Genomic DNA, 137,930 nt, shown 5'->3' with positions numbered 1-137,930 from the left:
TGGGTGTGCCGATGCCTCTCAAGAGAGCCACAGAGGAGGTCTGTATATGCCTCCTGTCACCGTGGTTTGTGAGTCACCGTGTGGCTTAACAGGTAGGTGCAATGTATGGCGTGTGGCATTGGTGTTTGTGGTGCACAAACACACCTTCTGGATTACTTTTTGGCATCAAAACCAGGTCCTGGGCTAAGTGAGCCCTGTCTGCACCACTCTTGTCTTTAAAAGGCATCAATCAGGGCGTGTATCCATTTTTAGATGCAAAAGTCATTATGTACGAGGTAGGTTGAATTTGTGCTTGTGTCTCAAGGAGAGCTACCGCCTTTTTTTTAAAAAAAAGAAAAGCAGTTCTAAGAAAAGGGCCACGAGACATATCTATAAAAAAATGAGGATCAAAAACCCTTGTCTTGTTCTCCTGCCTGATGCAGGCTGGGCGCAGAGGGAAAGGGGAAAATATATGAGCAGTGGGAACAATGCAAAGAAGGACCAGCTCAGGGAGAAAGCACTAAGGACATTTGGCCCAAGTGCCCCACACCCCAAAATTCTTTGGCTGCATACACACTGTACATTTAAACCACATGACACATGCACACAAAGAAAATCAGGAACTGTTGTTTCCTAAGGGTGTTGGGAATTGTAGCTCTGGGAACTACAGTTCCCAGTATTCTTTGGGAGAAGTAATGCACTTTAATGTATACATTTAAATGTGTGGTGTGCACGCAGCCTGAAACTATATTCCACTCCTCAATTTCATTCTCTTGTGCTGCATACGCACTATGCATTTAAAGCATATTTAAAGCGCACTACATCCTCTCCCAAAGAATACTGGAAACTGTAGTTTAAGGATGCTGGGAATAGTAGCTCTGTGAACATGGGCTTCTTGCAGAGTGCATCCATCTGTCCTGCAGAAGGTGACCACTGACAGGGACCCTGTGAAGAGATGAAGGCTGCGAACATACCACAGTATACTTTTAAAGGGCATTCAAAGCACAATTCCTCCCTCAGAGAATTCTGGGTTCTGTTGTTTGTAAAGCGTTGCTGAGAATTGTAACTCTGTGAACTACAGCGCCCAGAATTCTTTGAGGGAAAGAATGTGCCACAGATCTGCTTTAACATATCTCAATGTTCCTCCCAGGAAGGCCAGTGAGAGAGGGGGAAGGCCCTTGGTGCCACAGCAGCTATCTCTGCCCCTGCAGGCCTCTCCCTCAGCACAGCCAGCCCTATCATTAGGCAGAGGGAGGCGACTGCCTCAGGCACCAGATGTGTGTAGGGTTGCCATATTTCAAAAGATAAAACCAGGACCCCCCAAAAGTTGTTGATATTCTTTAGAAAGCCCCCCAAATTGTTAAGCTGATTTAGACAACCCCTAAGGTGTGTTTGTTTGTTTGTTTGTTTTACAAAAACATGATTTATTTATTTATTTATTTATTTATTTATTTATTTATTTGTTTGTTTGTTTGTTTATTGACTGGTCTAAGATCCAGGACAACGTGCCACCGCCTTTCAGAAATTCTTCCCCTGTAATGTCTGGGGAAATCCAGTCGTATGGCAACCCTATGTGTGAGACGCAGGAGCAGCCTGTCTCTCCTGAGCTCCCTGCCTGTGCTCTTGGAGGACAAAGCTGAGTGTATTACGTGGCCCATTCTGCAGCCCCATAACCAGTCTGCTGCCTTGTGGGGCTGCAAAAGACATTACCCCTCTGACGGTATTGAAATGCCAATCCAGTCAGCTATCGCACAGGGAGCAGTGGGGGCCCCATTCTGTCTTTCACCTCAGGCTGCAGGATATTGTGGGCCCAGCCCTGCCTGCATCAAATGGGGTACTGGACCGCTTTGGACAAAGAAGATGGTGTCAGGTCCTATGGGGAGGCTTGTAAATCTTGCGAGAGACTTGCAGAGGCGGAAAAGCACTCTCAGTAGCCTCCTGATAAACAGAAGCTTGTCGCATCCACAACCTGTTTGCTAGTTAAAAATAGGCAGGGCTTGGGCAAGTTATTGTTAACCGTGTGGCGATGTCCAGCAGTGGGTGATATATTTTTGTGCTGGTGTGTGTGTGCGAGGGGATAATAGTGACAAATGTGTTCTCTGTGTGTGTATGAGAGAGAGCCACTTCCACATCCCATAACCTTCCCAGCTGCTCCCTCCGCTCCATCACACTCCTTGAACACGCTCACGAGTTTTCCAAATTGTTGGTTAAAAACAGCCTTTTCCGACCACAGACAACTGTTTGACATTACTGGGGAGTGAGGGGATGAAATCCAGGGGCTGGGCCGCAGGGGTGGGAACGCAGCCACATGGGCGAGGCAGGAGAAGCAGGCGGCCATGGGCCCTCCGGCTCCACCTCAGCCTGCTCCAGGCAGGCCCAGATGCCCCTGGCTGGCTCTGCTACCACAGCCAGGGAGGGAGGCAAGGAGGAGGCCTTGATGAGGGAGTTCGCTTTGGCACTGGCAGCCGGCTGCGCTGCGGTGTGCTCCTCCCTGCACGCGGCGGATGTCCCTGATTTCCGACAGCATTACTCCCACGCCACATAGACAAGATCGTCCTCCCCTCCTGCTGCTGCTACTCCAGATTGACTGCCGTCGCTCACAGGCCCCTCGACTGCCGGTTAAAGATAACCTAAGCGCAGAAAGCGTTTAGGAACTGTGAATGCAGAAGCAGTCAAGAGGACAAGAAGGAGGGCAATTCGTTGCAAAAAAAATAATGGCTGAAATGAGCGAATGGGAAGAGACACCACTTCTTATATAAAACAACAACAACCCCAAAGAACTTTCCAGGCTTTGAGCATGACAGTGTGCTCAAAAGTGTTATGGTGTTAATCTGCATTAAGTTATTCGGAGTCTCTCTCTCTGGCACAAACACACACATAAACAAACACAAATCCTGGAGTGCTGTTTAGGTGCTGTTATAGCAACAAGCCTGAGTCACATTCCTCAAATGAATTGTATTTTAATTTAATCATTACCCTTGTTTACCAGTCTGACATTCGCACAAACAAGGCTTGCTATGGAGTTGTAAAAAGGGTACGGTTACCCCGATCCTTTCTTATGGGTGAAAAAGCAGAGATTCTAATACTTGTTAAGGGGATTCGCACATGTGCATATAGATGGATACTTGTGTGAAGAAAGCAGAAAAACCCCCAGAAAGATAGATGATAGATAGATAGATAGATAGATGATGATAGATAGATAGATAGATAGATAGATAGATAGATGATATAGATATTTGTTTCCACATGGTGAGTGGCAGAGTGTGTGAATAGACCTGTTGGAAATCATTGTGGCTGAGGTGATCCAGAAGCATTAAACCCATAGAGGTCCTTTTCACACAAGTGGAGTGCTCTCACCACTGGCTCTCACAGTCATCAAGCAATGAAGATGCTTATTTTAACCAGACCTTAATGTGTGAATGGAATGGTGATCTGGGGAATGTGGATCAATGTCTGAAGGCAGCCCTGTATAAGGAACTTTTTATGTTTGAATGTATCACTGTGTTTTTACGGTATATTATTTTAAATGTTTTGTTGGAAGCCACCTAGAGTGGCTAGTGCAGCCCAGTCAGATGGGGGGGGGGGGGAGAAGAAGAAGAAGAAGAAGAAGAAGAAGAAGAAGAAGAAGAAGAAGAAGAAGAAGAAGACAGAAGATTAGAGATGGGCTGCCACACTTATCTTTCATTATGGCTCTCTTTGCTGCTGTTTTAGGGATCTGCTGTTCATTTCAGACTTACATGTTTTAGGGCCCAAGTTATTTCATACACCCTTATGGACATGCCCAGGCTTTGAGACAGGCCTTACATGACCACCAGCAAGATCAATTAGGTGGCTGGGCATTAGAGAGAGGACCTTTTTGGTGGTGTCCACATATCCTAAGAACTCCCAAGGAACATATCCTAGGCCCTTCCAGTGCTGGCTTTTTAAACAGGCCATGAAAAACCATTCATTCCAAACTGCTTTTAATTAACTTGCTGAACTTTGCAAATGTGTTATATCGCTGTTGGTTTAAAACTGCTGGTATTAAATGGCTCTTGCCTGCTGTTTAAATTAATATGAATGGGGTGCTGGCTTTTGAAATGCTGTAACTGCTGCCGTTGTTGTTTTCCATAACTCTGATTGTATTTTATTGGAATCATGTTTCAACTCTTTTTATGTAAGCCCTAAAATGGGGTCCAGAAATCTTTGCAATAAAATAAAAATTAGAAGACTACAGGGCCCATTATTTACTTAAAAATTGAGGGGAGGGAGACAGGAGATGGGGCATATGGGGCTACCTTCACTCTATGATCATTTAAGCACAAGTACATAACATTCCAGATTTAATTTAAAAAACAAACAAACTTGTGAATGCTGTGCAAGTGTGTGTTGGAGAGTGGCAAGTAGGTGGGCTATGTAAGGAAGTATAAAAATAATCCTTGGCTATCATTTGTCCTCCCCCAGCTTGCCTGAAGAGCTTCCATGTACAACCATCAAGCACCAAACCATTCCAATAGCGTGTGGGTAAAAAAATAATACAGAAAAGTATAGGATTGTAGGCTCAGAAATATACAGCGTCCTTACTGGAATGGGGAGAAGATCTAAATTGGATGTAGAATTAATCCCAATATATCCTAAGGTGATCTCTTCCCAGTTTCCAGCCATGTGGGGGCCTGTGGCAGGTGGTTGAGATTTCATACGTGTAAAGGCTTAATCGTGCAGGAATTCTCAAAGAATAGAGATGTCTTTTAAAAATAAGGGGGGGTGGCTGCCAATCCGTCTCAATTTCTCTCCCCCCCCCTCCTTTTTACACAGCTGCTTGGGAGAAGGCAAGCTCCTCTCGTCTCCTTCCTTCCCCCCATAAATCAGTCATCGTTACCTCCCCGCTACCAGATGCAAGCGTGTCTATCTCCCGAGGTCAAGTTGCAAACTTTTCGGGGTGCAAAGCAGGTTTGGATCGCAAGGCGGGGCCCGTAGAGGCCGGTGCAATTTGTCCCGGGGGGCCGCGCGCATCGTGGGTGGGTGAACAATGCCGGGACGAAGCCCCTGCCCCGCTTCCCCCCCCCCCCCCCGCTGCCGCCGCCCCACACCTTCCCTACTTCTGGCAAGCGAACCGGTCGGTCTGCCCCAACCTGCTGAAATTGGCAACGCGGGAAAGACAGCAGCTTAATGAGAAAGTGTGAAAGACGACGAGGGCCTGGGGGGAAAAGGGAGAGAGGCCCGGGCTCGGTGGGGTGGGAGCGAGGGCAGGGGGGCTACAGCGAGAGAGCTGGGGACCAGGTGCTGGGCCTGGAAGGGGTTTAAGGGGCAGGAAACCCACCATCGTCACTAGGGGTGGGGGGCACCGTTGGGAGCCCCACGTGGTATTTCCTTCTGCATTCCAACTCTGGAAAAGTGTAGCAGAATGGATTTTTTCTTTTTAAAATGTTTTTATTAAATATTTTCTCGAGTTACAAAAGTACATACATCGTTTCTAGTTTCAGATCATAAAGTCCTTGCAGAATGGTATAAGGGTACACTGGGGCAGAAATGTGCAAGCTTTTGGGTTTCACAGACACCTTCACCAGGAGAGAAGTAAGTGGAACAAATGTCTAGACAGAGGAGACGGCCTATAAAGGCAGCACCCTTCAAGATGTATCAGCTCATCTTGGGTTGCAATTCTCGACCTGTTTTCCTTGGAGTAAACTCCCTTGACCTTGATGCGATTTAACTTCTGACTTGATTAAGATTGCACTGTTGGTCGATCAGTTGCATGACTTTTAATCACTCGCTCCACCAACAGTATGATCTCATGAGCACTTTTACTTGGGAGCAAGCCAGAGTGCACTTAGCAGGAGACTCGAAATATGCACAGGACTAGATTCAGGTAGGTAGCCGCGCTGGTCTGGCGCAGTCAAAATAAATAAATAAATTGTCCAGTAGCACCTTAGAGACCAACTAAGTTTCGTTCTGGGTTTAAGCATTCGTGAAGCTGAATCTGAAGAAATGTGCATGCACACAAAAGCTTATACCCAGAACAAACTTAGTTGGACTCTAAGGTGCTACTGGACAATATGTATAGGACTGTGATGAAAAACTGGATAACCTTGTGTTGGAATAAAGCTGGAAGGTGGGGGGGGGGGGGAACTTTGTTTTTTGTTTGATGATGCTCCCACAATTCAACAGGCAACAACATCTCAGGAGAGGCGCCCCCTTCCCTGTATAAGCCAGGGATGGGGAACCTTTGGCCCTCCAGTTTCCATCATCCCTGACCATTGGAACTGCTGACTGCGGCTGATGGGAATTGGAGTCCAACAGCATCTAGAATCACAGGTTCCTCATTCCTGCTGTAAGAGAAGAAGCAGAATGCCTGGGACCCATGACAGACTTTTGAAGAAATTTTAATATAAGAACATAAGAAGAGCCACCTAGTCCAGCGTCCTATTCTTACAGTGACCAACCAGATGCCTATAGGGAGCCCACAAGCAGGAACAGAAAGCAACAGCCATTCTCCTCACTTGTGGATGTGGAACACAGCCGTGACTAGTAGCCATTGATAGCGTTACTTACCCACCACAAATTCGTCTAAATCAGGGGTCAGCAACTTAAGGCCCATGGGCCAGAAGTGGCCCGTGGAGGTCATTTGACCGGCCCACGAGCCGCCCCCAAACTGAGCTGCCCGCTCATGTGCTGCGCTAAACTGGCACAGCGCGGCACGGGAACTCACTTTCACGGTGCCGAAAATTGCATCTGCACAGACGCAGTTGCCAAAAATCAGGTCTACGCAGACGCCAAAAATTACAGGCGGGCGGGCACGCTCATCTGCACTCCGGCCCACGGAGGGATCTCTGCAGGTCCGATCCAGCCCAGGCAAGATAAACCTTGCTGACCCCTGGTCTAAATCCTCTTTTAAAGCCGCCCAGGTCTCCTGCTCTACCAACTCAGCTGTCTCTCAGGACCTGGATTGGAGGTGCTCCCAAATGCACCAGGGCTGTTGTACCACGTTTTGAAGGATGCGAAGTAGCACACCATGCCATTTAAAAATGGGGTGGGAGAAGAAGTGGAAAGGGAACGGAGTGGCAGGGAGGAGACCACGACTGGCTGAAAGACAGAAAAGGAGGAATCCGCACAGCAACGTTTGGTTTCAGTCAGATCTCACTTCTTCAACCATATTTCTCCATTTAATTTCGATTTATGTAATCCCAGTTTCGGGTCAAAGTTTGAACTTAAGAAAAATTACACATTTCAGAAGGTGAAATGTTGCATTTCAACATTTGGCAGCATTTTATTTCTGTCAGCCTCAAGCTTGCACACATCTTTTCCTCTGGGAGGGACGACTTAAAAGGTTCCTACTATACTTGACTGATGCAGCTGTTCCGTAATATCTGACGTAAGGCGTTTTGAGCCCAGGGGGCAAATGCAGTCCTTCAGGCTTCTCTGTCTGACCACATGCCTTCCTCAACCATACCCACTCTCCCCAGCCCTACTTCATACCCTATTTGAATACTTTTACCTAGCTGAATGTGTCCTTCACCTCCATTAATGCCTTAATTGCTCGGCTGGATTAGGTTTGTGAGTGTAGAAACAAGCGTACTGTGCAAAAGTGAAATTTGCATTCATCACTCCACCCATTTTTGCCTCTGGCCCTGCCCACTTCTGGCATGCGGCCCCTGAAAGGTTTCCCATAGCAGAATATGGCCCTCAGTCTGAAAAACGTTCCTCACACTTGCTTAAGAGTTACCCTATGTCTGTTCAACTGCACTTCATTCCGGTTGAATCTGGTGGCATTTGCTCCTCAGGCAAGACTTTACCACTTTGGGTTCTGCATTTGAGACCAGCCACCGGCCTGCGGCTAAACAGGGAAAGGACTCTGCCGGCATTTAGGAAGACTGCGGCCCACTCCCAGCCACTCAGCGTCTATTTCTCCAGTTACTTTTACAGACACGCCAGTGGCGCTTTGAGAACGCGCGCAGCAGTATGCCAAAAGCCGCACCGGATTAATTCTTGCATATGCCGTCAGGATGCACACAACTGCTGCGCCATGTGACAACATGGCTGGAAGGCAGCCTAGGCCCTTCACAGGCCCTCATGCCCTTCAAACGAACAATCGGTTTTGAGTTATGCGAAGGTGGGGGGAAATATTTGTTGTCTTTGGCGGGGACAGGATGCCCTCCGCTGCCCGGGCTCAGTGTGCCATCTAATGGCGGGTTTATGTAACTGCGCCCACAGTAGATTCCCTTTTATTTATTTCTTTTAAAACCCAGCTCAGTATGACTGCAGAACTAACACCATCATGGCTCCCCCCCCTTATGGAATACTAGTAGATTTCTGGAAAAGGCCAGAGATCTCTAACCCAGAAGTCTCTTAACACCCCCACAAATCTGCAGCGATTCTTGGAGGAAGCTCGGAGAGTGAATCCAATTTAAAACTGGATTGCTTTTGTAGCATAATTGCTCAGTGACGGCGCAAACAACGACGGATGTTTTGAATCTGAAATGACAGTAAGTGAGAATCAGCATAAGCACTGCAGAGTTCACCAGGTTTGATTGTTTCCCAGGCTCATCTTGCTGGCTTGCGCTGCAAAAAGGTGTGTGAGCAGAAAATGCCGCAGACGTGACCTCATGTCTGTAAAAGATTATGATTTCTGCAGAGCAATAAAAGGGATGATTTCCCCCTTGCTACTACTTCCATGGCACTCGTCCTAAAATTGTACAAATGTGACGGAGGAAGGAACGGAGAAGAGACCTCCCGCTATTAAGAGATGAAAACGTTGGTTCCCTTTTCTTTGTTTCCAATTCTGAGCGCTTCCTTGCTCCCCCAAAATTCAGAGGAGAATTCAAAGGGGAAAGGGGGCTTTCTGCCCCACCCGAGAGCCTGTGGAAAGCTCCTTCCAAGGAGATAAAACTCCCCCAAAATAAAATAATTAATGTTTATTTTTAATTATTTTATTTATTTATTAAATTTGTATACCACCCATAGATCTCAGGGCGGTTCACAACCTTCAGCTATCTCCCTGTGGCATCAGGGGTAGTATTGAGCTATGTTTCACTCACAGCAGCCCCACTGAAATGAATGAGCATGACTAAGTTAGGTCCCTTAATTTCAACGGTTCTGCGCTAGAGATAGAGGAGAAATTCGGTTTAGTTCACGTTTAAAGCTGAGTCTATCAAATCTGTGCTTTTTAACATGAGAACCAAAAACACAGCCATCTTTCCCAATTTCCACTTCAAATTTTGAGATACAGTCCCCCAATCTGCCAATGTTTACAAAAAGGCCTATATAGGTGGATAAAAATGCATATATTAGTGAAAGTAACATACAAGAATGCATTGCATTTAAGGGAGATTTCTTGCAAAAATGTGTAGTCAAAACCGCTTATGTGTTAGAAGAAATTCACACTATAATCCTAGCACTTTTAAAAGTTATGGCTTTCCCCCAAAGAAACCTGAGAAGTCTACACTGAGTTGTTAGGAGACCCCTTTGCCCTCACAGACCTAGAGTGCCCTGGGAAGGAGGACTGATTCTTAAACCACTTTGGAAATGGGCTTTAAATGTATAGTGCAGATGTAGCCTTAGCTGAATACTGCTCTAGGTTAGTAACACAAGTTGATATACAAAGGCCTTTGATGAATGGTTATTATGCATAGTCTTTTGACTACATTGCCTGCAAAATGTTGCCTTTTCAGTCTGTTGGTTGGGATTGGCATGCAGGTAACTTGCAACTTTCACACATTTAACTTGAGCGCAATCTGCTTTATGGGCTGGACAGTGGAATTAAAAAGGGGGTGTGGGCATCCGGGGTAGGGAAACTTTGGCAATCCCACCCACCATTGCACCCAATGGGTTTTGACTGCTGTGTACTGCAGTGGCGTAGCGTGGGTTGTCAGCACCCGGGGCAAGGCAAGTAATTTGCACCCCCAACCCGTGGATTTGCGCCCCCTAAACCGTGGATTTGCGCACCCTAACCCTAACCCCCAGATGTTGCGCCCGGTGCGGCCGGCCCCCCTGCACCCCCCACGCTACGCCACTGGTGTACTGTAGTCACTAGACACAATTTTGGCTTTATGTACTATCCCCAGAACGTAACCTCTGCTTAAATTGAGAGTTGCCTCTACTTGACTTATGCATGGATTTTGGAGTGGGTTGTGTGCTTGTTTCATTTTACATGAGCCACCGTGAACGTTTATGTAAATTGAAAGCCATTCTCGGAATAAATCAAGATGAGGCAGTTTTTGAAACCATATTCCACCACGTAACTTGGTGCATACGTTTGCAAGCCAACTGGTCTCCCCAGGTTGCTCCACACATGCTCAGGGACACTGCGGTTTCTTAAAAACCATATGCTGCCTTTGTAAAAGTATGGAGATTAAGCATTGATCTGACTGGCCTAGTTCTGCCTCTCCTGACACCAGACCATCCCTTGGGGGGGGGGGTCCTCTTCTTAGGGAAGAAACCTCTGCCTCCTCTTCTCCCTGGCTGAAGCAACACTATTCGCTATAAAGCGACCCTACTCGCCAGCTTCCTTTTTGAATCAGTTTCGCACGACAGACGCTCGTTCCCTTCCTCAAAGGAAAGGCGCTCTGCACATGCCTAGAAGCAATGCAGCGCAAGATGCAGCAACAGCAGCAAAAAGTCAGCGACCCCTATTTCGGTACTCTGCATTATTATTATTATTATTATTATTATTATTATTATTATTATTATTATTATTATTATTATTATTATTAAAGTCAAGAAATCGAACGGGAAGAAAGGCGCGCCTGCTGCGCCCTCCTCGACCCGGCTGCGCGCAATCCCGGCCGCGGCGCCTGCAGCGCGGAGCAATCGTGGCAAAGGCGGCCCTGCCCGGCCTGCCTCCTTCCCTCCCTCGCCGGCCCGCCCTCCCTGCCGCTTTGGGCGAGGGGCTGTCCCAAGCCGGCTTCCCCTTCCTTTCGGCGGTGACTGACAGAGATCGCAGCCAGTGCCCGCCCTGCGGAGGGGGGACTAACCCCAGCCTCTCCGGCGCAGCCCGGGAACCAACCTGGCGGCCACCTCCAGGGCAGGGCGAAGCGAGGCGAGCGGGGCTGGCGCGGCGCGCGGGCAGGGCAAGGCTGGGCCGGGCAGCGCGCGATGGGCGCCGCGGGACTCGAGGCGGAGACGCCGCCGACGCCGCCTCCGGAGCCCTGAGAGAGCGAGCGCCGCGCGGGAGGCGCCCCGGCCCAGGTAGCGGAGCCGGGCCCGGGGCGCGCCAAGACGCGCACAGCCGGCGAGCGGGGCGAGGGCGGGGGACGGAACAAAGGGCGGAGCTGGAGCCGGGACTCCAGGGTCCCTGCGGGGAGGAGGGGGTCTTGCAGGAAGAGGGAGCCGGGATTCCCTTTCGCAGGTCCCGGGGCTTTAGCGGCACCAGGACGCCTGGGTCCTCCCGAGGGAAGGAGGTCGGAGGAGGAGGAGGCTCCGGTACTCGCCCGGGTCCCGTTAGTTTTCGCATTTGGGGTTGGGCTCCACCAGGCTTCCTAAGATCAGGGTGTTGTGGGGGGCGGCCGGGCGGGAAGGTGGAGGTAGGACTCCTGGGTTCTTTTCAGAGGCCGGAGCCAGGACTTCTGGGAGCGGGACCGGCTATAGTTCTCGCAGATTAGGAGCAGGACTGCTGGGTTTCCTTAGGAAGGGAGGTGCGAGGCTGGGCTCCTCGGTGCTCTTAGAGGGCAAGGGAAAGAACCTGCGCCCTCCGCCCAAGATGTTGTGGGGCTCCAGCTCCCATCAGCCCCAGCCAAAATGGCCTGTGGTCAAGGGGGATGGGCGTCCCGGTCCCCGCAACCTCTGGAGGCCCTGCCGATTCTCCATCCCTGCCTTAGGGAGACAGAGCGTGGAAGATTAGAAGCAGCACTCTTCTAGAAAGGAAGAGATAAAACTTCTTAGAATTAGGGCTGGGAGCCAGGACTCTTGGATTTATTTGCAGGGAAATGTAAGTGGGAATCTGATGTGCCAGGGCCAGGACTTCTTGGTCCTCAGGAGACCTTTTCCTGGAAGAGCCACGGGAGAATCCTGAGAGTCAGAATTCCTTGGGATCTCAGGGAGAGTGAGTTTTATAGGCTCAGGCTAGCCTCCTAAGCGGGTCTCCCACATGCTTGGCGAAACGGGATGGCAACAAAGAAAGGCGAGGGGATGCGAGTCAAGGAGCCCAGCTCCATTGTGACATTTTAGGAGGGGTATTATTGGGAGGGGGGTAGAATTTGCTCCATCATCCCATCCAGTGATAGGATTATGTGTGGGTGGCAGGGAATGTTGGAGTGGGTGCTTAGTCCAAAAGACTGCCCTATATGTTAGCAGTATGGCATATGTTGTGTGTGACATACAGATATGCATTGGTCCATACGCACTTGTGAACTCTTAGAAGGGACTTTTGTGGTGTGTCCATTGGGGGGTGGGTGGATCTCCCTGACACACCCTGGCTGTGTGTTTAAGCATGACCAGAATTGCTTCTTGCCTGTGGATTGAATCAGTTCATTCTTGGTGCATGGTGAGAAGTCCGTTCTCCCACATCCCCTCCCATAGCACTATAGCTCAAGGTTCATCTGATGAAATAGATTGGCAGGAGATTCCAGACAGACCCGCCACAAAAAAGTACTTTATTTGAGGCACACACTTAGCATATGTATTTTGCTGCTTCTTGCTTAGATGTCTTTAAAAAGAGATTAGGAAAAGAAAAAATGAATGGAGCATAGGACCAGTTCATTGTAAGCTAAATGAAAGCACTGTGTTCAGATTCTGCTTGTGGGCTTCCCAAAGGCATCTGTCAGGCCAGTGTGAAAGCAGGAGGCTGGACTAGATGGGACATCAACCTGATCCAACAGGGCTTTTCTTCCATTCTTACGACACAATAGGAAGCAAGATGGGCCTTTGGTCTTATGCAGCAGGGCCTTTTCTATGTTCTGCAAACATCCCAAGTGGTTTCTTGGAGCAGCTGGGAAGCAGTGCATTACTCGGGAGGTGTGGCCCAGATGTGTGCATAACCCAAGTGCTTCACATGCACCGCAGCATCCTCTGAAACCTTGCAAGGGACTCTGGTGCATAATTCCCAGACTTCCCATGGTCTTAGTGGACGAACCTTGTCAAAGAATCCCTAAGAATTGGTATCAGGCAGCTCACAGGGGTTTGGTGCTCTGAATGGGCACATTTGAGTTGTGCCACATGGAGTTATCCAATGGAAGTGATTGGAATTAGATGCAGGAACCACAGAATTATGGAGTTGGAGGGTCCCTGAGAGGCCAGCTAGTCCAAACCCCCTGCTTAGTGCAGAATCCGCAGTGAAGGAGAGCCCACTTTCTCCCTAGGGACCTCTTCCCAGAACCAAGCATCTCTCGCTGTTAGGATATGTCTCTCCTCCTGTTTAGCTGCTTCTTTGCAATTTCCACCTATTGGTTCTAGTCCTGCCCCCTGGGGTGACAGGACTGGCAAAAGGATGCCTGATGAGCTTCTGTCATTCATCTTCATGGGATGCTGTGACGACTGCTGGCTTTCCATTGGCTTGTAGACCCTTAAAAATCCTAGGAGGCTGCCTTAGACCAGGTCAGACTAGTTGCTAATCTAACGCAGGACTGGCTACTCCAACTGGCAGCAGCTCTCCAGGGCAGAAAGAAGGATTGCCTCCCCCCGCCCCCCACCCATCACCTACTCAATGACCATTATCCTTAAAATAACAAGAAACCCACTATGCTAGGAATTGAACTTGGGACCTTTGTACTCTGAGCTACCATGCCACCCTTAGGTCAGGCAAGGTCTGCCTAGCCCAGTACTCTTACTCCCAAGTAGCAGTGGTCTTGGGCAGAGATCATTAGCATATCCTACTTCACTGGAGATCCTGAGGATTGAACCTGGGACATTCTGCAGACAAAGCACATGAGCTGAGGCTCCTCCCACCTGGCCAGACACTTTCAGAATGCTGAACTAAAGGGACCTTTGGTCTGGCCCAGGAAGGCAATTCACGTGCTCTTTATCTTTTTAAATAAAGTGTCAGTATATTATTCTCTTTGGCTCAGAGGCTCTGTAGATGACCTGTCGGCCGCCAGAGAGCAAGTAATTGGGCAGAAATGTGCATTCCAGGGCACGGTTACGCCTGGAACATTTTAAAACAGTAGTGCTTTGATCCTCAGAGGCAAAGTACTGCATTATCCTGCCCTATCACTAGTTTTTGCTGTGCCCTAGCTTTGAGGAGAGAACTACCACTTGCCCCGTGCTCCTAAGAAGGGTGCTCTCGTTCAGTGTGGAAAAAAATGATAGCAAGAAATTCCTTCCGCTCCCCACGTGAAGATAAAACTCAGATTTTCTCAAAAGAAATCGATTGGCAGCAGACACTGGAAGGATAAAAGGAAGCACTTTTTTGTGCAATGGGTGCTTCATCTACAGAAGGGGTTCCCAACTTCTGGTCTGTGGCGTGGCTGTGGATTTGTGGCCAGAAATGGGAGGCAGTGCAGTCAGTCATTGCCTTAAATATTTTCAAACTGTATTTTTATTGCTTCTTGCGTTTCTTACATTGTATTACAAGTTGAGTTCTGTGGAATTTGGGTTGCATTGCAATAAAATAGGTTTGAAATAAAAGAAGCAATAGAAACACAGTTTTTAAGAATCGTACAGCGTCTAGCACAGTGCATTACAGTTGCTACAGCCAGCAGAAAAATCATTGAATGATCTGCCATCTGAGACTCTTGGCAATTTGCAAGTGGTCCAGGGCTGGGGGGTGAGTTTGGGAATTGATGGCGTATGGTCTTCCCTGCCACAAGATGGAGTGATGGCCACCAACCAGGGTGGCTTTAAAAGAGGATTAGATACATTTCTGGAGGAAGGGAGGGTCTATCAATGCCTGGTGTTCTGTCTACGTTTTATCTCCAGGCTGTGAGTGCTGACGTTTATGTGACCAAAATGCACAAGAAGAAGAGGTCACCAGGCTCGGGCGTGGGGGAGACCCCAAAGTTTGTAGAAGTACCAAAAAAACAACAACCATTTAGGGGGAAAGGGGGCTTTAGGATCCTGACTGACTTGGGGTAGGTTTGGGGGCAGAAAGAATGGCACAGAGTGTCTAGAATCCTGAAAAGCAGCACTCAGCACTGCAGCATTTTGCTGCAGGCCCAATTTTCTTTATTATTATTTATTATTTATTAAATTTATTTATTATTTATTAAATTTATTAAATTTATCCGAAGATCTCAGGTTGGTTTGCAAGATAAAAATACAGGATAGAAGCACAAAATAAATAGGTAAAACAAAACTATAACGCCCTCTCCCACAAACACATGTGAAAGGTCATAGAAACATTTAAAAGGACATAGGCACTAATTGAATTCCAAACTCCTACTGACCCAACACAATGGGCGCAGACAGTTCTCGGCCGCTTTGGGGTCGATCCCGTTCCTTATGAGCCTAATTCTCAGTAGTGTTTTGGCTTTATGTTTCAGGGAGGAGTCCTTTTGCTGCCGCATCATCACTTTGCCGGCGTTAAGGTAACATTTGCTGGCTGCCAGCCCTTATCTTCCTTGTCCGGCTCCCAGAGACGTGTGGATTGTCTGAACAGCCTCTTTTGACTGGCCCCAGTCAGCACCGGCCAGGGGATTCCTCCTTTTTGCTGAGGGGAAGATTGGAGGGAAAATGGCCGCCACACAGGAAGTGCCTCCTCCAGCGCTGGGCCTCCATTTTTTGTACCCGTTAGAAGACACGCTGCCGCCGCGGGTGAAGATGGAGGAGCCTGGTCCGCCGTGCCCCGAAGCAGGGTGGGAATGGGATGCCGCAGGGAAGCCTCCCCTCGTCGTCCAGGCCGGCACCATTAGCGATTTACTGAGGTGGGCGACCCCTCCTCAGGTGAGAAGCGACCCCATCCCGCAGCTGTGGGAGGTTCAGTGCCAGGAGATGGTGCAGACCCCCGTGGCAGTGCCACCCCCACCGCCTGCCTGGGGGAACCTCCAGCTCCCTGAGCTGGCGCCCGTGGACGACATCGAGGCCTACCTGTCGTCTTTCGAGAGGGCGGCCGAAACCTGCCAGTGGCCAAGGGGTGAGTGGGTGACCCGCCTCATGCCGGCCCTCAGCGGGAAAGGCCAGCCGCCCCACAATGGCCTGGACACCAGGAACAGCCGGGGCGACCACAGGAAGTCGAAGTCTTCCAGCCTGCGAGGGGAGGCCGGGCCCAGCGTGGAGATGCAGCGCCAGCGCTTCCGGCAGTTCCGCTACCAGGACTCGGAAGGCCCTCGGGAGGCTTGCCGGAGGCTGAGGGAGCTCTGTCGCCGCTGGCTGAAGCCCGAGAGCCGCACTAAGGAGCAGATCCTGGAGCTGCTGATCCTGGAGCAGTTCCTGACCATCTTGCCCCAGGAGATCCAAAACTGGGTGTGGGAGCGAGGCCCAGAGACCTGTGCCCAGGCGGTGGCACTAGTGGAAGGCTACCAGATGGGACGGCGAGAGGCAGGCATGTGGGAGCAACAGGTGAGGACGCTTTACGTCATGGTGACAGAGAGGTTTTATTTTGTGGACCACCCTGAGATCCTTCAATGAAGGGTGGTATAATAATAATAATAATTAATAATAAGGGAGCCTCCAGCCACAGTCCCTATAGCATCCTAGTTCCCCCAACAACACCTCCAGAAGTTTTCTCAAGAATCCAGCAAGACGTTTCTGTATAAAACCCTTAACCAAGTGTTCAGTAAAAAAGGTAAAGGGACCCCTGACCATTAGGTCCAGTCGTGACCGATTCTGGGGTTGCGGCGCTCATCTCGCTTTATTAGCCAAGGGAGCCGGCGTACAGCTTCCGGGTCATTAACAGTGGCCAGGAATTGTGGGAGATGGGCAACATCTGGAGGGCAGGAGGTGATGCACACCTGGTCTAAAATATTTGAAGGATAACAAGGGAAGACAATTGAGAAGGGGAATGTGCAGGCTGGTGTTCACTTGCTCTCAGAAGGGTATTGTAGAGCTGGAAAGGTACAGAAAAGGCCAACCTAAATGAGCAGAGGATTGAAGCATTTTCCTTGCAAGAAAAAGCTAAATAAAGCAAAAGGAGAGAAAGCTGTGCCCCTACGACAACTCCCATCAGTGTCCAAGAGTCAGGAGTGATGGGAGCTGGTCTAGCGATAGCTGGAGGGTCACGGTTTCTTCCTTCCTGTACTTTAAAGGTGATTGGGGGCGGGCCTTGAAGGAGGCTATTTCCTTCCTAATGGCATGTTGTTGTCTCTCGTTGCCAGGTTACAGTACGGGTGAAAGTTGAGCAGGTAAGCCCGCAAGAAATGATTCTCCCTGGAGCGCCATGGGAACCTCCTGCCCCACTGCTGCCCCATCTCGACTGCTTATCCTCGACAGACGTAACACTAAACCAGCCTCCCCTCATCCCTGCTCTCAAGATGCCCTGCATCCCCAAACAGGAGCCCCGAGGACTTCAGGAAACAGGTAAGAAATACAAGAGGAGCCCCTGGTTTTAATGAAGGAGGCTTTGGGTCCAATGGGAGGTTCTGGGGATGTTTTCCTATGCCTAGAGACTGAAGGTTGCTGGACCCAGTTCTGTTGGCTTGTTTCAGTTTTTACTTGCCTTTCTCATAAAACACAGGCCAACCTGGTGCTCTCCAAATGTTTTGGACTGTGGCTCTCATCAGCACCAGAAAGCAACTGGCCTATAGTCTGGCTCATACACATGCAGAGTCTGCATTAGTGATGGGGAAACTTTTTTTAGCCTGAGTGCCACCTTACCTTCTGGACAACCTGTTGAGGGCTGCATGCCAGTGATGGTTGAAGCCAGTGGCCAAATTGGGCAGAGCAATAATCAGGGGGAAATGGGTATAAATAAACTAATAATATTAATAATTCCCCCCCCCCTTTGTGCAGTAACCTGGTTTGTGTACACACGCACCTCACACCATCCTCCCATCTAGCCTAGGAAGAGGCCTTAGCAGAGGTCAAGGACACACGCTAGCCAGCCCAAAATCACTCAGGGAAGGGTGCAGAGCAGGACCAGAAGAGGGTGTGACTAGGGAGAGTGATCTGCAGTACAGGGTGGGGAAAACCTGTGGCCCTGTGGGTGTTGCTGGACTCCCAGTTCCCCTCATCCCTCAGCACCATTGGCCATGCTGCCTGAGGCTCATGGGAGTTTGAGTCCAAGGAAGTCAGGGGGGTGGGGCCCACAGGTTCTCCATCCCTGCCCAAGAGCACCCCAGAAACGAAGGCGGCTTTGCTGTTTGAATAGCTTTTACGTTCCTCCGAAGGTTAAGCCTGCTTCCCTGCGGTTTCCACTCATTTGGCACTGCAGACAAGATGCACCCATTTCTTCGCACAGTGATTTAATTTCCAGAGCCCAGATGAGGGAGGGTGAATCCTGAAGAACAGCCATGCTAGTAACTCTGCACAAAGAGCATTTCAGCTTGACGTCCCTGAAATGCGAAAAGTGAGAGGCGAAGCAGGGGCAGCGATTTATTTGTGTCTCAAGACAGATGCCAACGATAACAGCGACATTTATGGGGACCAGGAAATAGGAACAGTCCCTGGTAAAGAGGGACAGTAAGAGTGCTTGCATTTTGCTTTCACAATGCCAGAGACAGGTTGCCAGCCTGGCTCTGTAGGCGGCAGACAGCGTGCTGGCAAAGTGTGGCAATGCCCTTCTCTTTTTCTTATCCCAGCAGGTGCCCTGATGGTAAACGGGAGCCGAGAGGAGAACCCTCTGCAAGGAGGTGCCATGGAAGTGGAGCCTCCCAGGGCGTTTCCGTCCGGGAATTCCCAGGAGAATGTTGCGGCTGAAAACCGTGGTGGCGAGAGAGCCAGCCAGCCTCGCGAAGAGAGGTGCGGTGAAACGGGAGAGAATCCGGCTGCACGCCCCGTCCCCAGCGGAGCCTCCCACCCGGCAGGAAAGCCCCTCCACCGGTGCTCAGAATGTGGGAAAACGTTCAGCCGCAACTCGCACCTGCTCACCCACCAGAGGATCCACACGGGGGAAAAGCCCCACCAGTGTCCCCAGTGCGGCAAGTGCTTCGGCCACACCTCCCAGCTGACCCGGCACCAGAGGACCCACGCCTCGGAAAGACCCTTCCGCTGCGCCCAGTGCAGCCGGAGCTTTTACCAGAGCTCGGAGCTGACCAGGCACCGAGCGTCCCACGCCAGGGAACGCCCTTACGGGTGCAGCCAGTGCGGCAAGAAGTTCCGCTGGAGCTCCGACCTCATCCGCCACCAGATCACCCACACGGGAGAGAGACCGTACAAATGCCCCGAGTGCGGGAAGAAGTTCGGGCAGAACTCGCACCTTGTTCGGCATCGGAGAACCCACACGACTTAGCGGAAGATCTTCCCCCGACGGAAGGAAACCCGAATTGCCCTGCGCCGAGAGTTCGCCGGGGGCCAAAGCGTGGACCGTGCTCACCGCCAAGTTTGGTGCTGTTGTGGGCCAGATGACTGGTGTCCCTTCAGCTTGACGTCTGCAGATCATTATCTGTCAGGGATGGCTTAGTTAGAATGAATTCTATTTACGTGCAAAGCGGGAGGGACGGTGTGGCTGGTTTCCGGTTCCCATTTTGTGTCTCGCCAGAAGCTCCACAGCACAACCAGACTGAGCGGTCCAAGAAGATGCCCAGTCTTGCTTGGCTTGGCTTCTTGAACCGATAACATTGTGGTGGCACCAGCTGAATGTCTCTCTCTCTCTCTCTCTCTCTCTCTCTCTCTCTCTCTCTCTCTCTCTCAATTTTTCTCTTTTTTATAGGAAAGGCAATAGATCTTCTAGTCCTCTAGACAGGTTTATTGTTACATAACACAGCCTGTATTTCCGTATGCCAAGATCATACCTTTGTAGCAAAACAAAAGCAATGTATTTTTTAGAGAAGACGGTCCATTCTGTATTTGGGGAAGCGGGGAATCTTCAGAACAGTGGAGATCCCTCTTGGGGAAGCTGCTCTGGTACTTTGTTTTTTTCTGGGTGGTGGTGGAAATTACAGCTTTGATAAACAGGAGAGTTGTCAACACAGGGTTTCACTGGTATGGGAGTACACAAAGAGGAGGTGACAGTGACGGCACTGAGAATCTGGGTGTCTGGACGTTCTGGTAACAGGAGCTCTCCCCTGCCTCAAATGCTTGGGATTGGCAGCTGGCATTCAAAGGGCCCCACAGGCATTCCATCTGGCCCTCAGCGTTGCCCCCCTGTCCCAGAGAAACGCCATCCCTTGCTACTTGCACACCTTGGCCTTTCCCTCCGATGTAGCAAAGGGCTCTTCATGTTCTGTGCAACAGAGGATTTTCCAAAGCTATTAACTTGCTTGACTCGTCTGTGAGCTCCCTGGTGTGAGTCGAAACACATGCAAAATTGGAGTCTGAGCAGGTGATGTACGTAAGGAAAGCATCCCTGCCAAGGCCTCTGCTTGCTGTTCACACTCTGGGGTTGCAGAAAGGGTTAAAGAGCCCTTTGCTGCTGAGGATGAGCCAGTGGGATGAGGCCAATGCTACCAGCCCTTCAGTCCTTTCTTAGCATCGCCCTGTGGAAAATGAGGGACTGTGAGTAGGAAGGGCCACAAGAGGGAGAAAAGGGGAAACTCCAAAAATCTCTTCCCGAAACCTCTTGAGTTCCTGCCATCTTCAGAGTGCTGCAAAGCCCACTCAGAAAGCCCACAATTCCCATTCATGATTCTAGTATAGTGTCTTCCAAACGTGGGTCTCCAGCTGTTTTTGGACTACAGTTCCCATAACCCCTGACTATTGGTCCTGCTTGCTAGGGATGATGGGAGTTGTGGTTCATCCACAGAAGGAGACCCAAGTTTGGGAAACACTGTTCTAGTCCACCTGCTGTCCACTCTACATGATAGGCAAGGCTTCGGACAATATGATACTTTTTAAAATTCTCGTATGGCCCCCTCGCTTCTCTCCTCTTCCAGCCAACTTCCAGCTAGTCAGTGATTACTCCGCTCTTCCCTCATTTATGCAATTTATGCAAACCCCTCCACACCCAAATATATGCAAATATGTTTTGATTTGCACAAACCATACTGGGCCAATGCTTCATTTTCTCTTCATGCAGAATTTTTGAGTCCTCCTCTTTAAAAAAAAACAAAATATATGTGTCTTAAGGAGACTCGGAGAGAGCAGTGAGAAATAAAAGCAGGTTTATTGGGGGGGGAGGGACATGGTCGAGACTGCCACGTCCAGGCGGCACTTCTGCGGAGGGCGCCGGCTGCTTCTTTGGCCTAGCGGTACTTGGAGGTCAGCATGACGGGGCGGCTGTCGATGGAGACCCTGCCACTGTTATCTAGGATCCCGGAGGTTGACGTCCTTTACCACCTGGATGTCTGGGCTCGGCAGCTGCGGGAGGGGCGAAGGCGGGGAGCGTTAGACGGAGAGGATGGAGCGGCGCGAAGGAGGGACCCACATCCGGAGCCCCCGCCCGACGGGAAGGGAGAGAGACTCACCATGGAGTTGACGGGCTCCCTGAGCAGGTTCTGGACGATCATCATGGTCAGGTGGCTGAGGGTGCGGGTGATGATCTCCACGTTGAGGCGGCAGAATCCCCCGGAGATGTGCTCCCTGAAGGGGCAAGTGCCATGGGAGGAGGGGGAGAAGAAGCTCAGCTTGCGGGAAACGAGAGTAAAGAGGAGAAGGGCCGGGCCATGGCCTCGCCACCGGGAGAGGGTCTCTGCCCGACGGGGCGGGCTTACCTGGGCACAGCCCGGGCGCCGATGTCTGCGAAACGGGACAGGATCTCGGCCCAAACGGGCTGCACGTGGCTCTGGTTGACTCCGCTCAGCGCCATCCTTGCACTTCAACCTCTTTGTTGCCGTCGGAGACCGAGGAGCCCTTTTTATGCCGTGCATCGCTGCATTCATGCAACACTTTCCCATAAATAGGTTTATGGGAATAAGCAGAGGAGAAGGAGACTCCAAACAATAACTTGGAACATCAAAAGAAAGAATAACACTTGCCCAATCTATAGCCTAGTGTAATTGGTAAGGTTAAATATGTGGGAGACCCAGACAGGATTAATAGGAATATATAGGGTACTGAACCTGGGAGCCAGTTCCAAACTGGACCATTTCCCCTGGAATCCTAATTGAATCACTCACACATAAGCATATCAACAACATAAATATTCTTCCTTATTTCAGGATTGGTGGGAAATGGTCCAGTTTGGAACTGGGCCCCAGTTCAGGAGCCTTGAAATGTATTTCTAAACATCCAGCTTGGTTCTCCCATATATTTAACTTCACCAATTAGGCTGGGCTGAACTACAGATTGGGTAAGTGTTTGGTTCTTTCTTTGGACCTTGCAAGTTGTTTTGAGTCTGTTCCTATGTTTATTCCCATAAACTTACTATGTCTTGCATGAACACTTCAGTCGTGCATATTTTTCAGTAGGCTGAACTAGATTCTCAGCCCCACCCGCAATATGTTACATTTGGGGAGTTTGGCAATGTGGGAATGAATCAGACGCTCTTCCTTGTTCAATATTTGGTGCTGGGTCCAGCAAGCGGTGGAACAAGATTCTTTGGGTGGATCTCTAGGAAAAGAAACAGCAGCCCAGCACCAAGAGGAAGCTTCTAAAGAGAAATTGCTTAGTTTCCCATGGGACAGCTCTTAGGATATTTGAAGATGCCTATAATTTATGGGACGCGGGTGGCGCTGTGGGTTAAACCATAGAGCCTAGGATGTGCCTATCAGAAGGTCGGCGGTTTGAATACCCGTGATGGGGTAAGCTCCCGTTGCTCGGTCCCTGCTCCTGCCAACCTAGCAGTTCAAAAGCATGTCAAAGTGCAAGTAGATAAATAGGTATCGCTCTGGCGGGAAGGTACAGCCGGAAGCTGTACTCCGCTCCCTCAGCCAATAAAGCAAGATGAGCGCCGCAACCCCAGAGTCAGTCATGACTGGACCTAATGGTCAGGGGTCCCTTTAGCTTTACCTTTATAATTTATAAGCTAAACTTCCCCAAATCCCTCAACCGTTCCTCATCAGGGACACTTGTTCCATTGAATTGCACTTGCCATGTTACTGCCCATTCACTCATTTCAGAGGGTCCTTTTGGAGACCCCTTCTTCTTTTCACCCCCCCAACAATGTATTATCACACTCAACTTTGGCCACCTCACTGCTTTTCCCTGAGGCTGGACTGTTGATGAACTAGTTAAAAATAAAGAAACCTCCTCTTTTCCCTCCCCAATCCTTGTGCCTCCCAGTTCCCCTCACCCATCACTATTGGCCATCCTGCCTGAGGCTCATGGGAGTTGGAGTCCAAGGAAGTCAGGGGGGTGGGGCCCACAGGTTCTCCATCCCTGCGCTACAGCACCCCAGACACGCAGGCCGCTTCACTGTTTGAATAGCTTTTACGTTCCTCTGAAGGCTTAGCCCGCTTCCTTGCGGTTTCCATTCATTTGGCACTGCAGACAAGATGCACCCATTTCTCCGTGTGGTGATTTAATTTCTAGAGCCCAGATGAGGGTGGGTGAATCCTGAAGAACAGCCATGCTAGTAACTCTGCACAAAGAGAATTTCAGTTTGACTTCCATGAAATGCGAAAAGCAAGAGGTAAAGTGGAGGCAGTGATTAATAATAATAATAATAATAATAATAATAATAATAATAATAATTTATTTGGACCCCGCCCATCTGGCTGGTTTTCCCCAGCCACTCTGGGCAGCTTCCACAGAGACCAAAGATACACTATAATGTCACACATTAAACACTTCCCTGAACAGGGCTGCCTTAAGATGTCTTCTGAATGTCAGGTAGTTGTCTATTGCTTTGACATCTGATGGGAGGGTGTTCCACAGGGCCGGCGCCACTACCGAGAAGGCCCTCTGCCTGGTTCCCTGTAGCTTTGCTTCTCGCAATGAGGGAACTGCCAGAAGGCCCTCACCGCTGGACCTCAGTGTCCGGGCAGAACGATGGAGGTGGAGACGCTCCTTCAGGTATACTGGGCCGAGGCCGTTTATTTGTGTCTCGAGACGAACAGATGCCAACAATAACAGCGACATTTATGGGGACCAGGAAATAGGAACAGTCCCTAATAAAGAGGGACATTAAGAGTGCTTGCATTTTGCTTTCATGATACCAGAGGCAGGTTGCCAGCCTAGCTCTGTAGGCAGCAGACAGCGTTCTGGCAAAGCGCTGCAATGCCCTTCTCTTTTTCTTCTCCCAGCAGGTGCCCTGATAGTAAACGGGAGCCGAGAGGCCTCTGCTTGCTGTTCGCACTCTGGGGTACAGAAGGGGTTAAAGAGCCCTTTGCTGGTGAGGATGAGCCAGTGGGAAGAGGCTAATTCTGCCAGCCTTTCAATTCTTTCTTAGCATCGCCCTGTTGAAAATGAGGGACTGTGAGTAGGAAGGGCCACAAGAGGGGAGAAAGGGGAAACTCCCAAAACCTCTTAAGTTACTGCCATCTTCAGGGTGCTGCAAAGCCCACTCAGAAAGCCCACAATTCCCATTCATGATTCTAGTATAGTGTCTTCCAAACGTGGGTCTCCAGCTGTTTTTGGACTACAGTTTCCATCACTCCTGACCTCTGGTCCTGCTTGCTAGGGATGATGGGAGTTGTGGTACATCTGCAGGAGCAGACGCAAATTTGGTAAACACTGTTCTAGTCCACCTGCTCTACATGATAGGCAAGGCTTGGAACAGTATCATACTTTTTTTTTATTCTTGTGTGCCCTCCTTGCTTCTCTCTTCTTCCAGCCAACATCCAGCTAGTCAGTGATTGCTCCGCTCTTCCCTCATTTACGCAATTTATGCAAACCCCTCCTCATCCAAATACTGTACTTGGATCTCCAAACACCTCATTTATCGTTCTAATTTTATACCTGTAGAGGTTGGGCAAGTATCCTCGAGGAATAATTTAGGGGTTACTGCAGTGTCTGCCAATTTGTTACCTAGATGAAGTGGGGTGGAGGTTGATATCTGGAAAGGGGACAGTGCCAAGCAGCCTGGTTTCCTCCTACAGTTTGGGTGCCAACCAGCCATGGGAAAACAGTAGACAGGCACTCTTGACTTCCAGGAGGGTGGTTTTGTTGGGGGGTGTGTGTGCACGTGCACAAAAGCCACAATTTTGGAGCTGATTTCAGAACTTTTGGAGTAAAACTAGAACGCCTGGAGTCAAAGCGTGATTTCCCACTTCATGAACACACTTGAACTTGTATCACACACACACACACACACACACACACTAAGCCAGACTGCTAAGCTCACCATTTCATACTTGGCTGCAAGAGAGACTGCAAGATGTGTGTTGTTGGTGGTTGCAGTTCTGGGCCTCCTCATAGGTAAGCAGAGATCCGCAAATTTGAGCCAGCCTTGGTAGCCAGCCAGAATTTGCACTTGCCACTCGCTTTACTTCTTATAAAGGGATAGAAATGTCACACTGAGCTCTGGAGGCTTTTTCAGACCTAATAAATACCAAAGGGACAAGCCTTCTCTCAAACTCCAAATCCATGTGAGTGTTGAGGGAACTTCCTCAATGCTCTTCCAAGAGGCTCCACATGAGAGCCAGGAAGACCCCCTGCCCTTCTCTGAGCTAAGGAGAAGGCAGAATAATCTCCCAGGTTTAGGGCTGAGTTTTGGGCCTACGATGAGATCTGTCACTGTTACCCACGTAATTCCAAGGCGCTGAGTGCAGGAAAGTCTGAAGTGCAAGACGGTCTGAGGACTCTGTCCTGTACCTGAGTGGGGATTTCACCAGATTACAAAAAATGGTGTCACCTGTGGAGGTTGTATACTTCTTTTTACAAGTTTCATGACACGCTCCCTTAAAGACATGCCTTTTAAAAACTCAGCAGCGAGGATAGATGGGTGAATATTTTATTGGAAGAATGCCTTTAAAAAGGAATGTCGTTCCTATTTTTATAGTGCTTTTTTGTTACTGGATGAGAGGCTATTCCTTGGTGAGAGTTACCACTCTCACTCACTCTTGTTAGCCGGGTTGTGCAAATTTAAATTCAGCAATAACTGAACAAAACATGAAAGCTTTGCTGGTCAAGGAGCTGGAGAGAAGGTCATGCTCAAGATTTGAAATATCTTCTAAAGAAGCCCTGGGCACTGAGGCCACTCTACAGTTATATCGGGGTTTACATTCAACTAGTATAAAATTTGTACAGCAGTGTACACAAATACCGTAGCTGAGCTGTACACTGGTAGTTATTCACATGTAACCATCAACAAGCGTACCGTTTGTGTACCCACGTATACAACAGTTGAGCTTTACAAAGTGAGGTGTTGAAAATGGGGTTTGCCTATGAGCCCACCCACATTTACCCCAAAATATCTGACTATGACTTGATTTGAAAAGGAGGTGATTCTTCAGTGGGGTACTTGGCAGCTCATGGTCTGGAAATTTCTGTAGCCTGTCCCAAACCCTCACTACCTTTTTGCAGCCTCGGGGCATCAACAGCCTTGAAAGAGGGCTAGAAATGCCGAGCCAACTAGTATTATTTATCCAATTTTTATGCTACCCTTCATCTGAAGGCCACAGCACAGTTTGCAACAGCAGCCTGTCTTACGAAGAATGGCATTGTGGAGGGCTTTTCACAAGATAACTCCCCTTCATCACCATCAGGTATGATGGGGTGGGGGAACGAGACACTTTGGATAGTCGGGGGGCATGGTGTTAGGACACCTGGATCACTGACAGCAGCAGCTGCCAGACCCTCCAATTGTCTTTTTTTATAATACTTTTTATTAATTTTAACTTATAAATTATAAAATGTACCACAAAGCTTATCACTTATACAATATTTTTGGACTTCCCAATACCTCTGATGATCCACCGTTTTAACCACTTCTTATGCATTTCTTAACTTTATATTGCCTTTACATCTCTTAAGCAATCATCCTCCCCCTTATCCATTTTTACAATACTTCTAATAATACTCCTCACAAAACTTCTTGCAACCCTACAAACACCGTCTGTTCTTCACAATTACTTTTCAAATAGTCCATAAATTTACTCCAGTCTTCCATGAATTTCTGGTCTCGCCAGTTTCAAATCCTTCCTGTTAGTTTATCTAATTCTGCATAGTCCATTAACTTCATCCTCCATTCTTCAATCGACAGTAACTCTTCTTGCTTCCATTTTTGGGCCAATAATATTCTTGCTGATGTTATTGCATATAAAAAGAGCTTACATTCCTTTCTATTTATATCACTCCCCACAGTGCACAATAGGAATGCTTCTGGTTTCTTTATAAATGTATATTTCAACATTTCCCCCAGCTCATTATATATCATCTCCCAGAAGCATTTCACCTTGTTACATTCCCACCACATGTGATAAAATGTTCCTTCTTTTCCTTTACATTTCCAACATTTATTACTAACTTTATACATTTTTGCTAACTTGACAGGTGTAATATACCATCTATACATCATTTTCATCACATTTTCTTTTAGGGCATTGCATGCAGTAAATTTTAAACCTTCCTTCCATAATTTCACCCAATCACTCAGCTGTATATTATACCCAAAATCTTTGGCCCAGTGAATCATAACCAACTTAACCTCTTCGTCCTTCAAATGCCATTCAAGCAGCAATTTATACATTTTAGACAGAATTTTTACATCATTACTTAATATCTCTAATTCATACTTTGATCCACTTTCATCAAATCCTTTTTCTTTAGAGTCTTGTTTAAACATTTTGTTGACCTGGCGATAATGTAACCAATCATTAACATATTCTTTAATTTCTTCATATGGTTTCAGTTTCCATTTACTTCCTTCCATATATATTACTTTCCCATATGTTATCCATTTCCCACTCATATTGACCTTTTTTATACTCATCACTTCTAATGGAGATAACCAATGTGGTGTTTTTTGTTCCAATAGGTTTTTATACCTATCCCAGATTTCTATTAGAGATCTTCGAAATATATGGCTTCCAAATCCTTTATGGACTTTTGTCTTATTATACCATAAATATGCGTGCCACCCAAATCTATTGTCATAACCTTCTAAACCCAGCAATTCAGCCTTTTCTAATTTCATCCATTCCTTCAACCAACAGAGGCAAGATGCTTCATAATATAATTTCAAATCTGGCAGGGCGAAGCCTCCTCTTTCCTTAATATCTGTTAGTAACTTAAACTGAATTCTCGGCTTCTTTCCCTGCCAGATATACCTTGAAATTGTTTTTTGCCAATCTTTAAAAATTGCTGCCCCTTTGATTATTGGAATTGTCTGAAACAAGAATAACATCTTAGGTAGCACATTCATCTTAATAACTGAAATCCTTCCCCAAAATGATAACTTCATCCTTCCCCATATTTCTAAGTCTCTTTTAACAGTATTCCACACTGGTGTATAATTATTTTGAAAAAGATCAATATTTTTAGAAGTTAACCAAATTCCCAAATACTTAACTATTTTGACAACTTCAATACCTATTTGTTGTTGCAATGTTTCTACCAGTTCCTGTTTCATATTTTTAACTAATATCTTAGTTTTCTTTTTGTTCATTTTAAAACCTGCCACCTGTCCAAATTGTTCTATCTCCTCTAATATTTCTTTAACACTTGTAATTGGCTCTTCAATTGTTAATACCAAGTCATCGGCAAAGGCTTTCACTTTATATTCATTTCGACCGACTGAAATTCCCTTTATTAATTTATTCTTCCTTATTGATCTTAAGAAGACTTCCAGTACCGATATGAAAAATAATGGTGATAAAGGACACCCTTGTCTTGTGCCTTTGGTAATTTCAATGTTTTCTGTTACTATATTATTCACAATCAATTTTGCTCTCTGTTATGAATATATTGCTTTTATTCCATTTAGGAAGAATTGCCCCGTATCCATTAATTCCAAATTTTTAAGCATAAATTCCCAGGATATGTTATCAAAAGCTTTTTCCGCATCCACAAAAATTAACATTACTTGCTTTTCATTCCTGGCAGTCAGATATTCAATTATGTTAATTATGTTTCTTATATTATCCTTCATCTGTCTGCCAGGTAAAAAGCCTGCTTGATCCCTGTGAATAATTTCATTTAATATTTTTTTCATTCTATTTGCCAATATGCTTGCAAATAATTTATAGTCATTATTTAACAATGAGATTGGTCTATAATTCTTTACTTGTGTTAAATCCGAATCTTGCTTTGGAATAAATGTAATATATGCTTCCTTCCATGTTTCAGGCAATTCCTCCTTCTTTAAAATATTATTCATAACTTCTTTCAATGGCACAAGTAGGGTGTATTTCATTTCTTTATAGTATCTTGCTGTAAATCCATCCGATCCCGGTGTCTTTCCACTTTTCAATTCTTTTATAGCGTCTTTAATTTCCTCTATTTCAATTGGGACCAGACCCTCTAATTGTCTAGGGACAACCCCAGATCAGGACACCTGGATCACTGACAGCAGCAGCTGCCAGACCCTCCAATTGTCTAGGGCAGGGGTCTGCAACCTGCGGCTCCGGAGCCGCATGTGGCTCTTTTACACCTTTGCCGCGGCTCTGGGACAGATACTAGCGAGGGGAGGAGGCGCATTGTGCGCCCCGACACTCCCCACTGTGGCGGGCGCTGTACTGGATGTGACGTCACATGGGGGTGGTGCATGCGTTAGTCACGCACCGTCCCGACGTCACCTTCCCGCCCACCCGCCCGCTACATTGTAAGGGGCATGTACGCTGGTCACTGCATTGAAAGGGGGCATGTACGCTGGTCACTGTTTTGAAGGGGAGTGAAGAACACACACACACACAAAAAGGTAACTTGTTAATTTAACGTTTATTTCTATGAGGAGGACTAATTCTGAGGGGTCAAACAAAGAAATAATAAAAAAGTGACAAAAAAGTTATTTTTATAATGACGAGTTTTGCAGCTCCCAGTTTTTTTTCCTTCGGAAACGGGTCCAAGTGGCTCTTTTTGTCTTAAAGGTTGCAGACCCCTGGTCTAGGGACAACCCCAGATTTACAGAAGCCATCCTGGTTTTCGATTTGATTCTGGAATGTCCCTTTTTTCTTGGGACTTTCGGGCCCCATCCCTGTTCTGAAACTTCTGTCCGTCCACTTCATTCATAGGCCCTCAGTTCCAGTACAGACGCTTCAGGTTACATACGCTTCAGGTTACAGACTCCGCTAACCCAGAAATATTACCTCGGGTTAAGAACTTTGCTTCAGGATGAGAACACAAATCGTGTGGCGGCAGCGGGAGGCCCCATTAATTAAAGTGGTGCTTCAGGTTAAGAACAATTTCAGTTTAAGAACAGACCTCCAGAACAAATTAAGTTCTTAACCCGAGGTACTACTGTAATACAACCTGTCATTTATAGCACAATCTTCTTATTGCCTCCGTCCCAAGATGCTTGTTCTTCAGGCAGGAACTCTCAGAGTAGCAGCAGACATAAATGCTGTGAGGAGACCCCTCACAGAGCTACAATTCCCACAGTTCCTTGGGAAGTGGGATTGCTTGTTAGCGCTCTTGGTATTGTAGCTCTGGGAGGGGGGGAGGGGTGTCCCAACAACTCTCAAGGCCCAAGTGGTATAATAGTGTTTCAAATGTCTGGAGCCAGACTGACGAAGTTGGTGGTGCGTGGTTTTAATGCTGAGCCTCTGAGTCTGAGGGGCAAGTCTACCGAGCATTGAAGCCAAGGAGAGTCCTTCTCTCCTCTCCTGAAGGGACTCCGGCCTGTGCCTGGGGATTGCAAGCTCAAAGGAAGCCCTTCTTGAAAGGCAAAATGGTGTTTCCTGCCATCTTGGGCCCCTCCGGGCCTGCAAGCTCCCCTGCTGTAGAGATATTCTCCCGTGGAAGGGACACTCCCAGGAGGTGGTGGAATCTCCTTCCTTGGAAGGTTTTAAGCAGAGGTTGGATGGCCACCTGTCAGGGACGAGTTGGTTCAGATTCCTGCATTGCAGCGGGTTGGACTAGATGACTCAGAGTTTCCCTCCCAACTCTACAATTCTGTGATTTGCCCGTGTAAGGAGACTCCGGGAGAGCAGTGAGACCTAAAAGCAGGTTGGGGGTGTGTGAAATGTTTAATAGGATTGTTTTTATTTTTTTTATTTTGGATATGACATGGCAAGATTTGATATGTTATTAATTGAGATGTTATTAATGAAAAATTAATTTAAAATATGATTATTTTTAAAAAAGAAGCCAATGAGAATCCTTCTCTCCTCTCCTGATGAGCCTCCAGGCTGGGTCCTGGGCATTGCCGGCTCAAAGGAAGCCCTTCTCAAGAAGCAAAATGGTGTTTCCTGCCATCTTGGGCCCCTCCAGGCCTGCAAGCTCCCCTGCTATAGAGAGATTCCCCCGTGGAAGGGGCATTCCCTGGAGGTGGTGGAATCTCCTTCCTTGGAAGGATTTAAGCAGAGGATGGATGGCCGTCTGCCAGGGACGATTTGATTCCGGCGATTGGACTAGATGACTCTGAGTGTCCCTCCCAACTCCATTATATCCCGCACCCCCCACCCACCCCGTTCAGCCTAAATAGACTCCGGGAGAGCAGTGAAAGCTAAAAGCAGGTTTATTGGGGGTCGGGGGAGGGACGTGGTCGAGGCTGCCACGTCCAGGCGGCACTTCTGCGGAGGGCGCCGGCTGCTTCGCTGGCCTAGCGGTACTTGGAGGTCAGCATGACGGGGCGGCTGAAGATGGAGACGCTGGCGCTGTTATCTAGGAGCCCGGACGTTGACGTCCATTACCACCTGGATGTCTGGGCTCGGCAGCTGTGGGAGAAGCGAAGGCGGGGAGCGTTAGATGGAGAGGACGGAGCGGCGTGAAGGGGGGAAGGAGGGACCCACGTCCGGAACCCCCGCCCGACGGGGAGGGAGACAGACTCACCCTGGAGTTGACGAGCGGGTTCCAATTCTTGATAATGGCGGCGAAGCTGAAGGCGAGGGTCGCCGCGAACAGCCTGCAGGAGACGAGAGTAAATAGGGGAAGGGTCGGGCCATGGCCTCGCCACCGGGAGAGGGTCCCTGGCCGACGGGGCGGGCTTACCTTTGCCCCGCGCTGATGTTCTCCGAAAGGGACGGGATCTCGGCCCAAACGGGCTGCACGTGGCTCTGGCTAACTCCGCTCGGCACCATCCTTGCACTTCAACCTCTTCGGTGCCGTCGGAGACCGAGGAGCCCTTTTTATGCCGTGCATCGCTGCATTTATGCAACACTTTCACATAAATAGGTTTATGGGAATAAACAGAGGAGAAGAAGACTCCAAACAATAACTTGGAGCATCAAAAGAAAGAATAACACTTGCCCAATCTATAGCCCAGTGTAACTGGTAAGGTTAAATATATGGGAGACCCAGACAGGATTATTAGCAATATATTTATAGGGTACTGAACTGGGAGCCAGTTCCAAACTGGACCATTTCCCCTGGAATCCTAATTGAATCACTCACACATAAGCATATCAACAACATAAATATTCTTCCTTATTTCAGGATTGGTGGGAAATGGTCCAGTTTGGAACTGGGCCCCAGTTCAGGATCCTTCAAATGTATTTCTAAACATCCAGCTTGGTTCTCCCATATATTTAACTTCACCAATTAGACTGGGCTGAACTACAGATTGGGTAAGTGTTCGGTTCTTTCTTTTGACCTTGCAAGTTGTTTTGAGTTTGTTCCTTTGTTTATTCCCATAAACTTATTATGTCTTGCACGAACACTTCAGTTGTTCATATTTTTCAGTAGGCTGAACTAGATTCTCAGCCCCACCCGCAATATGTTACATTTGGGGAATTTGGCAATGTGGGAATGAATCGGATGCTCTTCCTTGTTCAACATTAGGTGCTGGGTCCAGCAAGCGGTGGGACAAGATTCTTTGGGTGGATCTCTAGAAAAAGAAACAGCAGCCCAGCACCAAGAGGAAGCTTCTAAAGATAAATTGCACATTTTTCAATGGGGCAGCTCTTAGGATATTTGAAGATGCCTATAATTTATAAGCTTTTGTTGTGGTGGTTTAGTCGTTTAATCGTGTCTGACTCTTCATGACCCCAAGGACCAGAGCATGCCAGGCACTCCTGTCTTCCACTGCCTCCTGCAGTTTGGTGAAACTCATACTGGTAGCTTCTAGAACACTATCCAACCATCTCTTCCGCTGTTGTCCCCTTCTCCTTGTGCCCTCAATCTTTCCCAAGTTAAACTTCCCCAAATCCTTCAACCGTTCCCCATCAGGCTTGGTTTACACAGGACACTTGTTACATTGAATTGCACTTGCCATGTTACTGCCCATTCACTCATTTCGGAGGGGTCCTTTTGGAGACCCCTTTTTCCTTTCACCCCCCCAACAGTGTACTAACATGCTCAGCTTTGGCCACCTCACTGCTCTTCCCTGACGCTGGACTGTTGAGTAACAAGTTAAAAAGGAAGAAACCTCCTCTTTTCCCTCCCCGATCCTTGTGCCTCCCAGTTCCCCTCACCCCTCAACATTGGCCATGCTGCCTGAGGCTGATAGGAGTTGGAGTCCAAGGAAGTCAGGGGGGTGGGGCCCACAGGTTCTCCATCCCTGCCCTTCAGCACCCCAGACACACAGGCCGCTTCGCTGTTTGAATAGCTTTGAAAAGCGAGAGGCAAAGTGGAGGCAGTGATTTATTTGTGTCTTGAGACAAACAGATGCCAACGATAACAGCGACATTTATGGGGACCAGGAAATAGGAACAGTCCCTAATAAAGAGGGACAGTAAGAGTGCTTGCATTTTGCTTTCATGATACCAGAGGCAGGTTGGAAGCATGGCTCTTAGGCGGCAGACAGCATGCTGGCAAAGTGTGGCAATGCCCTTCTCTTTTTCTTGTCCCAGCCGGTGCCCTGATAGTAAACGGGAGCTGAGAGGCCTCTGCTTGCTGTTCGCACTCTGGGGTTACAGAAGGGGTTAAAGAGCCCTTTGCTGGTGAGGATGAGCTGGTGGGATGAGGCTAATTCTGCGAGCCTTTCAATTCTTTCTTAGCATCGCCCTGTTGAAAATGAGGGACTGTGAGTAGGAAGGGCCACAAGAGGGGAGAAAGGGGAAACTCCCCAAACCTCTTGAGTTCCTGCCATCCTCAGAGTGCTGCAAAGCCCACAATTCCCATTCATGTTTCTAGTATAGTGTCTTCCAAACGTGGGTCTCCAGCTGTTTTTGGACTACAGTTCCCATCACTCCTGACCACTGGTCCTCCTTGCTAAGGATGATGGGAGTTGTGGTTCATCCGCAGGAGCAGACGCAAATTTGGTAAACACTGTTCTAGTCCACCTGTTGTCCACTCTACATGATAGGCAAGGCTTGGAACAGTAAAATACTTTTTATTTACTCTTGTGTGCCCTCCTTGCTTCTCTCTTCTTCCAGCCAACATCCAGCTAGTCAGTGAGTGCTCCGCTCTTCCCTCATTTATGCAAACCCCTCCACACCCAAATATATGCAAATATGTTTGGATTTGAACAAACCATACTGGGCCCAGGCTTCATTTTCTCTTCATGCAGAATTTTTGAATCCTCCCCCTTTTAAAAAACAAAATATATGCAGCTCACAGCAAACTGCTGTTATCTCAGAAGCCAGCTTTTACCAGAGAGTGGCTGCCTCGTGGACCTGCTAGACTGTGCAGTCTCTCAGGGCAGCTGTGCAGCAGAGAGGTCTTATTTGAAGATTTTAACAGTGGGTAGCAGGCTCACCAAGTCCTAGACTAGTCGGGTAGTGAAGAGGGGAGTGTTCTGCTGGTATAAACATCATCAGAGTTGTACCGATGGCTCAGAAGGGAGGAATCTAGAACAACTAACTCCTTCTTGAAGGAGACCCATTGAAGTTAAGGAACCCAAGTTAACCATGTCCATTAGCGTAAATGGGTCTGCTTGGAGTAGGACTTGTGTTGAATCCCATCCCTAGTATCAGCCATGTAGGACCTTATTAGGTTTTTCTGACAGTCATCATAAGCACCAAAGCGAAGTCCAGAAATTGTAAGTAACTCTGCTTGGAAACTTCTCATAGTACTTGGATCTCCAAACACTTTACATATACTCCTAATTTTATACCAGCAGAGTTTGGGCAAGTATTGACGAGAAATAATTTGGGGGTTACTGCAGTGTCTGACAGTTTCTTAGCCCAGATGAAGTTGGTTGGAGGTTGATATCTGGAAAGGGGGCCAGTGCCAAGCAGCCAGGGGAAAACAGTAGACAGGCACTCTTGACTTCCAGCAGGGTGGTTGTGTGTGTGTGTGCAAAAGCCACAATTTTTGAGCTGGTTTTCAGAATTTTTGGAGTAAAACTAGAACGCCTGGAGTCAAAGCTTGATTTCCCACTTCATGAACACACTTGAACTTGTAACACACACACACACACACACACACACACACACACACACACACACACCAAGCCAGACTGTTAAGCTCACCATTTCATACTTGGCTGCAAGAGACTGCAAGATGGGTGTGGCTGGTGGGTGCAGGTCTGTTCCTCCTCATAGGCAAGCAGAGACCCACAAATTTGAGCCAGCCTTGGTAGCCAGCCAGAATTTGCACTTGCCACTCACTTTAGTTCTCCTCGTAATGGGGGAGAAATGTCACGCTGAGCTCTGGAGGCTTTTTCAGACCTAATAAATACCAAAGGGACAAGCCTTCTCTCAAGCTCCAAATCCAAGTGTGTGTTGAGGGAACTTCCTCAATGCTCTTCCAAGAGGCTACACATGAGGGCCAGGAAGATCTCCTGCTCTTCTCTGAGCTAAGGAGAAGGCAGAATAATCTCCTGGGTTTCGGGTTGGGTTTCGGGGATGAGATCTGTCACTGTTACCCACGTAATTCCAAGGCGCTGAGTGCAAGAAAGTCTGAAGTGCAAGACGGTCTGAGGACTCTGCCCTGTATCTGAGTGGGGATTTCACCAGATTACAAAAAATGGTGTCACCTGTGGAGGTTGTATACTCATAAAAACCGTCTAAAATTCCTTCACTCCTTGGCTAAGGTGTAAACCAGCATATCAGCAAGTACTAACCACGGGAGTGAAAATCAGGCTCCACTCAAATTATGAGGGAAAAGATACAGGCTTAGTGAAATCCACAAGTCCTACCCATTGACTGTCCCAAACTTAAGTCAAATCATGCCCCCATGCTCCCCATAGCCGTTTAAGAACAGTAGCTAAGGGAGTGTTCACAAAAAGGAAGGGCAACTGGCCCACTCTGCCTCCAGTTTAATATAAGCACTGGGTCTGCTCCTACCAACATCTGCCAGGCCTTTAACAAGGCCTAAGTTCCACCTCTTGGTCATTGTGTGTTGACAACCCAGTTACGTAGTAATTCTTTGTAGCTTTGTTTTATTTCAACATTTCTTCAGTCCTGGCTACTTGGAGGTTGACAGCCACCAGCAAAGTCTCTGCCATGGTAGAAGGGAGATTTCCTCCTACAAAGTCCTAACACCAAAGAGCAGAAAAGCAGTATCATCCACTACCATGTTTGTTCCTTGGGATAAGGTTGCCCTTGTTCTTCGTCTAGCTATTTGATTATGATTCTGTTATTCTATGATCTGAGCAGGAGTGAGAAGCTAGCAGCCTGCAGGCCAGATCTGTCCCACCCCCATAAGCCTTTCCTACTAGAAACTGAATATTGGGGCTGGCCCAGTTGGACAGTTTCCTTTTTTTAAAAAGAAGTTGGATTTTATTTTCATTTGTATGGATTAATTTGAAGAAATTAAACACCTCACATTTTTGTTTCTCTCACTGGTCCCCCCTCCCCTTTTTTTACAAGTTTCATAACGTGCTCCCTTAACTGCATGCCTTTTAAAAACTCAGCAGCGAGGATAGATGGGTGAATATTTTATTGGAAGGATGCCTTTAAAACGAAATGTCGTTCCTCTTTTAACAGTGCTTTTTTGTTACTGGATGGGAGGCTGTTCCTTGGTGAGAGTCGGGGGGCATGGCGTTAGGACACCTGGATCACTGACAGCAGCAGCTACCAGACCCTCCAATTGTCTAGGGACAACCCCAGATTTACAAAAGCCATCACAATTTCCGATTTGATTCTGGAATGTCCCATTTTTTCCCTAGGACTTTCGGGCCCCATCCCTGTTCTGAAAATTCTGTTCATCCACTTCATTCTTAGGCCCTCAGTTCCAGTACAGTGGTACCTCGGGTTACAGACGCTTCAGGTTACATACGCTTCAGGTTACAAGCTCCGCTAACCCAGAAATAGTACTTTGGGTTAAGAACTTTGCTTCAGGATGAGAACACAAATCATGCGGCGGCAGCGGGAGGCCCCTTAGTTAAAGTGGTGCTTCAGGTTAAGAACAATTTCAGTTTAAGAACAGACCTCCAGAACAAATTAAGTTCTTAACCCGTGGTACCACTGTAATACAACCTGTCGTTTATAGCACAATCTGCTTATTGCCTCAGTCCCAAGATGCTTGTTCTTCAGGCAGGAACTCTCAAAGTAGCAGCAGACAAATGCTGTGATGAGACCCCTCACAGAGCTACAATTCCCACAGTTCCTTGGGAAGTGGGATTGATTGTTAGCGCTCTTGGTATTGTAGCTCTGGGAGGGGGATAGGGGGGTCCCAACAACTCTCAAGGCCCAACTGCCGTTCCCAGGATTACTTGGGGGAAGCCATGGCTGTTCCAAGTGGTATAATAGTGTTTCAAACGTCAGGAGCCAGACTGACGAAGTTGGTGGTGCGTGGTTTTAATGCTGAGCCTCTGAGTCTGAGGGGCAAGTCTACCGAGCATTGAAGCCGAGGAGAATCCTTCTCTCCTCTCCTGAAGGGCCTCCAGCCTGTGCCTGGGCATTGCCAGCTCAAAGGAAGCCCTTCTTCAGAGGCAAAATGGTGTTTCCTGCCATCTTGGGCCCCTCCAGGCTTGCAAGCTCCCCTGCTATAGAGAGATTCTACCTTGGAAGGGACATTCCCGGGAGGTGGTGGAATCTCCATCCTTGGAAGGTTTTAAGCAGAAGATGGATGGCCGCCTGCCAGGGACGAGTTGGTTCAGATTCCTGCATTGCAGGGGGTGGACTAGATGACTCAGAGTGTCCCTCCCAAATCTACAATTATGTGATTTTCCTGCACCCCAGTTCAGCCTAAGGAGACTCAGCGAAAGCAGTCAAAGCTAAAAGCAGGTTTATTGTGGGGGGGGGAGGGGACGTGGTCGAGGCTCCACATCCTTGGAGGTCAGCATGACGGGGCGGCTGTCGATGGAGACGCTGGCGCTCTTATCTAGGAGCCCGGACGTTGACCGCCATTACCACCTGGATGTCTGGGCTCAGCAGCTGCGGGAGGGGCGAAAGCGGGGAGCATTAGACGGAGAGGACGGAGTGGCGCAAAGGGGCGAAGGAGGGACCCATGTCCGGAGCCCCCGCCCGATGGGGAGGGAGAGAGACTCACCCTGGAGTTGACGGGGTCCGCGAGCAGGTTCTGGGTGGGCAGGGGGCTATGGTTGTCCTGGGCGCTGCCGATTAAGCGCAGGCTGAGGCTAAAGAGTAACCTGTCGTACACGTCGATCAAGGAGGGAGCTCTACGGGAGGAGGGGGACAAGAAGGTCAGCTTGCGGGAAACGAGAGAAAAGAGAAGGGCCGGGCCATGGCCTCGCCATCGGGAGAGGGTTCCTGCCCAACAGGGCGGGCTTACCTGGGCATAGCCTGGGCACCGATGTCTGCGGAACGGGACGGGATCTCGGCCCAAACGGGCTGCACGTGGCTCTGGTTGACTCCGCTCATCGCCATCCTTGCACTTCAACCTCTTCGGTGCCGTCGGAGACCGAGGAGCCCTTTTTATGCCGTGCATCGCTGCATTCATGCAACACTTTCACATAAATAGGTTTATGGGAATAAACAGAGAAGACTCTAAACAATAAGTTGGAACATAAAAGGAAAGAATAACACTTGCCCAATCTATAGCCTAGTGTAATTGGTAAGGTTAAATATGTGGGAGACCCAGACAGAATTATTAGGAATATATTTATAGGGTACTGAACTGGGAGCCAGTTCCAAACTGGACCATTTCCCCTGGAATCCTAATTGAATCACACATAAGCATATCAACAACATAAATATTCTTCCTTATTTCAGGATTGGTGGGAAATGGTCCAGTTTGGAACTGGGCCCCAGTTCAGGAGCCTAGAAATGTATTTCTAAACATCCAGCTTGGTTTTCCTATATATTTAACTTCACCAATTAGCCTGAGCTGAACTACAGATTGGGTAAGTGTTACGTTCTTTCTTTTGACCTTGCAAGCTGTTCTGAGTCTGTTCCTATGTTTATTCCCATAAACTTATTATGTCTTGCATGAACACTTCAGTAGTGCATACTTTTCAGTAGGCTGAACCAGATTCTCAGCCCCACCTGCAATATATTACATTTGGGAAGTTGGCCAATGTGGGTATGAATCAGATGCTCTTCCTGGGGGCCAATAGGGGCACATTGGAAGATGGCCGACAATAACATCTCTCCGACCCACACGAGGTAATTAAGAGGCTGTGATGGGAGTATGCAGCCTCTCTGCCCCCCCAAGGAGATGGGGGGGGACTGCCCTAGCCTGCTGTGCCCACATATATCACCCCCGAACTTGAGGGGGTGGGGGCACTAGGCAGAAAGCCCTTGTGTGGACTTCGGCTCTCCTGGATGCTGTCTCTGATTCGCGCCTCTAGCTGCAGCAACTTCAAAAGAAACAGTTAGAAAGAAGCAAATGCACATATTTCAAGGAAGAATGGGGAGTAAAGACTGCTAATTGAAGAGATCTCTGATAAAGAAGACGGGTCGGAGAAACAAGAATATATCATGAGAAGACACTCCAAGGCTCGGTATGTCGGCAACGGGACTGGATGGGGGGCGGAAACTTTCCTTTCTTTCTTTATGTGATTTACCAATAATCCCCCCCACACAAGTCAGAAATGCCGTTTAAATGACCTAAGCTGGATGATTTAAGACTGTGTGGAGATAATTTTTAACCAAAAACATGTTTTAAGGAGACTGTGGAAAGTACAAGAGCTTTGGGATGACACAGTAAAAAACAGCGTCGCCATTTTGGCAAGTTCTGTCGAAAGACTTATGTCTGGGGGAGGAATGCATTTGTTTTCATACAGCGGGTGAACCTCCTCAGAGGACAGAAAGAAGGCGACAGCTTTACGAAGATTAATGATGGAAAGAGAGCTTTTATTTATGGAAGTGATGATACATGGAAACCATCTTGATAAGGTTATTGGACTGAACGGAAAAATTCACACAGGATTACAATTTGTGTTTACCTGCTTAAGGAGATTATCAGTAGAGATCATTAAGAAAAAAGAAAAATTTAAAAGAATAAGAGGCGATGTGGAAACAGCAAGATAGGACTGAATAGTATTGTGAACACTATTTGGACAGATCTGTGGACATTAATGCAGCAGCAAGAAGATGATTGGAATCCCCTTCGGAACTTGAAATATGGGTACCTCCAACAAAAAATTAAAATTCGGCTTTGTAATTCAGAATTTATGTGATTTGGTTTGATTTGATTGGTCGGTTAATAATTTTTTTTTTTTAAAAAGAATCAGATGCTCTTCCTTGTTCAATATTGCTCAGTTTTCCATGTGACAACTCTTAGGATATTTGAAGATGCCTACAATTTATAAGAGGGACGTGGGTGGCGCTGTGTGTTATCAGAAGGTTGGCGGTTCGAATCCCCGTGACGGGGTGAGCTCCCGTTGCTCGGTCCCTGTTCCTGCCCACCTAGCAGTTCAAAAGCATGTCAAAGTGCAAGTAGATAAATAGGTACCGCTCTGGCAGGAAGGTACAGCCGGAAGCTGTACTCCAGCTCCCTCGGCCAATAAAGCGAAATGAGCACCGCAACCCCAGAGTCGGTCATGACTGGACCTAATGGTCAGGGGTCCCTTTAGCTTTACCTTTATAATTTATAAGTTAACTTCCCCAAATCCCTCAACCGTTCCTCATCAGGCTTGGTTTACACGGGACACTTGTTCCATTGAATTGCACTTGCCATGTTACTGCCCATTCAGTCATTTCAGTTTTTTAAAAAAATAATATTTATTTTCTTTTTCAGCAATTTAAACACTACAAAAAAGAAAAACCATACAATACAATACAAAAAACCCACATACATTACACTAACAAAACACTAACATTAAACTAACAAAACAAAACAAACACAATTTAAAACACATCAAACAATTTCCATATCTTATCTTTCATTCACTTGTTTCAACGACCTACTCACACCTCCCTTTTCGTATTCCACTTCAGTTAATTGTTTCAGCAATTCCTTTCCATCTTCCTCTGTTTTCTGTCCTATAATTATCTTAACATATTCTAACCTTATTTTTCCCCTTAATACACTAATAATTTATTTGTACTTAGTTCCTTATAACATTTCTACTAAAGCCATATAACTTCATTCCAACATTTTTCTAACATTCATTAATTTTACAGTATTTCTGTAAATAGTCTTTAAACTTTTTCCAATCTTCTTCCACCGACTCTTCTCCCTGGTCTCGGATTCTGCCAGTCATTTCCGCCAGTTCCATATAGTCCATCAACTTCTTTTGCCATTCTTCCCGGGTGGGTAAATCTTTTGTCTTCCAATACTTCGCGATGAGTATTCTTGCTGCTGTTGTTGCATACATAAAAAAATTCTGTCCTTCTTTGGCACCAATTGGCCGACCACGCCCAGGAGAAAGGCCTCTGGTTTCTTCAGAAAGGTATATTTAAATACCTTTTTCATTTCATTATAAATCATCTCCCAGAATGTCTTAATCCTTGGGCATGTCCACCAAAGGTGAAAGAATGTACCTTCAGTCTCATTACATTTCCAACATTTATTGTCGGGTAAATTATAAATTTTTGCAAGCTTGACTGGTGTCATGTACCACCTGTAAATCATTTTCATTAAATTCTCTCTTAGGGCATTACATGCCGTGAATTTCATACCTGTGGTCCATAACTGTTCCCAGTCAGCCATCATTATGTTATGTCCAACGTCTTGTGCCCATTTTATCATAGCTGATTTCACCATTTCATCCGGGGTGTTCCATTTCAACAGCAAGTTATACATTCTTGACAAGTTTTTAATTTTTGAATCTAACAATTCTGTTTCCAATTTTGATTTTTCCACCTGGAAACCAACTTTTTTGTCCAAATTGTATGCCTCCATTATTTGGTAATAATGGAGCCAATCTCGCACTTTGTTTTTCAATTTTTCGAAGCTCTGCAATTTTATTCTTTCTCCTTCTTGTTCCAGAATTTCCCAATATTTCGGCCATTTGGCCTCCATATTGAGCTTTTTCTGTGCATTCGCTTCCATTGGTGACAACCATCTTGGGGTTTTTTTTCTAACAAATCCTTATATCTTATCCAAACATTAAACAGTGCTTTTCTAACAATATGGTTTTTAAACGCTTTATGTGCTTTTACCTTATCATACCACAAATATGCATGCCAACCAAATGCATTATTGAAACCTTCTAAATCCAGCACGTCAGTGTTTTCAAGAATCCCCATGACGGGGTGAGCTCCCGTTGTTCGGTCCCTGTTCCTGCCAACCTAGCAGTTCAAAAGTATGTCAAAGTGCAAGTAGATAAATTGGTACCACTCCAACGGGAAGGTACAGCCAGAAGCTGTACGTTGGCTCCCTTGGCCAATAAAGCAAGATGAACGCTGCAACCCCAGAGTCGGTCATGGGTCAGGGGTCCCTTTACCTTTATAATTTATAAGCTAAACTTCCCCAATCCCTCAACCGTTCCTTATTAGGCTTGGTTTAAACAGGACACTTGTTACATTGAATTGCACTTGCCATGTTACTGCCCATTCACTCATTTCAGAGGGTCCTTTTGGAGACCCCTTTTTCCTTTCATAACCCCCCCAACAATGTACTATCATACTCAACTTTGGCCACCTCACTGCTCTTCCCTGATGCTGGATTGTTGAGGAACAAGTTAAAAAGGAAGAAACCTCCTCTTTTCCCTTCCCGGTCCTTGTGCCTCCCAGTTCCCCTCACCCCTCACCACTGGCCATGCTGCCTGAGGCTGATGGGAGTTTGAGTCCAAGGAAGTCTGGGGGGTTCCACAGGTTCTCCATCCCTGCCCTTCAGCACCCCAGACACGCAGGCCGCTTCGCTGTTTGAATAGCTTTTACGTTCCTCCGAAGGCTTAGCCCGCTGCGGGTTCCACTCATTTGGCACTGCCGACAAGATGCACTCATTTCTTTGTGTGGTAGTTTAATTTCTAGAGCCCAGATGAGGGAGGGTGAATTCTGAAGAACAGCCATGCTAGTAACTCTGCACAAAGAGAATTTCAGTTTGACTTCCATGAAATGCAAAAAGCGAGAGGTAAAGTGGAGGCAGTGATTAATAATAATAATAATAATAATAATAATAATAATAATAATAATAATAATAATAATTTATTTGTACCCTGCCCATCTGGCTGGTTTTCCCCAGCCACTCTGGTCAGCTTCCACAGAGACCAAAGATACACTAAAATGTCACACATTAAACACTTCCCTGAACAGGGCTGCCTTAAGATGTCTTCTGAATGTCAGGTAGTTGTTTATCGCTTTGACATCTGATGGGAGGACGTTCCACAGGGCGGGCGCCGCTACCAAGAAGGCCCTCTGCCTGGTTCCCTGTAGCTTTGCTTCTCGCAATGAGGGAACCGCCAGAAGGCCCTCAGCGCTGGACCTCAGCGCCCGGGCAAAACGATGGGGGTGGAGACGCTCCTTCAGGTATACTGGGCCGAGGCCGTTTATTTGTGTCTCAAGACGAACAGATGCCAGCAATAACAGCGACATTTATGGGGACCAGGAAATAGGAACAGTCCCTAATAAAAAGGGACATTAAGAGTGCTTGCATTTTGCTTTCACGATGCCAGAGGCAGGTTGCCAGCATGGCTGTTAGGCGGCAGACAGCATGCTGGCAAAGCGTGGCAATGCCCTTCTCTTTTTCTTATCCCAGCAGGTGCCCTGATAGTAAACGGGAGCCGGGAGGCCTCTGCTTGCTGTTCACACTTTGGGGTTACAGAAAGAGTTAAAGAGCCCTTTGCTGGTGAGGATGAGCCGGTGGGATGAGGCTAATTCTGCTAGCCTTTCAATTCTTTCTTAGCATCGCCCTGTTGAAAATGAGGGACTGTGAGTAGGAAGGGCCACAAGAGGGGAGAAAGGGGAAACTCCCCAAACCTCTTAAGTTACTGCCATCTTCAGAGTGCTGCAAAGCCCACTCAGAAAGCCCACAATTCCCATTTATGATTCTAGTATAGTGTCTTCCAAACTTGGGTCTCCAGCTGTTTTTGGACTATAGTTCCCATCACTCCTGACCTCTGGTCCTGCTTGCTGGGGATGATGGGAGTTGTGGTTCATCCGCAGAAGGAGACGCAAATTTGGTAAACACTGTTCTAGTCCACCTGCTGTCCTCTGTACATGATAGGCAAGGCTTGGAACAGTATCATACTTTTTATTTACTCTTGTGTGCCCTCCTTGCTTCTCTTTTTTTCCAGCCAACATCCAGCTAGTTAGTGAGTGCTCCGCTCTTCCCTCATTTATGCAATTTATGCAAACCCCTCCACACCCAAATTTATGCAAATATGTTTGGATTTGCACCAACCATACTCGGCCCAGGCTTCATTGTCTCTTCATGCCGAATTTTTGAGTCCTCCCCTTTTAAAAAACAAATATATGCAGCTCACAGCAAGCTGCTGTTATCTCAGAAGCCAGTTTTTACCAGAGAGTGGCTGCCTCGTGGACCTGCTAGACTGTCCAGTTTCTCAGGGCGGCTGTGAAGCCGAGAGATCTTATTTGAAGATTTTAACAGTGGGTAGCAGGCTCACCAAGTCCTAGACTAGTCGGGTAGTGAAGAGGGGAGTATTCTGCTGGTATAAACATCATCAGAGTTGTACTGATGGCTCAGAAGGGAGGACACGAGAACACATAGGGCGGTGGTCAACTAACTCCTTCTTGAAGGAGACCCATTGAAGTTAACGAACCCAAGTTAACCATGTCCATTAGCTTAAATGGGTCTGCTTAGAGTAGGACTTGTGTTGAATTCCACCCCTAGGATCAGCCATGTAGGACCTTATTAGGTCGTTTTCACAGTCATCATAATTACCGAAGCAAAGTCCAGGAATCATAAGTAACTCTTTTGGGAACGTTCTTATAATACTTGGATCTCCAAACATCTCACATATACTCCTAATTTTATACCAGCAGAGGTTGGGCAAGTATCCTCGAGGAATAATTTGGGGGTTACTGCAGTGTCTGCCAATTTGTTACCTAGATGAAGTGGGGTGAGGGTGATGTCTGGAAAGGGGCCAGTGCCAAGCAGCCTGGTTTCCTCCTGTGCTTTGGGTGCCAAGCAGCCAGGGGAAAGCAGTAGTCAGGCACTATTGACTTCCAGGAGGGTGTGTGTGTGTGTGTGTGTGTGTGTGTGTGTGCAAAAGCCACATTTTTGGAGCTGATTTTCAGAATTTTTGGAGTAAAATTAGAACGCCTGGAGTCAAAGCGTGATTTCCCACTTTATGAACACACTTGAACTTGTATCACACACATACACACCCATCCACTAAGCCAGACTCTTAAGCTCACCATTTCATACTTGGCTGCAAGAGACTGCAAAGTGGGTGTGGCTGGTGGGTGCAGGTCTGGGCCTCCTCAGAGGCGAGCAGAGACCCACAAATTTGAGCCGGCCTTGGTAGCCAGCCAGAATTTGCACTTGCCACTCGCTTTACTTCTCCATGTAATGGGGGAGAAATGTCACACTGAGCTCTGGAGGCTTTTTCAGAAGTAGTAAATGCCAAAGGGACAAGCCTTCTCTCAAACTCCAAATCCATGTGAGTGTTGAGGGAACTTCCTCAATGCTCTTCCAAAAGGCTCCACATGAGGGCCAGGAAGATCCCCTGCCCTTCTCTGAGCTAAGGAGAAGGCAGAATAATCTCCCAGGTTTCGGGCTGAGTTTTGGGCCTATGATGAGATCCGTCACTGTTACCCACATAATTCCAAGGTGCTGAGTGCAAGAAAGTCATAAGTGCAAGACGGTCTGAGGACTCTGTCCTGTATCTGAGTGGGGATTTCACCAAATTACAAAAAATGGTGTCACCTGTGGAGGTTGTATACTCATAAAAACCCTCTACAATTCCTTCACTCCTTAGCTCAGGTGTAAACCAGCATCTCAGCAAGTACTAACCATGGGAGTGAAAATGAGGCTCCACTCAAATTATGAGGGAAAAGATACAGGCTTAGTGAAATCCACAAGTCCTACCCATTGACTGTCCCAAATTTAAGTCAAATCATGCCCCCATGCTCCCCATAGCCGTTTAAGAACAGTAGCTAAGGGAGTGTTCACAAAAAGGAAGGGCCACTGGCCCACTCTGCCTCCAGTTTAATACAAGCACTGGCTCTGCTCCTACCACCATCTGCCAGGCCTTTAACAAGACCTAAGTTTCACCTCTTTGTCATTGTTGACAACCCAGTTATGTAGTAATTCTTTGTAGCTTTGTTTTATTTCAACATTTCTTCAGTCCTGGCTACTTGGAGGTTGACAGCCACTAGCAAAGTCTCTGCCATGGTAGAAGGGAGATTTCCTCCTACAAAGTCCTAACACCAAAGAGCAGAAAAGCAGTATCATCCACTACCATGTTTGTTCCTTGGGATAAGGTTGCCCTTGTTCTTCGTCTAGCTATTTGATTATGATTCTGTTATTCTATGATCTGAGCAGGAGTGAGGAGCTAGCAGCCTGCAGGCCAGATCTGTCCCACCCCCACAAGCCTTTCCTACTAGAAACTGAATATTGGGGCTGGCACAGTTGGACAGTTTCCTTTTTTTAAAAGAAGTTGGATTTAATTTTCATTTGTATGGATTAATTTGAAGAAATTAAACACCTCACATTTTTGTTTCTCTCACTGGTTCCCCCTCCCCCCTTTTCACAAGTTTCATAACGCGCTCCCTTAGCTGCATGCCTTTTAAAAACTCAGCAGCGAGGATAGATGGGTTAATATTTTATCGGAAGGATGCCTTTAAAAAGAAATGTCGTTCCTCTTTTAACAGTCCTTTTTTGATACTGGATGGGAGGCTGTTCCTTGGTGAGAGTCGGGGGGCATGGCGTTAGGACACCTGGATCACTGATGGCAGCAGCTACCAGACCCTCCAATTGTCTAGGGACAACCCCAGATTTACAGAAGCCATCCCGGTTTTTGATTTGATTCTGGAATGTCCCATTTTTTCCCTAGGACTTTCGGGCCCCATCCCTGTTCTGAAACTTCTGTCCGTCCACTTCACGGTTTATGTGCTTTACGTGGGACACTTGTTACATTGAATTGCACTTGCTATTTTACTGCCCATTCACTCATTTCGGAGGGGTCCTTTTGGAGATCCCTTTTTCCTTTCACACACCCCACCCAACAATGTACTAACATACTCAATTTTGGCCACCTCACTGCTCTTCCCTGACGCTGGACTGTTGATGAACAAGTTAAAAAGAAAGAAACCTCATATTTTCCCTCCCCAATCCTTGCGACTCATCACAGTTTCCGATTTGATTCTGGAATGTCCCATTTTTCTTAGGACTTTCGGGCCCCATCCCTGTTCTGAAACTTCAGGTTACACACGCTTCAGGTTACAGACTCCGCTATCCCTGAAATATTAACTCGGGTTAAGAACTTTGCTTTAGGATGAGAACACAAATTGTTCGGCGGCAGCGGGAGGCCCCATTAGCTAAAGTAGTGCTTCAGGTTAAGAACAGTTTCAGGTTAAGAACAGACCTCCAGATCGAATTAAGTTCTTAACCCGAGGTACCCCTGTAATACAACCTGTCATTTATAGCACAATCTGCTTATTGCCTCAGTCCCAAGATGCTTGTTCTTCAGGCAGGAACTGTAAAAGCAGCAGCAGACATAAATGCTGTGAGGAGCAAAAGAGACTGGACAGTCTAGCATGTCCATGAGGCAGCTGCTCTCTGGTAAAAGCTGGCTTCTGAAATAACCGCAGCTTGCTATGAGCTGCATATATTTTGTTTTTTAAAAGGGGGGGAGGGGAGGACTCAAAAATTCTGCACGAAGAGAAAATAAAGCCTGGGTCCAGTATGGTTTGTGCAAATCCAAACATATTTGCATATATTTGGGTGTGGAGGGGTTTGCATAAATTGCATAAATGAGGGAAGAGTGGAGTAATCACTGACTAGCTGGATGTTTGGCTGGAAGAAGAGAAAAGCAAGGAGGGCACACAAGAATTTTAAAAAGTATTATACTGTTCCAAGCCTTGCCTATCATGTAGAGTGGACAGCAGGTGGACTAGAACAGTGTTTACCAAATTTGCATCTCCTGCTGCGGATGAACCACAACTCCCATCATCCCTAGCAAGCAGGACCTGAGGTCAGGAGTGATGGGAACTGTAGTCTAAAAACAGCTGGAGACCCACGTTTGGAAGACACTATACTAGAATCATGAATGGGAATTGTGGGCTTTCTGAGTGGGCTTTGCAGCACTCTGAGGATGGCAGTAACTTATCTACTTGCACTTTGACATGCTTTTGAACTGCTAGGTTGCCAGGAGCAGGGACCAAGCAACGGGAGCTCACCCCATCACGGGTATTCAAACCGCCGACCTTCTGATAGGCACGTCCTAGGCTCTATGGTTTAACCCACAGCGCCACCCACTTCCCATAAATTATAGGCATCTTCAAATATCCTAAGAGCTGTCCCATGGAAAACTGAGCAATTTCTCTTTAGAAGCTTCCTCTTGGTGCTGGGCTGCTGTTTCTTTTCCTAGAGATCCACCCAAAGAATCTTGTCCCACCGCTTGCTGGACTCAGCACCAAATATTGAACAAGGAAGAGCATCTGATTCATACCCAGATTGCCAAACTCCCCAAAATGTAACATATTGCAGGTGGGGCTGAGAATCTAGTTCAGCCTACTGAAAAATATGCACGACTCAAGTGTTCATGCAAGACATAGTAAGTTTATGGGAATAAACATAGGAACAGACTCAAAACAACTTGCAAGGTCAAAAGAAAGAACCTTACAGTTACCCAATCTGTAGTTCAGCCCAGTCTAATTGGTGAAGTTAAATATATGGGAGAACCAAGCTGGATGTTTAGAAATACATTTCAAGGCTCCTGAACTGGGGCCCAGTTCCAAACATTTCCCACCAATCCTGAAATAAGGAAGAATATTTATGTTGTTGATATGCTTATGTGTGCGTGATTCAATTAGGATTCCAGGGGAAATGGCCCAGTTTGGAACTGGCTCCCAGTTCAGTACCCTATAAATATATTGCTAATAATCCTGTCTGGGTCTCCCACATATTTAACCTTACCAGTTACACTGGGCTATAGATTGGGCAAGTGTTATTTTTTCTTTTGATGTTCCAAGTTATTGTTTGGAGTCTTCTTCTCCTCTGTTTATTCCCATAAACCTATTTATGGGAAAGTGTTGCATGAATGCAGCGATGCACGGCATAAAAAGGGCTGCCCCTGCTCCGACGGCACCAAGAGGTTGAGCTGGCAGGATGGCGCTGAGCGGAGTCAGCCAGAGCCACGTGCAGCCCGTTTGGGCCGAGATCCCGTCCGGTTCCGCAGACATCAGCGCCCGGGCTGTGCCCAGGTAAGCCCGCCCCGTCGGGCAGGGACCCTCTCCCGATGGCGAGGCCATGGCCCGGCCCTTCTCCTCTTTACTCTCGTTTCCCGCAAGCTGACCTTCTTCTCCCCCTCCTCCCGTAGCCGCCTCCCCATTAGGAGGCAGCTGATAACGATAATCTACAAGTCCGTCTTCCGCCGCATCCTGGAGGAAGGCGAGGGCGACCCCAGCAACCTGAGCGCCCTGCCTGCCCTGAACCTGCTCGCGGACCCCTTCAACTCCAGAGTGAGTCTCTCTCCCTCCACGTCGGGCGGGGGCTCCAGACGTGGGTCCCTCCTTCGCCCCTTCGCGCCGCTCCGTCCTCTTTAACGCTCCCCGCCTTCGCCCCTCTAGCAGCTGCCGAACCAAGACACCGAGGAGGAAATGGACGTCTTCAGCGAGGCTGTGCTCATCATCAACGCGCTGCTCTAATACCGCTAGGCCAGAGACGCAGCCGGTGCCCTCCGCAGAAGTGCCGCCTGGACGTGGCAGCCTCGACCACGTCCCTCCCCCCTCCCCTGCCCTCAATAAACCTGCTTTTAGCTCTCACTGCTCTCGCCGACTCTCCTTAGGCTGAAAAGGGGTGCGGGGAAATCACAGAATTGTAGAGTTGGGAGGGACACTCAGAGTCATCTAGTCCAAGCCCCTGCAATGCAGGAATCTGAACCAACTCCAACTTCGTCAGTCTGGCTCCAGACATTTGAAACACTATTATACCACTTGGAACAGCCATGGCTTCCCCCAAGTAATCCTGGGAACGGCAGTTGGGCCTTGAGAGTTGTTGGGACCCCCCTATCCCCCTCCCAGAGCTACAATACCAAGAGCGCTAACAAGCAATCCCACTTCCCAAGGAACTGTGGGAATTGTAGCTCTGTGAGGGGTCTCCTCACAGCATTTATGTCTGCTGCTGCTTCTACAGTTCCTGCCTGAAGAACAAGCATCTTGGGACGGAGGTAATAAGGAGATTGTGCTATAAATGACAGGTTGTATTACAGTGGTACCTCGGGTTAAGAACTTAATTCGTTCTGGAGGTCTGATCTTAACCTGAAACACCACTTTAGCTAATGGGGCCTCCTGCTGCCACCACCGCACAATTTGTGTTCTCATCCTGAAGCAAAGTTCTTAACCCGAGGTACTATTTCTGGGTTAGTGGAGTCTGTAACCTGAAGCATATGCTACCTGAAGCGTCTGTAACCCGAGGTACCACTGTACTGGAACTGAGGGCCTATGAATGAAGTGGACGGACAGAAGTTTCAGAACAGGGATGGGGGCCGAAAGTCCCAAGAAAAAAGGGACATTCCAGAATCAAATCGGAAATTGTGATGGCTTCTGTAAATCTGGGGTTGTCCCTAGACAATTGGAGGGTCTGGTAGCTGCTGCCATCAGTGATCCAGGTGTCCTAACGCCATGCCCCCCGACTATCCAAAGTGTCTCGTACCCCCACCCCATCACACCTGATGGTGATGAAGGGGAGTTATCTTGTGAAAAGCCCTCCACAATGCCATTCTTCGTAAGACAGGCGGCTGTTGCAAACTGTGCTCTGGCCTTCAGATGAAGGGTAGCATAAAAAAATGATAAATAATACTAGTTGGCTGGGCCTTTCCAGCCCTCCCTCAGAGCTGTTGATGCCCCGGGGCTGCAGAAAGGTGGTGAGGGTTTGGGACAGGCTACCGAAATTTCCTTTTTTTTATATAAGATATTTATTAAAGTTTTTAAGGTATAAGAAAAAAGATAAAAAATAAAAAAGAACATACAAAATAAAAACAGTTGAAAACACATTAATTTTCATAACATATCTTCCTTACGCTTATTTCCCCAGACCTCCTCGTACCTCCCTTTTTTGTATTCCCGTTTAGTTTGTTAGTTCAGCAAATCCTTACCATTAAACTTTTACAGGCTACAGAAATTTCCAAACAATGAGATGGTGGCCGTGGCTGCCTAGCACCCCGCTGAAGAATCACCTCCTTCTCAAATCAAGTCATAGTCAGATATTTTGGGGTGAATGTGGGTGGGCTCATAGGCAAACCCCATTGTCAACACCCCACTTTGTAAAGCTCAACTGTTGCATACGTGGGTACACAAACTGTACACTTGTTGACTGTTACAACTATCTGTGTACACTGGTATACAAATTTTATACTAGTTGAATGTAAACCCCAATATAACTGTAGAGTGGCCTCAATGCCCAGGGTTTCTTTAGAACAAGGGTCTGCAACCAGTGGCTCCGGAGCCGCATGTGGCTCTTTTACACCTTTGCCGCGGCTCCGGGGCGGATACTAGCGAGGGGAGGAGGCGCATTGTGCGCCCCGACACTCCCCACTGTGGCGGGCGTTGTACTGGCTGTGACGTCGCATGGGGGCGGTGCGTGCATTAGTCACGCACCGTCACAACATCACCTTCCCGCCCGCCCGCTACATTGTAGGGGGCATGTACGCTGGTCACTGCATTGAAAGGGGGCATGTACGCTGGTCACTGTTTTGAAGGGGAGTGAAGAACACACACACACAAAAAGATAACTTGTTAATTTAACATTTATTTCTATGAGGAGGAGTAATTCTGAGGGGTCAAACAAAGAAATAATAAAAAAGTGACAAAAAAGTTATTTTTATAATGACGAGTTTTGCAGCTCCTTGTTTTTTTCCCTTCGGAAACGGGTCCAAGTGGCTCTTTTTGTCTTAAAGGTTGCAGACCCCTGCTTTAGAAGATATTTCAAATCTTGAAGATGGCCTTCTTTCCAGCTCCTTGACCAGCAAAGCTTTCAGGTTTTGTTCAGTTATTGCTGAATCTTAATTTGCACAACCCAGCTAACAAGAGTGAGTGAGAGGGGTAACTTTCACCAAGGAATAGTCTCTCATCCAGTAACAAAAAAGCACTATTAAAATAGGAATGACATTTCTTTTTAAAGAATCATAATCAAATAGCTAGAAGAGGAACAAGGGCAACCTTATTCCTAAGGAACAAACATGGTAGTGGATGATACTGCTTTTCTGCTCTTTGGTGTTAGGACTTTGTGGGAGGAAATCTCCCTTCTACCATGGCAGAGACTTTGCTAGTGGCTGTCAACCTCCAAGTAGCCAGGACTGAAGAAATGTTGAAATAAAACAAAGCTACAAAGAATTACTACATAACTGGGTTGTCAACAAACAGTGACTAAGTAGGCCTTGTTAAAGGCCTGGCAAATGTTGGTAGGAGCAGAGCCTGTGCTTGTATTAAACTGGAGGCAGAGTGGGCCAGTGGCCCTTCCTTTTTGTGAAAACTCCCTTAGCTACTGTTCTTAAACGGCTATGGAGAGCGTAGGGGCATGATTTGACTTAAGTTTGGGACAGTCAATGGGTAGGGCTTGTGGATTTCACTAAACCGGCACCTTTTCCCTCATAATTTGAGTGGAGCCTCATTTTCACTCCCATGGTTAGTACTTGCTGATATGCTGGTTTACACCTGTGCTAAGGAGTGAAGGAATTGTAGAGGGTTTTTATGTGTATGAGTATACAACCTCCACAGGTGACACCATTTTTTGTAATCTGGTGAAATCCCCACTCAGGTACAGGGCAGAGTCCTCAGACCGTCTTGCACTTCAGACTTTCCTGCACTCAGCGCCTTGGAATTACGTGGGTAACAGTGACAGATCTCATCCTAGGCCCAAAACTCAGCCCTAAACCTGGGAGATTATTCTGCCTTCTCCTTAGCTCAGAGAAGGGCAGGGGATTTTCCTGGCCCTCATGTGGAGCCTCTTGGAAGAGCATTGAGGAAGTTCCCTCAACACACACATGGATTTGGAGCTTGAGAGAAGGCTTGTCCCTCTAGTATTTATTAGGTCTGAAAAAACCTCCAGAGCTCAGCGTGACATTTCTCCCCCATTATGAGGAGAAGTAAAGCGAGTGGCAAGTGCAAATTCTGGCTGGCTACCAAGGCTGGCTCAGATCTGTGGGTCTCTGCTTGCCTATGAGGAGGCACAAACCTGCAACCACCAACAACACGCATCTTGCAGTCTCTTGCAGCCAAGTATGAAATGGTGAGCTTAACAGTCTGGCTTGTTGCGGTGTATGTGTGTGTGTGGAGGTGTGTGTGTGTGTGTGTGTGTGTGTGTGTGTGTGTGTAATACAAGTTCAAGTGTGTTCATAAGATGGAAAATAACGCTTTGCATTCTAGTTTTACTCCAAAAATTCTGAAAACCAGCTCCAAAATTGTGGCTTTTGCACACACACACAAACAAAACCACTCTCCTGGAAGTCAAGAGTGCTTGACTATTGTTTTCCCCTGGCTGGTTGGCACCCAAATTGCAGGAGGAAACCAGGCTGCTTGGCACTGCCCCCTTTCTAGATATCAACCCTCACCCCACTTCATCTAAGTAACAAATTGTGAGACACTGCAGTAACTCCTAAATTATTCCTTGTCAAAACTTGCCCAACCTCTGCTGGTATAAAATTAGGAGCATACATGAAGTGTTTGGAGATCGAAGTACTATAAGAACTTTCCAAGCAAAGTTACTAACAATTCGTGGCCTTTGCTTTGGTGCTTATGATGACTGTCAAAACGACCTGATCATAGCTGTCACGTGTCCCTTATTTGAAGGGACAGTCCCTTATTCCAGTGCCATGTCCCGCTGCTGTCCCTTATTGATAAATGTCCCTTAAATGTTGTCCCTTAAATTTCAAAGGAAGCAGCTCCTCTCCCTCCCTCCCTGCCGGCCAGGGAGGAGGGAGGCTCCAACTGTGTTGCTTGGCTGTGCTGCTCACCCAATAAGAAGTCTAAGAACGACGGGGGTGGAGCTTGCATGCCTTGTGTGTGGCTAGTTAATGCAAGCCGAGGGGGTTTTTGAATGCTGGGCGCCATTTTGTTGCACGTGCTACTGCAAACTTAGCAGTGCAAAGCCAGACCGGGGAGCCATCTTAAGTTGAGGCTGCATAGGCCTTGTGGTGCATGTGATTCAAATTCTATTCAGTTGAACCTCTGGTTACAAAGTTGGTTGCACAGTGTTCTTGAAGCTACCAGCATGAGTTTGACCAGACTGCAGGAGGACAGGAAGACTGGAGTGCCTGGAACAGGTGAGGCTGCATGTCCCTTATATTGGCTGCTGGTCCCTTACTTTCAAATCTGTTGGTTGACAGCTATGGACCTAATAAGGTCCTACATGGCTGATACTAGGGGTGGGATTCAACACAAGTCCTACTCCAAGCAGACCCATTTATGCTAATGGACATGGTTAACTTGGGTTCGTTAACTTCAATGGGTCTCCTACAAGAAGGAGTTAGTTGACCACCACCCTATGTGTTCTAGAGTCCTCCCTTCTGACCCATCGGTACAACTCTGATGAGGTTTATACCAGCAGAATACTCCCCTCTTCACTACCTAACTAGTCTAGGACTTGGTGAGCCTGCTACCCACTGTTAAAATCTTCAAATAAGATCTCTCAGCTTCACAGCCGCCCTGAGGTACTGGAGAGTCTAGCATGTCCATGAGGCAGCCACTCTCTGGTAAAAGCTGGCTTCTGAGATAACAGCAGCTTGCTGTGAGCTCCATATATTTTGTTTTTTAAAAACTGTTACCCATGTAATTCCAAGGCGCTGAGTGCAAGAAAGTCTTAAGTGCAAGACAGTCTGAGGACTCTGTCCTGTACCTGAGTGGGGATTTCACCAGATTATAAAAAATGGTGTCACCTTTGGAGGTTGTATAAAAGGTAAAGGGAACCCTGACCGTTAGGTCCAGTAATGACCAACTCTGGAGTTGCGGCGCTCATCTCGCTTTACTGGCCAAGGGAGCCAACGTTTGTCCGATTCTGAAGACAGCTTTTCTGGGTCATGTGGCCAGCGTGACTAAGCCGCTTCTGGCGAACCAGAGCAGCGCACGGAAACGCCGTTTTCCTTCCCGCCGGAGTGGTACCTATTTATCTACTTGCACTCTGACAAGTTTTAGAACTGCTAGGTTGGCAGGAGCAGGGACCGAGCAATGGGAGCTCACCCTGTCGCGGGGATTCGAATCGCCGACCTTCCGATCGGCAAGTCCTAGGCACTGTGGTTTAACCCACAGCGCCACCCACGTCCCAGGAGGTTGTATACTCATACACATAAAAACCCTCTACAATTCCTTCACTCCTTAGCAAGTACTAACCGCAGGAGTTAAAACGAGTCTCCACTCAAATTATGAGGGAAAAGATACAGGCTTAGTGAAATCCACAAGCCCTACCCACTGACTGTCCCAAATTTTAGTCAAATCATGCCCCTACGCTCCCCATAGCCGTTTAAGAACAGTAGCTAAGGGAGTGCTCACAAAAAGGAAGGGCCACTGGCCCACTCTGCCTCCAGTTTAATACAAGCACAGGCTCTGCTCCTACCAACATCTGCCAGGCCTTTAACAAGACCTAAGTTCCACCTCTTGGTCATTGTTTCTTGACAACCCACTTATGTAGTAATTCTTTGTAGCTTTGTTTTATTTCAACATTTCTTCATTCCTGGCAACTTCTGTCCGTCCACTTCATTCTTAGGCCCTCAGTTCCAGTACAGTGGTACCTTGGGTTACATACGCTTGAGGTTACATACCCTTCCAGTTACAGACTCCGCTAACCCAGAAATATTACCTCCAGAACGAATTAAGTTCTTAACCCGAGGTACCACTGTATTACAACCAGGCATTTATAGCACAATCTGCTTATTGCCTCAGTCTCAAGATGCTTGTTCTTCAGGCAGGAACTGTAAAAGTAGCAACAGACATAAATGCTGTGAGGAGACCTCTGATAGTAAACGGGAGCCGAGAGGCCTCTGCTTGTTGTTCACATTCAGGGGTTGCAGAAGGGGTTAATGAGCCCTTTGCTAGTGAGGATGAGTCAGTGGGATGAGGCTAATTTTGCTAGCCTTTCAATTCTCTTTTAGCATCACCCTGTTGAAAATGAGGGACTGTGAGAATCAAGGGCCACAAGAGGGGAGAAGGGAAACTCCCAAAACCTCTTCAGTTATTGCCATCTTCAGAGTGCTGCAAAGCCCACTCAGGAAGCCCACAATTCATGATTCTAGTATAGTGTCTTCCAAACGTGGGTCTCCAGCTGTTTTTGGACTACCGTTCCCATCATCCCTGACCACTGGTCCTGCTTGCTAGGGATGATGGGAGTTGTGGTTCATCCACAGCAGGAGACGCAAATTTGGTAAACACTGTTCTACTCCACCTGCTGTCCACTCTACATGATAGGCAAGGCTTGGAACAGCATAATACTTTTTTTTCTCTTGCTTGCTTCTCTCCTCTTCCAGCCAACATCCAGCTAATCAGTGATTGCTCCGCTCTTCCCTCATTTATGCAATTTATGCAAACCCCTCCACACCCAAATATATGCAAATATGTTTTGATTCCCACAAACCATACTCGGCCCAGGCTTCATTTTCTCTTCATGCAGAAATTATAGGCACCTTCAGATACCCTAAGAGCTGTGCCATGGAAAACTGAGCAATTTCTCTTTAGAAGCTTCCTCTTGGTGCTGGGCTGCTGTTTCTTTTCCTAGAGATCCACGCAAAGAATCTTGTCCCACCGCTTGCTGGACCCAGCACCAAATATTGAACAATGAAGAGCATCCGATTCATTCCCACATTGCCAAACTCCCCAAATGTAACATATTGCGGGTGGGGCTGAGAATCTAGTTCAGCCTACTGAAAAATATGCACGACTGAAGTGTTCATGCAAGACATAGTAAGTTTATGGGAATAAACATAGGAACAGACTCAAAACAACTTGCAATGTCAAAAGAAAGAACGTAACACTTACCCAATCTGTAGTTCAGCCCAGTCTAATTAGTGAAGTTAAATATATGGGAGAACCAAGCTGGATGTTCAGAAATACATTTCAAGGCTCCTAAACTGGGGCCCAGTTCCAAACTGGACCATTTCCCACCAATCCTGAAATAAGGAAGAATATTTATGATTTGCTTATGTGTGCGTGATTCAATTAAGATTCCAGGGGAAATGGTCCAGTTTGGAACTGGCTCCCAGTTCAGTACCCTATAAATATATTGCTAATAATCCTGTCTCGGTCTCCCACATATTTAACCTTACCAGTTACTAGGCTATAGATTGGGCAAGTGTTATTCTTTCTTTTGATGTTCCAAGTTATTGTTTGGAGTCTCCTTCTCTGTTAATTCCCATAAACCTATTTATGGGAAAGTCGTGCATGAACGCAGCGCCGACGGCAGGAGCAAGCCGAGGGGGACACGCCCCCCGGGCATAGGCGCCGACTCCATGGGGCTTGAGGGGGCCCGAGCCCCCTCAAAAATTCGTTTGGGGGGGCTCCGCCCCCCCAATAATCTCCGGCGCCCCTCCAGCAGAGCGCCATCGCCGCCCCTCCCCCAGCCCAAAATGCACAGGGAGGGGCGGGCTGCATGCCTCCTGCCCTCCCTCCCGAGCAAAAGCTCCACCCAATTTCCTTTGGAGCTGATTAATAGGCGCAGCACGCTCTCCCCTATTCGCTCACGAGGAGGCGGCGCCACTTTATTTGCATATTCATGAGCTTATTTATTATTCATGAGCTTTCCCGGGCCCCCCCAATATTTTTTATAAGTCCGCGTCCCTGCCCCCGGGGGTGGGATGGACGGCATAAAAAGGGCTCCTCGGTCTCCGACGGCACCGAAGAGGTTGAAGTGCAAGGATGGCGCTGAGCGGAGCCAGCCAGAGCCACGTGCAGCCCGTTTGGGCCGAGATCCCGTCCCTTTCTGAAAACATCAGAACAGGGGTCAGGTAAGCCCGCCCCGTCCGGCAGAGACCCTTTCCCGATGGCGAGGCCATAGCCCGACCCTTCTCCTCTTTACTCTCGTCTCCTGCAGGCTGTACGCAGCGGCCATCGCCTCCAGCGTCGTCCGCGCCATCGACAGCGGGAACCCGCTTGCGGACCCCTTCTACTCCAGGGTGAGTCTCTCTCCCTCCCCGTCGGGCGGGGGCTCCGGACATGGGTCCCTCCTTCACCCCTTCGCGCCGCTCCGTCCTCTCCGTCTAACGCTCCCCGCCTTCGCCCCTCCCGCAGCTGCCGAGGCCAGACATCCAGGTGATAATGGACGTCAACGTCCGGGCTCCTAGATAACAGCGCCAGCGTCTCCATCGACAGCCGCCGCAGCCCCGTCATGCTGACCTTAGGCCAGAGAAGCAGCCGCACCCTCCGCAGAAGTGCCGCCTGGACGTGGCAGACTCGACCTCCCCCCCCCCGCCCCCAATAAACCTGCTTTTAGCTCTCACTGCTCTCCCCGAATCTCCTTAGGCTGGACTGGGGTGCGGAGAAATCACAGAATTGTATTTTTTTTTTAATATCATATTTATTAAAAATTTTCAGAAAATCCAAAAAAAAGAAAAAAGAAAAAAAGAAAACATTTACATTTGAACCTTACTTTCAATAACATCTTTCCAAGACTTCCCCACACCTCCCCTTCTTGTATTCCATTTCCATTTATTTAATTCAACAAGTTCTTGTCCCCAGTTTTTAATCTTATTATATTTAGCCCATTATTCAATTTAATTCTTTTTATGTAACCACTTTCCCTTTATAGTCCACAGTCTTTAAACATTTAAAATCTTTTTCTAAGGTTGACCCCATTTCCCTTCCACGAATTCCCCTTTTTCATACTCATAACAAAACAAAATAAAAAAGAAGAAAAGTTCAAAATATAATTGTACGCCCTTTGGATTCCCAAACTCCAGCCCCCCTTTCCCGGTTTCGATCCCCAATATCCATCAGTCTATCTACTATCAGCCTGGAGCCCTCACATCCGAGGCCCTTAATTCTCTCTCAGTTCCTTTTTGCCGGGTTTTTTGGTAGTCCTTTATAACCAACACCAAATCTCGGAGAAGCTCTTTCTTGAAAATATTCATTTTTCTTCCATCCAGACCTCTATATTTAAAAGTGGAACTCAAATCACAGAATTGTAGAGTTGGGAGGGACACTCAGAGTCATCTAGTCCAACCCCCTGCAATGCAGGAATCTGAACCAAGTCGTCCCTGGCAGGTGGCCATCCATCCTCGGCTTAAAACCTTCCAAGGCTGCCAAGCACTGACAGCAGCAGCCACTGTAGGCAAGAACTCTGAAACTATGACCCCAAGAGCTGATGGTCACAAGAGAGGATGGAGTTTGTTCCGGAAGGTAAAGAATGGCTGTATGTGGAAAGATGGGACAATTCCGATATTTCTCAGTTTCCCCTTTTTACAATCCTGAGTTCAGTTCGCCACACTCGTACATCAGCTGGTGATTTTGTTTTAAAGCCCTCACAAAATATGCCAGCTTTTCCAATGTGCATTTCTCCTTAGATGTGTGTTTTTGTTCAACTGTTTGCTTAAGGTGCACATTTCTGCAAGCAATTCCACCTACTAGAATTACACAAGTAATAGTGTGACGAGAGAGGGAGAAAAACTTGTCCCACACCTGGCATCATGTTATAGATTCCAATCATGGCATCCTTTCCTTGCCTTTTCTCTAAACCAGTGGTTCCCAGTCAGTGGTCCGTGGACCTCAGGGGTTCTGTGTGACCCACCCAGGGCGTCCGTGGAACCTACCCATCAGCTGCCTGGGACATCCTGTTTTGGAGAGCTGTGATCATGTGCCAGATCATGGCACCCAAGCAGAAGTAGCAAGTCAGGGTAAGCATCATCTCAGAGTCTTTACCACTCCCAATCCTCATGCCTTTCTTTCCACTGCTTGGTGTAGCAGATAAAGAAGAGATAACTATCCTGAGTTCTGTGCATAGCTAAACAAAGGCCACATCCTGGCTATATATCTAGAGCACTCATACCACTTGAACAGTCATGGCTTTCCCCCAAATAATCCTGTAGTTTGATAAGGGTGTGAGAGGTGCTAGGGGACCCTTCACTAGGCTACAATTTCCACAGAATTGGGAATTATTACAGAGGTGCCTTGGGTTACAGACGCTTCAGGTTACAGACTCCACTAACCCAGAAATAGTACATCGGGTTAAGAACTTTACCTCAGGAGGACTTCCGGGTTAGCGCCTCCGGCAATGGCAGATTTCCTCTGATCGGGAGGAATCTGCTTCGTGGAAATTAGGGTCTGGACCGCCACGGCGAGGCGGAGACCCACTAAAAACCACAGGCGGGAGAAGCCTGTGGACATGGGATTCGGCTGGCACCCTACTCGCGGGGAAACCCGGTTTTGGGGATCCGGAGCGACGTGGGGTGAGCGGCGCGGTGCTTCGAATCGACTGCTCTTTTCACGGAGTGAAGCCGCATTGCTGTTGCCGGAGAGCACTGACTTTTTCCTGCGGACAATTAGACTTTAAACAACTACCTGTGAGTAGAACGGAAAATTGGAATACTAAACACCGTAATTTGGCACCGAAGCGGGAAGGTTCTAAACAGGAAGTCCGCCTTCCGCTTTTGTAAATAGATTGAAGCAAAGACATTGCGAGCTAAAGTCTGCAAAGTTTTTCATAAAGGATTAAATTTCCATTGGTTTAAACTACTAAACCCCCCTTGGAAGCAGGAGAAGAGGGGGGAAATCTTAGACTGTTCAAGCCTGCAGGAGAGAGAGTAAAGAAAGATAAATTTCTACCGTCTTGAACCTGGGAACGGGCTGTCAAGAAGACAGACGTTTTGGGAAAGTTCATTGACTGTGAATAAAACGTACGTTGACAGATAGTTAAATAACAGAAACATATTGATTCCAATGTTTCTTTTTGCACTAAAGAGGGAAAAAATATTTGAAAAACGAAAGTAATTTTGTTGCTGGATCTGCTTTTAAAAGGATGGATACAAATAGAAATTGTTTCCTCTAGAGGGAGCTTTTGAAACTGTTGTTGGAGTGGACCTGGGGAACTCTACAGCTGTAGAGATTAAAGATCGTTAGAACTAGACATGACCTTGAACAAGAATGTGGGCAGAAGAAGCCTTAGTGATTGCTTTTTGCAAAACAAGTGCCTTATTGAAACAGCTTCATGAGAAGATGGATTTGATGACTACTGCAATTGATAATTTTGGACAAACAGTGAACACCTATATAGAACCTGCTCAGGAACTGACTCAGGAATCTGCTTTGACAGGGCAAGCTGTGGTGAAGACAAAGGAGGTGGTTGTTGTTGAACCTCAAGTAATACAAGTGGAGAGAGCTGCGGCCCTGCAGGAACATAAGCTGTTGTCTCTGATGACCGAATCTGGAGTGAGTCAGATTTGGAGAGATGGAGTCCCGTCTGGATTGGAGATGGGAAGTTGGACAGATCCCCCTATGCAGGGATGTTTTGGCTTTTGAGATCTGGTTTTGGACCAGGGGGAGACTGGAGTTGTGGGGGCCTTTAACTTTGGAGGGACATTGAAGTATGCTTTGGAATATCTTTTGGATTTCAGTGCTGACCATGGAGAATGGGCTGACCTGTCGAGAAGGGATAAAGACATTGTTAGGTTGGAGTTTCCCCGAGATCTACTCCTCAGTGACAAAGGAAGGAAATTAAGAACAAGATCAGCAGAAGACAAAGTAAAGTGCAGGTACAAATATGAAGAAGATCTGCAGAAGGGACATGGAAAAGAGTTAAGAGCCTCGGACAGAAGATCACCAGGTTGATGGACTAGATGGAATAGATAGAAAGGACTGACAGAACCCGAGACCAGGAAGAAGAGACGGTGGATGAAAATTGGAAGATAGTTTAAAAATTCATTTAGAGAAATATTGTAAAATTAATGAGTGTTAGAAAAATGTTGGAATGAAACTATTTGGCTTTAGTAGAAATGTTATAAGGAGTTGTGTACAAATAAGTTTTTAAGTTTTAGGGTTTTTTATGGTAAGATAAGGTTAAAATAAATTAAGACAACCAAAGGACAGAATATAGTGAAAGATGGAAAGGATATGCTGAGATAATTAATAATTAGAATACAAAAAAGGGAGGTGTGAGGAGGTCGATGAAACAAGTTTATGAAGATAAGGATATGGGAATATTGGATTTGTTTTTAATTGTTTTTGATTTTGATGCATTGTGTGTTTTGTACTCTTTTTTCTTTTTCTTTTTTTGACTTGTACTGTTTAATCTATTTTCTCTATTTTCTCTTTTTTTCTTTTTCCTTTTTTTCTGTAATTTTAAATTCTTAATAAATATCATTTAAAAAAAAAAAAAGAACTTTACCTCAGGATGAGAACAGAAATTGTGCGGCAGCAGCAGGAGGCCCCATTAGCTAAAGTGGTGCTTCAGGTTAAGAACAGTTTCAGGTTAAGAATGGACCTCCAGAACGAATTACGTTCTTAACCCGAGGTACCACTGTATTGGGAAGAAGGATTGGTTGTTAAACCACTCTTAGTATGGTAGCTCTGGGAGGGAAATAGGGGTCTCCTAACAACTCTCAACGCCCAACTACAGTTCCCAGGATTATTTTGGGGAAGTCATGGCTGCCCATAGTGTTTTAAATGCATAGAGCGGGTGTGGCCAAGTTGGTGCTGTGTGCTTTCAATGCTGAACAGCTTGGTCTTGGGAGCAAATCCACTGAGCATTGAAACCAGTGGGAATTCTTGTCTCCTCTCCTGAAGAACCTCCAGCCTGGGGTGTTGGTATTGCCAGCAAACACGGAGCCCTTCTCCAAGGGCAAAACGGTGCTCTCCTAATAATTGGCTCCCTCCAGGCCCTGCTATACATCTGTTCTGAAACAGACTTTCTCGGGAGGTGGTGGACTCTCCTCTCTGGGAGGGTTTTAAGCAAAGGTTGACTGGCCACTTGTCAGGGATGCTTTAGCTGAGATTCCTGCATTGCAGAGGCCTGGACTAGATGACTGTGGGGTTTCTTCTTAATGTGCCTTCCTGCCTGCAAGGCCACACTCGCCCCTCTTCTCCTTAACTTCTGGTTTAGTTAACCCAGGGATTCTGATGCCACTCACGTTTCTGCCTTCTAGCGGTGTGCACCCACTGTGCCACACCTATAATACCCACCTGCTTTGGTGAACACAGGAAAGAAAACATTGGTTGAAGTCCACAGCCAAGGCCCTGGTAAAGCCCCTGGAGTTCTTCACAGGAATGTCTGGAGGGCTTCCTCCTGCCTCCAAGTTAGCGCCCTCAACACACAGTGACTCTTCGTTTTCACCCATTCCCTCCACTTGCTCAAAGTCATCCGATTAATACCCATCTTGCCAAACACCCCAAAGGTAACATATTGAGCCTGAGGCTGGACATTTAGTTCAGCCTACATAAAAATACACACAACATAATAGGTTTGTCGAAATAAACAGAGGAACAGACTTTGAACAACAACTTGGAACATGAAAAGAAAAAGGAACCCTTAGCCAATCTGTAATTCAGACCAGTCTAATAGGTGAGATTAAATAATGGGAGAACCAGGCTGGATTATCATAAATATGTTTCTAAGACACCAGATCCTCCAATTCTCTAGGGACAACCCCAGATTTACAGAAGCCATCCTGGTTTCCTATTTGATTCTGGAATGTCCCTTTTAGGACATTCAGGCCCCATCCCTGTTCTGAAACTTCTGTCCATCCACTTCATTCGTAGGCCCTCAGTTCCAGTATTACAACCTGTCATTTATAGCACAATCTGCTTATTGCCTCCGTCCCAAGATGCTTGTTGGTCAGACAGGAGTCGTAAAAGTAGCAGCAGCCATGAATACTGGAGTAGCTCTGGCAATTTGCAGCAAATTAACTAACAGCAAGGTTAACTAACAGCAGGATTGTTAACAGAAGTTTCCAGAACTGAGGAAACAACAAACTAAACCTATAATCATGTTGAAAAAAGGGACACAAGAGGAGGTGGAGGGATAGTTGCATAAGAAAAAATATGTAATTTGTCCATGCAAAACTCTGGAGGCATGAGGCAAACATTGCATGCCAGCCTGATGGTTAATTTATTCAACAGCAGATATTGGAGCTTAAGGCTACCTGGAGCTTAAGGCTAACCCTGTGATGTGGACTCTTTTATCCTGATCCAGGACGGAGGTCCACTGGAATTCCTCAAAAGTGTCAATAATGTACTCTGGACATAGTCAGAGAATGCTACTCCAAACTGCAGGTCCCCTGCTATAGAGCTATTCTGCCTTGGAAGGGACACTCCCGGAAGGTTTTAAGCAGAGGTTGGATGGCCACCTGTCAGCGACGATTTGGTTCAGATTCCTGCATTGCAGGGGGTTGGACTAGATGACTCTGAGTTTCCCTCCCAACTCTACAGTTCTGTGATTTGCCCGTGTAAGGAGACTCCGGGAGATCAGTGAGACCTAAAAGCAGGTTGGGGGGGGGGTGTTCAGATGTTTAATTGGATTGTTTTTATTATTTTGGATATGACATAGCAAGATTTGATATGTTATTAATTGAGATGTTATTAATGAAAGGAAGCCCTTCTCGAGAGGCAAAATGGTGTTCCCTGTCATCTTGGGCCCCTCCAGGCCTGCAAGCTCCCCTGCTATAGCTGCCTACCTTGGAAGGGACACTCCCGGGAGGTGGTGGACTCTCCTTCCTTGGAAGGTTTTAAGCAGAGGATGGATGGCCGTCTGCCAGGGACGATTTGATTCCGGGGATTGGACTAGATGACTCTGAGTGTCCTTCCCAACTCCATTATCCCCCCCCCCCCGTTCAGCCTAAATAGACTCCGGGAGAGCAGTGAAAGCTAAAAGCAGGTTTATTGGGGGTCGGGGGTGGGACATGGTCGAGGCTGCCACGTCCAGGCGGCACTTCTGCGGAGGGCGCCGGCTGCTTCTTTGTCCTAGAGGTATATGGAGAGCAGCACGTTGACGAGGAGCGCAGCCTTGGTGAAGATGTCCATTTCCTCCTGGGTGTCTTGGTTCGGCAGCTGCTAGAGGGGCGAAGGCGGGGAGCGTTAAAGAGCACGGAGCTGCGCGAAGGAGGGAACCACGTGACGGGGAGGGAGAGAGACTCACCCTGGAGTTGACGGGGTCCGCGAGCAGGTTCTGGGCGGGCAGGGCGCTCAGGTTGCTGGGGAGGCTCTGGGCGCGGATGAATGTGTTCAGGTCGATGTTGCAGATTAACCTGGAGATAGTCTCGCTCAAGAGGTGACCTCTACGGGAGGAGGGGGAAAAGAAGGTCAGCTTGCGGGAAACGAGAGTAAAGAGGAGAAGGGCCGGGCCATGGCCTCGCCACCGGGAGAGGGTCCCTGCCCGACGGGGCGGGCTTACATGGGCATAACCTGGGCGCCGATGTCTGCGGAACGGGACGGGATCTCGACCCAAACGGGCTGCACGTGGCTCTGGTTGACTCCGCTCAGCGCCATCCTGCCAGCTCAACCTCTTCGGTGCCGTCGGAGCGAGGGCAGACCTTTTATCGCCGTCCACCCCAGCCTCCCCGCCCCCGCGAGTGGCGTCTCTCTCGGGCTCTTCCTTCCGTCGGCACTGCTGCCTCTCCCGCGTCCCAGCCTCCCACGGCCTTGGCTGGGATTCCGGACGGGGCGTACGAGCCCTGGCAAGGGAGTAGCTTCCCTGCCATTCCTGATGCCTCCCGCCATTCAGAAGAGGAGTGTTCCACGAGGGCATCAGGAGCTGGTGAAGCAGCAGGAAGCAGGAAGTTCTCCCCATGGACAGAAGGGGAAAGCGGAGTTCTCCAAGGATCGGGAAGGGAAAAGAGCAGGTTTCTTTCTTTTTAATTTGTTCCTCAACAGTCCAGCGCTAGAAAAGACCAGTGAAGTGGCCAAAGTTGAGGATGATAGTACATTGGGGGGGGGGTGAAAGGAAGAAAGGGTCTCCAAAAGGACCCCTCCGAAATGAGTGAATGGGCAGTAACATGGCAAGTGCAATTCAACGGAACAAGTGTCCCGTGCAAACCAAGCCTGATGAGGAACGGTTGAGGGATTTGGGGAAGTTTAGCTTATAAATTAAAGGGACCGGGTGGTGCTGTGGGTTAAACCACAGAGCCTAGGACTTGCCAATCAGAAGGTCGGCGGTTCGAATCCCTGCGACGGGGTGAGCTCCTGTTGTTCAGTCCCTGCTCCTGCCAACCTAGCAGTTCGAAAGCACGTCAAAGTGCAAGTAGATAAATAGGTACCACTCTGGTGGGAAGGTAAACGGCGTTTCTGTGTGCTGCTCTGGTTCACCAGAAGCGGCTTAGTCATGCTGGCCACATGACCCGGAAGCTGTATGCCGGCTCCCTCGGCCAGTAAAGCAAGATGAGCGCCGCAACGCCAGAGTTGGTCACAACTGGACCTAATGGTCAGGGGTCCCTTTACCTTTACCTAGCTTATAAATTATAGGCATCTTCAAATATCCTAAGAGCTGTCACATGGAAAACTGAGCAATTTCTCTTTAGAAGCTTCCTGTTGGTGCTGGGCTACTGTTTCTTTTCCTAGAGATCCACCCAAAGAATCTGGTCCCACCGCTTGCTGGACCCAGCACCAAATATTGAACAATGAAGGGCATCCAATTCATACCCAGATTGCCAAACTCCCCAAATGTAACATATTGCGGGTGGGGCTGAGAATCTAGTTTAGCCTACTGAAAAATATGCACGACTGAAGTGCTCATGCAAGACATAATAAGTTTATGGGAATAAACATTGGAACAGACTCAAAACAACTTGCAATGTCAAAAGAAAGAACGTAACACTTACCCAATCTGTAGTTCAGCCCAGGCTAATTGGTGAAGTTAAATATATGGGCTCCTGTTAAAGTCAAGGCCCCTGAACTGGGGCCCAGTTCCAAACTGGACCATTTCCTACCAATCCTGAAATAAGGAAGAATATTTATGTTGTTGATATGCTTATGTGTGAGTGATTCAATTAGGATTCCAGGGGAAATGGTCCAGTTTGGAACTGGCTCCCGTTCAGTACCCTATAAATATATTCCTAATAATCCTGTCTGGGTCTCCCACATATTTAACCTTACCAGTTACACTAGGCTATAGATTGGGCAAGTGTTATTCTTTCCTTTGATGTTGCAAGTTATTGCTTGGATTAAGATGAATGTGCTGCCAGAGACACTTTTTTTGTTTCAAGCCCTCCCAAGTATAGATAATGTGAAATGTTTTAAAGAATGGCAAAAAGCATTATCTAGATTTATCTGGCAGGGGAAGAAACCCAGAATTAAATATAAACTACTTACAGATTCTAAAGAAAGAGGGGGATTCTCCCTGCCAGACTTAAAAATTTATTTTGAAGCTGCTGCACTTTGTTGGATTAAAGAATGGATGCAATTAGAAGATACAGACCTGTTAGATTTGGAGGGATTTGACCATGTGTTCTGTTGGCATGCATATTTATGGTATGATAAGGTAAAGGCCCATAAAGCATTTAAAAACCATGTAGTTAGGAAATCGTTGTATAGTGTTTGGATAAAATAGAAAGATCTTTTAGAAAGAAAGACGCCCAGATGGCTTTCACCAATGGAAGCAAAGGCCCAGAAAAAACTAAATATGGATACCAAATGGTTGAGATACTCTGATTTATTATTGGAAGATGAAGAAGGTTACAAATTAAAACCATTTGATCAAGTTAAAAATAAGTTAAACCGGTTACATTATCACCAGATTAATGAATCGTACAAATTGGATAAAAAAAACGGTTTTGCTTCTGAAAAATCTAAGTTCGAGACGGAGGTGTTGGATACTAAAGGTAAAAATTTATCTAAAATGTATAAGTTATTTTTGGAGTGGCATACAAAAGATGAACAAGTTAAATCTGTGATGATAGATTGGGCAAGATATGTAGAACATAATATAATGTTTGAGGATTGGGAAAGATTGTGGAAGAAAGGGGTCAAGTTCACTGCATGTACCGTATTAAAGGAAAATCTAATGAAAATGATGTACAGATGGTATTTGACTCCTGTAAAATTAGCAAAGATATATCATAACTGTGACAATCTATGTTGGAAATGTAAAGAAAAGGAAGGAACCTTTTATCATATGTGGTGGACCTGCCCCAAGGTGAAAGACTTCTGGGGAAAGATTTCTAATGAATTGGGGGGGGGGGATGTTGAAATATACATTTATAAAGAAACCAGAGGCCTTTCTTCTGGGAAGAACAGGTTTGGAATTTCCCAAGAAAGATGTTAAATTATTTTTGTATGCACAACTGTTTCTCGAATTTTACTAGCTAAAAAGTGGAAAACGCAAGAATTAGCAACGGTGGAAGAATGGCAGATGAAGAAGATGGATTTTTCTGAGCTAGCCGACCTAACCGGAAGAGTCCACGACCAGAAGGAGGAGGAGTATCAGGAAGAATGGACTAAATTTAATGATTATTTAGTTAAATATGTTAAGTTAAATTAATTGGAAACAGCTTCCAGATAGTTAATTGGCTTAAGATTTTATATAAGTTAAGTGATGAATTAATATGTTTAATTTCAAAATGAAAAGATCTAAGGATGTTAATGTTCAAGTTAAATTTTATAACAAAAAAAATTCCTTCCAGTAGCACCTTAAAGACCAACTAAGTTAGTTCTTGGTATGAGCTTTTGTGTGCATGCACACTTCTTCAGATACACTGAAACAGAAGTTGCCAGATCCTTCTATATAGTGAGAAGGTGGGGAGGGGTATTACTCAGAAGGGTGGTGGGAATGGGTGATTGGCAGATAGCTGTGATGAGCCTGTTGACGACTCTTAACGACTGCAATAGGTCTTACAGGAAAAAGCAAGGGGTGAGAAGGTGAAAAATGGCTTTGTCGTGTATAATGGGATAAGAATCCAATGTCTTTGTTCAGACCAGGTCTCTCCATGGTTTTAAGTTTGGTCTGAACAAAGACATTGGATGGCGCTGAGCTGAGCGAACCAGAGCCGTGTGCAGCCCGTTTGGGCCGAGATCCCGTCCCGTTCCACAGACATCGGCACCCGGCCTCCGCCCAGTAATTCTTTAGTAAGTCACCCAGAGTAGCTGGAACAACCTAGTCAGTTGGAAGAGGTACAAAAATTAATTATTATGGAAATAGGAGGTGGCAATGGCAGCCATCTTGCTACCTCATAGAACCACTGCAATGGAGACAAAATGGTGGACAAAAGAGGCTAATTAACTGAATAAGAGCATCCAGTCCAACCCCCACAATGCAGGAATGCGAACATTATTTTGCTCATGTTGAACATGGGGGAAAGGAGCTGAAATGGAGAGTGGCTTGCCTGAGACTGCCTAGCAAGTTCATGACAAAAGTAAAACCTTTGTGCTGCATAATTCTAAAGGTGTCAGCTTCCCCTGTAAGGATTTGGATGTCTCTGGTAGATCAGAGCAGTCTAGTACCCTGCCCACCTGCCCCTGCAGAAGGGTCTCGCTTCCCACGTCTGCCAGGGAGTCCCATGTCCCCTCTGTGTCAGAAGAACCTGCATCAGAAAAGAAACACACTGTGGTTTGGCCAAAACTGGCTGAAGAGAAGAAGGAATGATATCAGAGGTTGCTCAGTCGCCAGAGGTGAAGTGCTGCTACTCTCATTTGGTCCTTAGAATATCAGTCAGTTAGGAGGAGCTGCAGATTTCCTTGCAATGATGGGCCCTTCCAAGCAGCGGGCTCATGGCCTGAGGGAAGGGGCCTTGAACCAAGAGCCTCCTGGTCTGGGCTTGGGACCTGCCAAGCTGCCCAGGTTGTTTTTTCTACCTCTTCAGCCAAGAGGGAGGTTGCTTACTGAGCTCAACTAGCGCTGCCTACACAGAAGTGGGAGGGGCCACAAGGCTTGGGGGGAGGCCCCACACCCCTGTGGTTTGCACAACAACAGGGAAATTAAGAAGAATCCCAAAGGGGAAGAACTCTCCCAATTGCCCAAGAACTGAGAACCCTCAATGGACACAGAGTGCAGACAGATTGTCATTGCTGGGTATGTTTTGGGGGGCGAGGTCTCTGATGCTGGTCTCGTGGAGGCCCAGCCTCCTCAAAAACTTTATTGGGGACCCCAAATGGACCTTGGTCCCTAGGAATTGGGTTCTGAGGTGGCCATCACCATGATGATATTACCCAGCAGCTGCAGGAGAAGCAGAGGTGGGGAGCATTAGGCTGGGAGGATTGAGCGGGTGCAAAAGAGGAAAGGAGGAGCCCCCCTACGGGGAGGAAGAGAGACTCCCTCAGAAGGTTATCTCCTCCTCCAGCAGGGCGCTTAGGTTGCTGAGGCCGTCCGCAATGCTGTCTTGGGGGGGGGGGGCGCTGTGGACACTTGGAATAACTTTCTGAAAGCAAGAGCTGTTTAAGGGTGGAACAGACTCCCTTTGAAGGTGGTGGACTCGCCTTCCTTGGAGATTTTAAAGCAGAGGTTGGATGTCCATCTGTCTGGGATACTTCAGCTGAGATTCCTTCATTGCTGGGGGTTGGGCTCGATGAGCCTCGGGATCCCTTCCAACTCTATGATTCTGTGATGCAAAAAAAGACATATCTTAACTCCAGACATATATATTCCTGGGTCTGAACTGGCAGTGGCCAACTTGGACCGAGACCTTAAGATGGTAGTGGAGAGCTGGATGAAAAGGCCACGCCTGTGTTCTGCAAATGTGAAAAAGGCCCATTCCATGCTGGGTGGGGGTCACTTGAAAATGCATTTAAAAACAAGACTGTGGCTCCCAGAATGCCATTCTACAAATCTGTGGTGCAAAAACACTTGGAATACTGTGGATCAGCGGTTCCCAATTGGTAGTCTGCGAAACTCACCTAGAGGGTCTGTGGCTGGCACATGCCCGTCAACAGTCTGGGACATCCTGTTTTCTTGGGGGGGGGGGGTTCATGCAAAATTGTGATGCCCCAAAGTGCTCACGCCTTCTCCTCCTCCTTCCCTCCCCCAGTATGGCAAGCCTGCATAGAGCACCAGCCCCACATTACCCCCACAGCTGCCCTCCCAAGAGACTCTTCTGCAGGTGCCTTCTTGCCTGGCTTCCATGCTCAGCCTTTCGTGGACAAGGGGAGAAATGGCCTGCAAGGTCACACACGCTCCTCTTCTTTAAGCTTTTGGGTTAGCTGAACCGGGGAATTCTGCTGCCACTCATGTTTCTGCCTTCTCATAGATGTGGCTTACACCCACTTTGCCACTCATAAGCGTGCACCAAAAGTGTATGTCTGTGTTTTGATAGGAATACATGGCCAGGTCCCTGCATGATGGCCTCTATTGCCTCTAATAACCACTTGGTTTGGTGTGGATAGGAATGTACGGTATGTGTCGGTGACCCACCCTGGACACCTATTATGACCACCCACTTTGGTGAACACAGGAAATGAACCGTTGGTTGCAGTCTGTGGCGAAGGTGTCAACTTATCATCCCTGGTTGCTGATCCCCTGGAGTTCCTTCCAGGACAGTCTTGAGGGCTCCCTGCTGCCTCCAACTTTGCACTCTCTCTCTTTTTTTTTTTAAAAAAAAAGGTTTTTATTACTTTTCCCACAATTTAAACACAACAAAACAAACAAAAAACAAAACGAACAATACAATACAAAAACACTAAATAACATAACCAAACAAAAACAGTTTAAAACACTTTCCATATCTTATCCAACTTTGCACTCTCAACACATAGTGACTCTGAATCTGCACCCGCTCCTTAAACTTGTTACTGTACTTCTTTCAAGTCTAAGACTGGAGTGATTAGAGGCGCCCTCTTTGTTGGTGCTGGTGGTGTTTGTGTTCCTTGAGATCCACCGGAAGAATCTTGTTCCACCACTTGCTGTGTAGCAACAAATATTGAACAAAGAAGGGCATCTGTTTCATACCCAAGTGTTTGTGCAAGGCTTTCCCATAAATAGGTTTATGGGGAAAAACAGAGGAAGAGTCTTCAAGCAACAACTTGGAAAGTAAAAACAAAGAATAATACTGACTCAATCTATAGTTCTGAAGGACAGATCGTGAAGCTGAGGCTCCAGTACTTTGGCCACCTCATGAGAAGAGAAGAGTCCCTGGAAAAGACCCTGATGTTGGGAAAGATGGAGGGCACAAGGAGAAGGGGACAACAGAGGACGAGATGGTTGGACAGTGTTCTCGAAGCTACGAGCATGAGTTTGACCAAGCTGCAGGAGGCCGTGAAAGACAGGAGGGCCTGGCGTACTCTGGTCCATGGGGTCAAGAAGAGTCAGGCACGACTAAACAACTAAACAACAACAAATCGATAGTTCAGCCCAGCGTAACTGAGCTGTAATTTCTAGGCTACTGAACTGGGGCTCAGTTCCAAACTGGACCATTTCCCTTGGAATCCTAATTAACGAATAAGCAATTATACAAAATTCTTCTTTCTCATTTCAGGGTTGGTAGGAAATGGTCCAGTTTGGAACTGAGCTGCAGTTTAGTAACCTAAAATATATTTCTAATAAACCAGTCTGCTTCCCACATATATTTACCCTCACCAATTAGACTGGGCTGAACTATAGATTGGGTAAGCGTTGTTCTTTCTTTTCATGTTCCAAGTTGTTGCTTGAAATCTGCTCCTTTGTTTATTTCCATAAACCTGTTACGCCTTGCACGAACTCTTCAGTCCTGCGTATTTTTAAGTAAAGTGAACTAGATTCTCAGCCCCACCCTCAATATGTTCCACTTTTGGGTGGCTTGGAATGGGAAGAACGGTCTCTGCTTTCCTGCTGCTTCGCCAGTCCTGGTCCCCACAAGGACCCGCCCCCCTTCTTTCTTGCCAGCCAAGTTTCCGGGGAGTCCCTTGGGGAGAGGACGCCGAGGACCAAATGCCCCCATTCAGCTGGACAGACTGATCCTTCCTCTCTCCCGAATCTGCAGTCCTGCCGGCGACTGGCCTGGCGGTTCGATTTGGTTCTATTTGGTTCGATTTGGGTCGCAACTTCCACCCCCACCCCCACCCCCGCAGGCGAGGACCTGAGAGAGAACCTCCGCGCCCGGCTTTCTGGGAGGCCCCATTCCTCCCTTCCCCTCGTTCCCCTCTGCCGTGCGCAGCAATGGGGGAAGAAGACTGACTGGCCGACCTCGCGGGGGGGCGGGTGTCAGGACTACCGAGTTATCATCGCCCAGGGAGCGTCCAGCGAAGATGCTCGACGGTGTCCGCCTGGCAGCAGGCAGCGGGAATTGCGAGGAGGATGCTCGCTTGCCAGGGCTCGTGCGCCCCGTCCCGGATCCTTGCCCAGGCCGTGGGAGGCAAGGACGCGCTGGCAGAGGCCGGGGGAGACGCCACCCGGGGGACAGGGCGGGCGGTGATAAAAGGGCTGCCCCTGCTCCGACGGCACCAAGAGGTTGAGCTGGCAGGATGGCGCTGAGCGGAGTCAACCAGAGCCACGTGCAGCCCGTTTGGGCCGAGATCCCGTCCCGTTCCGCAGACATCGGCGCCCGGGCTGTGATCAGGTAAGCCCGCCCCGTCGGGCAGGGACCCTCTCCCGATGGCGAGGCCATGGCCCGACACATCTCCTCTTTATTGTCGTAAGCTGACCTTCTTCTCCCCCTCCTCCCGTAGAATCGTCACCTTGGGGGAGTACGTCTCCAAGTTATTGTGCAGGATCAACATGGGCTCATATGCCCGCGCCCTGGAGGAAGGCGAGGGCGACCGCAGAAACCTGAGCGCCCTGCCCGCCCAGAACCTGCTGGCGGACCCCGTCAACTCCAGGGTGAGTCTCTCTCTCTCCCCGTCGGGCGGGGGCTCCAGACGTGGGTCCCTCCTTCGCCCCTTCGCGCCGCTCCGTCCTCTCTAACGCTCCCCGCCTTCGCCCCTCCTGCAGGTGCCGTACCCAGACATCCAGCTGGAAATGGGCATCTTCTGCTCGGCTGCGTGCATCGTCAACGGTTTTCGCTCCATATAACGCTAGGCCAGAGAAGCAGCCGGCGCCCTCCGCAGAAGTGCTGCCTGGACGTGGCAGCCTCGACCACGTCCCTCCCCCGACCCCCAATAAACCTGCTTTTAGCTCTCACTGCTCTCCTGGAGTCTATTTAGGCTGAACAGGGTGGGGGCGGGGCGGGGAAATAATGGAGTTGGGAGGGACACTCAGAGTCATCTAGTCCAATCCCCGGAATCAAATCGTCCCTGGCAGGCGGCCACCCACCCTCTGCTTAAAACCTTCCAAGAAAGGAGAGTCCACCACCTCCCGGGAGTGTCCTTTCCACGGGAGAATATCTCTACAGCAGGGGAGCTTGCAGGCCTGGAGGGGCCCAAGATGGCAGGAAACACCATTTTGCTTCTTGAGAAGGGCTTCCTTTTATCGGGCAATGCCCAGGAGCCAAGCTGGAGGCTCATCAGGAGAGGAGACAAGGATTCTCATCGGCCTCTTTTAAAATAAATAAATAAATAAATAAATAAATATTTTTTAATTAATTTTTCATTAATAACATCTCAATTAAGAACATATGAAATCTTGCCATGTCATATCCAAAATAAAAAATAAATAAAAACAATCCAATTAAACATTTCATATTGATTAATTGAATGGGGCTTCCCATTTTCTGGCTGTTTGGAAACCAAAGCACAGCTTCCGATTGGCTTCAGGAAGCCCCGTCTGACATTCGGCTTCCAAAAATAGTTTGCAAACCAGAACAGTCACTGCCAGATTTGCAATGTTCGGGAGCCAAAACGTTCGAGGAATAAGTTGTTTGAAAACCAAGGTACGACTGTACATTCAAAAGACTATTATAACACTTGAACAGTCATGGCCTCTGCCCAATAATTCTTTAGTAAGTCACCCAGAGTAGCTGGAACAACCCAGTCAGTTGGAAGAGGTACAAAAATTAATTATTATGGAAATAGGAGGTGGCAATGGCAGCCATCTTGCTACATCATAGAACCACTGCAGTGGAGACAAAATGGTGGACAAAAAAAGGCTAATTAACTGAATAAGAGCATCCAGTCCAACCCCCACAATGCAGGAATGCGAACATTATTTTGCTCATGTTGAACATGGGGGAAAGGAGCTGAAATGGAGAGTGGCTTGCCTGAGACTGCCTAGCAAGTTCATGACAAAAGTAAAATCTTTGTGCTGCATACGGTAATTCTCAGGGTGTCAGCTTCCCCTGTAAGGATTTGGATGTCTCTTGTAGATCAGAGCAGTCTAGTAGCCTGCCCACCTGCCCCTGCAGAAGGGTCTCGCTTCCCACGTCTGCCAGGGAGTCCCATGTCCCCTCAGTGTCAGAAGAACCTGCATCAGAAAAGAAACACAGTGTGGTTTGGCCAAAACTGGCTGAAGAGAACAAGGAACGATATCAGAGGTTGCTCAGTCGCCAGCGGTGAAGTGCTGCTACTCTCATTTGGTCCGTGGAATATCAGTCAGTTTGGAGGAGCTGCAGATTTCCTTGCAATGATGCGCCCTTCCAAGCAGCGGGCTCATGGCCTGAGGGAAGGGACCTTGAACCAAGAACCTCCTGGTCTGGGATTAGGACCTGCCAAGCTGCCCAGATTGTTTTTTCTACCTCTTCAGCCAAGAGGGTAGTTGCTTACTGAGCCCAACTAGCGCTGCCGACACAGAAGTGGAAGGGGCCACAAGGCTTGGGGGGAGGCCCCACACCCCTGTGGTTTGCACAACAAAAGGGAAATTAAGAAAAATCCCAAAGGGGAAGAACTCTCCCAATTGCCCAAGAACTGAGAACCCTCAATGGACACAGAGTGCAGACTGATTGTCATTGCTGGGTATGTTTTGGGGGGCGAGGTCTCTGATGCTGGTCTCGTGGAGGCCCAGCCTCCTCAAATACTTTATTGGGGACCCCAAATGGACCTCGGTCCCTAGGAATTGGATTCTGAGGTGGCCATCACCATGATGATATTACCCAGCAGCTGCAGGAGAAGCAGAGGTGGGGAGCATTAGGCTGGGAGGATTGAGCGGGTGCAAAAGAGGAAAGGAGGGACGCCCCCTCCAGAGCCCCCCTAAGGGGAGAGAGAGAGACTCCCTTGGAAGATCATCTCCTCCTCCAGCAGGGCGCTCAGGTTGCTGAGGCCGTCCGCAATGCTGTCTTGGGGGGGGGGCGCTGTGGACACTTGGAATAACTTTCTGAAAGCAAGAGCTGTTTAAGGGTGGAACAGACTCCCTTTGAAGGTGGTGGACTCGCCTTCCTTGGAGATTTTAAAGCAGAGGTTGGATGTCCATCTGTCTGGGATACTTCAGCTGAGATTCCTTCATTGCTGGGGGTTGGGCTCGTTGAGCCTCGGGATCCCTTCCAACTCTATGATTCTGTGATGCAAAAAAAGACATATCTTAACTCCAGACATATATATTCCTGGGTCTGAACTGGCAGTGGCCAACTTGGACCAAGACCTTAAGATGGTAGTGGAGAGCTGGATGAAAAGGCCACGCCTGTGTTCTGCAAATGTGAAAAAGGCCCATTCCATGCTGGGTGGGAGTCACTTGAAAATGCATTTAAAAACAAGACTGTGGCTCCCAGAATGCCATTCTACAAATCTGTGGTGCAAAAACACTTGGAATACTGTGGATCAGCGGTTCCCAATTGGTAGTCTGCGAAACTCACCTAGAGGGTCTCTGGCTGGCACATGCCCGTCAACAGTCTGGGACATCCTGTTTTCTTGGGGGGGGGGGGTAATGCAAAATTGTGATGCCCCAAAGTGCTCACGCCTTCTCCTCCTGCTTCCCTCCCCCAGTATGGCAAGCCTGCATGGAGCACCAGCCTCACATTACCCCCACAGCTGCCCTCCCAAGAGACTCTTCTGCCGGGGCCTTCTTGCCTGGCTTCCATGCTCAGCCTTTCGTGGACAAGGGGAGAAATGGCCTGCAAGGTCACACACGCTCCTCTTCTTTTAGCTTCTGGGTTAGCTGAACCGGGGAATTCTGATGCCACTCATGTTTCTGCCTTCTCATAAATGTGGCTTACACCCACTCTGCCACTCATAAGCGTGCACCAAAAGTGTATGTCTGTGTTTGGATAGGAATACATGGCCAGGTCCCTGCATGATGGCCTCTATTGCCTCTAATAACCACTTGGTTTGGTGTGGATAGGAATGTATGTGTCGGTGACCCACCCTGGACACCTATAATGACCACCCACTTTGGTGAACACAGGAAATGAACCGTTGGTTGCAGTCTGTGGCGAAGGTGTCAACTTATCATCCCTGGTTGCTCATCCCCTGGAGTTCCTTCCAGGACAGTCTTGAGGGCTCCTTGCTGCCTCCAACTTTGCACTCTCAACACATAGTGACTCTGAATCTGCACCCGCTCCTTAAACTTGTTACTGTACTTCTTTCAAGTCTAAGACTGGAATGATTAGAGGCGCCCTCTTTGTTGGTGTTGGTGGTGTTTGTGTTCCTTGAGATCCACCGGAAGAATCTTGTTCCACCACTTGCTGTGTCCAGCACCAAATATTGAACAAAGAGGGGAATCTGTTTCATACCCAAGTGATTGTGCAAGGCTTTCCCATAAATAGGTTTATGACAATAAACAGAAGAAGAGGTTTCAAGCAACAACTTGGAACGTAACAAGAAAGAATAATACTGACCCACTCTCTAGTTCAGCCCAGCATAATTGAGCTGTAATTTCTAGGCTACTGAACTGGGGCTTAGTTCCAAACTCGACCATTTCCCCTGGAATCCTAATTAACGAATAAGCAATTAAACAAAATTCTTCTTTCTCATTTCAGGGTTGGTAGGAAATGGTCCAGTTTGGAACTGGGCTGCAGTTTAGTAACCTAAAATATATGTCTAATAATCCAATCTGCTTCCCACATATATTTGACCTCACCAATTAGACTGGGCTGAACTATAGATTGGGTAAGCATTGTTCTTTCTTTTCACGTTCCAAGTTGTTGCTTGAAATCTGCTCCTTTGTTTATTTCCATAAACCTGTTACGCCTTGCATGAACTATCCAGTCCTGCGTATTTTTAAGGAAACTGAACTAGATTCTCAGCCCCACCCTCAATATGTTCCCCTTTTGGGTGTCTTGGAATGGGGAGAACGGTCTCTGCTTTCCTGCTGCTTCGCCAGTCCTGGTCCCCACAAGGACCAGCCCCCCTTCTTTCTTGCCAGCCAAGTTTCCGGGGAGTCCCTTGGGGAGAGGACGCCGAGGACCAAATGCCCCCATTCAGCTGGACGGACTGATCATTCCTCTCTCCCGCATCTGCAGTCCTGCCGGCGACTGGCCTGGCGGGCAAAGGAGCGACCCATTTGGTTCGATTTGGGTCGCAGCTTCCACCCCCTCCCCCGCAGGCGAGGACCTGAGAGAGAACCTCCGCGCACGGCTTTCTGGGAGGCCCCATTCCTCCCTTCCCCTTGTTCCCCTCTGCCGTGCGCAGCAATGGGGGAAGAAGACTGACTGGCCGACCTCGCGGGGGGGCGGGTGTCAGGACTACCGAGTTATCATCGCCCAGGGAGCGTCCAGCGAAGATGCTCGACGGTGTCCGCCTGGCAGCAGGCAGCGGGAATTGCGAGGAGGATGCTCGCTTGCCAGGGCTCGTGCGCCCCGTCCCGGATCCTTGCCCAGGCCGTGGGAGGCAAGGACGCGCTGGCAGAGGCCGGGGGAGACGCCACCCGGGGGACAGGGCGGGCGGTGATAAAAGGGCTGCCCCTGCTCCGACGGCACCAAGAGGTTGAGCTGGCAGGATGGCGCTGAGCGGAGTCAACCAGAGCCACGTGCAGCCCGTTTGGGGCGAGATCCCGTCCCGTTCCGCAGACATCGGCGTCCAGGCTGTGCCCAGGTAAGCCCGCCCCGTCGGCCAGGGACCCTCTGCCGATGGCGAGGCCATGGCCCGGCCCTTCTCCTCTTTACTCTCGTTTCCCGCAAGCTGACCTTCTTCTCCCACTCCTCCCGTAGAAACGGCCTTTTAGAGGAGTACATCCTCGAGGTATTCACCTGTATCGACCTGGACTCATACTTACGCGACCTGGAGGAAGGCGAGGGCAACCGCAGCAACCCGAGCCCCCTGCCCGCCCAGAACCTGCTCGCGGACCCCGTCAACTCCAGGGTGAGTCTGTCTCCCTCCCCGTCGGGCGGGGGCTCCAGACGTGGGTCCCTCCTTCGCCCCTTCGCGCCGCTCCGTCCTCTCTAACGCTCCCCGCTTCGCCCCTCCTGCAGGTGCCGAGCCCAGACATCCAGGTGGAAATGGGCATCTTCAGCTCGGCTGCGTGCTTCGGCGATGGGGTGTTCTCCATATAACGCTAGGCGAAAGAAGCAGCCGGCGCCCTCCGCAGAAGTGCCGCCTGGACGTGGCAGCCTCGACCACGTCCCTCCCCCCCCCCACCCCAATAAACCTGCTTTTAGCTCTCACTGCTCTCCTGGAGTCTATTTAGGCTGAACGGGGTGGGGTGGGGGAATAATGGAGTTGGGAGGGAAACTCAGAGTCATCTAGTCCGACCTTAAGATGGTAGTGGAGAGCAGGATGAAAAGGCCAACCCTGTGTTTTGCAGCTGTGAAAAAGACCCATTCCATGTTGGGTGGGGTTCACTTGAAAATGCATTTAAAAACAAGACTGTGGCTCCCAGAATGCCATTCTACAAATCTGTGGTGCAAAAACACTTGGAATACTGTGGATCAGCGGTTCCCAATTGGTAGTCTGCGAAACTCACCTAGGCTGGCACATGCCCGTCAACAGTCTGGGACATCCTGTTTCCTTGGGGGGGGGGTGTCATGCAAAATTGTGATGCCCCAAAGTGCTCACGCCTTCTCCTCCTCCTTCCCTCCCCCAGTATGGCCAGCCTGCATAGAGCACCAGCCCCACATTACCCCCACAGCTGCCCTCCCAAGAGACTCTTCTGCAGGTGCCTTCTTGCCTGGCTTCCATGCTCAGCCTTTGGTGGACAAGGGGAGAAATGGCCTGCAAGGTCACACACGCTCCTCTTCTTTTAGCTCTTGGGTTAGCGGAACCAGGGAATTCTGATGCCACTCACATTTCTGCCTTCTCATAGATGTGGCCTACACCCACTCTGCCACTCATAAGCGTGCACCAAAAGTGTATGTCTGTGTTTGGATAGGAATACATGGGCAGGTCCCTGCATAATGGCCTGCATAATGACCTCTAATAACCACTTGGTTTGGTGTGGATAGGAATGTATGTGTAGGTGACCCACCCTGGACACCTATAATGACCACCCACTTTGGTGAACACAGGAAATGAACAGTCTGCGGTGAAGGTGTCAACTTATCATCCCTGGTTGCTGATCCCGCACCCCCCCCCCCACCCCGTTCAGCCTAAATAGACTCCGGGAGAGCAGTGAGAGCTAAAAGCAGGTTTATTAGGGGTGGGGGTGGGGAGGGACGTGCTCGAGGCTGCCACGTCCAGGCGGCACTTCTGCGGAGGGCGCCGGCTGCTTCTCTGGCCTAGCGGTATTAGAGCAGCGCGTTGATGATGAGCACAGCCTCGCTGAAGACGTCCATTTCCTCCTCGGTGTCTTGGTTCGGCAGCTGTGGGAGAGGCGAAGGCGGGGAGCGTTAGAGAGGACGGAGCGGCGCGAAGGGGCGAAGGGGCGAAGGAGGGACCCACGTCTGGAGCCCCCGCCCGACGGGGAGGGAGACAGACTCACCCTGGAGTTGACGGGGTCCGCCAGCAGGTTCTGGGCGGGCAGGACGCTCAGGTTTCTGCGGTCGCCCTCGCCTTCCTCCAGGGCGCGGGCATATGAGCCCGTGTTGATCCTGCACAATAACTTGGAGACGTACTCCCCCAAGGAGACGATTCTACGGGAGGAGGGGGAGAAGAAGGTCAGCTTACGACAATAAAGAGGAGATGTGTCGGGCCATGGCCTCGCCATCGGGAGAGGGTCCCTGCCCGACGGGGCGGGCTTACCTGGGCACAGCCCGGGCGCCGATGTCTGCGGAACGGGACGGGATCTCGGCCCAAACGGGCTGCACGTGGCTCTGGTTGATTCCGCTCAGCGCCATTCTGCCAGCTCAACCTCTTGGTGTCGTCGGAGCAGGGGCAGCCCTTTTATCACCGCCCGCCCTGTCCCCCGGGTGGCGTCTCCCCCGGCCTCTGCCAGCGCATCCTTGCCTCCCACGGCCTGGGCAAGGATCCGGGACGGGGCGCACGAGCCCTGGCAAGCGAGCATCCTCCTCGCAATTCCCGCTGCCTGCTGCCAGGCGGACACCGTCGAGCATCTTCGCTGGACGCTCCCTGGGCGATGATGACTCGGTAGTCCTGACACACACACACACACCCGCGAGGTCGGCCAGTCAGTCTTCTTCCCCCATTGCTGCGCACGGCAGAGGGGAACGAGGGGAAGGGAGGAATGGGGCTTCCCAGAAAGCCGGGCGCGGAGGTTCTCTCTCAGGTCCTCGCCTGCGGGGGAGGGGGTGGAAGCTGCGACCCAAATCGAACCAAATCGAACCGCCAGGCCAGTCGCCGGCAGAACTGCAGATTCGGGAGAGAGGAAGGATCAGTCCATCCAGCTGAATGGGGGCATTTGGTCCTCGGCGTCCTCTCCCCAAGGGACTCCCCGGAAACTTGGCTGGCAAGAAAGAAGGGGGGCGGGTCCTTGTGGGGACCAGGACTGGCGAAGCAGCAGGAAAGCAGAGACCGTTCTCCCCATTCGAAGCCACCCAAAAGGGGAACATATTGAGGGTGGGGCTGAGAATCTAGTTCACTTAACTTAAAAATACGCAGGACTGGATACAGATGGGTAGCCGTGTTGGTCTGCCATAGTCAAAACAAAAAAAATTCCTTCCAGTAGCACCTTAAAGACCAACTAAGTTAGTTCTTGGTATGAGCTTTCGTGTGCATGCACACTTCTTCAGATACAGCCCCAGTATCTGAAGAAGTGTGCATGCACACGAAAGCTCATACCAAGAACTAACTTAGTTGGTCTTTAAGGTGCTACTGGAAGGAATTTTTTTTGTCAGGACTGGATAGTTCATGCAAGGCGTAACAGGTTTATGGAAATAAACAAAGGAGCAGATTTCAAGCAACAACTGGAACGTGAAAAGAAAGAACAATGCTTACCCAATCTATAGTTCAGCCCAGTCTAATTGGTGAGGTCAAATATATGTGGGAAGCAGACTGGATTATTAGACATATATTTTAGGTTACTGAACTGCAGCTCAGTTCCGAACTCGACTATTTCCTACCAACCCTGAAATGAGAAAGAATAATTTTGTTTAATTGCTTATTCCTTAATTAGGATTCCAAGGGAAATGGTCCAGTTTGGAACTGAGCCCCAGTTCAGTAGCCTAGAAATTACAGCTCAGTTACGCTGGGCTGAACTATCGATTTGTTGTTGTTTAGTTGTTTAGTCGTGTCCGACTCTTCGTGACCCCATGGACCAGAGTACGCCAGGCCCTCCTGTCTTTCACGGCCTCCTGCAGCTTGGTCAAACTCATGCTCGTAGCTTCGAGAACACTGTCCAACCATCTCGTCCTCTGTCGTCCCCTTCTCCCTGTGCCCTCCATCTTTCCCAACATCAGGGTCTTTTCCAGGGAGTCTTCTCTTCTCATGAGGTGGCCAAAGTACTGGAGCCTCAGCTTCACAATCTGTCCTTCAGAACTAGAGATTGGGTCAGTATTATTCTTTCTTTTTGCGTTCCAAGTTGTTGCTTGAAGTGTCTTCTTCTGTTTATTGTCATAAACCTATTTATGGGAAAGCCTTGCACAAACACTTGGGTATGAAACAGATGCCCTTCTTTGTTCAATATTTGTTGCTACACAGCAAGTGGTGGAACAAGATTCTTCCGGTGGATCTCAAGGAACACAAACACCACCAGCACCAACAAAGAGGGCGCCTCTAATCATTCCAGTCTTAGACTTGAAAGAAGTACAGTAACAAGTTTAAGGAGCGGGTGCAGATTCAGAGTCACTATGTGTTGAGAGTGCAAAGTTGGATAAGATATGGAAAGTGTTTTAAACTGTTTTTGCTTGGTTATGTTATTTAGTGTTTTTGTATTGTATTGTTCTTTTTGTTTTTTGTTTGTTTTGTTGTGTTTAAATTGTGGGAAAAGTAATAAATATCACTGCTCTCCCGGAGTCTATTTAGGCTGAACGGGGTGGGGGGGTGGGGGGAAATAATGGAGTTGGGAGGGACACTCAGAGTCATCTAGTCCAACCCCCGGAATCAAATCGTCCCTGGCAGGCGGCCATCCACCCTCTGCTTAAAACCTTCCTTTTTTATATGATAATATTTATTAGTTTTCCAACAAATTGAACACAACACTACAAAAAACCAAAAAAAGAAAAAACATACAATAATACAATACAACAACAACAACAACAACAATAATAATAATAAATAAAACTACAAAACACTAACATACAACTAACAAAACAAAACAAAAACCATTTAAAACACAGTCCAATTTCAATATTTTATCCTTCTTTCCCTTATTTCCACGACCTCCTCACACCTCCCTTTTTGTATTCCACTTCTATTGATTGTTTCAGCAATTCCTTTCCATCTTCCTCTAGTTTCTATCCTATAATTGTCTTAACACATTCTAACCTTATTTTTCCCTTTAATGCTCTAATGATCTATTTATACTTAATTCCTTATAACATTTCTACTAAAGCCATATAACTTCATTCCAACATATAACTTCATTCCAACATTCATTAATTTTGCAGTATTTCTGTAAATAGTCTTTAAACTTTTTCCAGTCTTCTTCCACCGACTCTTCTCCCTGGTCTCGGATTCTGCCAGTCATTTCCGCCAGTTCCATATAGTCCATCAACTTCATCTGCCATTCTTCCCTGGTGGGTAAATCTTGTGTCTTCCAATATTTCGCGATGAGTATTCTTGCTGCTGTTGTTGCATACATAAAAAAAGTTCTATTCTTCTTTAACACCAATTGGCCGACCATGCCCAGGAGAAAGGCCTCTGGTTTCTTCAGGAAGGTATATTTAAATACCTTCTTCATTTCATTATAAATCATCTCCCAGAATGCCTTAATCCTTGGGCATGTCCACCAAAGGTGAAAGAATTTACCTTCAGTCTCATTACATTTCCAACATTTATTATCGGGCAAATGGTAGATTTTTTGAAGCTTAACTGGTGTCATGTACCACCTATAAATCATTTTCATTAAATTTTCTCTTAAAGCATTACATGCCGTGAACTTCATACCTGTGGTCCATAACTGTTCCCAGTCAGCCATCATTATGTTATGTCCAACATCTTGTGCCCATTTAATCATAGCTGATTTCACCGTTTCATCCTGAGTGTTCCATTTCAACAGCAAGTTATACATTCTTGACAAATTCTTAGTTTTTTGGATCTAACAATTCTGTTTCCAATTTTGATTTTTCCACCTGGAAACCAACTTTTTTATCCAATTTGTATGCCTCCATTATTTGATAGTAATGGAGCCAATCTCGCACTTTGTTTTTCAATTTTTCAAAGCTCTGCAATTTTATTCTCTCTCCATCTTGTTCCAGAATTTCCCAATATTTCGGCCATTTGGCCTCCATATTGAGTTTTTTCTGTCCCTTTGCTTCCATTGGTGACAACCATCTTGGGGTTTTTTTCCCTAACAAATCTTTATATCTTATCCAAACATTAAACAATGCTTTTCTGACAATATGATTTTTAAATGCTTTATGTGCTTTTACCTTATCATACCACAAATATGCATGCCATCCGAATACATTGTTAAAACCTTCTAAGTCCAACACTTCAGTATTTTCAAGAAGCAGCCATTCTCTCAGCCAACAAAAAGCAGCTGATTCATAATAAAGTTTAAGGTCTGGCAGGGCAAATCCACCTCTTTCTTTAGCATCCGTTAATATCTTAAATTTTATTTGAGGCTTCTTGCCCTGCCAAACAAATCTAGAAATATCCTTCTGCCACTTCTTGAAACAATCCATCTTATCCAATATTTGCAATGTTTGGAACAAAAATAACATCCTTGGCAGCACATTCATTTTTATCATAGCAATTCGGCCTAACAATGATAGCTTCAAATTTGTCCATACTTCTAAATCCTTTTTCACTTCAGTCCAACATTTTTCATAATTATCCTTAAATAGGTTCACATTTTTAGCAGTCATGTTAACCCCTAAATATTTCACTTTTTTAACCAATGTTAGTCCTGTCTCCTCCTGAAACCTCTCTCTCTCATTCATAGTTAAATTTTTCTCTAGAACCTTGGTTTTCATCTTATTCAACTTAAAACCTGCAACCTGTCCAAATTCTTGAATCAGTTTCAATACCCTTTTAGTACTAGGTTCTGGCTCCTGTAAGGTCAATACTAAATCATCAGCAAATGCTTTCAATTTATACTGTTTAGCTCCCACCTGTATACTTTTAACCTCTTGGTCCTTTCTAATCATATTTAGCAAAACCTCTAGGACCGATATAAAAAGCAATGGAGAAATTGGGCAACCTTGTCGTGTCCCTTTTTCAATCTTAAACTCTTCTGTCATCACATTATTCACAATTAATTTTGCCTTTTGTTCTGAATAAATTGCACCTATACCATTTTCAAAACCTTGTCCTACCCCCATCCCCTGTAAATTTTTCGCACCATAGGGCGCACTGGACCATAGGGCACACCCAGTTTTTAGGGGGGGGAATCAAGAAAAAAATCTCCCCCCCCCCAGCCCCAAAGAGCAGCGTACAGGCTGCGCACAACCTCTCCCTGCCAGAGGGGTTGCGCGCAGCTATGGAGCAAGCCAAGGCAGGGGGCGGGATGGATCCCGCTCACTGTTTTGGCTTCCCCTTTAGCCCCGTGCAGCCTCCCCCTCCCGGGAGAGGCTGCGTGGGGCTAAAGAATCCATAGCCCCGTGCAGCCTCTCCTTGCCGGAGGGGTTGCGCGCAGCTATGGAGCAAGCCAAGGCAGGGGGCGGGATGGATCCCGCTCGCTGTTTAGGCTACTCCTTTAGCCCCATGCAGCCTCTCCTTGCCGGGAGATGCTGCGCAGGGCTTTCCTGGCTTTCCTGGGAGGTGGGGGGATTCCCTCACCTCTCGCAAAAGCCCGCAGAAGCCGCCAACTCCTTTAAAGAGATCGCGGCTTCTTCTGGCTTTTCTGGGAGGTGGGGGAATTCCCCCACCTCCCGCAAAACCGGCAGAAGCCGCGCACACTTTAAAAGGGCTGCACGGCTTCTTCTGGCTTACCTGGGAGGTGGGGGGATTCCCTCACCTCTCGCAAAAGCCCGCAGAAGCTGCGCAACTCCTTTAAAGAGATCACGGCTTCTCCTGGCTTTCCTGGGAGGTGGGAGAAGGGACTGATGCGGCCAGTCAGTCCCTTCTCCCGCCTGTGGAAAAGCCCGCAAGAGCGCACGGAGCTTGTGTGCGGCTCTTGGGGGCTTTTCCCGCCTGCCTCCCCCTGCATTCGCTCCATAGGACGCACACACATTTTCCCTTGCTTTTTAGGAGGGAAAAGGTGCGTCCTATGGTGCGAAAAATACGGTAATTATTTTTTCATTAATAACATCTAAATTAATAACATCTCAAATCTTGCCACGTCATATCCAAAAAAACAAAAACAAAAAAACAATCCAATTAAACATTTCATATTGATTAATTTAATGGGGCTTCCCATTTTCTGGCTGTTCCGGAGATAGTCCTATATTTGTGTTCCTGCATTTCCTCTATTATTTCCAAATGTCTTCAAACCACACACCCCCAACTTCACCACACCAGCTCTACACAGTCGTATCTTGGAAGTCGAATGGAATCCATTCCAGAATCCGTTCGACTTCCAAAACGTTTGGAAACCAAAGCGCGGCCTCTGATTGGCTTCAGGAAGCCCCGTCTGACATTAGGCTTCCAAAAATAGTTTGCAAACTGGAACAGCCACTTCCAGATTTGCAACGTTTGGCATTTGCAACAATGCAGGAATGCAAAAATTATTTTGCTCATGTTGAACATGGGAGAAAGGAGCTGAAATGGAGAGTGGCTTGCCTAAGACTGCCTCGCAAATTCATGACAAAAGTAAAACCTTTGTGCTGCATAATTCTGAAGGTGTCAGCTTCCCCTGTAAGGATTTGGATGTCTCTTGTAGATCAGAGCAGTCTAGTACCCTGCCCACCTGCCTCTGCAGAAGGGTCTCGCTTCCCACATCCGCCAGAGAGTCCCATGTCCCCTCAGTGTCAGAAGAACCTGCATCAGAAAAGAAACACAGTGTGGTTTGGCCAAAACTGGCTGAAGAGAACAAGGAACGATATCAGAGGTTGTTCAGTCACCAGAGGTGAAGTGCTGCTACTCTCATTTGGTCCTTGGAATATCAGTCAGTTAGGAGGAGCTGCAGATTTCCTTGCAATGATGCGCCCTTCCAAGCAGCGGGCTCATGGCCTGAGGGAAGGGTCCTTGAACCAAGAGCCTCCTGGTCTGGGCTTGGGACCTGCCAAGCTGCCCAGATTGTTTTTTCTACCTCTTCAGCCAAGAGGGTAGTTGCTTACTGAGCCCAACTAGCGCTGCCTACACAGAAGTGGGAGGGGCCACAAGACTTGGGTGGAGGCCCCACACCCCTGTGGTTTGCACAACAAGACTTTAAAAGCAGAGGTTGGCTGGCCATCTGTCTGGGATTCCTCAGCTGAGATTCCTTCCTTGCTGGGGGTTGGGCTTGGTGAGCCTCGGGATCCCTTCCAACTCTATGATTCTGTGATGCAAAAAGACATATCTTAACTCCACACATATATATTCCTGGGTCTGAACTGGCAGTGGCCAATCTGGATCGAGACCTTAAGATGGTAGTGGAGAGCTGGAGGAAAAGGCCAACCCTGTGTTCTGCAGCTGTGAAAAAGGCCCATTCCATGCTGGGTGGGGGTCACTTGAACATGCATTTAAAAACAAGACTGTGGCTCCCAGAATGCCATTCACAAATCTGTGGTGCAAAAACACTTGGAATACTGTAGATCAGCGGTTCCCAATTGGTAGTCTGCAAAACTCACCTAGAGGGTCTGTGGCTGGCACATACCCGTCAACAGTCTGGGACATCCTGTCTTCTTGGGGGGGGGGTGTCATGCAAAATTGTGATGCCCCAAAGGGCTCACGCCTTCTCCTCCTCCTTCCCTCCCCCAGTATGGCCAGCCTGCATAGAGCACCAGCCCCACATTACCCCCACAGCTGCCCTCCCAAGAGACTCTTCTGCAGGTGTCTTCTTGCCTGGCTTCCATGCTCAGCCTTTGGTGGACAAGGGGAGAAATGGCCTGCAAGGTCACAGACGATCCTCCTCTTTTAGCTTCTGGGTTAGCTGAACCGGGGAATTCTGCTGCCACTCACACTTCCACCTTCTCATAGATGTGGCCTACACCCACTCTGCCACTCATAAGTGTGCACCAAAAGTGTATGTCTGTGTTTGGATAGGTATACATGGGCAGGTCCCTGCATAATGGCCTGCATAATGACCTCTAATAACCATTTGGTTTGGTGTGGATAGGAATGTATGTGTAGGTGACCCACCTTGGACACCTATAATGACCACCCACTTTGGTGAACACAGGAAATGAACCATTGCTTGCAGTCTGTGGCGAAGGTGTCAATTTATCATCCCTGGTTGCTCATCCCCTGGAGTTCCTTCCAGGACAGTCTTGAGGGCTCCCTGCTGCCTCCAACTTTGCACTCTCAACACATAGTAATTTCTAGGCTACTGAACTGGGGCTCAGTTCCAAACTGGACCATTTCCCCATGAATCCTAATTAACAAATAAGCAATTAAACAAAATTCTTCTTTCTCATTTCAGGGTGGGTAGGAAATGGTCAGTTTGGAACTGGGCTGCAGTTTAGTAACCTAAAATTATTTCTAATAATCCAGTCTGCTTCCCACATATATTTAACCTCACTAATTACGGTAGATGGGCTGAACTATAGATTGGATAAGCGTTGTTCTTTCTTTTCATGTTCCAAGTTGTTGCTTGAAATCTGCTCCTTTGTTGATTTCCATAAACCTGTTAGGCCTTCCATGAACTCTTCAGTCCTGCGTATTTTTAAGTAAACTGAACTAGATTCTCAGCCCCACCCTCAATATGTTCCCCTTTTGGGTGACTTGGAATGGGGAGAACGGTCTCTGCTTTCCTGCTGCTTCGCCAGTCCTGATCCCCACAAGGACCCGCCCCCCTTCTTTCTTGCCAGCCAAGCTTCCTGTGAGTCCCTTGGGGGGAGGACGCCGAGGGCCAAATGCCCCCATTCAGCTGGATGGACTGATCCTTCCTCTCTCCCGCACCTGCAGTCCTGCCGGCGATTGGCCTGGCGTTCAAAGGAGCGACCCATTTGGTTCGATTTGGGTCGTAGCTTCCACCCCCGCAGGCGAGGACCTGCCCTCGTGCCCCTCTGCCGTGCGCAGCAATGGGGGAAGAAGACTGACTGGCCGACCTCGCAGGGCGGTGGGGGGGTGTCAGGACTACCGAGTCATCATCGCCCAGGGAGCGTCCAGCGAAGATGCTCGACGGTGTCCGCCTGGCAGCAGGCAGCGGGAATTGCGAGGAGGATGCTCACTTGCCAGGGCTCGTGCGCCCCGTCCCGGATCCTTGCCGAGGCCGAGGGAGGGAAGGAAGCGCTCGCAGAGGCCGAGGGAGACGCCACCCGGGGGGCAGGGCGGGCGGTGATAAAAGGGCTGCCCCTACTCCGACGGCACCAAGAGGTTGAGCTGGCAGGATGGCGCTGAGCGGAGTCAACCAGAGCCACGTGCAGCCCGTTTGGGCCGAGATCCCGTCCCGTTCCGCAGATATCGGCGCCCGGGCTGTGCCCAGGTAAGCCCGCCCCGTCGGGCAGGGACCCTCTGCCGATGGCGAGGCCATGGCCCGGCCCTTCTCCTCTTTACTCTCGTTTCCCGCAAGCTGACCTTCTTCTCCCCCTCCTCCCGTAGCACCGGCCCCTCAGAGGAGGAACTGAAGATTATCCTCTTCCAGTTAGGCTGCCACCTCGTTATGGATGACGGCGAGGGCGACCCCAGCAACCTGAGCGCCCTGCCCGCCCAGAACCTGCTCGCGGACCCCGTGAACTCCAGGGTGAGTCTGTCTCCCTCCCCGTCGGGCGGGGGCCCCAGACGTGGGTCCCTCCTTCGCGCCTCTCTGTCCTCTCTAACGCTCCCCCCCTTCGCCGCTCCCACAGCTGCCGAGCCTAGACATCCAGCTGGAAATGGGCATCTTCTGCTCGGCTGCGTATTTCGGCGACGGGGGGTTCTCCATATAACGCTAGGCGAGAGAAGCAGCCGGCGTCCTCCGCAGAAGTGCCGCCTGGACGTGGCAGCCTCGACCACGTCCCTCCCCACCCCCACCCCCACCCCCACCCCCAATAAACCTGCTTTTAGCTCTCACTGCTCTCCCGGAGTCTATTTAGGCTGAACGGGGTGGGGGGTGCGGGGAAATAATGGAGTTGGGAAAGACACTCAAAGTCATCTAGTCTAACCCCCGGAATCAAATCGTCCCTGGCAGACGGCCACTTAAAACCTTCCAAGGAAGGAGAGTCCACCACCTCCCTGGAGTGTCCCTTCCACGGGAGAATCTCTCTACAGCAGGGGAGCTTGCAGCCCTGGAGGGGCCCAAGATGGCAGGAAACACCGTTTTCCTTCTTGAGAAGGGCTTCCCTTTAACCGGCAATGCCCAGGACCCAGGCTGGAGGCTCATCAGGAGAGGAGACAAGGATTCTCATTGGCCTCTTTTAAAATGAATAAATAAATAAATAAATTTTATTTTTTCATTAATAACATCTCAAATCTTGCCACGTCATATCCCAAAAAAAAAACACAATCCAATTAAACATTTCATATTGATTAATTTAATGGGGCTTCCCATTTTCTGGCTGGTCCGGAGATAGTCTTATTTTTTTTTTTTGCTGCATTTCCTCTATTATTTCCAAATGTCTTCAAACCACACACCACCAACTTCACCACACCGGCTCTACACAGTCGTATCTTGGAAGTCGATTGGACTCCATTCCAGAATCCGTTCGACTTCCAAAACGTTTGGAAACCGGAACATTCACTTCCAGATTTGCAATGTTCGGGAACCAAAACGTTTGAGGACTAAGCTGTTTGAAAACCAAGGTACGACTGTACATTCAAAACACTACTATAACACTCGAACAGTCATGGGCTCCGCCCAATAATTCTTTAGTAAGTCACCCAGAGTAGCTGGAACAACCCAGTCAGTTGGAAGAGGTACAAAAAGTAATTATTATGGAAATAGGAGGTGGCAATGGCAGCCATCTTGCTACCTCATAGAACCACTGCAATGGAGACAACATGGTGGACAAAAGAGGCTAACTAACTGAATAAGAGCACCCAGTCCAACCTCCACAATGCAGCAATGTGAACATTATTTTGCTCATGTTGAACATGGGGGAAAGGAGCTGAAATGGAGAGTGGCTTGCCTGAGACTGCCTCGCAAGTTCATGACAAAAGTGAAACCTTTGTGCTGCATAATTCTGAGGGTGTCAGCTTCCCCTGTAAGGATTTGGATGTCTCTTGTAGATCAGAGCAGTCTAGTAGCCTGCCCACCTGCCCCTGCAGAAGGGTCTCGCTTCCCACGTCTGCCAGGGAGTCTCATGTTCCCTCTGTGTCAGAAGAACCTGCATCAGAAAAGAAACACACTGTGGTTTGGCCAAAACTGGCTGAAGAGAAGAAGGAATGATATCAGAGGTTGCTCAGTCGCCAGAGGTGAAGTGCTGCTACTCTCATTTGGTCCTTAGACTATCAGTCAGTTTGGAGGAGCTGCAGATTTCCTTGCAATGATGCGCCCTTCCAAGCAGCGGGCTCATGGCCTGAGGGAAGGGACCTTGAACCAAGAGCCTCCTGGTCTGGGCTTGGGACCTGCCAAGCTGCCCAGATTGTTTTTTCTACCTCTTCAGCCAAGAGGGAGGTTGCTTACTGAGCCCAACTAGCGCTGCCGACACAGAAGTGGAAGGGGCCACAACGCTTTGGGGGAGGCCCCACACCCCTGTGGTTTGCACAACAACAGGGAAATTAAGCTTAGTTTGCCTACCCATGCCTTAGACTCTCGCTCTTCTGGCTCTTAGCCAGCACATGACTCATCCTTCACATAGGATGGAGCCCACAAGCAGAAAGTCTGAGATGTAGCTCAGACTTCTTTTCACTGTAACCACAAGATAAAGCCTGCCTTCAGATTACTGCTGTGAACTGAATGTGAGTTTAAAAAATAAATCTTACTTTTAAAGAAGACTGTGTTGTGTCGTTATTATATTAAGAGGGAAGTAAAGGGGAAAGTTACCGAGAACCATTCAGACTGGCCAAGCCAGACTGGATTGCTTAATTAAAGGATTCTAATGAAGCATCAACTTACTTCCAGTCAGATGCAAAGGGAATGTGCTCTGCTGTTTATTCACTAGCATGAGTGAGAAGGGATATCAAAACAATATATCCCCTCCTGCCTTCCTTAACATTCCCACACCTCCGTCCCTCCTTTGCTGCTTCTGCTTTGCTGCCTAACTCTCCTTGCTTCCACCACTCTCTCACAGATGCTGAGCCAAAGCATGCAGACGGCCTCATCGCTGTCTGGTGCTGACCTCTAAGTACCTCTAGACCGCAGAAGCAACCAGCGCCCACTGCCCACTGCTGCTTTAAGCTCTCTCACTGCTCTCCTGGAGTCTCCTTGGGCTGAGCTGATCCAGGGGTGGCAGGGAATCATGGAATTGTAGCGTGGGAAGGGACCCCCAGAGTCATCTACATTCTACTCCAACCCCCGGCAATGCAGGAATCTCAACTAAAACTTCTCTGCTTAAAAACCTCCCAGAATAACTGATCTGTAGAAAAGACTCTACCAACTGAAAACAGAAACAATGCATGAACTTTTGTAACCCAAGTAAATCCTTTAATAAAATCTATTTATTTATTTTTTAAGAAAAAGATACCTCCCAGAAAGGCGAGTTTACCATCTCCCAGGAGAGTCCTGTCCATGGTCTACAGCGCTGAAGCGGGGGACCTCACCTTCATCTTCTTCTTTGGCAGTCGCTCGTAGCTAAGTAAGATTGTCTTCCATGAACACTGTCTTAACGGTGAGTTCCTGCTGGTAAACTACCAAGCATCCTTGGAGTCCATCGCTGATGCTTGCTTGTCATCATTATTTTTCTAGCCCAGCACCAGCCATTTTAATTACCCACAATGCCCCACGTAAAATGGCTGCCTCAAGCTGCCTAGACCACTGTTTCCCAACCTTTTTTGGGCAAAGGCACACTTGTTTGATGAAAAAAATCTCGAGGCACACCACCATTACAGCCCCGTGACGTCAGCGCGCAGCGTCGCGCCGGGAGGGACGCACGAAAGTGTAAGTTTCAATTTTTTCCCCTCCCCTCCTGTGTAAAGGGGAATGCACTCTGCTAAGTAAAGGCACTTGCCACAGCAGCGTCAACGTCACAGCACCCACCGGCACCCAAGAGAGAAGGGGTCTCAGCAGCCCTTTTGCCAGGAAGAGGAGCAAGAACGAGAGGAGGAGGAGGAAGAGGAAGAGAGTCCCCCCCCAAAAAACATTCTCCTTTTGATCTTCCTTATTTGCAATTCCTCATTGCAAAACAGCGGTTGATATAGAGCTGATTTTTTTGTTATTACAGTCCCCACCCCCTCACCTAGAAAAACACCCCCTGTCAATTTTATTATTATCATTATTATTATTATTATTATTATTCCCCGCCACTCTGGGAGGCTGAAGCCCTTTAAGGCTTCCTTCTGTCCACTCTCTGTGAATTACCTGCCCGGAGTGGGTTTCTGGGGGGGGGGGGCGCTGCTGCCGGTGTCCTCCCCGTCGAGTCTCGCCTTGCCCGGCGCGTGGCGGCCGCCCTTTCCCACACTCTGCCGGCTGCGCTGCCAAGCCCCGCGGCTCGGCCTGTCAGCGTTACCGGGCTCAGCGGGCGGTAATTCCCGAAGAAAGCCGGCGGCGCTTGAAGAGCTGGCAAGCCCCCATTTGCATGTCTGTTTTCCGCAGCCCTTGGAGAGGATTAAGTTCCCTTCTTCCTGCCGGGGAACCTCCAAGCTTTGGGGGTGGGGGGGGAGGAGGCAGCAAAGCGAGGCAGGAAGGAGAGCGCGGCTTGGTTGGGTGAGCTTTGGCAGGGGCAGGGAATGAGAGCCGCGAGGCGGGCGCTGCGGGCGGAAGCGCTGCCCGCCGAGCTCGCAGGCAGCCAGGCAGGCAGATGGCGAGAGCCCCGCGCTGGGCGGCCTCTCCTCGCCGCCGCCGCCCCGCCTCTCGCCGCCCGACTCGCCCGCCTCCCTCCCACGGAGGTAGGCTGGTGTGCCGTGGGAGGGAGGCGGGCGAGTCGGGCGGCGAGCACACGCGGGGCGGCGAGCGAGCTCCCTCCCACATCCCATCGCCGCTCGCTTCGGCCGGCCTACTGGGCTGTCACAGGCGGAAGGCCTGCGCATGCGCGAGGTTTTCGCGCCTTTCTCCAGTAGGCCGGCCGAAGCGAGCGATGATGGGATATGGGAGGGAGCTTGCTCGCCGCCCCGCGTGTGCTCGCCGCCGCCGCCCCGCCTCTCGCCGCCCGACTCGCCCGCCTCCCTCCCACGGAACACAAGGCAACGTTCCGCGGCACACTAGTGTGCCGCGGAACACCGGTTGGGAAACACTGGCCTAGACCACTGCTCTTTTTGCCCTTGCCATAGTCAGGATAGCCCACCAGGACTTATCGATTGGGGGGGGGGGCACCAGACGTCACTTTGCCCAAGTGTTGGCCCTGGAGAAGAAATCAAAATTTTAGACCACTCTAAAAGATGTGTAATGGGGAGGGGGAAGAGATAAATGTACAGGCCCATTGGTCTGGTAGGCCTGACTATCTTCCGTTAAGTTCATTTACAATCACCTCTTCTGTTAGAGGTCATGCCTGTTTTTAAGAGAAACAAATATGGATTCTGATCACACCTCCTATACTCAATGACACCTCTCTGACCTGGGGTAAAATTCAGTCACAAACGCTTTCATGTTGTGAAGGCAGATATAACAACAAATTCTTCAGCCCACCTTCAGAACTGAATGACATACATACCACCAAATCAAACACCGGTTCAGATGTCATTCCCTTTATATTTCAAGTAGGCTCCTGAAACATGAACGCCTTCTTATCTACTTATTTGTCAATGCATTAATTTTAAAAGAAAACATATTTTTTTTACATTCCAAAAGGGCTCCAAGGGCTGGGAAGAATTCTGTTTGATATTCAGAGCGCTAGGCACAGCTGGCTGCTACTACCGACCTGCAGGACCAGCTCACCCAAGCATGCTTCCTCATTGCTATATACAGTGAGAGGGGGGAAGTATTTGATCCCCTGCTAAATTTGCCCGTTTGCCCTCTGACGAAGAAATGACCAGTCCATAATTTTAATGGTAGGTTTATTGTAGCTGTGAGAGACAGGAAAACCCCCAGAGACCCCTGAGCATCTGTTGGTTTCTTCCCCCAGGGGGACAAAGGGTGGAAACAGGGGCTCCTTTCTCTTCAGTTACACCAGGAATGAGGAACTGAACCTTCGGTCCTCCGTCACAGCCAGCATGGCCAGCAATGATGGCAGCTGCAGACCAGTGATACCTAGAGGGCCAAATCTCCGCCTTACAGCAATATAACTCAGCCCCTGAATCTCAAGAGGGGCCTAGGCTCATCCCCAGGCCTAGGACTTCTCCCTGCTGTGAATTCGCTGGTGCTGCACGAGCGAGCGTTTATTGGCACACCTTCGCCCACACTCAGCGCAGTGCTGGGGCCTGTCCCCCAAGTGTGTCCTCTGGTGCTTGGTGAGGTGAGAGGAGTCGACAAACTGCTTCCCGCACTGAGGACACCCGTACGGCTTCTCTCCCGAGTGGATCCTCCGCTGCACCGTCAAATGGCTGCGCTGGCCAAAGCGCTTCCCGCACTCAGCGCAGCGGTGCCGCTTCTCCCCCATGTGGGTCTTCTGGTGGACGGCCAACGCCGACGGCCAACAAAACCCTTTCCCGCATTGGGAACACAGGTACGCGCTGCCCCTGCTGGCGGCGATCAGGTGTGCTGGGAGCCCCTCAGCTCCCACAAGCCTCTCTCCATAGTCTTCATTTCTGGTTGGTGCAGGTGTGGGATGTAAACACAGGAGCAGTCAATGACAACATTCCTAGAGTGTACATGTTAGAACATGGGGGGATGTCTGTCCAGCAAGCAGGTAAACTTCCTGGGGACGGATTTCCTCCACATGTGACCAGAGGTGGGTGTGGCCTCACCTGTGCAGGTAATGACAAAAAGCACAGGGCAGGCAGCCATCTCTCTCTCTGCCATTTTCCTTCGATGAGGAAACATCTAAGGATGCTCTCTTGGCTCCCAGCCAAGAGAGGAGATAAGGCCTATCTTGCTATAAGATAGATCCTAAATGTATGTAACCTTTTTAAGCTGTGCCTTCTGGGATAACATTGTGAACAGAACGTGAGTAAACTCTTTTATACTTTTATGAAGACTGTGTCGTGTCTTGTATTTTAAGAGGGAACTAAAGGGGAAATTACCAGGGTAATTATTATAGAGGTTCTAGCGAACCTGTGCACACGTTACCGTTGCGCACCAAAAGGGGAATGTTTATAAACTCTGCTGATATTTTGGGAACTTGTTAGCACAAGTTGGATTAGGATATAATTAGTCAATATATCCTCTCCTGCACCCCAGAACATTCCCACAAAGGGTTAGTGGGCCCAGTATTGCATATTTCTGCGTATTTTTGAAGGATTGCGTTGGATTGTGATTTTGAGTTGAGTAGTATTTTTTCTGAGTTAACTTCCTGGTAAGCACATGGTCCTTTGTTCCATTGTGCAGTGGGGATTAAGCAACCCCCCCCCCTTCCCTCAGAGTTCACAGTGACCCAAGGCAGTGAAGAATTGTTTTGCATTTTGAGATTTTTGAGATTTTGATTTTAAAATTTTGAGAAATTTTGAAATTTTGAAGAATTTTCAAATTTTGGATTTTAAGATGGCTAGAGCAGCTTTTGATAGTGATGCAAAGCTTGGAATGCCTGTGCTGAATGAATACAATTTCATACACTGGAAGCAGCGCTTGATAGCATGTTTAGATTATAAGCATATTTTGGAAGCTTTAAACCCTCAACCTACGGGATCGTCTGAGGGAGATTTAGCCAAGATAAGTGCTTGGAAACGCATGAACAGCGAAGCTAGACACATAATTTTGAGTGGACTTCGTGATGAGCAGCTATCATTAATAAATAGTACAGATGATGCATCTCAAATCTTAAGAGATATTGAACGCGTGTATGGAGAATCTAGCATAAACAGCTTCAGAAACTTGGTGTGTAAATTAACCAGATTGAGGATGAATTCAAAAGAGGAATTCACAGAGCACATCAACAAGTTTACTGAGATTATTCAAAGAATTGATCTGACTCCCAAAGCTTTTGATGAGGATACAAAGATAGCATTTTTGTTATCATCACTTGGACCACGCTTTAGCACATTTGTAAGTTTGATGGATCATAGACAAGGTCTGACTTTTAAAGACTTGATTGGTTATTTAAAAGAAGAATGCAGAGATAGAGCTGAATCTCCAGTGAGGAATGCTAGAAGCAAGGACAGCAGTTATGCATCTAGGCAATGTACAAAGTCCAAAGAGATGCCTAAGAAAGTGATTTGCTTCAATTGTAACAAAGAAGGACACATTGCAAAGAACTGCAGAGCTCCTAAAGCCAAGAAACCCCACCCCTTTCAGCCAAAAGGGGAAAAGAAGGGGAAATGTGAATGCACATGGTTACTGCAAGAAAGGAACTTAGCTGTCCAGAATCGTGAAAATAAACGTAACAAATGGATTTTAGATTCAGGTGCCAGTTCGCATTTTTCATATAAAAAGGACTATTTTAATGAGATTAATGAAATAAATGATGAAGAAGGATCTGAAATTGAGATTGCAGATGGCAACATTGTTAAAGCAAAAGGTGCAGGTTCCATGAGCCTGAAATGCAATATAAACAATGAATGCATTGAGAACACAATCTCTAGAGTTTTGTATGTTCCAGAGCTGAGTTGCAATTTAATCAGCGTGTCCACTTTGGACAAGAAAGGTTTCCAGGTCACATTTGGAAATGGAGAATGTAAAGTGACTAGAAGTGGCAAAGTGTTTGCTCAAGCAAAGCTAATAAATGGTGTATATGAGCTTGATCTTTCAGAGAACCAGTCTGCAAAAGTGGCACATTCCAGCCAGAAGGATGAAGCAGATCTGGACTTATGGCACAGAAGGCTAGGACACAGGGACACCAGCGCCATTCTGGATCTACAGAAAAGAAATCTTGTAAGAGGTTTGCAGGTAAAGCAGAGCAACAAAGCTCCAGCAAAGTGCATAAGCTGTATTACTGAGAAGGCTATAAAACCTTCATTTCCACGTTGTGCAGAACAAAGAAGCAACAAAGTGCTTGACATAGTGCACACTGACATATGTGGACCCATGAATGTTCCCTCACTGGGAAAGAATAGATACATTTTAATATTTCTGGATGATTTTTCAAGATTTTGTGTTGTATATTTCCTCAAAGAGAAGAGTGAGACAGTGGACAAGCTCCAGGAATACATTGCCATGGTCAAGAACAAATTCCAGAGAGCTCCAGCTGTGTTAATGAGTGACAATGGAGGTGAGTACTGCTCAAATGAAGTGCAGGCTCTCCTGGCCAGAGAAGGAATTGCACACGTAACCACAATTCCTTACACACCACAGCAGAATGCCATAGCTGAGAGAAAGTTTAGGTCCATTATGGACATGACAAGGTGCATGCTAAAGGATGCACGTTTGCCACAAAAGCTGTGGGCCGAAGGAGTATACACGTCAGTCTATTTGCAGAATAGACTGCCAACTAAAGGTGCAGAGCGCACACCATTTGAACTTTGGCATGGGAAAGCTCCCAATCTGTCACACATACGTGTGTTTGGAAGTCCGTGTTACTTCCACGTGCCCAAAGAACACAGACACAAGCTTGACTCCAGGGCAAAAGCAGGTATCCTTGTGGGATATGCTTCTGGAGGCAAAGGATACAGAATTATGGACTTACAAACTGGTAAGACAAATGCATACCATGCGGTTTATTTTGATGAATATGGAAAAGTAGACACTAAGAACACTGTTGTGGATTCTTCAGATGAGTCAGAAAGGACTCAAGAGTTTGTATATTTCCCTTTTGAGACCCCACAAAGTAATAATCTGCCTTCGAGTGTTACAGTGCCCCCTACAGGCGACGCACCAGAAGACGCAGAGGACCAGAACCCTGGCGGCACCAGAGACGAAGATGAGGACTCAGATGGGGACATGCCTGCGTTGGAGGAGGATGAGGAAGCTGATGCGGTCGCAGAACCAGAGGTCAGGATCTCATCCAGAACCAACAAAGGTGTCCCACCATTACGGCTGTCCTACTTTGCAGGGTCGGCGTTTCCACAGGAACCTTCCACTTGGGAAGAGATACAGGAGATGCCAGCTGCTGAAGCCAGTCTCTGGAGGAAGGCCGCGCAGGAGGAGATGGATGCACTGCATCAGAACAAGACCTGGACACTCACTGAGCTGCCTCCCGGTAAGAAGGCCATTGGCAGTAAATGGGTTTTCAAGGTTAAGAAGGGGTCAGAAGGAGAAGTGCAGCGCTACAAAGCTAGACTTGTAGCACAGGGATTTTCACAGCGTTTTGGTGAAGACTACGATGAAGTTTTTGCACCAACTGTGAGGTACAGCAGCGTAAGAATGCTTTTAAGCATTGCAGCCTCCAAGAAAATGAGGGTGAAACACATTGACATTGCTACCGCTTTTCTACATGGGCAGATTTCTGAAGAAATTTATATGAAACAGCCCAAAGGTTTTGTAAAACCACATGAGGCACATCTAGTGTGCAAACTACAGAAAGGACTTTATGGACTTAAACAGGCTGCCAGAGCCTGGAACCAGAAGTTGCATAAAATGCTGACGCAACTTGGGTACAAGCAAGGCGACGCTGACAAGTGCTTGTACAGTAAGTCAAATAATGGACAATTCTCATATATCCTAGCATTCGTTGATGACCTGATTATTGCCACAGCAAGTGAGAGAGACTATACACAGATAGTAAAGCACCTTAGTAAAGAGGTGGAGGTCAAGGAGCTAGGAGATGTCCAGTACTACCTCGGGATCCAGGTGGAAAGAGAAGAGGACGGATCATTTCTTCTTAGCCAAAGACAGAAGATCCACGAGCTAGTTGAGCACATGCAGATGCAAGACGCACATCCAGTTGCTACACCGATGGCTACTGACTTCCTGAAGAATCAGCAGGATTCGAAGCAGTTGCCAGACAACAATGACTACAGGTCGGCGATTGGTAAACTTTTGTATTTAGTTACCACATGTAGACCTGACTTAGCTAATGCTGTGGGGATTCTTAGCAGAAAAGTGAATTCTCCCACTGAGCATGATTGGGCAGGTGTAAAGAGGGTGGTGCGATATTTGAAGGGTACCATGAATTGTAAATTAAGGTTACCAGCCGTCAGAGACCCTAAGTTGATTGGGTATACTGATGCTGATTGGGCTGGGGATAATGCTGACTATAAATCAACAAGTGGTCATGTTTTCATGTTTGGTGATGGACCTATTTCATGGGGCAGTTATAAACAGAGCTGTGTAGCATTATCTTCCACAGAATCAGAATACGTTGCAGCAACAGAAGCCTGCAGAGAGATCGCCTGGCTTGATCAACTCATAAAGGACTTTGGGTTGGTGAGGAAAGGGCCTGTCAGCTTGCTGGAGGACAATCAAAGTTGCCTGAAGCTGACGCAGAGTGAGAAGTTCCTGGCCAGAACAAAACACATTGGGGTTAAGTACCACTACATACGCCAGATGATCCAGGATGGACTTGTGGAACTATCCTACTGCAGCACCCAAGAGATGACTGCTGACATCCTGACGAAACCCCTACCAAGAGAGAGTTTCCAGAATCTACGTGTCAAGCTGGGACTCTGGGTGGTTGAATAAAGTTGTTTATATTTTGTATATGTTGTATTGCCTGAGAAGGGGTATGTGGGATGTAAACACAGGAGCAGTCAATGACAACATTCCTAGAGTGTACATGTTAGAACATGGGGGGATGTCTGTCCAGCAAGCAGGTAAACTTCCTGGGGACGGATTTCCTCCACATGTGACCAGAGGTGGGTGTGGCCTCACCTGTGCAGGTAATGACAAAAAGCACAGGGCAGGCAGCCATCTCTCTCTCTGCCATTTTCCTTCGATGAGGAAACATCTAAGGATGCTCTCTTGGCTCCCAGCCAAGAGAGGAGATAAGGCCTATCTTGCTATAAGATAGATCCTAAATGTATGTAACCTTTTTAAGCTGTGCCTTCTGGGATAACATTGTGAACAGAACGTGAGTAAACTCTTTTATACTTTTATGAAGACTGTGTCGTGTCTTGTATTTTAAGAGGGAACTAAAGGGGAAATTACCAGGGTAATTATTATAGAGGTTCTAGCGAACCTGTGCACACGTTACCGTTGCGCACCAAAAGGGGAATGTTTATAAACTCTGCTGATATTTTGGGAACTTGTTAGCACAAGTTGGATTAGGATATAATTAGTCAATATATCCTCTCCTGCACCCCAGAACATTCCCACAGCAGGGAGGGGAGAGAATCCGGACGCCGCTCCACAGCTACCAGCTGCCAGAGAGAAAAGAAGACTGAAGGCCTGAAGCTGGCAGGAGGAAGGCTCTAAACGATACAGCCGAGTATTTGCAGCCAGCCAACCCTGCGTGGGGTGTAAATGCACTAATGAATAAAAAGAAAAGAAATGTTTTACGTAAGGAACAGCTGGTGCCCGTTTGGACCAGCAAGGCAGAAAGTAGGGAGCCCAATAGCAAGTAGCGTCTGGCCAATGACTGGCCAAGTCAATTAATTCTCGTTTTTTTCCTCCCACATTCACACCCTACATCTCAAGCACAGTGATTCCTTTTTAAATGGTCACCCCTTTCCATAAATAATTATGGGAAGGGCAGTTTATTCAGGGTGCAAAGAGTTGTTGGGAAACCATTCTATTCCCTTCGCAATGCTCTCAATTCCCAGAGTGGTTTAATAGTCAATCCCTCTTCGAAGGGAATTGTAGCTCTCTAATTGTAGCTTGGGGATGTTTTCATCCCCAAAAGGTTTTTGATTTGAGTTTCTACTGAAATGAGGCTGCATCTTAATGTTGTATTTTAATCTTGTTTTTAAGTTGCATTTTAATCAATTGTTTTTATATCTGGTGTTAGCCGCCCTGAGCCCAGTCTTGCCTCGGGAGGGCGGGGTATAAATAAAATTTATTATTATAAAGGGGAATAGAGGAGAGAGAATGAGTGTGACTGGCACAAGGTCACCCTGTAAGCTTTATGGCTGCATCTGGATCTGAACCTGGGTCTCCCAGGTCCTAATCCAACACTAACCATACTGGCTTTCTTATGGCAACTCTGTAAAAATCATAGAAACATAGAATTGGAAAGGGTTCCAAGGGTCATCTAGTCCACACACACACACACACACACACACACACACACACCCCGCCGCAATGCAGGAATCTCAACATTATTTTGCCCGTGTTGAGCATGGGGGATAGGAGCTGAAACGGAGAGTGGCTTTTGCCTAAGACTGCCTAGCAAGTTCATGACAAAGGTAAAACTTTGTGCTGCATAATTCTCAAGCCGTTAGCCTCCCCGTAAGGATTTGGATGTCTCCTGTATATAACAGCAGTCTAGTACCCTGCCCACCTGGCCCTGCAGAAGGGTCTCGCTTCCCACATCCGCCAGGGCCCCCTTCGTCGGCCAGGGAGTCCCATGTCCCCTCAGTGTCAGAAGAACCTGCATCAGAAAAGAAACGCAGTGTGGTTTGACCAAAACTGGCTGAAGAGAGCAAGGAATGATATCAGCCCTGGCCTGAAAACCAGGAAGTGGAACTCCAATAAGGGACATCACATGAACTGGAACATAGTACTGCTGTTTCCAAGACATGGCGGAAACAGCTGGTATGGATGGCCCCATAAAAAACTCTGTGAACAGGGTTGCTGCACACTAATTTTACAGAACTGGGGAGAGCTCAAGGGGAGAGCTGGAGGCAAATGTAGGGGTAGGGTGACCCAGTTGATCACCTGCAGTTCTGGGTTTTGTGGGGGGGGGGCACACCAATCACATGCGACTTAACACTTAGAACAACACTCTAAGTTAAACTCAACACTCTAAGTTAAAACAACAGTACAAGCTATGCGCCCGTGAAGATGGCAACGCCTATGTAAACTTGAATTTCAAAAATGCAGCAACTACTCACCCAGAGAGCTGGCATCTCCTCCGCCACCTGCCTGCTTGGCCTTCCTGCAGAAGAGGCTCTGCCTGGTGTCTGACGGAGCCAGCTCTGCCCTTGGGGAACTCACGAGGGTGTCCTCAAATGGCCCTGACACCTGAAATTGCAGGGAAGGTCCCGCTCAATGCAGGAACAGGGCTGGTAGGAATGAGCATTCGACATCCTGGCACAAACTCCCTGGAACAGCTTGGGGGAGCAAAGGTTTGAGACAGAACTGGAGACTCTCACGAGTCAGCATGATTTGATGTCAGAATGTCAGGAAGCCAGCCAGCAATAAATCATACAAATTATAAACTCAGGGAAGCCAGTCCTAATGAGCACAACAACTCTTCTGAGTAGGTTTTGCTCCTACTCAGAAGATGCCAAAATCTCCTTCTCTCTGGGTCCTTCCCAAGCAACCTGAGACTCCGCTGGCAAGCCTGTCTCTGCTCCTCCCTCTTCATAACCCCTTCTGGTCCTGGGATACCAGAGGGAAGGGAGCTGGTCACAGTAGGAGGGGAGACCCCCTGACTTCTTTATCTGCTTCCCTCCTCTCCTGCTTCTGCTTCTAGACTTCTCTCTGCCACAGATTCTCCCAGCTCACTAAACCCTGTTACCTCTTCAGCTTCTGACACTGCTTCCTCCAAGCCTGTCCCTCTTCTCCCTCTGATCTCCCATCGTCATCCCACCACCAGTCCCCTGGCTCCAAGCCTTCTTTCCTTGGGGGTCTCCAGCAGGCATGGCCAGTAGTCAGGGATGATGGGAGCCAGAGTCCATCAACATCTGGGGGGCAGCAGGTTCCCCACTCCTGATCTCCTAATTCTCTTCCCTGCCTTTTGTGTCCTGTCTGTTTAGATTTTATGTCTTTGGACATGGACATTCTTTGCTTCTAACTTTGGGCAAAGCACTTACATCGTTCTCCATACAGCTAAAGTCTATACAAATTAAATATATTATTCCAAGCCTTCGTGCACCAGATTTTCACAGCTCATAAAGCAGCTTTGACCATCTTTGCCTTTATGAAGACATTTTATATGAGAAGGATTTTATTAGATGGTGATCAGGAGGAGAGAGGTGCTTTGTCTCCCCTCGCGTAAGCGCCTAAGGAAAACTTCCCGCATGGTTAGACCAACTTGGGACCCCAGGGATCAAGAAGGAACTGCAGGATCCTCTCACCTGGAGTACCTGCCTCTCAGCCCCCTGCTGCCTTGCCAAAAAATTCTCAGCCAGGTTCACCGCCTGGGCACAGGTTTCTGGGACTTGCTCCCAAACTTGGCTCCGGACCTCCTCTGGCAAGATGGTCAGGAATTGCTCCAGGATCAGCAGCTCCAGGATCTGCTCTTTGCTTCGGCTCTCCGGCCTCAGCCAACGACGGCACAGCTCCCAGAGCCGCCAGCAAGCATCCCTCGGCCCCCTTGACTCCTGGTACTGGAACTGCCGGAAGTGCCTCCTCCGCTTCTCCGACACCACGGGTTCCCTCTTCAAGATGGCTGCCTTCACTTTCCCATAGTCCCTTCTGTCGCTAGTGTCCAAACTGAGGTAAGCCTCTTGGGCCTCCCCGCCCAGGGCTGGCAAAAGCCGGGCCACCAACTCTTCCCTTGGCCACCGGCAGGCGTAGGCCACGTGCTCAAAGTAAGCGAAAAGCGCCAGGATGTCATCCCAAGGTTCAGTTTCGGTGGGCCTTGCTCTCCCCCATCCAAAGGAAAGGGGATGCTCTGTCTCTGGGCCTTAGACTTCCCAGCGCTGGATCCTTCCTGCATCTGGCTCCTCCTTGACCAGTGGAGACACCTTCCATTGCAAGAGCTTCCTGGCACGAAGGACACAGGAAGCCTGTGTCGATTTTTCTAGGGCTTGTCCCATTCTGAGGGTTGCTGGTGATTGCTCTTCCATTTTAATGCCTTGCAGGCTCAGTGGCGCTTGGGTCACAGTCCCCAGGTCTGCCTCGGCCCCCTCCTCTGCAGCCATCTTTTCTCTCATGGTACCACCTTCACACTCTCTTCAAACCTGTGGGATGTAAACACAGGAGCAGTCAATGACAACATTCCTAGAGTGTACATATTAGTACATGGGGAGTGATGTCTGTCCAGCAATCAGGTAAACTTCCTGGGGATGGACTTCCTCCACATGTGACCAGAGGTGGGTGTGGCCTCAACTGTCCAGGTAATGACAAAAGCACAGGGCAGGCAGCCATCTCTCTCTCTCTGCCATTTTCCTTCGATGAGGAAGCATGTAAAGATGCCCTCTTGCCTCTCAGCCAAGAGAGGAGATAAGGTCTATCTTGCAACAAGATAGATTCTAAGTATATGTAACTTTTTAAGCCTGTCTGCCTTCTGGGATCATGTTGTGAACAGAACGTGAGTAAACTCTTTTATACTTTTATAAAGACTATGTTGTGTCTTGTATTTTAAGAGGGAACAAAGGGGAAATTACCAGAGTAATTATTATATAGGTTCTAGCGAACCTGTGCACACGTTACCGTTGCGAACTTAAAGGGGAATGTATATAAACTCTGCTGATATTTTGGGAACTTGTTAGCACAAGTTGGATAAGGATATAATTAGTCAATATATCCTCTCCTGCACCCCAGAATATTCCCACAAAACCTGCATTCTTGGTCCCCAAAACTCCCTCTCTCACATCCATCAGTGACTACATGAGGCGATTTGAGGCAGCCGTGGAAGAATCGTAACAGCAACATCGTTTAAATAGACATCAGATCAGCCAATTACAAATTATTTTGTACGATAACAAGTGTGAACGAATCAGGCAGCAGATTTTTTTCTTCAAAAAAATCATTTTTTAATGCTTACAAACAGCATGTGTGCTGGCAGGCAACCATCTCAGGAAAGACGTTTTCCTTTTCTATCTTACGTAGCAGGGTACGTCTCTTTAAGAAAGCGTCTGTGTGTGTGCATTACTGAAAAATGAAGAGCAAAATAGTTTTTTCCTCCAGGGCTGTTGTTTTATGAAGGTGCAGATTCGATCAATTAAAACAGCTACAATGAATCAACTAGCGTTTCTTGACTCAAGTGAGTGCCCTAATTAGGATATGATGATCTGTAGAGTAATATGACATCTCTGAGTGATGAGAAGCAATTGTGCCTGAAATGATGAGATATGGTTAAAAAAAGAGAAATATTGGTATAGATTAGGGAGAGGCTAGTGAACCAGGGTTGGCCCTCTCTCAACATTCTCAAACTATGCTTTTAAATGAAACCTGTTTAATCTCAGGGTTCCCGCCCAAGGGTCTTTTGGTATTGTAGTTCTTGGAAGGAATCAGAGGCTTCTAATAATGTCCTCATCACTCTTTGCATCACCAGTACTTTTCAGAATTGTTTGGGGGAATCCAGGGCATTTAACCTGGCTTCAAACTGTTTCCAGAAATGGCTCAGGCAAGGGATGGGGTATTTATGAGTCCAGCATTGACTCAGGATTGCACTCAGTTCTGTCCATGGTAGAGATATCCAAGGGGTGTCTGTTTATTATCTAGCTGATAAAAGGTCTGTTCTCCTGCCCATTTGTATGCATGAATTGCACAACTTTTCTGAAAGCAAAGCACATCCCTTTCGGCTGCACAGGTTGGAACCTCAAGCAGCTAAAGGAGAATTTGGGCTGCGGGGGTGGGGGGGTAACAATATTGATTAGAAAGCATGTATTGTTGGGAAATTAATAATCGCAGGGGTAGCTGCTAAGCACCCCCTGATCTTTATGGATTTACATTTATTTCCCTTTTCTCTCTCCAGCTAAAGCACCCTATGGGTGATGCGTTCTCCATCTTCCAGGGACCTCTTTTTAACTCACCCCCAGGACTGCCTCGCCTCCACCACAAGCTCCTGATTCTCCTGCTGAAACTCTGCCCCCCCCCCCTCCATCTCCAGAGAGGCGGAGCAGGAAGGTTCCTCTCCGAAGCCTTGCTTTGAAACTTTAAGCAAAGCCGGGAGACAGACTTCCTGGTTGCGTCTCCCGCTTTGGCCGAATTTAATTCAATTTAGCCCCAAATTCAGTCAGTTCCCCTACTCACGGGTTGTTGCTTTTTGTAGCCGAATGTTCCCAGGAAAAAAGGTCAGCGCTCACCGACAGCAGCTATGCGGCTTCACTCCACATAAAGAGCGATCAACTCACAGCACCGCGCCAGCCCTTCCACGTTCCGGAGCCCCTTACGAGGTCCCTTCGCCGTTTCTGGGGGCGCTGATGGTGCCCGCCGAGTCCCACGGCCACAGGCTATCGCTGCCTGTGGGTTTCCAGCAAGGGTCTCTGCTTCGCCGTAGCGGACGACCCGTTTCTGCAGAGCTTCCCCTTCACCACTGGAAGGAGACCGCCATTGCCGTTCACGCCGCCGCCGGAAGTCCCATTGCTGGATGTGTTTTGGGGGGCGAGGTCTCTGATGCTGGTCTCGTGGAGGCCCAGCCTCCTCCAATACTTTATTGGGGACCCCAAATGGACCTCGGTCCCTAGGAATTGGGTTCTGAGGTGGCCATCACCATGATGATATTACCCAGCACCTGCAGGAGAAGCAGAGGTGGGGAGCATTAGGCTGGGAGGATTGAGCGGGTGCAAAAGAGGAAAGGAGGGACACCCCCTCCAGAGCCCCCCTACAGGGAGGGAGAGAGACTCCCTCGGAAGGTCATCTCCTCCTCCAGCAGGGCGCTAAGGTTGCTGAGGCCGTCCGCAATGCTGTCTTGGGGGGGGCAGCGCTGTGAACACTTGGAATAACTTTCTGAAAGCAAGAGCTGTTTGACAGTGGAACAGACTCCCTCTGAAGGTGGTGGACTTGCCTTCCTTGGAGATTTTAAAGCAGAGGTTGGATGTCCATCTGTCTGGGATACTTCAGCTGAGATTCCTTCCTTGCTGGGGGTTGGGCTCGTTGAGCCTCGGGATCCCTTCCAACTCTATGATTCTGTGATGCAAAAAGACATATCTCAACTCCAGACATATATATTCATGGGTTTGAATTGGCAGTGGCCAACGTGGATCGAGACCTTAAGATGGTAGTGGAGAGCTGGATGAAAAGGCCAACCCTGTGTTCTGCAGCTGTGAAAAAGGCCCATTCCATGCTGGGTGGGAGTCACTTGAAAATGCATTTAAAAACAAGACTGTGGCTCCCAGAATGCCATTCTACAAATCTGTGGTTCATAAACACTTGGAATACTGTAGATCAGCGGTTCCCAATTGGTAGTCTGCAAAACTCACCTAGAGGGTCTCTGGCTGGCACATGCCCGTCAACAGTCTGGGACATCCTGTTTTCTTGGGGGGGGGGGTCATGCAAAATTGTGATGCCCCAAAGTGCTCACGCCTTCTCCTCCTGCTTCCCTCCCCCAGTATGGCAAGCCTGCATGGAGCACCAGCCCCACATTACCCCCACAGCTGCCCTCCCAAGAGACTCTTCTGCCGGGGCCTTCTTGCCTGGCTTCCATTTCCCCTGGAATCCTAATTAACGAATAAGCAATTAAACAAAATTCTTCTTTCTCATTTCAGGGTTGGTAGGAAATGGTCCAGTTTGGAACTGGGCTGCAGTTTAGTAACCTAAAATATATTTCTAATAATCCAGTCTGCTTCCCACATATATTTAACCTCACTAATTAGATGGGCTGAACTATAGATTGGGTAAGCGTTGTTCTTTCTTTTCATGTTCCAAGTTGTTGCTTGAAATCTGCTCCTTTGTTGATTTCCATAAACCTGTTAGGCCTTCCATGAACTCTTCAGTCTTGCGTATTTTTAAGTAAACTGAACTAGATTCTCAGCCCCACCCTCAATATGTTCCCCTTTTGGGAGACTTGGAATGGGGAGAACGGTCTCTGCTTTCCTGCTGCTTCGCCAGTCCTGATCCCCACAAGAACCCGCCCCCCTTCTTTCTTGCCAGCCAAGCTTCCTGTGAGTCCCTTGGGGGGAGGACGCCGAGGGCCAAATGCCCCCATTCAGCTGGATGGACTGATCCTTCCTCTCTCCCGCACCTGCAGTCCTGCCGGCGACGCGCCTGGTGGGCAAAGGAGCGACCCATTTGGTTCGATTTGGGTCGCAGCTTCCACCCCCACCCCCCGCAGGCGAGGACCTGAGAGAGAACCTCCGCGCACGGCTTTCTGCGAGGCCCCATTCCTCCCCTCCCTTCGTGCCCCTTTGCCGTGCACATCAATGGGGGAAGAAGACTGACTGGCCGACCTCGCGGGGGGCGGGGCGGGTCTTGACTAGCGAGCCATCATCGCCCAGGGAGCGTCCAGAGAAGATGCTCGACGGTGTCCGCCTGGCAGCAGGCAGCGGGAATTTCGAGGACGATGCTCACTTGCCAGGGCTCGTGCGCCCCGTCCCGGATCCTTGCCGAGGCCGAGGGAGGGAAGGAGGCGCTGGCAGAGGCCGAGGGAGATGCCACCCGGGGGGCAGGGCGGGCGGTGATAAAAGGGCTGCCCCTGCTCCGACGGCACCAAGAGGTTGAGCTGGCAGGATGGCGCTGAGCGGAGTCAACCAGAGCCACGTGCAGCCCGTTTGGGCCGAGATCCCGTCCCGTTCCGCAGACATCGGCGCCCAGGCTGTGCCCAGGTAAGCCCGCCCCGTCGGGCAGTACCCTCTCCCGATGGCGAGGCCATGGCCCGGCCCTTCTCCTCTTTACTCTCGTTTCCCGCAAGCTGACCTTCTTCTCCCCCTCCTCCCGTAGAGCCCTCTTCTTGAGCGAGCAGATCTCCAGGATAATCTGGATCAACCTGAACTTATTCGGCAGCGCCCTCGACAACCCGAGCGCCCTTCCCGCCCAGAACCTACTCGCGGACCCCGTCAACTCCAGGGTGAGTCTCTCTCCCTCCCCGTTGGGCGGGGGCTCCGGACGTGGGTCCCTCCTTCGCCCCTTCGCGCCTCTCTGTGCTCTCTAACGCTCCCCGCCTTCGCCCCTCCTGCAGGTGCCGAGCCCAGACATCCAGGTGGAAATGGGCATCTTCTGCTCGGCTGCGTGTTTCGGCAACGGGCTGCTCTCCATATAACGCTAGGCCAGAGAAGCAGCCGGCGCCCTCGGCAGAAGTGCCGCCTGGACGTGGCAGCCTCGACCACGTCCCTCCCCACCGCCCACCCCCAATAAACCTGCTTTTAGCTCTCCCTGCTCTCCCGGAGTCTATTTACGCTGAACGGGGTGGGGGGTGCGGGGAAATAATGGAGTTGGGAGGGACACTCAGAGTCATCTAGTCCAATTCCCGGAATCAAATCGTCCCTGGCAGACGGCCACTTAAAACCTTCCAAGGAAGGAGAGTCCACCACCTCCCGGGAGTGTCCCTTCCACGGGAGAATCTCTCTTTAGCAGGGGAGCTTGCAGCCCTGGAGGAGCCCAAGATGGCAGGAAACACTATTTTGCTTCTTGAGAAGGGCTTCCTTTGAGCCGGCAATGCCCAGGACCCAGGCTGGAGGCTCATCAGGAGAGGAGACAAGGATTCTCATTGGCCTCTTTTAAAATAAATAAATAAATATTTTTCATTAATAACATCTCAATTAAGAACATATGAAATCTTGCCATGTCATATCCAAAATAAAAAAAATAAAAACAATCCAATTAAACATTTCATATTGATTAATTTAATGGGGCTTCCCATTTTCTGGCTGGTCCGGAGATAGTCTTATATTTTTGTTCCTGCATTTTCTCTATTATTTCCAAATGTCTTAAAACCACACACCTCCAACTTCACCACAGGAGCTCTACACAGTCGTATCTTGGAAGTCGAATGGAATCCATTCCAGAATCCATTCGACTTCCAAAATGTTTGGAAACCAAAGCACAGCTTCCAATTGGCTTCAGGAAGCCCCGTCTGACGTTGGTCATCCAAAAATAGTTTGCAAACCAGAACATTCACTTCCAGATTTGCAACGTGCGGGAGCCAAAACGTTTGAGGACTAAGCTGTTTGAAAACCAAGGTACAACTGTACATTCAAAACACTATTATAACACTTGAACAGTCATGGGCTCCGCCCAGTAATTCTTTAGTAAGTCACCCAGAGTAGCTGGAACAACCCAGTCAGTTGGAAGAGGTACAAAAATTAATTATTATGGAAATAGGAGGTGGCAATGGCAGCCATCTTGCTACCTCATAGAACCACTGCAATGGAGACAACATGGTGGACAAAAGAGGCTAACTAACTGAATAAGAGCATCCAGTCCAACCTCCACAATGCAGGAATGCAAACATTATTTTGCTCATGTTGAACATGGGAGAAAGGAGCTGAAATGGAGAGTGGCTTGCCTAAGACTGCCTCGCAAATTCATGACAAAAGTAAAACCTTTGTGCTGCATAATTCTGAAGGTGTCAGCTTCCCCTGTAAGGATTTGGATGTCTCTTGTAGATCAGAGCAATCTAGTACCCTGCCCACCTGCCCCTGCAGAAGGGTCTCGCTTCCCACATCCGCCAGGGAGTCCCATGTCCCCTCAGTGTCAGAAGAACCTGCATCAGAAAAGAAACACAGTGTGGTTTGGCCAAAACTGGCTGAAGAGAACAAGGAACGATATCAGAGGTTGTTCAGTCGCCAGAGGTGAAGTGCTGCTACTCTCATTTGGTCCTTGGAATATCAGTCAGTTAGGAGGAGCTGCAGATTTCCTTGCAATGATGCGCCCTTCCAAGCAGCGGGCTCATGGCCTGAGGGAAGGGTCCTTGAACCAAGAGCCTCCTGGTCTGGGCTTGGGACCTGCCAAGCTGCCCAGATTGTTTTTTCTACCTCTTCAGCCAAGAGGGTAGTTGCTTACTGAGCCCAACTAGCGCTGCCTACACAGAAGTGGGAGGGGCCACAAGACTTGGGTGGAGGCCCCACACCCCTGTGGTTTGCACAACAAGACTTTAAAGCAGAGGTTGGCTGGCCATCTGTCTGGGATTCTTCAGCTGAGATTCCTTCCTTGCTGGGGGTTGGGCTTGGTGAGCCTCGGTGTAGTGAAGTTATAATAGTTAGAAAAATCATTCCTTGGTCAAGTAAAAGAATGTGGCCTTGTGGGTACTTTGCGTGGCGAGTTCCCGCCCCCCACCAAGATAAATAAACACACGAGACACCATAATTAAGGTTAATTGGGCGAATTAGGCCACAACTTTATTGAATTCAGGAATGAGAGGCATTGGCTTAGGCATTGGTCCTATCGACTACCCGGCTCCAGCCCATTTGCTGGAGACACGGGGAAGGGTTAACACTAATCGGGGGAGTCTCCCGCCGAGGCACGTCGGCTAGGAGCTCCCCCGGGTCACCGCTCTGGGGCGTGCCTTTGGCCCTCACCTCCATAGGCTTCGGACAGGGCCACGCCCCCCCGGAGTCCTTTAACGGACCACCCTTCGTTCATTGGGGGGAGGTGATGGCGTTCCTCCCCCCCCACACATCCTCTTAACCCCATCTTACCAATGCCTACCGCCACCGAGCCGCAGCTCGCCGCCAATACTCTCATGCCTGAATCCACTCCATTATCCCCTTTGCAATATCCCTAAGCCAAACATCATTACCAGCATCCGAAAGATGCACGCCATCATACCGGTAGAGGGCCTCAAGGTTGAAACGAATGCCCGGGTGGCCGATGACCATCCCCCCCAGGGCTGCCACTCTACGCACCACCGCCCGATCCAAGGCTTTTCTAGCCCTATTCAAAGCTATCGGGCACCTGCAGTCCCTCCAAATCCGCCTCTCCATCAGTGAGGCCCAAATAATCGTGACATTCGGGTAAGCGGCCTTCAGCTCATCGAAGTCACTAAAAATGTGCCACTGCAGGTCCACTGCCTTCCTGTAGGCAAGGTCGTTTTCACCCAATTGTATTAATAGAGCATCTGGGGGGCCCTCCACTGCAGCTCTGGCCTTAACTGCGGGCAGTAACTCGGCCCAGCGCATTCCCCTCCGGGAAACCCAGGAAATAGTGACATCAGGTAGGCCCAGGTGCGGCCCGAGACCGGTAATGATGGCGCGGACCCTGGCCCAATGCACAATACTGTGCCCGATAATCCAGACGCGCACCCCCATATCACCTGTAGGAGAGTGAAAAAACAGACCATGGTCAGTCACCGTCACAAGTTTTTTCTCAAGTAGCGTTTGTACGCGTCAGATTTCCAGCGCCCTACGTCCCTGATCCTCTCAGCTGTAAGCCCCAGGTGCATTGCCGTGGTGGCTGCTCCTATCCTGAAAGAGTGTGAAGCAAAATCTGCTGCGGGGATGCCACATGCTGCCAGTGCTAGGCGCATGACCCGAGTGAACTGGTGACGAGTCAAAGGTAAACCATCTGCGTGTATCAACAGAGGCCCTGCCGAATTGACCCTCATGGATAAAAAGCGCCTTGTGTCTTTAACTGGACATGGACCAGGGCTATCGGTGGCCATAAGCTGAACCAGAGCCCCCCTCCCATACTGGTCTGTTTTAGAGCTGCGTATCCGTACCACCAGGTCCTCCCGTGACAGGGTAACGTCACTTAACAGCAAGCCCCGGGAGAAACCGTGCTGACCAGCTTCGTAAACTAACTCCCCCACACGCAGGGCTCCAAAAAAGGCAATGGAGTAAGCTGCTGAAAATAATCTTGCCTCATATCTAGACCAGCATACTGTTCGCAATCTTTTATGGATCTGAGAGAGGATGTCGAATGTTATCGGCCTCCCCATATCATGGCTTGGGGGCTGTAGCCTACGCCAACCCTCTAGCGTCCTTCGTATAACAAAATCGTCACAAGGATCGGTGGAAAATACCGCCTTGCAAAAGAACGAAATTGCCGCGGCTTGAAGGTTGAGGGTTCTAGGGGCGCGGCCCAAGCGTCTCAGGTAAACTAGGTAAGCTAGCACCTCAGGTTTGACGGGAGGGGCATTGTTTCTGATGGCGCAGGTTTTGTTGCGGAATTTTAAAAAATCCGACCAAGCCTTCTTATACGATCTCAAAGTGGAAGGTGCCACCGAGGCCATTACTCCCTGAATGACTTCTGGCTCCCAGGACTCAGGTCCCCACGCCTCTGGTCCCCGAGCTTCCACAGATGTTCCGGGAATGGCTGAGGCAGCAGCTCTGCATCCGGTGCCAACGAGCGGAAGCGGTCCATCTGAAAGCGAGATAAAGCATCCGCAATGTCATTATTTACACCAGGGACAAATTTTGCTGAGAAGTGTATGTTGAGCTCTAAGCACCTGAGAACGAAAGAACGCAGGAGGCCCCCTACCCTTGGTGACCGTGCGACCTGCCTGGAAAGTACCGCCACTACGGCCTGGTTGTCGGTGTGGAAGCACACCCTATGATTACTAAATGTTTCAGGCCACAAGTGCACCGCCACTACAATCGGGAAGAATTCAAGGAAGGTTAAGTCTCTCGTGATGGGACCCCCTTGCCAGGCGGCGGGCCAGCGCTGGGCACACCATTGGCCCCTAAAGTAAACACCAAACCCCAGGGAGCCGGAAGCATCCGAATGGACCTGGAAGTCGACCTGCAGCGCAAGGTTGTCCTGCCACATGGAAATACCGTTATAGTTCTGCAAGAACTCCAACCAGACTTCCAGGTCAGCCTTCACTTCCTTGGATAGCCGAACCCTATGATGAGGGGAACGCAGTCCTGCTGACAACTTCGCAAGGCGGCCGCAGAATGGGCGGCCAGGGGAAACCACACGGCAAGCAAAATTTAAGTGTCCTAACAGTGACTGGATTTGCCTGAGTGTAACTTTTCTTAGGGGGAGTAGTTGCCTAATGAGATCACCAAGTGCAGTGAGTTTTTCCCTGGGAAGTTTTGAGGTTTGAGCGACAGTGTCCAGCTCAATACCTAAGTACACCATTGTCGTTGCCGGGCCCTCCGTTTTATCGGCGGCTAGCGGCACCCCCAATTCTCCCGCTAGCGATGTGAATGCTTCAAGGAGCTCTGCGCATTTGGGCCTGCTATCCTCCACGAGGATAAAGTCGTCCAGGTAATGCGACACGCCCTCCGCGCCAGTTTTGAAGCGGAGTGCCCAGTCCAGGAAGGTGCTGAATGCCTCGAAGGCTGCGCAGGCTACCGAGCAGCCCATGGGCATTGCCTTGTCTACAAAATACGCCCCATCAAATTTGAAGCCAAGCCACCGGAAATCTTCCGGATGAACTGGCAGGAGTCTAAAGGCTGACTCAATGTCACATTTTGCCAGCAGCGCCCCCTTACCGAACTTGCGTATGAGCTGTACGGCTTGATCGAAAGTGGCATATCTCACTGTGCAGAGTTCCTGCGGTATCGCATCATTGACCGACCCGCCCTTAGGGTAGGAAAGGTTGTGAATCATGCGATACTCACCGGGCGCTTTTTTGGGGACTATGCCTAACGGGGATATATGGAGGCCTTCAATTGGGGGGACTAGGAAGGGGCCGGCTACCCTTCCTGCCTTGATTTCCTTACTAATCTTCTTTTGGGCAACCTCGGGCATCTCCCTCACTGACTTTTGGTTTGGAGGGTCTCCCGAATTAGGGAGAAAGGCAACTGGGATTCTAAAACCGGTACTGAAACCCTCCCATAAGTACACTGCTGCAGTCCTGTTGGGGTAGTGGTCTAAAAGGTTTTTTAAGGGGGTCAACTTGATGGGGGACCAGGCCAGACCCAGACTAAGATTACTGCCTGTTTCCCTGGGGTCCAAATGGTGCTCCGTGGCCACCCCTAGGTCCCTGGTTGTATGCACCTCTCCCACCCCGAAAGGGCTGCCTCCCTTTAACGCAGGCAGTGGCTGGGTGGTTACCCAGACACTTATCGCACTCGTGGCTGTACTTACAAACAGCCCGTGCACAAACCCCCTTGTTGTACTCCCAACACAGTCGCCTCTGCTTCGCAGCGGTCTTCCAAGGTTTTGAGGACTCCTGAGGCTTCTTCTCAACGAAGGGGCCCACATGCTCTGACCAATAGTTTTGGTCCCTCAGATCCCAGCGGGTGGATGACAACAGCGACGCATTTCTACGGAAGTCTTCATCATAATTAATGGCAGCAATATCTCCTGCTAAATCCCGCGCCCTCCTAACATGAGACTGGTACGCAATCAAATGCATCGCGCGCTTCGGATAAGCCGCGCTGACGACGCCCATGAACACCTGGGACCCGTCCATCCAGTTGTCAAAAGTGCGTTCCGCTCTAGGTGTCCTGTACTTGCGTCTACCATGCTGGCGCCTCTTTTCCCCTCTACCCATAATCTTTGCTGGAGGTAGCAATCTGAATATATCTATATACTCCCCGTTGAGGATCTTATTCCTCTTTTTTTGAGATAAGTGAGCGCCTACGATAACGTCCGTAGACAGATTAGTGGACGTTTTAACATCCTGTACCAAGGCGCCGTTCTTCCACTCAAGGGTCCCATTAAATGATTTTCTATAGGAATTGGCCCTTCTCTCATGTACCCATAAAGGAAGACCCACACAATCCTCCCCGTGACCCCAGTACTCCTCCCTGGGGACATCGCTATCCGAATCAGAAGAAGAAGAGGTACCTGAATCCTCCTCTGAGTCCGAATGCTTACTCTTCTTACTCTTCTTTGAGGTGTGTTTTCTCTTCTCCTTCCTCTTCCCTGACTGGGCCTCGGGTATGGCTTGATCCGGCACTGTGGTCGCCTGTGCTGCTTGCGGCCCTGGGGCTTCTTCGTCGGTAGAACTCGATGCATCTTCGACTGCTGCCGCCTGCGGTGGTGGGTTCTGAAAGAGACTTGGAACACCTGGATCCTTTTGCAGATTAGCCGCCCCTGGACAATGCACAGAAGCCTTACCCTTTTTACCCCCCCTTGGGGCCCCTTTTGCCTTGGTCGGGGCGGCCGACTGTGCCCGGGTATTCCTTTTGGGCCGAGGTGTTGACTCCTTGGCCGCCTTCAGAGCTGCCACCGTGACCGCCGAAGTGCCGGGAAGCTGCACCTCGTTGGGCTGTGTATCCGGAATGAAGTCCTGTGTGAACGCTCTCGATACCCCTGGCACCGATACTGCCACCGCTGGTGCCGCTGCCATCGGTGCTGCTGGCGATAGCACTGGTGCCAATGGTGCCCCTGCCACTGTTGCTGGCGGTGCCGCTGCCACTTGTCCAGAGGACCTGTTCCTATAGAAATCCTGGAAAGCAGTGAAAAACTCTGCCAAGGCTTGAGGGTTACTTGGGATTATAAAGGGTTGTGGATCCTCCTGATTCCCATTAGGCCCCCCAGATGCAGTGGGATTTGCTTGGTTTCCTTGACCAGACATGATGTGATCTAGACTGTTGCCTACCTTGATCAATGAAACACCGGCCCCTTAGTTCAGCTAATACGCGTAGCTCAGCACTGTCTGCACTGGCAAAACTTCAAGGGAAGATAATTAAATACACCTGAACCAGTTCAATATTGCGTGCACCAGTACAACCTTGTAATTTGAGTATTAATTGTCTGTAAAGCGTTGCAGTGCTTTCTAAAAGGCAAGGGGGGTCGCTGCAGTCAGGAAGCAGGGACTGTCCCAATGTGCCCTAATGTCCAAATGAAACAAAGCAGTCCTGCTTTAAAGGCAGGAAGGAAATCAGACTAAGGTCTAAAGGCCGGAATCCGCAGGAAGCAGAGTGGGACTAAGGGTGGTTATTTACTTATTTATTTATTTATTTATTTATTTATTTATTTATTTATTTCCTATTGCCCCTTAATTACCCTTCTTAATTTATGTCTAAACTAAATTAGAATTTATTTAAATGCAGCAGCAGCAAAGTAAAATAAAGTGAGGTAATCAAATAAAGTGAGGTAAAGAATATATACAATGTAATACAAAGTAATAAACAGTAAAGCAGCACTGGCCAAATTGCTTTATGCAGCGCCTCGTTTGGTCCCACTGAAGGGTAACTCCACCTGATAATGTCAATAAATTGTGACTGCAGAGAAAGCACTTGAAATGCGACTAGACACTCTTGTAAAACTAATTATAGCACCTTAAATGACTTATTTAAATTCAGCCCCTAATTAAATGCCAGCTAAATTGTCTTATCTGAATCCAGAAATTTAATTAAAACAGTCAATCGATTATCATCCAAATGAGTAAGCACCAAAGAACGCTAAAGCCTTTATTAAACTGCTCTGATAAATTATATGAGCGGGATCTATATGAACTACAAGCCAATGATGGCGCAGCCGGGTTAGATCTTATGCGGCTAGCAGGCAGGCAGCAACAAAGGAAACCCCAAGCAGAGCACTGTGCTCAAGCACCTCCCACGCTCGACTGCCCCTGGCAAGATGGCTGCCCTTGCAGCTGGCCACGTGACTATAAAGATGGCCGCTGCACTAACCGGGAAGGCGCTGAATGGAACCCCCCACCTAAGTTGTCCTCCGTAGAATGACTTTCCAAAATAGCACAATTAAAGGCAATTGAACGCAAACGGTGATAGCAGGCGCGGCTGTAAATAATGCAGACTCTGCGCGTTGTAATTAATTATTACCGCCGCTATGCTTCCCACTAGGATTGCTAACTTCCCAGGCGCTGCTGCCTATGGCAAGATGGCGACCGCCGGCTGGCCACGTGGGCTGTTTTTTTTAAATGGCCGCGTGCGGACTCGTCGCCTAGCAACAGAACAGCTCAATTCAGAAATTCAGAAGCGCTGTTACTCTAGCCTCAACTGAGAAAGGGGGGCACTGCGTGAGTGTAGCAATTCGAAACCCCCCCGCCTAGGAATATTGTTGCCCAGGCAGTGTGAGCTAAAATTACTGGCTAAAACCGTGAGCTAAACTGACCGCCTCCCCTCGCCGGCGCTTCAAGCCTCTGGCCCCGGGAGCAGCGCAATCCCCCCCTACGCTCTTAGCAGACCTGATCCGACGTGAGCGCAGTCCTCCAGGAGTATGGGGTGGGTGTCCCTCGCGAAGTACCAAGGCTGGCGGCTGAGCAATCCGAAGGCTGGGCGACCCTGGGGCAGCGAGTGTGGTAAGCCGACTGAGCGCTCTGATGGCGTGCGGAAGGCTGCGTGTGCGCTGCCGGTAGCTGAGGTGACCAAGGGACGGCTGCGATCCCGCCAGTCAGCTGTTTACAACAGCGCAGTCGCGGCTTGGCCAAAAATCTCCTAAAAATTGTAGCGGCGCTGGAAAGAAAGGCTAGCTCCGCTCCGCAGCGGTAGCTCAGCAAGGCTCCCGAAAAATAACGGCGGGAAAAACGATCCACACACGCCAATCCAAAATTAATCGCAACTCCGTTTCAGCAGGCTAAAGCTTGCCGTCCGATGATCCACGTGGCTGAGTAGTTTCCGCAATAGCAAAATCAGCTGGCAAAAACCTGGTGGCTAGCCGGAGAAGAGAGGGCGAGCCCCCTCCGCTCCGGCCCTAAATAGGGCAGGCCACGCCCCCCCCCGGCCAGCCGATTGGCTGGCCGGGAGGCGTGGACGGCCGGGATTCCCCTGCTCTCGCGGGGGCTGCACCCAGCCCCCGCTCACGTGGGGAGGGCGTGATGCCCGCAACCCCACCTCCTGGGGCATGCCCGGAAGTGGCTTTGTCAGCCGCAAGGACCCTGGGAAAGGGAGCTGTGTATCTTTAACCCCAGACTTTTTGGCTCCTTGCCATGAGAGGTTTATAGGAGGAAAGGGGTCCTTGATTAATGAAAGGTTTGACACCTGGGCTGGTGGTGTGAATCTCTTCCTCCTTCCCGGAGGTTGTTTGTTTTCAAATTGCTGAGAATTGGGGATCTGGTTAATTTCCACAGGTGGGAGGAAGATTCTTTGATTAAGGGTTCAAACCTAAAACTGACCCAGCTGCAAAAGAGTGAGCTAATCAAATTAAGACTCTTGATTGGCTAAAAGTTACGACGCCAAGTCAGAATTGTAAATAAAAGGATCAAGGAATTGTTTGTGAATTGCTCTCTGCCATTGCTCTGCAACTTGCAAAGATGCCCGGCTGTAACTTCCACCGATAGCCGTCGTTACGTCCTTTTGAAATGGAAATCCTCAAACAGCTCCATTACGCAACAGCTTGAAAGGACTCTCACAACTTTATCTGTGTTCCTTTGCGAGTATGTAACAGCTAGTTATAGTGTACAACGTTGTTATTTTATGTTTGTAAGACTTCTAAGATGTGCCTGTTGGTTTTCAACATGTTTTCAGTTATTCTTTTAAAATAAACTTTTATATTAGAGCCTGTTGGTATTTGTGCCTTTTCCAAGGGAATAGCTAAATCCTAGCCTTCCGCTTAGTTACGCTCTACCGAAGAATTTCTGTCTGCAAGTCTGTGGATTCAGCTTGTGGAGGGGGGGAATTGCCAGGTTAAATTGGACACAGTCCTCTCCCTGGATTGTGTCTTTGGGTTCCCCTGAACTAAAGGGAGTGGTGGCAGCCCTACCGGTGTGATTTCGGCCTGTGTTTGTGAAAAGTAACTCCCTCGCTAACCTACTCAAGAAACCTGGACTGGCCGGAGAGCAGAGTCGGGTGATGGAAGGGTAGCGTGGGCGAGTGGAACGTTACTACACTCGGGATCCCTTCCAACTCTATGATTCTGTGATGCAAAAAGACATATCTTAACTCCACACATATATATTCCTGGGTCTGAACTGGCAGTGGCCAATCTGGATCGAGACCTTAAGATGGTAGTGGAGAGCTGGATGAAAAGGCCAACCCTGTGTTCTGCAGCTGTGAAAAAGGCCCATTCCGTGCTGGGTGGGGGTCACTTGAACATGCATTTAAAAACAAGACTGTGGCTCCCAGAATGCCATTCTACAAATCTGTGGTGCAAAAACACTTGGAATACTGTAGATCAGCGGTTCCCAATTGGTAGTCTGCAAAACTCACCTAGAGGGTCTGTGGCTGGCACATACCCGTCAACAGTCTGGGACATCCTGTCTTCTTGGGGGGGGGTGTCATGCAAAATTGTGATGCCCCAAAGTGCTCACGCCTTCTCCTCCTCCTTCCCTCCCCCAGTATGGCCAGCCTGCATAGAGCACCAGCCCCACATTACCCCCACAGCTGCCCTCCCAAGAGACTCTTCTGCAGGTGTCTTCTTGCCTGGCTTCCATGCTCAGCCTTTGGTGGACAAGGGGAGAAATGGCCTGCAAGGTCACAGACGATCCTCTTCTTTTAGCTTCTGGGTTAGCTGAACCGGGGAATTCTGCTGCCACTCACACTTCCACCTTCTCATAGATGTGGCCTACACCCACTCTGCCACTCATAAGTGTGCACCAAAAGTGTATGTCTGTGTTTGGATAGGAATACATGGGCAGGTCCCTGCAGAATGGCCTGCATAATGACCTCTAATAACCATTTGGTTTGGTGTGGATAGGAATGTATGTGTAGGTGACCCACCTTGGAGACCTATAATGACCACCCACTTTGGTGAACACAGGAAATGAACCATTGCTTGCAGTCTGTGGCGAAGGTGTCAATTTATCATCCCTGGTTGCTCATCCCCTGGAGTTCCTTCCAGGACAGTCTTGAGGGCATCCCTGCTGCCTCCAACTTTGCACTCTCAACACATAGTAATTTCTAGGCTACTGAACTGGGGCTCAGTTCCAAACTGGACCATTTCCCCATGAATCCTAATTAACAAATAAGCAATTAAACAAAATTTTTCTTTCTCATTTCAGGGTGGGTAGGAAATGGTCAGTTTGGAACTGGGCTGCAGTTTAGTAACCTAAAATTATTTCTAATAATCCAGTCTGCTTCCCACATATATTTAACCTCACTAATTAGATGGGCTGAACTATAGATTGGGTAAGCGTTGTTCTTTCTTTTCATGTTCCAAGTTGTTGCTTGAAATCTGCTCCTTTGTTGATTTCCATAAACCTGTTAGGCCTTGCATGAACTCTTCAGTCCTGCGTATTTTTAAGTAAACTGAACTAGATTCTCAGCCCCACCCTCAATATGTTCCCCTTTTGGGTGGCTTGGAATGGGGAGAACCGTCTCTGCTTTCCTGCTGCTTCGCCAGTCCTGATCCCCCACAAGAACCCGCCCCCCTTCTTTCTTGCCAGCCAAGTTTTCTGTGAGTCCCTTGGGGAGAGGACGCCGAGGGCCAAATGCCCCCATTCAGCTGGATGGACTGATCCTTCCTCTCTCCCGCATCTGCAGTCCTGGCGGCAACTGGCCTGGCGGGCAAAGGAGCGACCCATTTGGTTCGATTTGGGTCGTAGTTTCCACCCTCACCCCCCGCAGGAGAGGACCTGAGAGAGAACCTCCGCGCACGGCTTTCTGCGAGGCGCCATCCCTCCCCTCCCCTCCCCTCGTGCCCCTCAGCCGTGCGCAGCAATGGGGGTAGAAGACTGACTGGCCGACCTCACAGGGCGGGGGGGGGGGTGTCAGGACTACCGAGTCATCATCGCCCAGGGAGCGTCCAGCGAAGATGCTCGACGGTGTCCGCCTGGCAGCAGGCAGCGGGAATTTCGAGGAGGATGCTCACTTGCCAGGGCTCGTGCGCCCCGTCCCGGATCCTTGCCGAGGCCGAGGGAGGGAAGGAGGCGCTGGCAGAGGCCGAGGGAGACGCCACCCGGGGGGCAGGGCGGGCGGTGATAAAAGTGCTGCCCCTGCTCCGACGGCACCAAGAGGTTGAGCTGGCAGGATGGCGCTGAGCGGAGTCAACCAGAGCCACGTGCAGCCCGTTTGGGCCGAGATCCCGTCCCGTTCCGCAGACATCGGCGCCCGGACTGTGCCCAGGTAAGCCCGCCCCGTCGGGCAGGGACCCTCTCCCGGTGGCGAGGCCATGGCCCGGCCCGTCTCCTCTTTACTCTCGTTTCCCGCAAGCTGACCTTCTTCTCCCCCTCCTCCCCTAGAATCGTCACCTTGGGGGAGTACAGCTCCAAGATAATCTGCAGCATCATAGTGAACTCATTCGGCAGCGCCTTCGACAACCCTAGCGCCCTGCCCACCCAGAACCTGCTGGCGGACCCCGTCAACTCCAGGGTGAGTCTCTCTCCCTCCCCGTCGGGCGGGGGCTCCAGACGTGGGTCCCTCCTTCGCCCCTTCGCGCCGCTCCGTTCTCTCTAACGCTCCCCCGCCTTCGCCTCTCCCGCAGCTGCCGAACCAAGACACCGAGGAGGAAGCGAGCATCTTCCGCCAGGCTGCTCTCATCGTCAACGCGGTGCTCTAATACCGCTAGGCCAGAGAAGGAGCCGGCGCCCTCCGCAGAAGTGCCGCCTGGACGTGGCAGCCTCGACCACGTCCCCCCCCCCCCGCCCTCAATAAACCTGCTTTTAGCTCTCACTGCTCTCCCGGAGTCTATTTAGGCTGAACGGGGTGGGGGGTGCGGGTAAATAATGGAGTTGGGAGGGACACTCAAGAGTCATCTAGACCAACCCCCGCAATCGTCCCTGGCAGACGGCCATCCATCCTCTGCTTAAAACCTTCCAAGGAAGGAGAGTCCACCACCTCCCGGGAATGCCCCTTCCACGGGGGAATATCTCTATAGCAGGGGAGCTTGCAGCCCTGGAGGGGCCCAAGATGGCAGGAAACACCGTTTTGCTTCTTGAGAAGGGCTTCCCTTTAACCGGCAATGCCCAGGACCCAAGCTGGAGGCTCACCAGAAGAGGAGACAAGGATTCTCATTGGCCTCTTTTAAAATAAATAAATAAATAAATAAATTTTTATTATTTTTTCATTAATAACATCTCAAATCTTGCCATGTCATATCCAAAATAAAAAAAATAAAAACAATCCAATTAAACATTTCATATTGATTAATTTAATGGGGCTTCCCATTTTCTGGCTGGCCAGGAGATAGTCTTATTTTTTTTGCTGCATTTTCTCTATTATTTCCAAATGTCTTCAAACCACACACCACCAACTTCACCACACCGGCTCTACACAGTCGTATCTTGGAAGTCGAATGGAATCCATTCCAGAATCCGTTCAACTTCCAAAACGTTTGGAAACCGGAACATTCACTTCCAGATTTGCAATGTTCGGGAACCAAAACATTTGAGGAATAAGCTGTTTGAAAACCAAGGTACGACTGTACATTCAAAACACTACTATAACACTCGAACAGTCATGGGCTCTGCCCAATAATTCTTTAGTAAGTCACCCAGAGTAGCTGGAACAACCCAGTCAGTTGGAAGAGGTACAAAAATTAATTATTATGGAAATAGGAGGTGGCAAGGCAGCCATCTTGCTACCTCATAGAACCACTGCAATGGAGACAACATGGTGGACAAAAGAGGCTAACTAACTGAATAAGAGCACCCAGTCCAACCTCCACAATGCAGGAATGCGAACATTATTTTGCTCATGTTGAACATGGGAGAAAGGAGCTGAAATGGAGAGTGGCTTGCCTAAGACTGCCTAGCAAGTTCATGACAAAAGTAAAACCTTTGTGCTGCATAATTCTGAAGGTGTCAGCTTCCCCTGTAAGGATTTGGATGTCTCTTGTAGATCAGAGCAGTCTAGGACCCTGCCCACCTGCCCCTGCAGAAGGCTCTCGCTTCCCATGTCTTCCAGGGAGTCCCATGTCCCCTCTGTGTCAGAAGAACCTGCATCAGAAAAGAAACACAGTGTGGTTTGGCCAAAACTGGCTGAAGAGAACAAGGAACGATATCAGAGGTTGTTCAGTCACCAGAGGTGAAGTGCTGCTACTCTCATTTGGTCCTTGGAATATCAGTCAGTTAGGAGGAGCTGCATATTTCCTTGCAATGATGCGCCCTTCCAAGCAGCGGGCTCATGGCCTGAGGGAAGGGTCCTTGAAGCAAGAGCCTCCTGGTCTGGGCTTGGGACCTGCCAAGCTGCCCAGATTGTTTTTTCTACCTCTTCAGCCAAGAGGGTAGTTGCTTACTGAGCCCAACTAGCGCTGCCTACACAGAAGTGGGAGGGGCCACAAGACTTGGGGGGAGGCCCCACACCCCTGTGGTTTGCACAACAAGACTTTAAAGCAGAGGTTGGCTGGCCATCTGTCTGGGATTCTTCAGCTGAGATTCCTTCTTTGCTGGGGGTTGGGCTCGATGAGCCTCGGGATCCCTTCCAACTCTATGATTCTGTGATGCAAAAAGACATATCTTAACTCCACACATATATATTCCTGGGTCTGAACTGGCAGTGGCCAATCTGGATCGAGACCTTAAGATGGTAGTGGAGAGCTGGATGAAAAGGCCAACCCTGTGTTCTGCAGCTGTGAAAAAGGCCCATTCCGTGCTGGGTGGGGGTCACTTGAACATGCATTTAAAAACAAGACTGTGGCTCCCAGAATGCCATTCTACAAATCTGTGGTGCAAAAACACTTGGAATACTGTAGATCAGCGGTTCCCAATTGGTAGTCTGCAAAACTCACCTAGAGGGTCTGTGGCTGGCACATACCCGTCAACAGTCTGGGACATCCTGTCTTCTTGGGGGGGGGGTGTCATGCAAAATTGTGATGCCCCAAAGTGCTCACGCCTTCTCCTCCTCCTTCCCTCCCCCAGTATGGCCAGCCTGCATAGAGCACCAGCCCCACATTACCCCCACAGCTGCCCTCCCAAGAGACTCTTCTGCAGGTGTCTTCTTGCCTGGCTTCCATGCTCAGCCTTTGGTGGACAAGGGGAGAAATGGCCTGCAAGGTCACAGACGATCCTCTTCTTTTAGCTTCTGGGTTAGCTGAACCGGGGAATTCTGCTGCCACTCACACTTCCACCTTCTCATAGATGTGGCCTACACCCACTCTGCCACTCATAAGTGTGCACCAAAAGTGTATGTCTGTGTTTGGATAGGAATACATGGGCAGGTCCCTGCATAATGGCCTGCATAATGACCTCTAATAACCATTTGGTTTGGTGTGGATAGGAATGTATGTGTAGGTGACCCACCTTGGACACCTATAATGACCACCCACTTTGGTGAACACAGGAAATGAACCATTGCTTGCAGTCTGTGGCGAAGGTGTCAATTTATCATCCCTGGTTGCTCATCCCCTGGAGTTCCTTCCAGGACAGTCTTGAGGGCTCCCTGCTGCCTCCAACTTTGCACTCTCAACACATAGTAATTTCTAGGCTACTGAACTGGGGCTCAGTTCCAAACTGGACCATTTCCCCATGAATCCTAATTAACAAATAAGCAATTAAACAAAATTCTTCTTTCTCATTTCAGGGTGGGTAGGAAATGGTCAGTTTGGAACTGGGCTGCAGTTTAGTAACCTAAAATATATTTCTAATAATCCAGTCTGCTTCCCACATATATTTAACTTCACTAATTAGATGGGCTGAACTATAGATTGGGTAAGCGTTGTTCTTTCTTTTCATGTTCCAAGTTGTTGCTTGAAATCTGCTCCTTTGTTGATTTCCATAAACCTGTTAGGCCTTCCATGAACTCTTCAGTCCTGCGTATTTTTAAGTAAACTGAACTAGATTCTCAGCCCCACCCTCAATATGTTCCCCTTTTGGGTGACTTGGAATGGGGAGAACGGTCTCTGCTTTCCTGCTGCTTCGCCAGTCCTGATCCCCACAAGGACCCGCCCCCCTTCTTTCTTGCCAGCCAAGTTTCCTGGGAGTCCCTTGGTGAGAGGACGCCGAGGGCCAAATGCCCCCATTCAGCTGGATGGACTGATCCTTCCTCTCTCCCGCATCTGCAGTCCTGCCGGCAACTGGCCTGGCGGGCAAAGGAGCGACCCATTTGGTTCGATTTGGGTCGTAGTTTCCACCCTCACCCCCCGCAGGAGAGGACCTGAGAGAGAACCTCCGCGCACGGCTTTCTGCGAGGCGCCATCCCTCCCCTCCCCTCCCCTCGTGCCCCTCAGCCGCGCGCAGCAATGGGGGTAGAAGACTGACTGGCCGACCTCACAGGGCGGGGGGGGGGGGGTGTCAGGACTACCGAGTCATCATCGCCCAGGGAGCGTCCAGCGAAGATGCTCGACGGTGTCCGCCTGGCAGCAGGCAGCGGGAATTGCGAGGAGGATGCTCACTTGCCAGGGCTCGTGCGCCCCGTCCCGGATCCTTGCCGAGGCCGAGGGAGGGAAGGAGGCGCTGGCAGAGGCCGAGGGAGACGCCACCCGGGGGGCAGGGCGGGCGGTGATAAAAGGGCTGCCGCTGCTCCGACGGCACCAAGAGGTTGAGCTGGCAGGATGGCGCTGAGCGGAGTCAACCAGAGCCACGTGCAGCCCGTTTGGGCTGAGATCCCGTCCCGTTCCGCAGACATCGGCGCCCGGACTGTGCCCAGGTAAGCCCGCCCCGTCGGGCAGGGACCCTCTCCCGGTGGCGATGCCATGGCCCGGCCCTTCTCCTCTTTACTCTCGTTTCCCGCAAGCTGACCTTCTTCTCCCCCTCCTCCCCTAGAATCGTCACCTTGGGGGAGTACAGCTCCAAGATAATCTGCAGCATCATAGTGAACTCATTCGGCAGCGCCTTCGACAACCCTAGCGCCCTGCCCACCCAGAACCTGCTCGCGGACCCCGTCAACTCCAGGGTGAGTCTCTCTCCCTCCCCGTCGGGCGGGGGCTCCAGACGTGGGTCCCTCCTTCGCCCCTTCGCGCCGCTCCGTCCTCTCTAACGCTCCCCCGCCTTCGCCTCTCCCACAGCTGCCGAACCAAGACACCCAGGAGGAAGTGAACATCTTCTGCCAGGCTATGCTCATCCTCAACGGGCTGATCTCCATATAACGCTAGGCCAGAGAAGGAGCCGGCGCCCTCCGCAGAAGTGCCGCCTGGACGTGGCAGCCTCGACCACGTCCCCCCCCCCCCGCCCTCAATAAACCTGCTTTTAGCTCTCACTGCTCTCCCGGAGTCTATTTAGGCTGAACGGGGTGGGGGGTGCTGGCAAATAATGGAGTTGGGAAGGACACTCAAGAGTCATCTAGACCAACCCCCGCAATCGTCCCTGGCAGACGGCCATCCATCCTCTGCTTAAAACCTTCCAAGGAAGGAGAGTCCACCACCTCCTGGGAATGCCCCTTCCACGGGAGAATCTCTCTATAGCAGGGGAGCTTGCAGCCCTGGAGGGGCCCAAGATGGCAGGAAACACCGTTTTGCTTCTTGAGAAGGGCTTCCCTTTAACCGGCAATGCCCAGGACCCAAGCTGGAGGCTCACCAGAAGAGGAGACAAGGATTCTCATTGGCCTCTTTTAAAATAAATAAATAAATAAATAAATTTTTATTATTTTTTCATTAATAACATCTCAAATCTTGCCATGTCATATCCAAAATAAAAAAAATAAAAACAATCCAATTAAACATTTCATATTGATTAATTTAATGGGGCTTCCCATTTTCTGGCTGGCCAGGAGATAGTCTTATTTTTTTGCTGCATTTTCTCTATTATTTCCAAATGTCTTCAAACCACACACCACCAACTTCACCACACCGGCTCTACACAGTCGTATCTTGGAAGTCGAATGGAATCCATTCCAGAATCCGTTCAACTTCCAAAACGTTTGGAAACCGGAACATTCACTTCCAGATTTGCAATGTTCGGGAACCAAAACATTTGAGGAATAAGCTGTTTGAAAACCAAGGTACGACTGTACATTCAAAACACTACTATAACACTCGAACAGTCATGGGCTCTGCCCAATAATTCTTTAGTAAGTCACCCAGAGTAGCTGGAACAACCCAGTCAGTTGGAAGAGGTACAAAAATTAATTATTATGGAAATAGGAGGTGGCAATGGCAGCCATCTTGCTACCTCATAGAACCGCTGCAATGGAGACAACATGGTGGACAAAAGAGGCTAACAAACTGAATAAGAGCACCCAGTCCAACCTCCACAATGCAGGAATGCGAACATTATTTTGCTCATGTTGAACATGGGAGAAAGGAGCTGAAATGGAGAGTGGCTTGCCTAAGACTGCCTAGCAAGTTCATGACAAAAGTAAAACCTTTGTGCTGCATAATTCTGAAGGTGTCAGCTTCCCCTGTAAGGATTTGGATGTCTCTTGTAGATCAGAGCAATCTAGTACCCTGCCCACCTGCCCCTGCAGAAGGGTCTCGCTTCCCACATCCGCCAGGGAGTCCCATGTCCCCTCAGTGTCAGAAGAACCTGCATCAGAAAAGAAACACAGTGTGGTTTGGCCAAAACTGGCTGAAGAGAACAAGGAACGATATCAGAGGTTGCTCAGTCGCCAGAGGTGAAGTGCTGCTACTCTCATTTCGTCCTTGGAATATCAGTCAGTTAGGAGGAGCTGCAGATATCCTTGCAATGATGGGCCCTTCCAAGCAGCGGGCTCATGGCCTGAGGGAAGGGGCCTTGAAGCAAGAGCCTCCTGGTCTGGGCTTGGGACCTGCCAAGCTGCCCAGATTGTTTTTTCTACCTCTTCAGCCAAGAGGGTAGTTGCTTACTGAGCCCAACTAGCGCTGCCGACACAGACGTGGGAGGGGCCACAAGGCTTGGGGGGAGGCCCCACACCCCTGTGGTTTGCACAACAACAGGGAAATTAAGCTTAGTTTGCCTATCCATGTCTTAGACTCTCGCTCTTCTGGCTCTTAGCCAGCACATGACTCAACCTTCACATAGGATGGAGCCCGCAAGCAGAAAGTCTGAGATGTAGCTCAGACTTCTCTTCACTGTAACCACAAGATAAAGCCTGCCTTCAGATTACTGCTGTGAACTGAATGTGAGTTTAAAAAATAAATCTTACTTTTAAAGAAGACTGTGTTGTGTCGTTATTATATTAAGAGGGAAGTAAAGGGGAAAGTTACCGAGAACCATTCAGACTGGCCAAGCCAGACTGGATTGCTTAATTAAAGGATTCTAATGAAGCATCAACTTACTTCCAGTCAGATGCAAAGGGAATGTGCTCTGCTGTTTATTCACTAGCATGAGTGAGAAGGGATATCAAAACAATATATCCCCTCCTGCCTTCCTTAACATTCCCACACCTCCGTCCCTCCTTTGCTGCTTCTGCTTTGCTGCCTAACTCTCCTTGCTTCCACCACTCTCTCACAGATGCTGAACCAAAGCATGCAGACGGCCTCATCGCTGTCCGGTGCTGACCTCTAAGTACCTCTAGACCACAGAAGCAACCAGCGCCCACTGCAGAGGAGCCGTCTTCATGCTGCCCCCTTGAATCCCCAATGCCCCCCCCCCCCGCAACAATCCTGCTTTTAGCTCTCTCACTGCTCTCCTGGAGTCTCCTTGGGCTGAGCTGATCCAGGGGTGGCAGGGAATCATGGAATTGTAGCGTGGGAAGGGACCCCCAGAGTCATCTACTCCAACCCCCAGCAATGCAGGTATCTCAACTAAAACTTCTCTGCTTAAAAACCTCCCAGAATAATTGATCTGTAGAAAAGACTCTACCAACTGAAAATAGAAACAATGCACGAACTGTTGTAACCCAAGTAAATCCTTTAATAAAATCTATTTATTTATTTTTTAAGAAAAAGATACCTCCCAGAAAGGCGAGTTTACCACCTCCCAGGAGAGTCCTGTCCATGGTCTACAGCGCTGAAGCGGGGGACCTCGCCTTCATCTTCTTCTTTGGCAGTCGCTCGTAGCTAAGTAAGATTGTCTTCCATGAACACTGTCTTAACGGTGAGTTCCTGCTGGTAAACTACCAAGCATCCTTGGAGTCCATCGCTGATGCTTGCTTGTCATCATTATTTTTCTAGCCCAGCACCAGCCATTTTAATTACCCACAATGCCCCACGTAAAATGGCTGCCTCGAGCTGCCTAGACCACTGCTGTTTTTGCCCTTGCCATAGTCAGGATAGCCCACCAGGACTGATCGATTGGGGGGGGGCACCTGACATCACTTTGCCCAAGTGTTGGCCCTGGAAAAGAACTCAATTTTTTTGACCACTCTAAAAGATGTGTAATGGGGAGGGGGAAGAGATAAATGTACAGGCCCATTGGTCTGGTAGACCTGACTATCTTCCGTTAAGTTCATTTACAATCACCTCTTCTGTTAGAGGTCATGCCTGTTTTTAAGAGAAACAAATATGGATTCTGATCACACCTCCTCTCCTCAATGACACCTCTCTGACCTGGGGTAAAATCCAGTCACAAACACTTTCATGTTGTGAAGGCAGATATAACATAACAACAAATTCTTCAGCCCACCTTCAGAACTGAATGATATACATACAGCCAAATCAAACACTGGTTCAGCTGTCATTCCCTTTATGCTTCAAGTAGGCTGAAACATGAACGCCTTCTTATCCACTTATTTGTCAATGCATTAATTTTAAAAGAAAACATATTTTTTTACATTCCAAAAGGGCTCCAAGGGCTGGGAAGAATTCTGTTTGATATTCAGAGCGCTAGGCACAGCTGGCTGCTACTACCGACCTGCAGGAGCCGCTCACCCAAGCATGCTTCCTCATTGCTATATACAGTGAGAGGGGGGAAAGTATTTGATCCCCTGCTAAATTTGCCCGTTTGCCCTCTGACGAAGAAATTACCAGTCCATAATTTTAATGGTAGGTTTATTGTAGCTGTGAGAGACAGAATAACAACAGGAAAACCCCCAGAGACCCCTGAGAATTGTTGCTTTCTCCCCCCAGGTGGACAAAGGGTGGAAACAGGGGCTCCTTTCTCTTCAGTTACACCAGGAATGAGGAACTGAACCTTTGGTCCTCCGTCACAGCCAGCATGGCTAGTGATGATGGCAGCTGCAGACCAGTGATACCTGGAGGGCCAAATCTCCGCCTTACAGCAATATAACTCAGTCCCTGAATCTCAAGAGGGGCCTAGGCTCATCCCCAGGCCTAGGACTTCTCCCTGCTGTGAATTCGCTGGTGCTGCACGAGCGAGCGTTTATTGGCACACCTTCGCCCGCACTCAGCGCAGTGGGGTGGCCTTTCCCCCAAGTGTGTCCTCTGGTGCTTGGTGAGGTGAGAGGAGTCGACAAACTGCTTCCCGCACTGAGGACACCCGTACGGCTTCTCTCCCGAGTGGATCCTCCGGTGCACCGTCAAATGGCTGCGCTGGCCAAAGCGCTTCCCGCACTCGGCACAGCGGTGCCGCTTCTCCCCCATGTGGGTCTTCTGGTGGACGGCCAACGCCGACGGCCAACAAAACCCTTTCCCGCACTGGGAACACAGGTACGCGCTGCCCCTGCTGGCGGCGCCCAGGTGTGCTGGGAGCCCCTCAGCTCCCACAAGCCTCTCTCCATACTCTTCATTTCTGGTTGGTGCAGGGAGGGGAGAGAATCCGGACGCCGCTCCACAGCTACCAGCTGCCAGAGAGAAAAGAAGACTGCAGGCCTGAAGCTGGCAGGAGGAAGGCTCTAAACGATACAGCCGAGTATTTGCAGCCAGCCAACCCTGCGTGGGGTGTAAATGCACTAATGAATAAAAAGAAAAGAAATGTTTTACGTAAGGAACAGCTGGTGCCCGTTTGGACCAGCAAGGCAGAAAGTAGGGAGCCCAGTAGCAAGTAGCGTCTGGCCAATGACTGGCCAAGTCAATTAATTCTCGTTTTTTTCCTCCCACATTCACACCCTACATCTCAAGCACAGTGATTCCTTTTTAAATGGTCATCCCTTTCCATAAATAATTATGGGAAGGGCAGTTTATTCAGGGTGCAAAGAGTTGTTGGGAAACCATTCTATTCCCTTCGCAATGCTCTCAATTCCCAGAGTGGTTTAATAGTCAATCCCTCTTTGAAGGGAATTGTAGCTCTCTAATTGTAGCCTAGGGATGCGGGTGGCGCTGTGGGTAAAACCTCAGCGCCTAGGACTTGCCAATCGCATGGTCGGCGGTTCGAATCCCCACGGCGGGGTGCGCTCCCGTCGTTCGGTCCCAGTGCCTGCCAACCTAGCAGTTTGAAAGCACCCCCGGGTGCAAGTAGATAAATAGGGACCGCTTACCAGCGGGAAGGTAAACGGCGTTTCCGTGTGCGGCTCTGGCAAGCCAGAGCAGCGATGTCACGCTGGCCACGTGACCCGGAAGTGTCTGCGGACAGCGCTGGCTCCCGGCCTATAGATGAGCGCACAACCTTAGAGTCTGGCAAGACTGGCCCATATGGGCAGTGGGGGGTACCTTTACCTTTACCTTTTAATTGTAGCCTGGGGATGTTTTCATCCCCAAAAGGTTTTTGATTTGAGTTTCTACTGAAATGAGGCTGCATCTTAATGTTGTATTTTAATCTTGTTTTTAAGTTGTATTTTAATCAATTGTTTTTATATCTGGTGTTAGCCGCCCTGAGCCCAGTCTTTTATTTATTATTATAAAGGGGAATAGAGGAGAGAGAATGAGTGTGACTGGCACAAGGTCACCCTGTAAGCTTTATGGCTGCATCTGGATCTGAACCTGGGTCTCCCAGGTCCTAATCCAACACTAACCATACTGGCTTTCTTATGGCAACTCTGTAAAAATCATAGAATTGGAAAGGGTTCCAAGGGTCATCAAGTCCACACACACACACACACACACACACACACACACCGCTGCAATGCAGGAATCTCAACATTATTTTGCCCGTGTTGAGCATGGGGGATAGGAGCTGAAACGGAGAGTGGCTTTTGCCTAAGACTGCCTAGCAAGTTCATGACAAAGGTAAAACTTTGTGCTGCATAATTCTCAAGCTGTTAGCCTCCCCTGTAAGGATTGGGATGTCTCCTGTATATAACAGCAGTCTAGTACCCTGCCCACCTGCTCTTGCAGAAGGGTCTCGCTTCCCACATCCACCAGGGCCCCCTTCGTCGGCCAGGGAGTCCCATGTTGCCTCTGTGTCAGAAGAACCTGCATCAGAAAAGAAACGCAGTGTGGTTTGGCCAAAACTGGCTGAAGAGAGCAAGGAATGATATCAGCCCTGGCCTGAAAACCAGGAAGTGGAACTCCAATAAGGGACATCACATGAACTGGAACATAGTACTGCTGTTTCCAAGACATGGCGGAAACAGCTGGTATGGATGGCCCCATAAAAAAATTCTGTGAACAGGGTTGCTGCACACTAATTTTACAGAACTGGGGAGAGCTCAAGGGGAGAGCTGGAGGCAAATGTAGGGGTAGGGTGACCCAGTTGATCACCTGCAGTTCTGGGTTTTGTGGGGGGGGCACACCAATCACATGCGACTTAACACTTAGAACAACACTCCAAGTTAAACTCAACACTCAACAGTTAAAACAACAGTACAAGCTCTGCGCCCGTGAAGATGGCAACGCCTATGTAAACTTGAATTTCAAAAATGCAGCAACTACTCACCCAGAGAGCTGGCATCTCCTCCGCCACCTGCCTGCTTGGCCTTCCTGCAGAAGAGGCTCTGCCTGGTGTCTGACGGAGCCAGCACTGCCCTTGCCACGAGGGTGTCCTCAAATGGCCCTGACACCTGAAATTGCAGGGAAGGTCAGTGCAGGAACAGGGTTGGTAGGAATGAGCATTCAACATCCTGGCACAAACTCCCTGGAACAGCTTGGGGGAGCAAAGGACTTCACTGGGTTTGAGACAGAACTGGGGACTCTCACGAGTCAGCATGATTTGATGACAGAATGTCAGGAAGCCAGCCAGCAATAAATCATACAAATTATAAACTCAGGGAAGCCAGTCCTAATGAGCACAGCAACTCTTCTGAGTAGGTTTTGCTCCTACTCAGAAGATGCCAAAATCTCCTTCTCTCTGGGTCCTTCCCAAGCAACCTGAGACTCTGCTGGCACGCCTGTCTCTGCTCCCCCCTCTTCATAACCCCTTCTGCTCCTGGGATACCAGAGGGAAGGGAGCTGGTCACAGTAGGAGGGGAGACCCCCTGACTTCTTTATCTGCCTCCCTCCTCTCCTGCTTCTGCTTCTCGACTTCTCTCTGCCACAGATTCTCCCAGCTCACTAAACCCTGTTACCTCTTCAGCTTCTGACACTGCTTCCTCCAAGCCTGTCCCTCTTCTCCCTCTGATCTCCCATCGTAATCCCACCACCAGTCCCCTCGCTCTGAGCCTTCTTTCTTTGGGGGTCTCCAGCTGGCATGGCCAGTAGTCAGGGATGATGGGAGCCAGAGTCCATCAACATCTGGGGGGCAGCAGGTTCCCCACTCCTGATCTCCTAATTCTCTTCCCTGCCTTTTGTGTCCTGTCTGTTTAGATTTTATGTCTTTGGACATGGACATTCTTTGCTTCTAACTTTGGGCACTTACATCGTTCTCCATACAGCTAAAGTCTATACAAATTAAATATATTATTCCAAGCCTTCGTGCACCAGATTTTCACAGCTCATAAAGCAGCTTTGACCATCTTTGCCTTTATGAAGACATTTTACATGAGAAGGATTTTATTAGATGGTGATCAGGGGGAGAGAGGTGCTTTGTCTCCCCTCGCGTAAGCACCCAAGGAAAACTTCCCGCATGGTTAGACCAACTTGGGACCCCAGGGATCAAGAAGGAACTGCAGGATCCTCTCACCTGGAGTACCTGCCTCTCAGCCTCCTGCTGCCTTGCCAAAAAATTCTCAGCCAGGTTCAACGCCTGGGCACAGGTTTCTGGGACTTGCTCCCAAACTTGGCTCTGGACCTCCTCTGGCAAGATGGTCAGGAATTGCTCCAGGATCAGCAGCTCCAGGATCTGCTCTTTGCTTCGGCTCTCCGGCCTCAGCCAACGACGGCACAGCTCCCAGAGCCGCCGGCAAGCATCCCTCGGTCCCCTTGACTCCTGGTACTGGAACTGCCGGAAGTGCCTCCTCTGCTTCTCCGACACCACGGGTTCCCTCTTCAAGATGGCTGCCTTCACTTTCCCATAGTCCCTTCTGTCGCTAGTGTCCAAACTGAGGTAAGCCTCTTGGGCCTCCCCGCCCAGGGCTGGCAAAAGCCGGGCCACCAACTCTTCCCTCGGCCACCGGCAGGCGTAGGCCACGTGCTCAAAGGAAGCAAAAAGTGCCAGGATGTCATCCCAAGGTTCAGCCTCAGTGGGCCTTGCTCTCCCCCATCCAAAAGAAAAGGGATGTTCTGTCTCTGGGCCTTGGACCTCCCAGTGCTGGATCCTTCCTGCATCTGGCTCCTCCTTGACCAGTGGAGACACCTTCCATTGCAAGAGCTTCCTGGCACGAAGGACACAAGAAGCCTGTCCTGCTTTTTCTAGGGCTTGTCCCATTCTGAGGGTTGCTGGTGATTGCTCTTCCATTTTAATGCCTTGCAGGCTCAGTGGCGCTTGGGTCACAGCCCCCAGGTCTGCCTCGGCCCCCTCCTCTGTGGCCATCTTCTCTCTCATGGTACCACCTTCACACTCTCTTCAAACCTGCATTCTTGCTCCCCGAAACTCCCTCTCTCACATCCATCAGTGACTACATGAGGCGATTTGAGGCAGCCATGGAAGAATCGTAACAGCAACATCGTTTAAATAGACATCAGATCAGCCAATTACAAATTATTTTGTACGATAACAAGTGTGAACGAATCATTTTTTTTAAGGCAAGGACTTACAAACAGCATGTGTGCTGGCAGGCAACCATCTCAGGAAAGACGTTTTCCTTTTCTATCTTACGTAGCAGGGTACGTCTCTTTAAGAAAGCGCCTGTGTGTGTGCATTACTGAAAAATGAAGAGCAAAATAGTTTTTTCCTCCAGGGCTGTTGTTTTATGAAGGTGCAGATTCGATCAATTAAAACAGCTACAATGGATCAACTAGCGTTTCTTGACTCAAGTGAGTGCCCTAATTAGGATATGATGATCTGTAGAGTAATGTGACATCTCTGAGCGATGAGAACCAACTGTGCCTGAAATGATGAGATATGGTTAAAAAAAGAAATATTGGTGTAGATCAGGGAGAGGCTAGTGAACCAGGGTTGGCCCTCTCTCAACATTCTCAAACTATGCTTTTAAATGAAACCTGTTTAATCTCAGGGCTCCCGCCCAAGGATCTTTTGGTATTGTAGTTCTTGGGAGGAATCAGAGGCTTCTAATAATGTCCTCATCACTCTTTGCATCACCAGTACTTTTCAGAGTTGTTTGGGGGAATCCAGGGCATTTAACCTGGCTTCAAACTGTTTCCAGAAATGGCTCAGGCAAGGGATGGGGTATTTATGAGTCCAGCATTGACTCAGGATTGCACTCAGTTCTGTCCATGGTAGAGATATCCAAGGGGTGTCTGTTTATTATCTAGCTGATAAAAGGTCTGTTCTCCTGCCCATTTGTATGCATGAATTGCACAACTTTTCTGAAAGCAAAGCACATCCCTTTCGGCTGCACAGGCTTGAAACTCAAGCAGCTAAAGGAGATTTTGGTCTGCGGGGGTGGGCGGGTGGGATGGTGGAGGGTAACAATCTTGATTAGAAAGCATGTATGGTTGGGAAATTAATAATCACAGGGGTAGCTGCTAAGCACCCCCTGATCTTTATGCATTTACATCTATTTCCCTTTTCTCTCTCTAGCTAAAGCACCCTATGGGTGCTGCGTTCTCCATCTTCCAGGCGCCTCTTTTTAACTCACCCCTAGGACTGCCTCGCCTCCAGCACAAGCTCCTGATTCTCCTGCTGAAACCCTGCCCCCCTCCCACCTCCATCTCCAGAGAGGCGGAGCAGGAAGGTTCCTCTCCGAAGCCCCTCTCGCGCTCCCCTGCTCTATCATATTAACCCTTGGAAAATCTCGTTCGTCGCCACGTTATCAATAGAAAAGAGAAACCGGATCGGCGTCGCCGCAAAGCTGGCTCAAATCATCTAACTTTTCACGCTCTTTCCATACAATAAAACAAAAGAGGGGGGTGGGGGACAGATCTGCGGTTTAAGAATTGAAAGCAGGTTCAAAAATCCAGCCCAGGCTAAGCCAATGCCTTTGTATGCGCGATAACCTGGCTCTTCGGCGCAGTAGCATGGGTTTATGTGCGTGCACTGGAGTGCCCGTTCACACGTTACGTTAGGGTGTTCATGCCCCGAAGACCACAATTTTCTCCCATGCACATTAAATCCAGGCCGAATGTCAGAATGAGCCCAGGAATGCCGTGCGGATGCAACCATAATTCCCGTACAGCAGAATAACGCTAAATTATAACAGAATAACGAGGAATGCCAGTGGTGGCTAGTGCCCATCGGGAATGGGAGGGAGGAAGAAGGAAAGGTCAGTAATAGTTGGCTGTAGAGCCGATGGCTGGCAAATCACCACAGTAAT

The 137,930-nt window shown here is 48.8% G+C and overlaps 9 protein-coding genes, 2 long non-coding RNA genes and 1 pseudogene across 20 annotated transcripts; 7 read left to right on the top strand and 5 right to left on the bottom strand.

Annotated features, from left to right (window-relative positions):
* The first annotated feature begins 11,243 nt into the window (after window positions 1-11,243).
* LOC114581858 (uncharacterized) lies at window positions 11,244-19,884 on the top strand. Of its 3 annotated transcripts, none has more exons than XM_077917141.1 (4): window positions 11,244-11,373; window positions 15,366-16,380; window positions 17,136-17,337; window positions 18,561-19,884. In XM_077917141.1, the coding sequence occupies exons 2-4, from the start codon at window positions 15,556-15,558 to the stop codon at window positions 19,205-19,207; spliced, it is 1,674 nt and encodes a 557-aa protein (XP_077773267.1). In that variant the 5' UTR covers window positions 11,244-11,373; window positions 15,366-15,555; the 3' UTR covers window positions 19,208-19,884. The 3 variants fall into 3 exon arrangements, with proteins under 3 accessions (XP_077773267.1, XP_077773266.1, XP_028558365.2); XM_077917140.1 differs by having other exon boundaries at window positions 11,247-11,373; window positions 18,558-19,884; XM_028702532.2 differs by lacking the exon at window positions 11,244-11,373 and adding an exon at window positions 11,482-11,878 and having other exon boundaries at window positions 18,558-19,884.
* Window positions 19,885-54,188: 34,304 nt separating this feature from the next.
* LOC144325100 (uncharacterized) lies at window positions 54,189-58,533 on the top strand. 2 transcript variants are annotated; one of them, XR_013390388.1, is made up of 3 exons: window positions 54,189-54,397; window positions 58,150-58,231; window positions 58,347-58,533. It is a non-coding gene; the product is annotated as an uncharacterized LOC144325100 (long non-coding RNA). The 2 variants fall into 2 exon arrangements; XR_013390387.1 differs by lacking the exon at window positions 54,189-54,397 and adding an exon at window positions 57,934-58,063.
* Window positions 58,534-64,901: 6,368 nt separating this feature from the next.
* LOC144325095 (uncharacterized) lies at window positions 64,902-65,817 on the bottom strand. Of its 3 annotated transcripts, XM_077917150.1 has the most exons (3): window positions 65,434-65,625; window positions 65,179-65,317; window positions 64,902-65,093 (listed from the first exon to the last, which is right to left on the bottom strand). In XM_077917150.1, the coding sequence occupies exons 1-3, from the start codon at window positions 65,526-65,528 to the stop codon at window positions 65,004-65,006; spliced, it is 324 nt and encodes a 107-aa protein (XP_077773276.1). In that variant the 5' UTR covers window positions 65,529-65,625; the 3' UTR covers window positions 64,902-65,003. The 3 variants fall into 3 exon arrangements, with proteins under 3 accessions (XP_077773276.1, XP_077773274.1, XP_077773275.1); XM_077917148.1 differs by having other exon boundaries at window positions 65,179-65,817; XM_077917149.1 differs by having other exon boundaries at window positions 64,902-65,090; window positions 65,179-65,817.
* Window positions 65,818-73,002: 7,185 nt separating this feature from the next.
* Window positions 73,003-74,055, top strand: LOC144325096 (uncharacterized). Its single transcript, XM_077917151.1, has 3 exons — window positions 73,003-73,495; window positions 73,605-73,755; window positions 73,867-74,055. Exons 1-3 carry the CDS (start codon window positions 73,401-73,403, stop codon window positions 73,945-73,947), a joined length of 327 nt encoding a protein of 108 aa, XP_077773277.1. The 5' UTR covers window positions 73,003-73,400; the 3' UTR covers window positions 73,948-74,055.
* Window positions 74,056-78,675: 4,620 nt separating this feature from the next.
* LOC144325310 (uncharacterized) lies at window positions 78,676-79,339 on the top strand. Its single transcript, XM_077918127.1, has 3 exons — window positions 78,676-78,770; window positions 78,887-79,037; window positions 79,148-79,339. The coding sequence occupies exons 1-3, from the start codon at window positions 78,676-78,678 to the stop codon at window positions 79,226-79,228; spliced, it is 327 nt and encodes a 108-aa protein (XP_077774253.1). The 3' UTR covers window positions 79,229-79,339.
* Window positions 79,340-89,297: 9,958 nt separating this feature from the next.
* LOC144325097 (uncharacterized) lies at window positions 89,298-90,203 on the top strand. Its single transcript, XM_077917152.1, has 3 exons — window positions 89,298-89,676; window positions 89,793-89,934; window positions 90,038-90,203. Exons 1-3 carry the CDS (start codon window positions 89,582-89,584, stop codon window positions 90,116-90,118), a joined length of 318 nt encoding a protein of 105 aa, XP_077773278.1. The 5' UTR covers window positions 89,298-89,581; the 3' UTR covers window positions 90,119-90,203.
* A 4,172-nt stretch (window positions 90,204-94,375) lies between these two features.
* LOC144325101 (zinc finger and SCAN domain-containing protein 23-like) lies at window positions 94,376-106,922 on the bottom strand (annotated as a pseudogene). The gene is made up of 6 exons (XR_013390389.1): window positions 105,776-106,922; window positions 104,349-105,176; window positions 103,161-103,290; window positions 102,608-102,697; window positions 101,477-101,528; window positions 94,376-95,948 (listed from the first exon to the last, which is right to left on the bottom strand). The product of XR_013390389.1 is annotated as a zinc finger and SCAN domain-containing protein 23-like (transcript).
* Window positions 106,923-112,182: 5,260 nt separating this feature from the next.
* Window positions 112,183-115,371, bottom strand: LOC144325309 (integrase/recombinase xerD homolog). The gene is made up of 2 exons (XM_077918126.1): window positions 114,885-115,371; window positions 112,183-114,204 (listed from the first exon to the last, which is right to left on the bottom strand). The coding sequence occupies exons 1-2, from the start codon at window positions 115,369-115,371 to the stop codon at window positions 113,168-113,170; spliced, it is 1,524 nt and encodes a 507-aa protein (XP_077774252.1). The 3' UTR covers window positions 112,183-113,167.
* Window positions 114,201-117,425, bottom strand: LOC144325094 (uncharacterized). Its single transcript, XM_077917142.1, has one exon. The coding sequence runs from the start codon at window positions 117,287-117,289 to the stop codon at window positions 115,694-115,696; it is 1,596 nt and encodes a 531-aa protein (XP_077773268.1). The 5' UTR covers window positions 117,290-117,425; the 3' UTR covers window positions 114,201-115,693.
* A 4,610-nt stretch (window positions 117,426-122,035) lies between these two features.
* Window positions 122,036-123,222, top strand: LOC144325099 (uncharacterized). The gene is made up of 3 exons (XR_013390386.1): window positions 122,036-122,678; window positions 122,795-122,924; window positions 123,037-123,222. It is a non-coding gene; the product is annotated as an uncharacterized LOC144325099 (long non-coding RNA).
* Window positions 123,223-126,775: 3,553 nt separating this feature from the next.
* Window positions 126,776-127,685, top strand: LOC144325098 (uncharacterized). The gene is made up of 3 exons (XM_077917153.1): window positions 126,776-127,136; window positions 127,253-127,382; window positions 127,495-127,685. The coding sequence occupies exons 1-3, from the start codon at window positions 127,042-127,044 to the stop codon at window positions 127,573-127,575; spliced, it is 306 nt and encodes a 101-aa protein (XP_077773279.1). The 5' UTR covers window positions 126,776-127,041; the 3' UTR covers window positions 127,576-127,685.
* Window positions 127,686-131,317: 3,632 nt separating this feature from the next.
* LOC114582653 (zinc finger and SCAN domain-containing protein 23-like) lies at window positions 131,318-137,492 on the bottom strand. 4 transcript variants are annotated; one of them, XM_077917143.1, is made up of 5 exons: window positions 137,256-137,491; window positions 135,239-136,543; window positions 134,057-134,180; window positions 133,504-133,593; window positions 131,318-132,194 (listed from the first exon to the last, which is right to left on the bottom strand). In XM_077917143.1, the coding sequence occupies exons 2-5, from the start codon at window positions 136,037-136,039 to the stop codon at window positions 131,617-131,619; spliced, it is 1,593 nt and encodes a 530-aa protein (XP_077773269.1). In that variant the 5' UTR covers window positions 136,040-136,543; window positions 137,256-137,491; the 3' UTR covers window positions 131,318-131,616. The 4 variants fall into 4 exon arrangements, with proteins under 4 accessions (XP_077773269.1, XP_077773271.1, XP_077773273.1 ...); XM_077917145.1 differs by having other exon boundaries at window positions 131,318-132,086; window positions 137,256-137,489; XM_077917147.1 differs by lacking the exon at window positions 133,504-133,593 and having other exon boundaries at window positions 131,318-132,086; window positions 137,256-137,492.
* Window positions 137,493-137,930: the final 438 nt, after the last annotated feature.

The sequence above is a fragment of the Podarcis muralis genome, chromosome 13, assembly GCF_964188315.1.
Source record: "Podarcis muralis chromosome 13, rPodMur119.hap1.1, whole genome shotgun sequence".
NCBI lineage: Eukaryota > Metazoa > Chordata > Lepidosauria > Squamata > Lacertidae > Podarcis > Podarcis muralis.
This window is presented reverse-complemented; position numbering and strand designations above follow the sequence as displayed.

What these genes read in the sequence shown, in the direction of transcription:
- LOC114582653 (XM_077917143.1), bottom strand. Translation starts at nt 136,039, where the DNA reads ATGAGAGAGAAGATGGCCACAGAGGAGGGGGCCGAGGCAGACCTGGGG. An exon ending in CTGAGAGGCAGGTACTCCAG is followed by an intron (nt 134,181 to 135,238) that starts GTGAGAGGATCC and finishes CTGCAATTTCAG; the next exon opens with GTGTCAGGGCCATTTGAGGA. An exon ending in AGGAGATGCCAGCTCTCTGG is followed by an intron (nt 133,594 to 134,056) that starts GTGAGTAGTTGC and finishes TTTCTGATGCAG; the next exon opens with GTTCTTCTGACACAGAGGCA.
- LOC144325310 (XM_077918127.1), top strand. Translation starts at nt 78,676, where the DNA reads ATGGCGCTGAGCGGAGTCAACCAGAGCCACGTGCAGCCCGTTTGGGGC. An exon ending in GGCGTCCAGGCTGTGCCCAG is followed by an intron (nt 78,771 to 78,886) that starts GTAAGCCCGCCC and finishes CTCCTCCCGTAG; the next exon opens with AAACGGCCTTTTAGAGGAGT. An exon ending in CGGACCCCGTCAACTCCAGG is followed by an intron (nt 79,038 to 79,147) that starts GTGAGTCTGTCT and finishes CCCCTCCTGCAG; the next exon opens with GTGCCGAGCCCAGACATCCA.
- LOC114581858 (XM_077917140.1), top strand. Translation starts at nt 15,556, where the DNA reads ATGGCCGCCACACAGGAAGTGCCTCCTCCAGCGCTGGGCCTCCATTTT. An exon ending in CAGGCATGTGGGAGCAACAG is followed by an intron (nt 16,381 to 17,135) that starts GTGAGGACGCTT and finishes TCTCGTTGCCAG; the next exon opens with GTTACAGTACGGGTGAAAGT. An exon ending in CCGAGGACTTCAGGAAACAG is followed by an intron (nt 17,338 to 18,557) that starts GTAAGAAATACA and finishes TTCTTATCCCAG; the next exon opens with CAGGTGCCCTGATGGTAAAC.
- LOC144325309 (XM_077918126.1), bottom strand. Translation starts at nt 115,371, where the DNA reads ATGATTCACAACCTTTCCTACCCTAAGGGCGGGTCGGTCAATGATGCG. An exon ending in AACGACAATGGTGTACTTAG is followed by an intron (nt 114,205 to 114,884) that starts GTATTGAGCTGG and finishes GTAAATAATGAC; the next exon opens with ATTGCGGATGCTTTATCTCG.
- LOC144325095 (XM_077917148.1), bottom strand. Translation starts at nt 65,787, where the DNA reads ATGCCCTCGTGGAACACTCCTCTTCTGAATGGCGGGAGGCATCAGGAA. An exon ending in CGGACCCCGTCAACTCCAGG is followed by an intron (nt 65,094 to 65,178) that starts GTGAGTCTCTCT and finishes TCGCCCCTCTAG; the next exon opens with CAGCTGCCGAACCAAGACAC.
- LOC144325097 (XM_077917152.1), top strand. Translation starts at nt 89,582, where the DNA reads ATGGCGCTGAGCGGAGTCAACCAGAGCCACGTGCAGCCCGTTTGGGCC. An exon ending in GGCGCCCGGGCTGTGCCCAG is followed by an intron (nt 89,677 to 89,792) that starts GTAAGCCCGCCC and finishes CTCCTCCCGTAG; the next exon opens with CACCGGCCCCTCAGAGGAGG. An exon ending in CGGACCCCGTGAACTCCAGG is followed by an intron (nt 89,935 to 90,037) that starts GTGAGTCTGTCT and finishes CCGCTCCCACAG; the next exon opens with CTGCCGAGCCTAGACATCCA.
- LOC144325094 (XM_077917142.1), bottom strand. Translation starts at nt 117,289, where the DNA reads ATGTCTGGTCAAGGAAACCAAGCAAATCCCACTGCATCTGGGGGGCCT.
- LOC144325098 (XM_077917153.1), top strand. Translation starts at nt 127,042, where the DNA reads ATGGCGCTGAGCGGAGTCAACCAGAGCCACGTGCAGCCCGTTTGGGCT. An exon ending in GGCGCCCGGACTGTGCCCAG is followed by an intron (nt 127,137 to 127,252) that starts GTAAGCCCGCCC and finishes CTCCTCCCCTAG; the next exon opens with AATCGTCACCTTGGGGGAGT. An exon ending in CGGACCCCGTCAACTCCAGG is followed by an intron (nt 127,383 to 127,494) that starts GTGAGTCTCTCT and finishes CCTCTCCCACAG; the next exon opens with CTGCCGAACCAAGACACCCA.
- LOC144325096 (XM_077917151.1), top strand. Translation starts at nt 73,401, where the DNA reads ATGGCGCTGAGCGGAGTCAACCAGAGCCACGTGCAGCCCGTTTGGGCC. An exon ending in GGCGCCCGGGCTGTGATCAG is followed by an intron (nt 73,496 to 73,604) that starts GTAAGCCCGCCC and finishes CTCCTCCCGTAG; the next exon opens with AATCGTCACCTTGGGGGAGT. An exon ending in CGGACCCCGTCAACTCCAGG is followed by an intron (nt 73,756 to 73,866) that starts GTGAGTCTCTCT and finishes CCCCTCCTGCAG; the next exon opens with GTGCCGTACCCAGACATCCA.